The following is a 144179-nucleotide window of genomic DNA, read 5'->3' as shown; positions in this document are numbered from 1 at the left end:
ATTTTGGTGTGAACTTGCTAAGGCAAGGTACGCCCAAGACGTCCTGTAGGTACTTCAGGAGGAAAGGTAGCCCCGGGGGTACTGGTTATAGGTAGGTGGTTTGAGGCATATATTATTATAGAGTTTATTTTTAATGACACTGGGAATAGACTAGGGGTATTTGTGTTTAAGTAGGGGGTATTTTGGTCTAGATTGTACTGGTAGTTATGGTGCGGGTATTGGTTGGCTTGGTTTGTTCTGTTGGCTCTTCAACATGCTGGCAGTTGAGTTGCATGGCTGGATCCCCTGGTTTTATTTTGAATTTTATCGCAGCTACTCTGGGCATTTTCAGTGGTGGTCATGGATTTGCCAGTAAAAAAGTTTTAGTGTTTTGTGGTGTTGAATACCGGGTTAACAGTCCCCAACTTGAATGTGTCAGGAGTGAGTGGTTGCAATTCTGCTCATGCGCATTGAATAGAAAGGGTCTTGGGGGATGGGAGACTGCTGAGAGGCTGAGAAGTGAGTATATTAATTGGGAGCACTATATCTTTCTCTCTTTCTCTCTTCTAAAACTGTCGGTGTTTGCAGGCATCTATATGAAATAAAAAGTTTCTACAGATCATTGTTATCTTTGATTCTTTGTTATTTTAAAGTTGTATTACATTTTATAGTCAGTTGATGCCATAGTGTTAGAGGTGAAAAGTAATGCTAAAGTTGAGCCTGTTAATGGTAATGTAATAGCTCCCTTATAATGCTGCAAGAAGCATTAATAAATCTGGGCAAGTAGGGCTTATGTAGCTGCGATGGACCCAGATTTCCATACTGTTCAGAACCTTACAGGGGGTCTTGATCGCTTCAACTTTTGATCTGTTTTGGATTTCTGGCAGGTAGAGGCTCATTAGTGGCTGCCGTCACAAATTAATGACAGACATGTTGTTCGGGTTTTCCTACCCATCAGACGCTATGCTCCAGCAACCCTGTATCAGGACTGTGTCTCCAGCTCCCTTTATAGGGGCTGATTACGAAAAGCTTACGTCCGAGATGACTAAGGCTTAGTATAGCCCTTCATGGTTATCCCAGCCCATTCTGTTAAGGGAGTTTAGAGAAGTGTAAGTCCCTCAGCTCAGCGGGGGATGGCTTTTTGTGGGCTTGTGACATGGATAGATTCACAGGCAGAACGTAATGGCTGTTGGCCGCACACGCACATAGCAGGGCCATGTTTGGGTTGGGAGTAGTATGTTGTGCTGCTTTTTTTTTCAGCAACAGTATTAAATAAAAAAATAAATAAATAAATACATAAATAAAAAAAAAATAGAACCATCAAAGGTAATTGTGGATGTTGCTATGCTCGGTGTGATAGGGCAAGCAGCATGCAGGCTTTTATGCAACTGTACACTTTTGTGCAGTACATCCAGAAGGCTTCATAATTTTGTGTGGATAAGGGGAAGGGGGGCTGGTGAGGAGCTGACTCTGGATTCTGGAACTGCTTTAAGAGAAAGTAAACAGTGCTGAGCAGTACGTTAGAGCAAAGAGGTGCTGTGTGTGTGTGGGTGCACTTTAATGCAGCAGGGTTCCTTGGGTTTATGTGTTTCAGAGTGGTGCTGTTGTGACTATCCCTTATTGGGACCGGTGTCCTCTTCTGGTTGCAGTCTGACCAGATTTTGCCAGGGCTATGATTTATGGTGGAAGGATCAACAGGATTTGTTTTCATGGACTGTGTGTTGCCCGGGAAGAGCACTGTCAGGAGCGCATGCATGGTATGGTTTTGAACTGCTGTGGGGGAGGGTTACTTTTGTCACAGGTTGCAACCCGGTGGGTTCAATTTTATTGGGTTAATCTGTTCCTCACAGATCTAGTGTTGTGCTGTGTTGGCGGGTCCTGAGATTGAAGTAAATGGAAAGGCCATGCATTTAAGTTTAAGACTTCATATCTTTATGAATACCATCCAAATTTATGCCTTATAGTTAGGTCAGTTTTATACAGTTTTCTGGTAAGTTAGTGGCACATCATCACACTGCAGTTAGACGTGATGTCTGACAGTTGAGTTTAAGACTACAGATCTTTTGAGGACTTGTGTTAGTGCAGAATCTGTTATTTTCACTGTGTTTTGGATTTGTGGGGATAACAGACAGGAGTTGTCTCTAATTTGTCCCACTTTAGGTATGGCTTTTGACCAAATTCTTGCTTTAAGAGGTTGGGAGGTATGTGAGATAGATGTTTTTTATTTTATTATTTTTGTTTAATATGATTTAATATTTATACACATATATATTATTATGTAATTTTTTATATTTAACAGTGTGGGGTAATAGTGGTTTCATGATTTTTCTCTATATCGTATTGCATTTCATGTGAGTAATTCATACAGGGTTCTTAATGTTTTAGCATTTTCAACAGAGTTTTTTGTATATTTATACAGCTTTAAAGTTATATGCTTATTTAATTTATTTTAATTAGATTATTGGATAATTGTGTATTTCACGGAGGATGGGAAGTACTTAAACAGTAGTGTACTTCAAGATTTTATCTGATGAAGTCGTATTTTTTCGATGAAAACGTGGTTATATTTCTGTTGACGTTAAATAAACCTGGTTTGGAACAGCAGCCTTATTGTGAGCAATTCTTGTGGTGGAGGTTACCGGACTGGTATCAGCTGTTTTGCCCTTGTTGGTGTTCGTGTTTACAGCGTTTTTCTTTTTGTGGTACTTGTTATGGAAGCCAGTTCGGGTTCTTCCACTTCGAGTGATGGTCAGAGTAGTAACTCTGGTAACCTACCAAGGTCCGAAAAGGCTGGTATTGTACAGCTCACGGGTCAGCTTACAGCACTAATTAATTTACTTACACCGTTGGGACAAGGTATTCATAATTTGATCACAGACCAACGGGAAATTTTGAAAGCTGTTACCAACAGCAAAGCGTTTCCACCTGCACCTTCTGAACCACATGGTTCAGTCCACATTGGCTTACCTAGAGCAACGGATTTACTCAACGGAACTGATTTCAACAATACACCAGCTGTTTCATGTGAAACTGGTTCCAATCCCTTGCCTGATCCTCCATTGTGTCCATCAGAGAAGAATGGAAAGCCTACTTCTACGTTTCTTGAATGGGTTAATACGGTCGAAATTTCAGTTTAGTGAGCAAGGAACTCGCACTACAGGAGAGGCACAGTTTCCAGGAATCACTACGTCTACTTGAGAACGCTCTTTACAGGTATAAAACCTTAGAGCTGGACAATGTGTATCTGACTGAATGTTTAAACAAAGGCATAGTGCCTAAAGGTTTACGTGTGTATAAATATCCTAACCAGGTTTGTCCTGGTAGTGAATTTCACAAAGACTTAATTCTTGCCTTTGACCAATGTGGCCTTGAAATTGTCAAGGCGATTACTAAGAAAAATACCAAAGAAATTATATGTTTGCAAAATGACATTTCCAAGTACAATGAGTGTGTCACTGTTGATTTATTGTTTGATGTTGACAAATCTAAATATTATGATATCAGGTGGGGGGGTGGACCAACATTGCGACATTGTACTTAATCGCAAATATAAGAAACTAAGAAGGGATATTAAGGAGTACCAAGAGGGTAGGCAGTATCCTAATCCACCACACAATAGATGGTACACAGAAGCTAACCCCGCAGAATGCAATGCTAACAGGAACAACCCTGAGCCCCTAATTTTGGAGGAGAATGAAGTAGAGGTGTTTGGTGAAGAACAGCTACAGGGTGTGGGTAATGAGGAAGATTTTTTACCTCGCAGGTCTGAGCGGATACACAAACAGGGGTATCCATCCACAGGGAATTGTCACCCTTTAGCAGCATCTCCACAGGAACAGAGGGGAGGGGGTCCAACACGAGCATGGAGGAAGACCAGGAGACAGGATTGGTAGTTGATGGTAACTTTACAGCTACTAGTATAGGGGATTATTTCATGTATACTAAGAACAACTACCACATTTACAATTATAGTGACTTTCCTGTTTCTGATGTTTGTTTCCAGCTCTTCACCAAGGGCTTCAAATTCGTCCCCAATAGATGCAGCAACCTAGTGTATACTATTTTGGACCTGAAATTGTTTATGCGTAAACTCAATTTAGAGAATTTGTTGGGAGGGACCCCAAGTTTGCATTTGAGAAAGTCTAGTACTTTTAATCCCCCCCTTCACCCACAACTTAAGAATTTGGAACACAGAATTGAGCAGCAATTCAGAAAAGAATTAGGAAGGATAAATATGTAGCTAATCTAAGCCAGGAAGAAAGTGCATTACTTTATAATTTGAGCCATGTTCATTCCTTGAGGGTCATGGAACCCGATAAGGGTGGGGGAACGGTATTGATGGACCAAAACTTATACCAGGCTAAAATGTATAACATTCTACATGACTATGATAAATATACATCTGCTTCTATACATGAAATTAACTTATCATATCATAAGATAGATTTGGCCATTCAAGATCTGGTAGATCAGGAAGTTATAGAAATGGACATATTTACATATCTTAACAACACAGATCCTAGGGTACCCACGATATTTGGGGTGCCCAAGATACATAAAAATCCATCTGACCCACCCCTGAGACCTATTGTAGCAGCCCAAGGGTCCAAGACACATAACATTTCCAAGTTTTTGGACTGGAAATTGAAGGAATTGTGGGGGAGACAGGATTATATCCTCAAAGATTCTTGGGCCTTTTTACGCAATGTCCATACCCATTTATTCAGAAACGAGGTCATATTTTTAACCATAGATGTGGTTGACCTCTTTTCAGTTATTCCATCAGACATTGGGTTGGAATGGATAGAAGAGGCCCTATGGGAATGTCCTGACATTACCCCCAACGATGTACACATGGTTACTGAACTCCTTGGTTTGGTGTTAAAAAACAACTTTGTTTTCTTTTCTGGAGAGTATTTTCAGCAGACTTCTGGTGTCTCCATGGGTGCTAACTGTGCTCCCACTTATGCTGATATTGTTATGTCCATATGGGAAAAGAAATTTGTGGTTAATAGTGAATTTTCTACATATTGGAACTATTACTGCAGGTTTCTGGACGATATATGTATTTTTTGGAATGGACCGGTTGAGTGTACTGATGATTTTATTAAGTACATAAATACAACCACGACCTTCTTAAAATTTACATATTCAATATCCCACCACAGTGTTAACTATTTGGATGTGACTCTTATTAAGGAAGGGGATGGGGTAAAGTCCTGTATATACAGAAAGCCCACATTCTCTAACAGTTACATCCATTTTCAGAGTTCACATCCTAGATTTCAGAAAACAGGAATTGTGAAAGGTCAGTTTGTCAGGGTTTCCTGGATGACATCACAGGATATGGATTTCAGTGATGAGTGTGACAAAACTTACATCCTTATTTCTTGAAAGGGGATATCCCATAGGTCTGATACAATCAGTTCGGGAAGAGGTTATGGCTGCTCGTAATACTAGATTTAGTCCGATCCTGGGTAAGGGTTCTGGAGAGACAGATGGATCTTACTTGAAGGATACCGCTGGTTTATTCTCCAGTAATTTTGCCTTTATTACTGATTTTAGCACAAATGCAACACACATTAGGAAAATAGTAGAAAAGGAATGGCAACTGTTCCAGGATTTTACTGATCTGAGTTTGCTCAAGGATAAGAACCTGAAAACGGTTTTTAGAAGAGAAGTCAACATCAAACGGGTACTGGAGCAACATGAACAGCCCACACAGTCTTCCCGTATGAAGAAAGGAACATACAAATGTGGTTGTTGTTCCTCATGTAAATATATAATGCATGACCATCATGTATATTTAGAAAGTAGGAACAGGGACATTAAAGCCTCAAGTTATTCCAACTGTTTGTCCACCGGGGTGGTTTATTTGGCTTTATGTCAATTGTGCCAGGCGTTTTATATCGGTAAAACCGAAAGACAGCTGAAACGCCGCATATATGAACACCAATATGACATGATCAAATTAAACAGTAAAAATGAATTGTATAGGCATTCTACCGAGTGTGAAGGGGCTAGGTTTTTGTTTTTTGTGGTGGAAATTGTTCCCAAAGACATCAGGGATGGACCCTGGGAGGCCAAGTTAGCTCACCAAGAGACCTTTTGGCAGATTCTTTTAGAATCCAATAAATTCCCGGGCCTCAATGATTTTATTTCCATTGCTCCCTGCCTTAAACTTAAGGCAGGACGTATTTAAACTAGAGTTTGCTATTCACAGTGACCAAGTTTTTATATTTATATATAAAAATATTTTATTCATTGATACCTTGGTATATTAATACGAAATGTTTTTTTATTTTATTATTTTTGTTTAATATGATTTAATATTTATACACATATATATTATTATGTAATTTTTTTATATTTAACAGTGTGGGGTAATAGTGGTTTCATGATTTTTCTATATATCGTATTGCATTTCATGTCACTAATTCATACAGGGTTCTTAATGTTTTAGCATTTTCAACAGAGTTTTTTGTATATTTAAACAGCTTTAAAGTTATATGCTTATTTAATTTATTTTAATTAGATTATTGGATAATTGTGTATTTCACGGAGGATGGGAAGTACTTAAACAGTAGTGTACTTCAAGATTTTATCTGATGAAGTCGTATTTTTTCGATGAAAACGTGGTTATATTTCTGTTGACGTTAAATAAACCTGGTTTGGAACAGCAGCGCCTTATTGTGAGCAATTCTTGTAGTGGAGGTTACCGGACTGGTATCAGCTGTTTTTGGCTTGTTGGTGTTTGTGCTTACAGCGTTTTTCTTCTTTTTTGTGGTACATCCAGAAGGCTTCATAATTTTGTGTGGATAAGGGGAAGGGGGGCTGGTGAGGAGCTGACTCTGGATTCTGGAACTGCTTTAAGAGAAAGTAAACAGTGCTGAGCAGTACGTTAGAGCAAAGAGGTGCTGTGTGTGTGTGGGTGCACTTTAATGCGGCAGGGTTCCTTGGGTTTATGTGTTTCAGAGTGGTGCTGTTGTGACTATCCCTTATTAGGACCGGTGTCCTCTTCTGGTTGCAGTCTGACCAGATTTTGCCAGGGCTATGATTTATGGTGGAAGGATCAACAGGATTTGTTTTCATGGACTGTGTGTTGCCCGGGAAGAGCACTGTCAGGAGCGCATGCATGGTATGGTTTTGAACTGCTGTGGGGGAGGGTTACTTTTGTCACAGGTTGCAACCCGGTGGGTTCAATTTTATTGGGTTAATCTGTTCCTCACAGATCTAGTGTTGTGCTGTGTTGGCGGGTCCTGAGATTGAAGTAAATGGAAAGGCCATGCATTTAAGTTTAAGACTTCATATCTTTATGAATACCATCCAAATTTATGCCTTATAGTTAGGTCAGTTTTATACAGTTTTCTGGTAAGTTAGTGGCACATCATCACACTGCAGTTAGACGTGATGTCTGACAGTTGAGTTTAAGACTACAGATCTTTTGAGGACTTGTGTTAGTGCAGAATCTGTTATTTTCACTGTGTTTTGGATTTGTGGGGATAACAGACAGGAGTTGTCTCTAATTTGTCCCACTTTAGGTATGGCTTTTGACCAAATTCTTGCTTTAAGAGGTTGGGAGGTATGTGAGATAGATGTTTTTTATTTTATTATTTTTGTTTAATATGATTTAATATTTATACACATATATATTATTATGTAATTTTTTATATTTAACAGTGTGGGGTAATAGTGGTTTCATGATTTTTCTCTATATCGTATTGCATTTCATGTGAGTAATTCATACAGGGTTCTTAATGTTTTAGCATTTTCAACAGAGTTTTTTGTATATTTATACAGCTTTAAAGTTATATGCTTATTTAATTTATTTTAATTAGATTATTGGATAATTGTGTATTTCACAGAGGATGGGAAGTACTTAAACAGTAGTGTACTTCAAGATTTTATCTGATGAAGTCGTATTTTTTCGATGAAAACGTGGTTATATTTCTGTTGACGTTAAATAAACCTGGTTTGGAACAGCAGCGCCTTATTGTGAGCAATTCTTGTGGTGGAGGTTACCGGACTGGTATCAGCTGTTTTTGGCTTGTTGGTGTTTGTGCTTACAGCGTTTTTCTTCTTTTTTGTGGTACTTGTTATGGAAGCCAGTTCGGGTTCTTCTACTTCGAGTGATGGTCAGAGTAATAACTCTGGTAACCTACCAAGGTCCGAAAAGGCTGGTATTGTACAGCTCACGGGTCAGCTTACAGCACTAATTAATTTACTTACACCGTTGGGACAAGGTATTCATAATTTGATCACAGACCAACGGGAAATTTTGAAAGCTGTTACCAACAGCAAAGCGTTTCCACCTGCACCTTCTGAACCACATGGTTCAGTCCACATTGGCTTACCTAGAGCAACGGATTTACTCAACGGAACTGATTTCAACAATACACCAGCTGTTTCATGTGAAACTGGTTCCAATCCCTTGCCTGATCCTCCATTGTGTCCATCAGAGAAGAATGGAAAGCCTACTTCTACGTTTCTTGAATGGGTTAATACGAAGCCGAAATTTCAGTTTAGTGAGCAAGGAACTCGCACTACAGGGGAGAGGCACAGTTTCCAGGAATCACTACGTCTACTTGAGAACGCTCTTTACAGGTATAAAACCTTAGAGCTGGACAATGTGTATCTGACTGAATGTTTAAACAAAGGCATAGTGCCTAAAGGTTTACGTGTGTATAAATATCCTAACCAGGTTTGTCCTGGTAGTGAATTTCACAAAGACTTAATTCTTGCCTTTGACCAATGTGGCCTTGAAATTGTCAAGGCGATTACTAAGAAAAATACCAAAGAAATTATATGTTTGCAAAATGACATTTCCAAGTACAATGAGTGTGTCACTGTTGATTTATTGTTTGATGTTGACAAATCTAAATATTATGATATCAGGTGGGGGGGTGGACCAACATTGCGACATTGTACTTAATCGCAAATATAAGAAACTAAGAAGGGATATTAAGGAGTACCAAGAGGGTAGGCAGTATCCTAATCCACCACACAATAGATGGTACACAGAAGCTAACCCCGCAGAATGCAATGCTAACAGGAACAACCCTGAGCCCCTAATTTTGGAGGAGAATGAAGTAGAGGTGTTTGGTGAAGAACAGCTACAGGGTGTGGGTAATGAGGAAGATTTTTTACCTCGCAGGTCTGAGCGGATACACAAACAGGGGTATCCATCCACAGGGAATTGTCACCCTTTAGCAGCATCTCCACAGGAACAGAGGGGAGGGGGTCCAACACGAGCATGGAGGAAGACCAGGAGACAGGATTGGTAGTTGATGGTAACTTTACAGCTACTAGTATAGGGGATTATTTCATGTATACTAAGAACAACTACCACATTTACAATTATAGTGACTTTCCTGTTTCTGATGTTTGTTTCCAGCTCTTCACCAAGGGCTTCAAATTCGTCCCCAATAGATGCAGCAACCTAGTGTATACTATTTTGGACCTGAAATTGTTTATGCGTAAACTCAATTTAGAGAATTTGTTGGGAGGGACCCCAAGTTTGCATTTGAGAAAGTCTAGTACTTTTAATCCCCCCCTTCACCCACAACTTAAGAATTTGGAACACAGAATTGAGCAGCAATTCAGAAAAGAATTAGGGAAGGATAAATATGTAGCTAATCTAAGCCAGGAAGAAAGTGCATTACTTTATAATTTGAGCCATGTTCATTCCTTGAGGGTCATGGAACCCGATAAGGGTGGGGGAACGGTATTGATGGACCAAAACTTATACCAGGCTAAAATGTATAACATTCTACATGACTATGATAAATATACATCTGCTTCTATACATGAAATTAACTTATCATATCATAAGATAGATTTGGCCATTCAAGATCTGGTAGATCAGGAAGTTATAGAAATGGACATATTTACATATCTTAACAACACAGATCCTAGGGTACCCACGATATTTGGGGTGCCCAAGATACATAAAAATCCATCTGACCCACCCCTGAGACCTATTGTAGCAGCCCAAGGGTCCAAGACACATAACATTTCCAAGTTTTTGGACTGGAAATTGAAGGAATTGTGGGGGAGACAGGATTATATCCTCAAAGATTCTTGGGCCTTTTTACGCAATGTCCATACCCATTTATTCAGAAACGAGGTCATATTTTTAACCATAGATGTGGTTGACCTCTTTTCAGTTATTCCATCAGACATTTGGTTGGAATGGATAGAAGAGGCCCTATGGGAATGTCCTGACATTACCCCCAACGATGTACACATGGTTACTGAACTCCTTGGTTTGGTGTTAAAAAACAACTTTGTTTTCTTTTCTGGAGAGTATTTTCAGCAGACTTCTGGTGTCTCCATGGGTGCTAACTGTGCTCCCACTTATGCTGATATTGTTATGTCCATATGGGAAAAGAAATTTGTGGTTAATAGTGAATTTTCTACATATTGGAACTATTACTGCAGGTTTCTGGACGATATATGTATTTTTTGGAATGGACCGGTTGAGTGTACTGATGATTTTATTAAGTACATAAATACAACCACGACCTTCTTAAAATTTACATATTCAATATCCCACCACAGTGTTAACTATTTGGATGTGACTCTTATTAAGGAAGGGGATGGGGTAAAGTCCTGTATATACAGAAAGCCCACATTCTCTAACAGTTACATCCATTTTCAGAGTTCACATCCTAGATTTCAGAAAACAGGAATTGTGAAAGGTCAGTTTGTCAGGGTTTCCTGGATGACATCACAGGATATAGATTTCAGTGATGAGTGTGACAAACTTACATCCTTATTTCTTGAAAGGGGATATCCCATAGGTCTGATACAATCAGTTCGGGAAGAGGTTATGGCTGCTCGTAATACTAGATTTAGTCCGATCCTGGGTAAGGGTTCTGGAGAGACAGATGGATCTTACTTGAAGGATACCGCTGGTTTATTCTCCAGTAATTTTGCCTTTATTACTGATTTTAGCACAAATGCAACACACATTAGGAAAATAGTAGAAAAGGAATGGCAACTGTTCCAGGATTATACTGATCTGAGTTTGCTCAAGGATAAGAACCTGAAAACGGTTTTTAGAAGAGAAGTCAACATCAAACGGGTACTGGAGCAACATGAACAGCCCACACAGTCTTCCCGTATGAAGAAAGGAACATACAAATGTGGTTGTTGTTCCTCATGTAAATATATAATGCATGACCATCATGTATATTTAGAAAGTAGGAACAGGGACATTAAAGCCTCAAGTTATTCCAACTGTTTGTCCACCGGGGTGGTTTATTTGGCTTTATGTCAATTGTGCCAGGCGTTTTATATCGGTAAAACCGAAAGACAGCTGAAACGCATATATGAACACCAATATGACATGATCAAATTAAACAGTAAAAATGAATTGTATAGGCATTCTACCGAGTGTGAAGGGGCTAGGTTTTTGTTTTTTGTGGTGGAAATTGTTCCCAAAGACATCAGGGATGGACCCTGGGAGGCCAAGTTAGCTCACCAAGAGACCTTTTGGCAGATTCTTTTAGAATCCAATAAATTCCCGGGCCTCAATGATTTTATTTCCATTGCTCCCTGCCTTAAACTTAAGGCAGGACGTATTTAAACTAGAGTTTGCTATTCACAGTGACCAAGTTTTTATATTTATATATAAAAATATTTTATTCATTGATACCTTGGTATATTAATACGAAATGTTTTTTTATTTTATTATTTTTGTTTAATATGATTTAATATTTATACACATATATATTATTATGTAATTTTTTTATATTTAACAGTGTGGGGTAATAGTGGTTTCATGATTTTTCTATATATCGTATTGCATTTCATGTCACTAATTCATACAGGGTTCTTAATGTTTTAGCATTTTCAACAGAGTTTTTTGTATATTTATACAGCTTTAAAGTTATATGCTTATTTAATTTATTTTAATTAGATTATTGGATAATTGTGTATTTCACGGAGGATGGGAAGTACTTAAACAGTAGTGTACTTCAAGATTTTATCTGATGAAGTCGTATTTTTTCGATGAAAACGTGGTTATATTTCTGTTGACGTTAAATAAACCTGGTTTGGAACAGCAGCGCCTTATTGTGAGCAATTCTTGTAGTGGAGGTTACCGGACTGGTATCAGCTGTTTTTGGCTTGTTGGTGTTTGTGTTTACAGCGTTTTTCTTCTTTTTTGTGGTACATCCAGAAGGCTTCATAATTTTGTGTGGATAAGGGGAAGGGGGGCTGGTGAGGAGCTGACTCTGGATTCTGGAACTGCTTTAAGAGAAAGTAAACAGTGCTGAGCAGTACGTTAGAGCAAAGAGGTGCTGTGTGTGTGTGGGTGCACTTTAATGCGGCAGGGTTCCTTGGGTTTATGTGTTTCAGAGTGGTGCTGTTGTGACTATCCCTTATTAGGACCGGTGTCCTCTTCTGGTTGCAGTCTGACCAGATTTTGCCAGGGCTATGATTTATGGTGGAAGGATCAACAGGATTTGTTTTCATGGACTGTGTGTTGCCCGGGAAGAGCACTGTCAGGAGCGCATGCATGGTATGGTTTTGAACTGCTGTGGGGGAGGGTTACTTTTGTCACAGGGTGCAACCCGGTGGGTTCAATTTTATTGGATTAATCTGTTCCTCACAGATCTAGTGTTGTGCTGTGTTGGCGGGACCTGAGATTGAAGTAAATGGAAAGGCCATGCATTTAAGTTTAAGACTTCATATCTTTATGAATACCATCCAAATTTATGCCTTATAGTTAGGTCCGTTTTATATAGTTTTCTGGTAAGTTAGTGGCACATCATCACACTGCAGTTAGAAGTGATGTCTGACAGTTGAGTTTAAGACTACAGATCTTTTGAGGACTTCTGTTAGTGCAGAATCTGTTATTTTCACTGTGTTTTGGATTTGTGGGGATAATAGACAGGAGTTGTCTCTAATTTGTCCCACTTTAGGTATGGCTTTTGACCAAATTCTTGCTTTAAGAGGTTGGGAGGTATGTGAGATAGATGTTTTTTATTTTATTATTTTTTGTTTAATATGATTTAATATTTATACACATATATATTATTATGTAATTTTTTATATTTAACAGTGTGGGGTAATAGTGGTTTCATGATTTTTCTCTATATCGTATTGCATTTCATGTGAGTAATTCATACAGGGTTCTTAATGTTTTAGCATTTTCAACAGAGTTTTTTGTATATTTATACAGCTTTAAAGTTATACGCATATTTAATTTATTTTAATTAGATTATTGGATAATTGTATATTTCACGGAGGATGGGAAGTACTTAAACAGTAGTGTACTTCAAGATTTTATCTGATGAAGTCGTATTTTTTCGATGAAAACGTGGTTATATTTCTGTTGACGTTAAATAAACCTGGTTTGGAACAGCAGCGCCTTATTGTGAGCAATTCTTGTGGTGGAGGTTACCGGACTGGTATCAGCTGTTTTTGGCTTGTTGGTGTTTGTGCTTACAGCGTTTTTCTTCTTTTTTGTGGTACTTGTTATGGAAGCCAGTTCGGGTTCTTCTACTTCGAGTGATGGTCAGAGTAATAACTCTGGTAACCTACCAAGGTCCGAAAAGGCTGGTATTGTACAGCTCACGGGTCAGCTTACAGCACTAATTAATTTACTTACACCGTTGGGACAAGGTATTCATAATTTGATCACAGACCAACGGGAAATTTTGAAAGCTGTTACCAACAGCAAAGCGTTTCCACCTGCACCTTCTGAACCACATGGTTCAGTCCACATTGGCTTACCTAGAGCAACGGATTTACTCAACGGAACTGATTTCAACAATACACCAGCTGTTTTATGTGAAACTGGTTCCAATCCATTGCCTGATCCTCCATTGTGTCCATCGGAGAAGAATGGAAAGCCTACTTCTACGTTTCTTGAATGGGTTAATACGAAGCCGAAATTTCAGTTTAGCGAGCAAGGAACTTTCACTACAGGGGAGAGGCACAGTTTCCAGGAATCACTACGTCTACTTGAGAACGCTCTTTACAGGTATAAAACCTTAGAGCTGGACAATGTGTATCTGACTGAATGTTTAAACAAAGGCATAGTGCCTAAAGGTTTACGTGTGTATAAATATCCTAACCAGGTTTGTCCTGGTAGTGAATTTCACAAAGACTTAATTCTTGCCTTTGACCAATGTGGCCTTGAAATTGTCAAGGCGATTATTAAGAAAAATACCAAAGAAATTATATGTTTGCAAAATGATATTTCCAAGTACAATGAGTGTGTCATTGTTGATTTATTGTTTGATGTTGACAAATCTAAATATTATGATATCAGGAGGGGGGTGGACCAACATTGCGACATTGTACTTAATCGCAAATATAAGAAACTAAGAAGGGATATTAAGGAGTACCAAGAGGGTAGGCAGTATCCTAATCCACCACACATTAGATGGTACACAGAAGCTAACCCCGCAGAATGCAATGCTAACAGGAACAACCCTGAGCCCCTAATTTTGGAGAAGAATGAAGTAGAGGTGTTTGGTGAAGAACAGCTACAGGGTGTGGGTAATGAGGAAGATTTTTTACCTCGCAGGTCCGAGCGGATACACAAACAGGGGTATCCATCCACAGGGAATTGTCACCCTTTAGCAGCATCTCCTCAGGAACAGAGGGGAGGGTGTCCAACACGAGCATGGAGGAAGACCAGGAGACAGGATTGGTAGGTGATGGTAACTTTACAGCTACTAGTATAGGGGATTATTTCATGTATACTAAGAACAACTACCACATTTACAATTATAGTGACTTTCCTATTTCTGATGTTTGTTTCCAGCTCTTCACCAAGGGCTTCAAATTCGTCCCCAGTAGATGCAGCAACCTAGTGTATACTATTTTGGACCTGAAATTGTTTATGCGTAAACTCAATTTAGAGAATTTGTTGGGAGGGACCCCGGGGACCCCAAGTTTGCATTTGAGAAAGTCTAGTACTTTTAATCCCCCCCTTCACCCACAACTTAAGAATTTGGAACACAGAATTGAGCAGCAATTCAGAAAAGAATTAGGGAAGGATAAATATGTAGCTAATCTAAGCCAGGAAGAAAGTGCATTACTTTATAATTTGAGCCATGTTCATTCCTTGAGGGTCATGGAACCTGATAAGGGTGGGGGAACGGTATTGATGGACCAAAACTTATACCAGGCTAAAATGTATAACATTCTACATGACTATGATAAATATACATCTGCTTCTATACATGAAATTAACTTATCATATCATAAGATAGATTTGGCCATTCAAGATCTGGTAGATCAGGAAGTTATAGAAATGGACATATTTACATATCTTAACAACACAGATCCTAGGGTACCCACGATATTTGGGGTGCCCAAGATACATAAAAATCCATCTGACCCACCCCTGAGACCTATTGTAGCAGCACAAGGGTCCAAGACACATAACATTTCCAAGTTTTTGGACTGGAAATTGAAGGAATTGTGGGGGAGACAGGATTATATCCTCAAAGATTCTTGGGCCTTTTTACGCAATGTCCATACCCATTTATTCAGAAACGAGGTCATATTTTTAACCATAGATGTGGTTGACCTCTTTTCAGTTATTCCATCAAACACTGGGTTGGAATGGATAGAAGAGGCCCTATGGGAATGTCCTGACATTACCCCCAACGATGTACACATGGTTACTGAACTCCTTGGTTTGGTGTTAAAAAGCAACTTTGTTTTCTTTTCCTGGAGAGTATTTTCAGCAGACTTCTGGTGTCTCCATGGGTGCTAACTGTGCTCCCACTTATGCTGATATTGTTATGTCCATATGGGAAAAGAAATTTGTGGTTAATAGTGAATTTTCTACATATTGGAACTATTACTGCAGGTTTCTGGACTATATATGTATTTTTTGGAATGGACCGGTTGAGTGTATTGATGATTTTATTAAGTACATAAATACAACCACGACCTTCTTAAAATTTACATATTCAATATCCCACCATAGTGTTAACTATTTGGATGTGACTCTTATTAAGGAAGGGGATGGGGTAAAGTCCTGTATATACAGAAAGCCCACATTCTCTAACAGTTACATCCATTTTCAGAGTTCACATCCTAGATTTCAGAAAACAGAAATTGTGAAAGGTCAGTTTGTCAGGGTTTCCTGGATGACATCACAGGATATAGATTTCAGTGATGAGTGTGACAAACTTACATCCTTATTTCTTGAAAGGGGATATCCCATAGGTCTGATACAATCAGTTCGGGAAGAGGTTATGGCTGCTCGTAATACTAGATTTAGTCCGATCCTGGGTAAGGGTTCTGGAGAGACAGATGGATCTTACTTGAAGGATACCGCTGGTTTATTCTCCAGTAATTTTGCCTTTATTACTGATTTTAGCACAAATGCAACACACATTAGGAAAATAGTAGAAAAGGAATGGCAACTGTTCCAGGATTTTACTGATCTGAGTTTGCTCAAGGATAAGAACCTGAAAACGGTTTTTAGAAGAGGAGTCAACATCAAACGGGTACTGGAGCAACATGAACAGCCCACACAGTCTTCCCGTATGAAGAAAGGAACATACAAATGTGGTCGTTGTTCCTCATGTAAATATATAATGCAAGACCATCATGTATATTTAGAAAGTAGGAACAGGGACATTAAAGCCTCAAGTTATTCCAACTGTTTGTCCACCGGGGTGGTTTATTTGGCTTTATGTCAATTGTGCCAGGCGTTTTATATCGGTAAAACCGAAAGACAGCTGAAACGCCGCATATATGAACACCAATATGACATGATCAAATTAAACAGTAAAAATGCATTGTATAGGCATTCTACCGAGTGTGAAGGGGCTAGGGTTTTGTTTTTTGTGGTGGAAATTGTTCCCAAAGACATCAGGGGTGGACCCTGGGAGGCCAAGTTAGCTCACCGAGAGACCTTTTGGCAGATTCTTTTAGAATCCAATAAATTCCCGGGCCTCAATGATTTTATTTCCATTGCTCCCTGCCTTAAACTTAAGGCAGGACATATTTAAACTAGAGTTTGCTATTCACAGTGACCAAGTTTTTATATTTATATATAAAAATATTTTATTCATTGATACCTTGGTATATTAATACGAAATGTTTTTTATTTTATTATTTTTGTTTAATATGATTTAATATTTATACACATATATATTATTATGTAATTTTTTTATATTTAACAGTGTGGGGTAATAGTGGTTTCATGATTTTTCTATATATCGTATTGCATTTCATGTGACTAATTCATACAGGGTTCTTAATGTTTTAGCATTTTCAACAGAGTTTTTTGTATATTTATACAGCTTTAAAGTTATATGCTTATTTAATTTATTTTAATTAGATTATTGGATAATTGTGTATTTCACGGAGGATGGGAAGTACTTAAACAGTAGTGTACTTCAAGATTTTATCTGATGAAGTCATATTTTTTCGATGAAAACGTGGTTATACTTCTGTTGACGTTAAATAAACCTGGTTTGGAACAGCAGCGCCTTATTGTGAGCAATTCTTGTGGTGGAGGTTACTGGACTGGTATCAGCTGTTTTTGGCTTGTTGGTGTTTGTGCTTACAGCGTTTTTCTTCTTTTTTGTGGTACATCCAGAAGGCTTCATAATTTTGTGTGGATAAGGGGAAGGGGGGCTGGTGAGGAGCTGACTCTGGATTCTGGAACTGCTTTAAGAGAAAGTAAACAGTGCTGAGCAGTACGTTAGAGCAAAGAGGTGCTGTGTGTGTGTGGGTGCACTTTAATGCGGCAGGGTTCCTTGGGTTTATGTGTTTCAGAGTGGTGCTGTTGTGACTATCCCTTATTGGGACCGGTGTCCTCTTCTGGTTGCAGTCTGACCAGATTTTGCCAGGGCTATGATTTTTGGTGGAAGGATCAACAGGATTTGTTTTCATGGACTGTGTGTTGCCCGGGAAGAGCACTGTCAGGAGCGCATGCATGGTATGGTTTTGAACTGCTGTGGGGGAGGGTTACTTTTGTCACAGGTTGCAACCCGGTGGGTTCAATTTTATTGGGTTAATCTGTTCCTCACAGATCTAGTGTTGTGCTGTGTTGGCGGGTCCTGAGATTGAAGTAAATGGAAAGGCCATGCATTTAAGTTTAAGACTTCATATCTTTATGAATACCATCCAAATGTATGCCTTATAGTTAGGTCCGTTTTATACAGTTTTCTGGTAAGTTAGTGGCACATCATCACACTGCAGTTAGATGTGATGTCTGACAGTTGAGTTTAAGACTACAGATCTTTTGAGGACTTGTGTTAGTGCAGAATCTGTTATTTTCACTGTGTTTTGGATTTGTGGGGATAAAAGACAGGAGTTGTCTCTAATTTGTCCCACTTTAGATATGGCTTTTGACCAAATTCTTGCTTTAAGAGGTTGGGAGGTATGTGAGATAGAGTGGCCAGTTGGTTAGTACCCTTTTTAAGTGGTGAGAAATTGGAGGCAATAGCCATTATCATGCTGGAGTTGGGGCTTTTGTGTTGATTAGGATGGTCCAATTAGGTATACCTCTCAATGGTACAGATGTTCATTGTATGTCTAGAATTTGCTTTACATGACTGGTTCCTTATGTAATATGCCATTTTGCCAAATCAATGGGTCAATCAGAGGATCTAAGTCTCTAAGTAATAGCATTCAGCTGCTGTCCTGTTAGTCCTGATCTGTGCAGTCCTTTCTGTGATGTACGTTGATTGCTTTTGTGGGCATGAGAGCATCATGGTGACAGTGGGTACAGTGTGCATGCACCGTCTATTTTGGCTTTCACATGAAAAAACAAAAAAGGCCTAATTTAGAGAGGGTGTGGTTTCATGTTATATTATTCAGTTGGGGTTCTCAGCTCATTAGTGGTGGTGGTTTTGGGTCTTTCACTCGAATGTGGGATTCTCTAGTGGGGTAGTCCATCATGGGCGCTGTCTGAATTTGAGGTATTTCCTCAGTGAAGCTGCAATGGTTCACGGGCTTTGAGCAAGTCTGTGGGACTGCTGTTGCCACACATGCTTAGAGACAGTGATCAGGGCAATTGAGTTTGTTAGTTTTGTGTTAGCTAAGCATTCTATAAATGCAAGGATTGACTTAAAGTTTTTGAAGCCGAGGGAATTTTAGAAATAGTCAGATGAAAGTTAACATGTGCATGGGGTGGATAGGTGGTATCATACCTCCTTCTGGCACAGATTTTTGGAGAATGGCCTAGACTTGGCCTCATATTTTGGTTAGCTTCTCATAACTCATGGTTATTGGCTCATCATGGTTAAATCATTGAGGGATGGCATTGTAAATGTCTGACACTTTGAGTTTTATATACTTCTTGAGGCAATTGGAAGGCTGCTGTGGTGCAGTGGCTAGCATTGTCACCTCACAGCAAGAGATTTTCTGGTTCGATTCTTGGCTGGGGTGCTTCTGTGTGGAGTCTGCATGTCTTATCTGTGGTCATGTGGGTTTCTTCTGGGTGATCCGGTTTCCTCCCACATCCCAAAGACATGCTGTAGGTGGATTGGACATTTAAAATCGGCCCTATCGTTCTGCGGACCATTGTTCCACTGTGGCAACCCTTAACTGGGAAATCCAAAAGAAGAAGATAGTTTTGAGGCAATCTATGTGAACAGAGCCATACATAATATGGGGGAGGGAATCTAAGGTCTAAAGAATTTAGCCATATAATTTCTTATGCACATCTGGTGGGGGTCTAAGGCATAAAAGTAAAAAAAAAATTGTGACATATTTTACACTTTGTTTTATACAATTATAAAGGTGTTGGACTCGCATTTTGTGTTGCTATGCAATTGACAGCTTCTGTGGAGTAGTGGGAGCTGGTGTGATTGGAGTGCACAGGGTCCTGGGTTTAAGTATTGCCAGGGATGTGTATGACCTGTCACGGGAATGAAGTCTGAGGCTCAAACAAGGGAGTAACTAAGCTGTGCAGCATTTTGGAAGATGAGTGCTTGTTGTCTGTTAGGGTGAGCAGGAAGGGAGTGTAGGCAAGGTTTTGATTCGCTGGGGTTGGTGGGGCCATTACATCCTTTGGAATGGCTGTTATTACACAAGAGAGCAGGGCAAGCAAATTAGGTAGTCATGGAATGATTTCAGCATAGGATGGACGTGATTTATGGTGGGGTTAGTAACACTGTAGAAAGTGCTGCATCTTCCAGGGTTTCATTGCTTGCAAGCTATGAGTTATTTCCACCTTAGCTCTGAGGAAATTACTGTTTAAATTTGTTGATTAATGGTAGTTGCATGCCATGGCTTAAACTGATATCCTTTAGAGCATTTTGACCCAATGCAAGTTTGATAGAATGGATGGCACTTTCCCACAGACAGAGAAGTATTTGTTCATGTTACATTAGTTTAGAGTAATTGTAGTGGGGTATATTCTGAAATCTGGGGGTGGTGTGTTAAGATTATGGGATGGGACGTTAGGTAAGCCTCTTCTTTTCCATGGATACCACTGCAGGGTCCATGATTTACTGTACTATTAGGGTATGTAATGGTTTGCAGTTTTCATTGGATTGACTGTTTTTCTCATTACCAAGTTGAGGTTCACCACTGCTATGCTGTGTAACAAATGGATAAAGGTGTTATACTTGCTAATGCATTTTACTTTTGTCTCTGTGCAGATGGTGGTTTTACTTTTGTCTCTGTGCAGATGGTGGTCTGGTGATGGGCTTCCAGTTACTGTGGCATTTCTCAGTAAGGGCCCAGATGGGGGAACCAAGTTTGTATCGGATGTCTGATTTGTTATGGTGATGAGCAATATGGTCATACGTGGGAGTATGCTAAGTGGTCAATAGCTACTCCTGCATTGATAGAGTGATAATTTTGTCTATAAATAAGACCTTGTTTATTTCACAGGGGTATCTGTTGTACTGCTACTAAGGGAGTTGGGGGTAGTTTTATGGGGATCTTTGGTAGGACATTTAATCTGCAGGGGTGTTTTGCATTTGGTAGTGTCTGCATTTTATGCAGTTGATGAGTGAGATATCCTTTTGCTGGTGTATAATGGTCATTAAGAATTTGGATTATGCATGTGTGGAGTATTTACACTCTTTTCTTTTACATGATCACCAAGAGCAGATGGGGACATGCAGAGTTGCTATTACTTTGGGGACTGAAGGAATGTGGACTTGACAGGTGAGAGAAGAAGCAGAGGAGGGTTTCGGCTGATGGAGTGGTATGAAAGGAGGTCACAGGTTGCCAGTAGTGCACCAGAATATGGAGTTGTTAATTTGTGTGTTTTCCCTCCCTGCAGTCACAAGGTAATGTCTTGTCTTGGTTTGATCTTTTATGGGGAGCATCAAGGATGAATTTTACACCGTTTTATGGGTAGTGAGGGTCTGCTTTGGAATGGGTCAGATATTATTGTAGACATCAAGGGTAGGAGGTTAGTGGGTTGCATTGCATAAGTTAGGCTTGTGAGCTAGAAGGGGTGTTTTGATGGGAGGATTTAGCTTTGAGTTACTGCAGTTTCAGGATAGATTGGGTGGGGTTGTTTTACTATATTCTGGATGGTAATAACGTATCATGGACATGGTGTGACCTGGTGGCATTGAGCAATCTCTAGTTTGTCAGTATATTATGTTGGCTAGTTTTGCCTGGTTTGGTCTATTGTTGGTGTTGGTTTTGGGGTCATACTGCTACCGGCCATGATGTTGGTGTTTTTGAGGTCGTACTGCTACTGGCCATGATGGTGGTTTGTATCTTATTGTTTATTATTGGTAGTTGGTGTAATGACAGCATTTTATTAAAAGGGATGTAAAAAAGAGATCTTAGAGGGGTATTACATTCTTTGGTCAGCAAAAAAAAAAAATTCATTGGATGGTAAATGGAGTTGCAATATGGCATGGTGGTATGCAATTGCCTCGGAATGGCTTCAGTGGCATTGGGCTTAGTAGTGGGTCCAGTGGCTGGTAAGGCTCTTGGTATCATTGCGAGGCTTCCTGTGGTTGGGTGGTATGGTATGGTATAATTAGATCGTGGGAGTAGTTATGATAGGTGATGAGGTTATGGTTGCTAACTTAGCATAGGAGAGGGGTCAGTGGTTTGTTTGCAGTTGTTAGGTACTTGGCTGTTTTCCATTAGTTACGTATAAGGTTAGGAGGTAAGACTTTGATCGAGCTTGGTTAGGGAGGATGGGTATACTGAATGATGTTTGACCTACTGCATTACTTGTGGTTAGATTGCTGGAAGTTTGGTCGGAGAGAGGGGGAACAGCCTGGTCAGGCTGGGGGGCGGAGAATGGGGGCAGCCTTACCCTCTTCTGTCCCCCCTCTGGTGTTGGATGTGCAATTCAAGAAGTTGGGAAGGAAAGTGACCTGTTGCTCTGTTGGATAAATTAACGAGCAAGCAGAGCTGCTTATTTGGATGGTGGTGTAATTCAATAAACTGAAGGTGAGCGGGGTAACTCTGCCTTGTTAGTGCAAAGATAAGTGAGCAAGTCGGGGACGCTGCTTATCAAGGGTGAGCGGTTGCGCTGCCCTTATGTTATTTTATGTTTTCTTTTATGGATGTTATTATCACTGGTGTCATGTTTTTGGTTGAAATTTAAAGCTATTGGTTAACAATCATATTTATGGAAGTTTAATAAAAGTTGTCAAATGTCATTCGGTGTTGTGTGTTTATTGAAGTGGACCAGGACAAATCATTCTTGTGATTCACATAAGCAGAGGCAGATTGTTAATTCAAATCAGTCAGTCAGTCAATTACAGGAATGCTGAAGCACAGCTTTGGAGATAGAGCTTACATTGCATTCTTTGTCTGTAAGAAGCCTGGAAAATCTATTTTGGCCAGAGACAAAAAGGGCTGTATCTTCTAGCCAGACTGATACTTTCTAGTTAGGATGTTAGATTTTTCTGTATAAATATTTTGTTTTCAATTTCTTGTTCAAATTCTGTACTGTGCATACGTTTATTGGGAAAGAAACTGATTTAACATATTTATTTCATGCAAGGAATTTTATTATTCAAAGTTGAATGCTTGTAACTGAGGGTTTATATATTTTAGCTTAAGAGTTTTTGTGTTTTTACCACTGTGTGGTATCCATCCATTGAAGGGTGACTGCTCAGAACTAATTGCTACCATTTAAATATTTAAAAGATAAACAGAAAGGTGTTTTTTTTTTGTTTTGTTAGGGTTGACTAATTGTTGGGAATATTACTGGAAACTTAGGAAGGGATCACCTTCATCCTGAAGAGTTGCCTTTATCACCTTCCCATTCTGGAAAGTGTGTGTGTGTGTGTGTGTGTGTGTGTGTGTGTGTGTGTGTGTGTGTGTGTGTGTGTGTGTGTGTGTGTGTGTGTGTGTGTGTGTGTGTGTGTGTAAGCCTGTGCAAAATAATTCTGCTCAGGTTATAATTGTTTTTGACAGTACTTCGCTGTAGGTTACTCAGCTCAATCTGAGGTGGGTGAAATCCCCAGGAGCCAGCAATTGTAACTCTAAATTGCAGTTGTATAGTGTAAAGCTCATTTTGGTGCGGCAATACTTGTCTGTCACTCAAAACAGCAGTACAGATTTACTATGTATCCTAATGGCAAACTCCCTTTGTATATTGAGGGGTACCAGTAATAGGAGTAAAACACTATGTTCTGGTTCTGTAGCACCCAGCTGTTGACAACAACAGTTTGGAGGTAAAGCCCTTAGCTTCTCTCCATCACTGAGATCAGTGCTGCCAGCAGTGTGTGTTAGGGTTAGAAGGAAGCATGACAGGACTTGGTGAGAATGAGAGATGTTTTAGGAAATGTGGAGATTAGTAGGGAGAGGGAATATGTTAGTAAAGATGAAAGCATTACAAAGTGCGGTGTTAGTTATACAAGATAGGTCTCTAGACAAAAGAGAAAGGTGAAAGGAAATGTGTTTAGTGCTAGCACCCTGATCATTGTGACTAAAAAAGAGGTTAAAAAAAAAAAGATGTTATAAAAGAGGGGTACTGTGACAAATGACTACTGTACTCAGAGCTGACAACCACTGTTAGTTGTGATTAAAGAAGAAATGGATGTATGGAGAAAAAGAGAAAGCTGCCTGGAAGAGGGTGGGACATTAGGAAACATGAGCACTGTATTCTGCTAACTATTTAATGATGGAGACAAAAGAGAGGAGTTGAATGCCAGAGTTATTGCTGTGTACTTTAAACAATATAGGATAGAAAATAGACTGTTTAAGTTAGATGTTGGTAAGCTGCAGGAAAGATGTCTTCTTTATGCCTAATGTTATTGGTATACTATAGTTTTACTGGCTGAAGGGACACTTTACTGAATAACAATTGGCTGCAGGTGTGTGTGCACATGTGTGACTATTAGGCAAGGATACACTGGTTGGAAGGGCAGATATGGTTACAAGAGTTATAAAGACAGAGATGCAGGTGGGTGAGGTAAAGAACAAAGTGGAGAAATGTAGCAATGCAAAGCACAGCACAAAACTGTCATTTCATCTCTTTTCTTCAAAAAAAAAAAAAATCATTGTTACATCATCAACTTCTGACAGAGGCGGTTGTCTATAACCAAAGATCCTATGACTAACTGCATTGCTCATGGATGTGCTCTAACAATTTCTATGTGCCAGTGCAGCTTCAAAACAATTATGTTAAAACACAATTTAATACAGGCAAAATCCATAGGTACAGCTAAGTGTTAGGGGCTGTCATATTAGTCAAATCTAAGGGACAGTGTAACTCCTCCAGCAAGCATTTCAGCTTCATAATGTGCAATGTACTGTGTAGATTAAAATGTTTAGTCATCAGTGTTATTAGAAAAGGCATGATACATCTATGTACACTGCAGGATCTTTACTTTCCAAGTCACCTTCTACAGTGCTATAATAAGAGAGGTTATCAATTAACAACATTGATGAATACCAAATTCTGTGGCCCTGATTGCATTTAAGGTGGGAGACAACTTCTATGGTACCTACATGTGACTTTTCAGTCAACTATGATGCAGTGCCTTGATCAGAAAGATAAGCGAGTAAAAACCCTTGACCATTTTCAAGGGGAGAGCAACCCCTCTGACACTCAAATGGGGCTTTTTATTCATTTGCTACAATATTCTAATCGGAAAGGAAGCAACTGACAACACATTGCAGAATACTATAATATGTGACCTTGCTCACATTCAGGGTGAGAGTGGGCAATCTATAGAGGAACTAAACGGGACCTGAATAGCCACTGTGTCAATCAATGCGTGTATGTATATCTTTAAGAAGCTATCCAAGGGCTTGCACAATGTTATAAATACTGAGCATGTGTGAGCCTGAGTGCCATTTTGTAGTAAGCTTTTGAGATGTAATCATGTATGTCCATAAGGTCTGTCTGTTAATCAGTTTATTTATATTTTATGAAGCTGCTATCCCTCCTGATGTGTTTCTATGTAATAAAGCATCTAAACAAATTACCCTGCCTGTTCGTAATCTGTGTTAAGACGGACAAGCAAGATGGTGTCAGAAGAGGCATGGTTAAACGACATGTTGCCAGAAAGAGTTCCAGTTTCTCCAATTTGAGTCTGAGAGGCATCCACTTAGTACTGGAGGAATACAGAGTAGTGGATCATCCCTACTGCATGTATAATTTGCAAAACAGGACAGAAATGAATTTCAAATGTTAAAACTTGTTCAAATAATTTCTTATTCATAAAATATGAAATAAAGAATACAGAACACTCTAAACAATATTTAAATAAACTGAGATGTCCGATATTGATAGCAATATTTGAATTACTGCAGAAAACATTTGAAATAAAGTCTGAATTGCATAAAATGAATAAAATAGAAGAAAATTACCACATTTTCACTAAGCATGTACTTTTCATATTAATTAAAGATATTCGAGTTATCAGAAATTGTATGAAGTGTCCGCATGTTTGTGCAGTATTAAAGTAAATTTATTTTGTAAAATACAGCCATTTCAGAGCATATTTCACAAAGTATAGTATTTTGAAGAATTTATTGTACATTTGAATGTTATTACAAGCTGTTGTGTGAGAGCTTGTTCATACATAATTACAATGGCCATATTTTCAGTGTGTTTGTGCATACTTTGTTGGCATGGTAGATGGATTTCGAAAACCCAGTGCACTTGTGTTTGAATATAATATTGCAAAGAACTAGAAAGTGTTTGAGGAAGAGTATGACATTTTCATACTGGCTGCATTTTCTGATAAAGATGACCATACAAAGGCATTTATTCTGCTTAATTTAGCTGGTTCAGAAGCCATTGAAAGGAAACATTCATTTCTGTATGCACCTGCTATCTTTGCTGGAGAGTGAGAAAACCATCATATTGTTGTACCAGCTGCATCAAGGGAGGGCCCTGAGTGCTTAAAGGTAAATTTAGAGAAATGTGTAACCCCCAGACAAATATTACAGTGGAAAGGTATTTATTTTACTCAAGGGATCAAAAGCCTGGTGAAGCTTTTGCAGCATATATAACTGATTTAAGAAACAAGGCTAAAATGATGCAGATTTGGGGATCTAAGGGATGAGTTGATAAAAGACAGACTGGTATGTGGTATTAAAGATGATGCTGTGAGAAAGATTTTGCTTTGTGACAGTGATTTAACTTTGAATAAGGCCATTGAGATTTGTCAGATATACAAGCTCACAGAAAAGCATGCAAATATGCTTACAAATGAGAAATACATGCTTCCAGTAACTTCTAGAGCTTGTGCTGATAGTATGTAGCACATGGTTAAAAGAAACATGCCCAAGCACATGGCAACAACTGTATCCCCTGCATCACTCACTGGTAAACCCCAGAGCTTTCTAGCAAGTTCCAGAGTTTGCAGAGTCTCAGTGAAGCATAAGAGTGAGTCAGCAAACTCAAAGCATAGGCCCCAACCCAGTTTCATTGCCAACTGTCGTAACTGTGGTGGAAATCATGAATCTAAAAGGGAAAAATGCTTAGCTTTTGGTCAGCAATGCCACAAATGTAACAAGTAGACTAATTTCAAGAGGTTTTGTAAATCAAAAGGCACACATTAATTTATTCAAAGGGAACTTTTCAATAAATGAGTTGATCAATTAGAAAGCTATGACACTACTTTTTATGACTATATGCAAGATACCTGTAGAGTGAGACTGTGCTGAAAAGCTATATCCCAAACTACCATGGCTAGTCTGCATAGGTGGTAGCATATAGTTCCCTTTGCTTCTTTATGTGCAATATCACTGTGGTGTTGTCTGTAAACACCTGTAGTAGCCCCAGGGGGCCACAGATGCTTGAGACAGTTGAGAGCATTTGTAACAGCTAACATCTCTTTTATGTTTGTGTTTTGGTCTGTCTTTTTAATTCTAAAGACCTTCACTTTTATTCCCATAGACATTGCTCCCCAAGTAAAGTCTGAGGCATCTGTTGCAACTGACTGCTGGAGCAGGAGTGGAAAGTTGGAGACCTGAATTCTAGAAATTTGGTGTCTCCATCACATAATCTCATTTGTCATAAACCCTGAAACTGGAATTTGAAAAAAGTCAAGGGATGCTGATGCTGGAACCATACAAGTTTCAGGTATTACTGGACCTTTCTCATGTGGACTCTTGCAAGAGGTATCATGGAAGTCACAAGACCCAGAATCCTGAGGAATTCCATTGTTGATAATGAAGTCTGAGTGGAAAAACTCTGAAATAAATCCTGTCAAAAGGAGTCAGAAAAGACTTCTGAATGTGCTCTTAGAAACTAGGCCTGTGTGGAAGATTCCTTAAATAAGTGAGAGATTCCAGGCACTCTGAAACAGACTCTACGGAGATAGGATACTTGTCTAAATAAGGAACAATGTAAATAGTTTGCAGTCTGCAGTGGGCTATCAAAGGAGCTAGACACCTTGTGAACATCCTTGGAGCAGTAGCTAGTCCAAAGGGTAATGCAGAAGACTGATAACATGATCCAGACACAAAAAAATTAAGAAACTTCTGAAATTTGGATCTATAGGAATGTGATGATTTGTATCTTTAAAACTAATGTCCCTAGAAATTCAAACTGGGAATAAGGGGTGACAAGTTGTGAAGTGACAGCATTTTCAGTTTGGGCACTTACCACAAACTGGTTCAGAAAGGAAAGGTCCAAGACTGATCTCCAAGAATCTTCTTCCTTTGGCATGAGGAATATCTTGAAGAAAACCCTTCTCATAACTGAGGAAGAGGAACAGCTTGCATCATCTCCTGAGCTAGAGAATGCTGGATGACATGATGGAATAGAAGATTTTGGTCTGGTGGGTGAGGTGCACTCCTTCAAAAAGATGGGAGAGACTCTCACTACCCTTTGAACCCATAGATTATTCCTAGAGCCATTCTGTCTGAAACAATCTGTTGCCAAAAAGAGCATGGAGATTCAGACTTTCTCGAAAGATTAAGGGGCTGTCAGGATGGGGTGAGAAAAGTACCTCATATAGTCATTCAGCCTTATTGGACTGTTCTTTGTTCTTTGGGGTTCCGGCTTTCTTTTTGGAATCTTCCTGCCATTGTTTTTTTAAACATCTGCTTGCCAGCAGGTTACTGGGACTCTTTATTCTGCTTTTAAAGAAAGTTGTGTAGGGACACTGAACCACTTGATAAATGTGACACAGAAGGTCCAAAAACTACTTTTCTACCCAAGGGGGAGTTCAAAACCTACTTTTTGACAACCTCTAGGAGGTTTTGAGAATGTAGTTAGGCCAACCTCCTCATAACAGTTCCAAGGGAAGCAGCCCTGGAGGTGGCATCTGCAGAGTCATGTGCACATTTCAAATGATAGGCAGTCACTTGACACTCAAAGCAGGCTAAGTTACACAAATCAGATTTCTCCTCACAAGAGGAAATAGATGCCAAATATTCCTCATATTCTCACAACTAACAAGCATGAACTTCAACATATGAACTTGACAGTTGAGAATGCTAAAATAAGTGTAGGAGAAGAATGCACTTTTCCCTCTTCAAACTTATCAAAAGCATTCCCATCTTTGTCAAGAAGAGGGATTAGTATTACCCAATTTGTTTGGTTCGTAAAAACATAAAAGACAGAACACTATCAGATGTTTTAGAGGCAGTGGACTGATTCTCAGAGAAACTGCAGGCCATGGCAAGAAACATCTTCAAAAGCAGAGAGAACAGTAAGAATCAGAGTATGTTCTGGAAATTCCAGTTGTAAAAAATCATATAACTTCCTGAGAGACTGAAAAATATCCTGTTTTTCCAATGAAATAACTGATTCATTCTGTAAATACTTTCAGAGAAAGAGAATTCTTCAAGTAGGCTGGCCAAAGCCACAATCTCCTCAGAATTTGAATCAGAAATTTGTGGCGACAATGCGAAATTAGTCCTCTCACAACCATTCTAACATTCATTTTATTGAATCTTTTCAGAAAATAAAGAATCCCTTTTTCTTTTAGAAGAAACAGCCAGACAAGACTAGTCAACAGCCTGACCTAAACCCTGAGCAAAGCTCAATAAACTACTCTTGTCCAGGGTGAGTGAGCTCATTATCTCCCTAACCCTGACATCAGCTGGTTCATTTGGTGAGTTAAGCTGTTTGCAAAAATCCCTTTTTTTCCAGTTTCATTTAGTGGCTTGGATTTCAAGGAGGAAACAGGAGGTGGAAAGAAGTAGTAACCAAAGTCATCTTTCCTTTTCTTGGGGGGGGGGGGCAAAAAGTGACATACAACATGCGTAGAGGGTCTGTATGAAAAGGCAAACATAACTAGATTCCTTGCACCTTAGAAAGATGTGAGTTCCTGAGTGGCTCTGAGGTGAGTGCCTCTACCTAATGGAGGTATGGAGGAGAATTTTGTGAGTACAGAAAAACTGAAATAATAGTCAGTTTCTGTAATATGATGGTCCTGGGATCCACCACCCAGCTCCTGATCCTAACAGGGAATAACTAACAGAACAAGTGATAGGCTGACCCTGCTAGATCAGTGTAAGTCAAAAAATATTAAAAAAAAATACCTTATTCTCTAGCAGAGACCTTACCTTCCACTGAAACCTTATAGTTTTTAGCAGCTGCACTGGTTCCTATTTTTATGAGCTCTTCTAATTTACTGCCAGATGTTTAAGGGTCTTTATAGGTTCATAGGTTCATAGGTAGGTACTAAGCCATTGGCCCAAGGGTCTATGTAAGCCTAGCCAACAAGGTTCCCTGGCTTACGCCACCCAATAAAGTTATTTTCCTGTGCCACTGTCGAGCAGAGACACAGAAGTGATCCCCAGGGTGTATTTCCTATTTCACATCCACTCATCAAGATTTTTCTTGAAGACTGCTAATGAAGAACTTTGTTTGACATAGATGGGTAGCCTGTTCCAGAGTATGGGAAGTCTCTGGGACAGGAATCTATCCCTCCAGCATGTCCTGTTTATTGTGGTGACAAGGTTTAGGTCCCTAGAGCATGTAGCTCAGAGGGATTGGGATTTCTTTTGGTGTAGCATGTCCAACAGCTCTGGGTTTGACATAGCTTTATATGTTAGGCAGAGATCACCTCGGAGTAGGCGATATGCTACGGAGTAAAGCTGGAGGTTTTTTGAGGGGGTCAGTGTAGGGCATTTGTTTGAGGCCATTATCACAACTCACATTTTTTGTGAATATCATATGGCAGAAACTTTTTATATGCTTTACATCTGATGACCTTTATACTATAGCTGTACACTAAGGTTCTCTTGTTGTCCATTGCATTTTTGAGATATTGTATTTGTCCTTTCATTTTGTTTCTGATCCTCCCTTTCTCAGCTGTGCATCTCATTGAATTTCTCATGTGATCTGTAACCCCTCTCTGCGTATGCTGTCTCTCTTTCTTTCTTAGCTTGTATCTTCATAGTATTGTATCCAATACCCTGACATTGTGGTTTGCACTTCATCTACACTATAGTATCAGTGTTGTATGGGCTCCCTCCTGTAGTACTGCAAATATACATACATACAGCCTGCTTTGAAACACAGCCCTTGCTCCTCTTCAACAGCCTCAAAACCTCATCTCCCCCTGGTAATAGCCCATTGTCTTACTTTCCACGTACCTACCCTTACTTACATAACTGTGACATATTCTAGTTAAGTTTAAAGGGAACTTAGCTTTGATAGAATGTAGACTTTCCTTCAGCACCTTTATTATTAAGGTAGAAGACAAGTGGCCACTGGTGTGTATTCCTGTTAACTATGCTCACAGGTAGTGTAAACAATAAACTGCTATTCAGAGATTTATTGTAATGTTATATACTATTATATACACATTGCACTAGTTTCAGCAATCCTACAAACAATATTTTTTCATTAAAGCAGACAATCTTCAAAACCGTATGACTGTGTTGAAAGTGTTTGTATAATACTGGGACTGTAGTTTGTCATACAGTATTTTTCCATTTACATACATTACACATCATACAAATTTCCTTTCTTTATAACTGTCACTAGTCCAACATTACATAAATTGCTCGATTCCTGCCTTCCTTAAACCTCAGTCCTCATCCTGACCATTGATCTACATGTACTGTCTGACAAAAATTCCATTTATTTCTATATAATTTATTCCTTTCCTTTTCTAAAATCCCTCTTCTAGTTTTTTTAATCTCTTTTACAATATTCATACTTTGAATAGAGCTGATTTAGACTGGGTCTATATTATATAATCAAACAAAATATTCAGCGAACGCTTATTAGTCGAACACTAATAAGAGAAAACACTAAATATTGAATGTTTAAGCAAAACTTTCGCTGGGAAAACAACCAATCAGCCATCATCGGTGATTTGCCCTTTCCCCACTGTAGTGCAATCTCAGAGTTGGTATAGTTAGTTAGGGTGGTGGCGGGGTGCAGACCCACACATTGGAGTGTGTGGGGGGCATAGCCCCTGCTACGATAGGTTTTGTTTGGTGATGGTTTCTGTGGTTCGCTGGGTTGGCCAACTGTTTTTTAACCCAGTGAAACATTTCACTTAAATGAATGTTCAATATCTAGTGCTTTCATTTATTAGTGTTTGACTAATAAGCATTCACTGAATAGTTTGTTCAATTATATGATATAGACCCATTTAGACTTTGATTTTCATTTCCTAATAATTGCTTTTTTTTGGCAGCCAACAGAATTAAACTTAATAAGACATTACTTTGTCTAGGCACTTCGGATCCTGAGTCCCAGCTCAATATAATAATTTCCAGCTAGTAAAGGTGTGCAGCAGGTAAGGGTGATAAAGGATAACGAGGAAAATGTACTCACAAGCGGGGAGAGTGTGTTGGGCAGATGGAAAGAGTACTTTGAGCGGCTGATGAATGAAGAGAATGAGAGGGAGAGAAGGTTGGATGATGTGCAGATAGTGAATCATGAAGTGCAGTGGATTAGCAAGGAGGAAGTAAGGATAGCTATGAAGAGGATGAAGAACGGAAAGGCTGTTTGTCCAGATGACATACCTGTGGAAGCAGGAGGTGTTTAGATGAAATGGCAGTGGAGTTTTTAACTAGAATGTTTAATGAAACTTTGAAAGTGAGAGGATGCCTGAGGAATGGAGAAGAAGTGTTTTGGTACCAATTTTTAAGAACATGGGTGATGTGCAGAGCTGTAGTAACTACAGAGGGATTAAACTGATCAGTCACAGCATGAAGTTATGGGAAAGAGGAGTGGAAGCTAGGTTAAGAAGGGAGGTGATGATTAGTGATCAGCACTATGGTTTCATGCCAGGAAAGAGCACTACAGATGCGATGTTTGCTCTGAGAGTGTTGATGGAGAAGTACAGAGAAGGTCAGAAGGAGTTGCATTGTGTCTTTGTGGATTTAGAGAAAGCATATGACATGGTGTCTAGAGAGGAGTTGTGGTATTGTATGAGGAAGTCAGGAGTGGCAGAGAAGTATGTAAGAGTGGTACAGGATATGTATGAGGGTAGTGTGACAGTGGTGAGGTCTGCGGTGGGAGTGATGGATGCATTTAAGGTGGAGGTGGAATTACATCAAGGATCAGCTCTGAGCCCTTTCTTATTTGCAATGGTGATGGACAGGTTGACAGACGAGATCAGACAAGAGTTCCCGTGGACTATGATGTTTGCAGATTACATTGTGATCTGTAGTGAGAGTAGGAAACAGGTGGAGGAGACCCTGGAGAGGTGGAGATATGCTCTAGAGAGAAGAGGAATGAAGGTCAGCAGGACTAAGACAGAATATATGTGTGTGAATGAGAGGGAGGATAGAGGAATGGTGAGGATGCAGGGAGTAGAGGTGGAGAATGTGGATGAGTTTAAATACTTGGGATCAACAGTTCAGAGTAATGGTGAGTGTGGAAGAGAGGTGAAGAAGAGAGTACAGGCAGGATGGAGTGGGTGGAGAAGAGTGTCAGGAATGATTTGTGACAGACGAGTTCCAGTAAGAGTGAAAGGGAATGTCTACAAGAGGGTAGTGAGGCCAGCTATGTTATATGGGTTGGAGACAGTGGCACTGACAAAAAGGCAGGAGTCAGAGCTTGATATGGCAGAGTTGAAGATGTTAAGATTTGCACTGGGTGTGACGAGGATGGGCAGGATTAGGAGTAGGTATATTAGAGGGTCAGCCCAGGTTGGAAGGTTTGGAGACAAAGCCAGAGAGGCAAGATTACATTGGTTTGCACATGTGCTGAGGAGTATATTGGGAAAAAGTGCTAAGGATGAAGCTGCCAGGTAACAGGAAAAGAGGAGGGCCTAAGATAAGATTTATGGATGTGGTGAGAGGACATGCAGGTGGTTGGTGTGACAGAGCAAGATGCAGAGGACAGGAAGAAATGGAAACAGTTGATCTGCTGTGACGACCCCTAACGGGAACAGCCAAAAGAAGAAGAAGACAACCATTATGTAGATATATATATATATATATATATATATATATATATATAAATATTTCTGACAGATTATTTTGTAGAGAATTTTTAAAATCTGCTAACTCCCAACTCATTGGGCTTGCAAAAAAACACATTACTAGTTACTTCTTTCTTTCCTATCACACCTTCAACATTTGCTGTCTACCTAAGGAAAAATTCTTTGAAGTCTGCTGGGAAAAGACAACTATGCAAACCCTTCCAAGCAAAAATCCCGAACCTTCTGGACTTTGTTGTTGCATACTTGGGAGCCTAACATACGTCCTCTCAGTGTTCCTTTATAATTTGCTTTTCCAATCTCTCTTTTCCCAATCTCTTCTAACCTCCTCTAATTGATTGTTGTAGTTATTGTGCAATACTTTATATACCCTATTAATAATGCCTTTTTAACAGCAGCTTCTATTTTTGATTTGAGTAAAAACCCTAAAAGAGCAGCCCTTTCACTTAGGACTGTTTTATCCCTTTCTCTTTGCTTGTACTCTGATATCAGTCCCTGATATGGCAGGCAGTTTCTAAGCTGCAATCCAAACTTCTTCTTGGCCTCTTCCCACTCTATTAACTTTCCCTATTTAGTTATTTGCTCCCAATGCCTTGTTTCCTTTTCCAGTTTTCTCCAGTAAATTCCAGTACCCTCTTACCATTTTTCTATATACCTACTTGCAGTCAACCCTATTGGCAAAATCTCCTTTCTCCACTCCCATGTTGACTTAGTTCATATAGGCAGGCTATAAGGGCATTATTGCCTGTGCTTGAAATATTTCTATGTATGTATGTATATATGTGTTAGTTCTTAAAATACTTTCTGCAAGTTATGAGTTTAATGTTCTGTGTGGTTATTATTCTCCTGAAGGATATGCTTTCAAAATTCCACTCTCTCCTTATTTTTCAAAATTCCCCTATGCTTCAACTTCTTCATTATCATCATCCCTTTCCACTTTGAAATATACAATTCTGGTTTTGTTATTTATATGAACCTCAACTGCATAACTCTAAAATATCCCTTCAAATCAGGTAATCCTAAACCACCTCATTCGATTTGGAGGATCAACTTGTCCCACTCAATTCTTGCCCTATTCCTCTCCCAGATAAATTTCATCAGCTCTTTAATTATTGTCCACAACTATCCCCTGGCTGATAAAAATATACTTGACCTGCATATAAACCTAAAGGGACTAAAAACATTTCACTGCTTCTGTCTTGTTATCCATATCTGTAAACAAGAGCTTTCAGTGTCTCACTTTTTGTATTATCTTTTGAAATAGCTGTCATAACAGAAGCATTTTTAATCCATACTCCTAAATACTTCATCTTATAAATTTCCCTATAAATATTGGTACTGCTGAACCAGTTCATGTGTGGGTGCATAATTTATATCTACAGCATTTATTTTATCTTCATTAATTTTAAATCCCCAAAAAACTTGAAACTGCCTCAAAATATTCCATAACATTGAGATGTCCTTTTCTGTTTTTATCAAGTACAAAATAATGTCACCTGCAGATAAAGCAAATTTTGTATGATATACTTGTATTTCTGAGCCTCCTATTTTCTTTGCCAGTAGTGGCAAATACAAAGCAAACATGAAAAGGGAAGAGTTCACCCCTCCCTGGTTCCTCTGTTCAAACACAACGTATCAGAGAAGAACTTTCTCACTTTAATTCTTGCCTCCTAGCCTTCATAAATCCACCTAATTAACCTTATTATTGCATCAGGGAATGCAAAGACATCCACTGCCCTACTCTTAAAATCTCAGGCTACACTCTTGAATGCTTTCTCTGTGAAGATCAACCAACAACAGTATTGTCTTACATTTTGCTTCCCTCTTGATCATCATTGATCTATTAATGTTATCAAATATTTGCATCCCCTCCACAAACTCATATCTATTAATTTTACAACACCTTTGCTATTCTTTTTTGGCAGTATAGACATAAACACTTTATTTCTTATTTCTTATCTATTTTTTTTATTTATGTTGTTTTGAATTTGTTAACCAGGGTAGAGTACTGATCCCAATGGAGCTATTTCAGTCTCAACCCATTGTAAATGTAATCAATACATGACATTATATACAGATTGAATGACAAAATGCAATATATACATGTATTATTTACAAAGTGAATATTATAATTGGCTTGAGGGAGTAAAAGCAGCAGATACACAACAGTGTATACAGAGTGACTGACAAAACACAATATATACATTCATTATATAAAGAGCTTAAATCAGAGATGGCATGCCGAAAGCACCACAATCAAAAGAAGAGTCAGAGAAAGTATGTAAAGTGAAGAAAGATGTGAAAAGGTTACGTTATATGACCAGAGGGATAGCAGTTGCATTTTCTAGAGTCTTGAAATGCACTTTTATTTATGACTGGATAACAGGGTAAGGGGAATGGTATAATAATAATAATAATAATAATAATAATAATAATAATTTAAAACTGAAATGGGTCCATATGAAGCTGGGTCTGATGGATACATGAACTTTCGGTATAAAATTAGACATTAGTAGACTACTGCTCGTGGGTAAAATTCTAATGTATGTTTACAAGTGAACTCTACTGGATTAAGTATTTTAGGAAAGATTGTCATATCAATGCTGGCATTTGAAGTGTTTATGAGTAAATATGAACATCTGCTATCTCCTAAGGCCTATTGCGGTCTGCAAATCACGTTATGGTCTTCCTACTCCTTTTTATTTTTACTGGTTCATTTTTAGGTGTCTCTTGCTTCCTTAACCTGTAAATCTAACTTTATTGTTTTTTTTTTCTCTTTCTTAATTAATGCTAGCCCAGAGCCACTATCTGTCATCTCTTGCACCATAATTCCTCTGAAGTAACAGACTGTGAGCTCAGACTTTTAGCCTTCAACATCTTCACCCAAGTAGAAAGGACAAATAGCAAGAGCCAGCCAACCTAAATGCTGTGTAGGTTATTTTTAAAATTGCTCTTTGGATTGTAGTCCAGCATTTTAAAAAATCTTATAGAACAGTAAAATTATTAATGAGCTCTACAGAGATATATATGTAAGTCAGTAGTTTACTTTAAGGACTATAATTTCAACATGCAAGGTGAAATTGCACCTCAAAAGTAATATGTTGTTCAGGGCTAAACTCTCCATCTACTTAGAACTTCCACAGAAATTACCCTCCAAACACTCATAATTGCACCACCCAGTTAATTCTCCCCACCAGCTTTTCTTTTCTCCCACCACTATACAGCTACCTTGACTCTCCCTGCTCCCTTTTTCTTTAGACTACAAAATTTTTTATACAAGTAGCAAAAAGGTTGCTCATCTTATAACATAGTTTGTTTTACCTGTTTTAATTCTTGTAGATTTCTACTGATTGTCTCTGTCACAAGAAAAGCAACCCGGTGTGGGTGGGCGCTGCACTGTTCAGCCTTGCTATGCTCATGCTCACTTTACTCCCCTTTTGTACCGCCAATCTCACCTACCCCCCACATCATCTAAATTATACACCTCAGGCTCCTCCTTCCTATTCCTGACCAACAAAAATAGAGGCAACTATTATTTCACTCCTAATGTGTTCCCTGCAAGTATGGCGTCTGCAAGGTCACAAAATATCATAAGCACATCAAAAAATAGACCAGCAGACTGTAGCAGCAACTTTCTTATATTTTAAATTCAAGACATAACAGTTGTATATAAAAGACAAACAGACCGGTTTTGGCTAGTTACCTACATAGCCTTTATCAGTGTAGTGATACATACATAACTTATCCTTTATATACTCTCTATAAAGCCTGTGTGTAGCCAATTAGAGATGTTCATTTAACCCAGGTGCAAATAGCCCTCCCAATTTAATTATCCATTTCTTCTCTTTTGTATTGAGTAATTTATGCCAGCCTGATTTATTGAATTTAATTCCTAAAATTCGATCAATTATAATAAAATGAAATGATGCAATTTTATGAGACTCTGTATGTTTATATAATGCATTAGTGTTTCTCTTGTTTTTGATGTCACTGAAATGTTCTGATATCCTACGTTTTACTGGTCTTGATGTCTGACCTATATAGAATGCAGAACATTTGCAAGTAGCAAGGTAAATAACCCAGTCTGAATTACAATTGGCAAAAAAGGGATATCATATACTTAACTAGTATTTTTACTACTAAAGCTTTTGTAATATTCTATGACATTGTGTGCAGTGACCACATGGAAAACAACCTATAGCAATCTGTCCCTCTATGGTACTTTGTAAGCTTTCCTTTAGCCTATGGGGCCTGTGCTTATAATGTTTGAAAAAAAGACGCTAGATTTTTTCCATTTCTAAAGGAAAATTGACATCTGTCCCCTATCATACCAGAAAGCTTATTATCGGCCATTAGGATGTTCCAGTTTCACTGCACACTGTCCATTAATATCTGAGTATTCCTATCAATGGTCATAACAAACCTAAATGTACCCTCTGGTATATCAGCCTTACTCTTATATTGTAAGAGATTGTCTCTCTCCATGTTATCAACTGTATTTTTGGCTTGTAGAATATGACCTACTTTGTAGCCCCTTTCCTTAAATCTATTCGTCAGGTCATCCCTGAAATGCTTATAGGAGTCATTCACCGAGCATATACATTTAACCCTTATATATTGAAATTTAGGGATATTTTTGCATATATGTGGGGGGTGATAACTGGAGGCATGGAGAAGGGAGTTGTATTCAGGGAATTTACGGTAAACTTCTGTTATCAAAGTGTTGTCAGGAGCTTTGATCACCTTAACATCCAGGAAAGTAATTCTTTCTTTGTCCTGGTTTACCGTAAATTCAGTCCCCCATTTATGTTCGTTCAAATAATCAACAAATTCTTTCAGATGTTCCTCATCCAATCTCCTACCATCCAGCACTCATTTAAATATCTTTTCCAGATGTCTATTTCTTCTATATACAAATTATGGGAGCTATCGTATATAATTTGCTCCTCCATATATGCCATGAATAGATCAGCATATATGGGAGCAAATGATACCCCCACTGCTATACCATTAATCTGTAGATAGCATTTATCTTGATAGAAAAAGACATTTTTAGTGAGTACATGCTCAGTGAGACAAAAAAGAAGAGTATTAAAGCCTGGTTGGTATAACTCTGACCTATACAACCAATATTCTACTGCTTCAGTACCAGCCCAGTGTATAATGTTAGTATATAGGGCTTTAACATCTAAGGTACAGAGTAACCAACCTGCCTCCAATTGCATTTCAGAGATGACCTGAAGAAATTCCATAGTATCCTTTAACCGGGCCCTCACCCATTTAAGTAAAGGTTTTAAATACCTGGTGAGATATTGGGACAGTGGCTCAGTAATGGAGCCCCTTCCAGATACTATCGGTCTTCTTGGGGGATTACAGAGGTCTTTGTGAATTTTCGGTAGGAAATATATATATATTGGTTACTGGGATCTAAAATCATCAACTGTTTTCTAGTGTTATCAGTAATGATACCCTCTTCTACAGCTAAGGATAGGAACTCATCAATCTACTTCTTAAAGTGTATAGTGGGGTTGTATGTGAGGTGCACATAATGCCTACTGTCTGCCAATTGTTTCTTGGCCTCCAGATCATATTGCTTCCAGTCTTGCACCACCACCACCCCTCCTTTATCAGCCCTCAGAATGACTATATCATGGTTATTCGCTAGACTAGAAATAGTGATCACCTCCTCCTTAGATACATTACTATCCCTAGCATGACTGTCTCTGGAACAAAAATGTAAATCTCTAAGAAAGAAGTTTTGAAATAATAATACATTATGATTCATAGGGGGATAAAGGTAGATTTATGATATCTGGATACTGGGACATTAATGGACAGTGTGCAGCGAAACTGGAACATCCTAATAGCTTTTTTCAAACATTATAAGCATGGGCCCCATAGGCTAAAGGAAAGCTTACAAAGTACCACAGAGGGACAGGTTGCTATAGGTTGTTTTCCATGTGGTCACTGCACACAGTGTCATAGAATATTACTAACAAAAAGCTTTAGTAGTAAAAATACTTGTCAAGTATATGATATCCCTTTTTTGCCAATTGTAATTCAGACTGGGTTATTTATCTTGCTACGTGCAAATGTTCTGCATTCTATATAGGTCAGACGTCAAGACCAGAAAAACATAGGATATTAGAACATTTCAGTGACATCAAAAACAAGAGAAACACTAATGCGTTATATAAACATACAGAGTCTCATAAAACTGCATAATTTCATTTTATTATAATTGATCGAATTTTAGGAATTAAATTCAATAAATCAGGCTGGCATGAATTACTCAACACAAAAGAGAAGAAATGGATAATTAAATTGGGAGAGCTATTTGCACCCGGGTTAAATGAACATCTCTAACTGGCTACACACAGGCTTTATAGAGAGTATATAAAGGATGTTATGTATGTATCACTACACTAATGTAGGCTATGTAGGTAATTAGCCGAAGCCGGTCTGTTTGTTTTTTATGTACTACTGTTATGTCTTGAATTTAAAATATAAGAAAGTTGCTGCCACAGTCAGCTGAAATATTATTTCACACCTTAATCCACAACATAACATAGCCAACCCAGCTGCTTATCTCTATTGCCCTCATTTCTGTTCCATCTAATCAACTAAATGCTTCTCCTGTAACCTTATTTCCTCTCCTCTCTGTGTGACTCCCTCTTTTTCTTTGTCTCACACTGATTACTTTTCCCATCTGCCATCTCTGTTACTTCAGTGTCTTTTCATTTCTGTTCGCACATTGTTCTGCTACACTGTATTTCTAGCACCTCTTATACTTTTTAAGCACATTAGCTTTTTCCTCACATTCTATAACTTTTCACATTCAACTGCTCTATTCCTCTCTACTTAGCATTACAGAGATTCTCCTAATCTGTCTAGCTGCAACATTTACAGTCTCTGCTAATCATTACAGTTTAATAGTTTTGGCAGTCAAATAATAACCACTAATTTCTGCAATCTTCATTATTTATTTATTTATTTATTTTACATTTGTTAACCGGGCTAGTCCAACTGGATACATGTCCATTTTCAGTGGAGGCCCGAGGAGAAAAGCTCCACTATCTAATGCATAATAACAAAAATACATTCAAAGTACATAGGTAATTTAAGACACAACTAACACAGGCATTTAAAATTACATAGGGAATTAAGACACAAGTAAAACAGGCATATAGGCTTTCCTTTCAGTAAGTTCAAAAAGGTGAATACAGAGACTATCAAATTTCTACAGTACAGGTCAAAGTACATAGGTAATTTGAGATTCAACTAAAACAGGCATTCATAATTACATAGGGAATTTAAGATGCAACTAAAACAGGCATTTAGGCTATCTTTTCAGTAAGTTCAAAAGGTGAAAACAGAGACTATCAAATTTCTTCAGTACAGGTATATAAAATGTGAGACAGAAATAATTAAGTAGTTTAAAAGCAAAAGATAGAGTTACTAGAAAATTTTAGTTTGAAGTTGAGAGAGTCAATTTCTTAGGTAGAGATGAAAAATAAAATGGAGAAATAGAGTTGGGAGACAGTGCAAAGGATGCAGGAGAAGGTAGGAGGTACGTGATCAGCTAGGGTTATTGCAAGAGCAAAGCCAGTGATTGGTTAGAAAATGTTTCAGTTGAGTTTTAAATAGTGTGATAGAAGTTTGGGCTAAGAGGTCTGTAGGAAGATGATTCCAAATTTTACCAACTGAGTTGGAAAATATAGAGTCACCTGCTGTATTCTTTGATAGAGAGGTTTGAATCAGTATTTTATTGGAAGAGCGTAGGGTTTTAGGTTGTTATAGGGTTTTATCAGGGCGGAGAGCATTGGTATCTTTTCTGGGTGGTGAAGGGCTTTATGGGCAGTTGTAAGCTGATAGTATTGAATTAGGTGAGGTAACTCCAGCCACCCTAGGTTAAGGAGGTTCAGGCAGTGATGTGTTTTATATGGAGAGGCAGTGGCAAATTTGGCAATGTTGTTATAGGCTGTTGTAAGCCTATTGATGTTATGTTTAGAAAGATTAGTATATATGGGGATGCATATAGTAGAGTAGAGATAAGATATGTTCTGGCTATGGTAGTTCTTGCTTCAGGAGTTAAGAAAGATTTGATTCTGTAGAGAGAACCTAATTTTTGTTAGTTGCTTTTATGATAGAGTTGATATGAAAATCAAATTTTAGTAGGTTGTCGATAGTAACTCCTAGAAGTTTGGTTGTTTGGTCAGGAGAGATAAGGGTGCCATTGTTAGAAGTAAGTGTGAAACTAATAGGGGGAGACAGGTGTGTGGGTGAGAAGAGGAGAAGTTTAGTTTTCTTAGGGTTTAAGAGAAGGCAGTGATTGGAGAACCATTGTTCTAGGGTGGTAAAAGTTTTTTGAGTAAGTGAGTGGAGGTCAGCTTGGGTTGTGGCAGAGCAGATGATGGTGGTGTCATCAGCGTACTGAATGCAAGTAGTTAGTGGGGTGGCTAGATACAGGTCGTTAATAAAGATGGAAAATAAAAGAGGACCTAAGATGGAGCCCTGAGGTACTCCTAAAGTGGTAGGGAGAAGTTCAGAAAGATTGTTGTTCCATAAAACAGCTTGTTTCCGATTCTGAAGATAGGAAGTAAACCAGCTTAAAGCAAGATTATTGAGAGAGAGATATTTTAAACAATGTAGGAGGAGTTGGTGATTCACCATGTCAAAGGCTTTTGACAGGTCTACAAAGAATGTAGATGAAAGAAGATTGTTATTCCGGTTTATATTAATGGAGTCTATGAAGGATAATAAGGCTGTTGTGGTGCTATGGTAGGGACGTAAGCCATGTTGGCAATTAGCTAGAAGGTTATTAGATAGGAGGTGATTTAAAAGCTGTTTGTGGATGCATTTCTCCATTATTTTAGCAATAGGAGATAGCAGTGCTATAGGGCAGTAGTTCGAGTACTCAAATGAATCGCCCCCTTTGAAGAGAGGGATGATGTGGGAGATTTTCCAGAGTGAGGGTATAGTACTTTATTTTATGGTTCTGTTGATTAGAATAGAGATAGGGTAGGCAATAGCTTTAGCACCTAGCTGGAGATATTCCGCTGGCAATTTGTCAGCTGAGGGGGTTGAGGGTTTGAGTTTCTGAAGTAAATTAAGAATATAGGGAGTAGGTATGGGTTTAAGTTGAAATAGAGGTGGAGTACAGTTAGTATTACCTAGTAAAGAGGTGTCAGGGCTTTGTTGGTTGGCAAGTTTAAGTATGGTTGAAGTAAAGAAGTTATTGAATGCGTTAGCTGTTTGTAGGAGAGAGTCAGGGCAGGAGCCTAGTGGGTTGGGGGTTTCAACCTTGCCGGGGGATAGTAGTGAGTTAATTGATTTCCAAAATTTTTGTGGTTGGCGGTGGGAGGATTGCTGTAGCTTGGTGTAATAGTTCCTTTTATCTTGTTTGATAGCAAGCTTAGTCTTGTTCCTTTTTTGTTTGAAGCTAAGGTGATCAAAAGAGTCTTTCGTGGTTCTCCATTTAGTCCAAGCTTTATTCTTACTAAGGATAAGTTGTTTGGTGTTGGTTGTTAGCCACTGAGCTGTCTTAGATTTCATTTATATAGAACGGATGGGGGCATGATGATCGAGAATAGTAAGAAAGGTATTATTAAAGTGGTTAACAGCTTCATCTATTGGGAGAGTTTTTAGAGGTGACCAGTTAATCAAGCTGAGTTTGTTTTGAAATTGCTGAAGGTTAAAATGTTTTTTGCTGCGAGATGAGCGAATTAGGGGAGGTGTTGTTAGATAAGTTTTGTGCCTAATGATGTATGTGAGAGAGTGGTCGCTAAGGTCATCTGGGAGGGTACCTGTTGAATACATTTGTTGGGGACTATTAGTCAAGATCCAGTCAAGAATGGTTTCTTTGTTATTGTTTTTATTTGTTCTAGTTGTGGAGTTAATGGTTTGATGGAATCCGTGCAGGTTAATAATGGTAGACGGATTAGTTTGTTTGCACATGTTCCAATCAATATTAAAGTTGCCTAGTAGTATTGTTTCTTGAAGGAGATTAATTGAAAACCAGTTTAGTAGGTCTTCTAATATGGGGGAATTGTTGCCTGGGGAAGATAAGTGCAGATAATATTAATAGTTTTGTGTGAGTTTAGGGAGAGTTTGGAAATAATCAGTTCAACATTAGAATCATGTGGTGGGGTAAGGGCTGATTTACTTATTTCCAGTCCAGTTTTGAAGAGTATAGCTACTCCTCCACCTTTTTTGTTAAGACGATCTTGTCTTAGGATGTTATAGCCAGGGGGGATAATTTAGTTATCTTTTATTGTGGGTTTAAGCCAGGTTTCAGTAAGACAGAGAATGTCAAATGGTTGGACTTCTAGTAGAGCATGAAGAGCAGGAAGTTTGTTACATATGCTACGGATGTTAAGATGAGCTATTGTGAGAGATTTGGGAGGTTTAGTTTGTGGTGTAGACATAGGTTTCATAGTTTGGGAATTAGGGGATGGTATGTCTGTGTTTCGGCCTGGGTTGGGGTGGATGTCCCCATCAATTAATGATAAACCATGAATAAGGTTAGTTAGTTGTGAGGTTTTGATGCTGTGCAAGTGTTTTGTGTCAAGAATAAGGTATTTGATGTGTGAGAGACGATGATATTTAGGTTCAAGATATGAGTTGCTGTATATGGGACTGTGATGGGTTGTGAGTGTAGTTGGGGGTAGCTAGGGTATGTTTGTGTGGAGTACAAAAGGTAGGATTTAAAGGTTGCTCATAGTAGGTTATGAGGTAGGTAGAGGTAAGAATAGTTAGAAGAGTTAGTAGTAGGAGAGGAAGGTGAGTGTAGGACATGTTGAGATGAGTGGGGATTGTATACAGTAGGTATGTGTTCAGAGAGGGAAAGGGTGGGTGTGGGAGTGGACTGCTATGGAGTGGGTGGAGAGAAGAATATGTTCTGATTGGCTAGGGAATGTGGTGGGTGTGGTTATGCAGGGATAAATGCAGAGGTCCCAGGGGCAGGTGGGATTTGGGGGCAGGGAGGGGAGGGGAGCGGTGGGGGCAGAGCCAAAGGAGTAGGAAATTGCTGAGAGGAAACAATCAGCCAGGTATAATAACAGCAGGTAACAATGGCAGATCAGTAGTCAGGAATCAGAAAAATGAATACTAGTTGTATAAATCCAAATACAGCAAAAAGTAAGTATTACTTTACAAATCTGAGCACTTTTAAAAGAAATTCCTGAGGTCTAATGGCTTACCGGCTAGCAGAATGTAATTGCTGAAGAGCACTTGTGTCCTGGTGGGAGACTAGAAATTTAAAGATGGCTCCATGGTCAGCAGGATTCTAATATAGACTTTGTATTGGGGGAGGGAGATAGCACAAGGGGTGTAAACCAGGTGGAATGCAAAGAAACCAGAGAGACAATCAGTGGAAATCAGTGAAGGCCTCAGAGAGGGTAAGTAATAATTCAAACTACCTGTAAAGTGAAGGAGAGAAGAGACAGCAAAGTTTATTAAGGTTGGGAGTGTGTCTTTACATTGACTTGCTGATTAGTAACCAGTTTGTGCACAGATTAGAGTAGGGAGATACATTAGCAATGATAGAGATGCAAATAAGCAGGTGATCCTCCAAGTGATACAAACTAAGGCAGAAAGAACTGAGAGGACTGCTTGATGGTTAATTTAATTTAGTCACAGGGATGTGAATTAAAATCTATACTGTCTATTGGACAGTTAGGATTACTGTACTATCGGGGGGGGGACACAAGGCTACAACAGTCAGTTTTATTAGCAAGCTGAGAACTATTAAGAAATACTGCTAATGTAATAGCTTCACTCTCATAAAACATACAAGTAGAATGCCTGGGTGGACTGACCCTGCTCTTGAAGCTCAAAATGTATATCCTTGTTTAGTTTGCAATACTGATTCCTTCTTACACTGTATAGATGGAGTGGTAGCTGCAGACTGCAGATTTGCTTGAGTGTGCTATTGTATAGATGGAGTGGTAGCCACAGACTGCAGATTTGCTTGAGTGTGCTCCTGCTCTTGAAGCTCAAAATGTATATCCTTGTTTAGTTTGCAATACTGATTCCTTCTTACACTGTATAGATGGAGTGGTAGCCGTAGACTGCAGATTTGCTTGAGTGTGCTCCTGCTCTTGAAGCTCAAAATGTATATCCTTGTTTAGTTTGCAATACTGATTCCTTCTTACACTGTATAGATGGAGTGGTAGCCGCAGACCGCAGATTTGCTTGAGTGTGCTCCTGCTCTTGAAGCTCAAAATGTATATCCTTGTTTAGTTTGCAATACTGATTCCTTCTTACACTGTATAGATGGGGTGGTAGCCACAGACTGCAGATTTGCTTGTGTGTGCTCGGCTAGCAGAATGTAATTGCTGAAGAGCACTTGTGTCCTGGTGGGAGACTAGAAATTTAAACATTTTAAACATTTTAAACATTACCAATAATCTGTCTCCACCCCATTGCTCCATGTGCACTCCTCTATTAACACAATGCTACAACCTAATATCTCTCTTAGCCATCTACCATAGGTTCATAGGTTCATAGGTATGTACTAGGCTATCGGCCCAAGGGCTTAAGTAAGCCTAGCTAACAAGGTTCCCTGGCTTACTTCACCCAAGAAAGTTAATTTACTGAGCCCCTGTCGAGCAGAGCCACAGAAGTGATCCCCAGGGTGTAATGAATCTTGAAGAGTGCTAATGAGGAACTTTGCTTGACATAGATGGGTAGCTTGTTCCAGAGTATAGGAAGTCTCTGGGACAGGAATCTATCCCTCCAGCATGTCCTGTTTATTGTGGTGACAAGGTTTAGGTCCCTGGAGTGTGTAGCTCAGAGAGATTGGGATTTCTTAAGGTGTAGCATGTCCAATAGCTCTGGGTTTAACATAGCTTTATATGTAAGGCAGAGATCTCCTCAGAGTAGGTGATATGCTACAGAGTAAAGCTGGAGTGTTTTGAGACGGTCAGTGTAGGGCATCTGTTTGAGGCCAGTAATCCTCTTTGTGAGGTACTTCTGTGGCCTTTCCAGCTGCTGCAGATGTCTTGTGAGGTACATTCCAAAAGGGGCGTTGTACTCTATAATGTGTCTAATGAGTGCCAAGTAGAGGGGAACAATGACCTCTTTTTTCCTGGATGAGAACCCTTTTGTGGTGAGGTGTGCCACATCGAAGGATTTCCTGACTACTGTGGCAATGTGATTATCAAAGGAGAGACTACTGTCCACCTGGGTCCCAAGGTCTCTTATCACACATTTGGCATTAAGTAGACTGCTGTTTATGTGGTAGTTCATTGGTACAGAGTTTTTACCAAAGGGGATGACAATGCACTTTTTGGCATTGAACTTGAGGCCATGCCTCTGACACCAGGCATCTGTCTCAGTGAGGCCCTTCTGTAGGATGTCCACATCATTTGGGGACTCAACTTTGGCTCCTAGTTTGCAGTCATTTGCGAACTTCGTTAGACAGAGGCCTTCTTTGTTAGCCTGTACTATAGAGAAGTAGATACCAAACAGGAGAGGTCCCAGGACGGAACCCTGTGGTACTCCACTTGTCACTGGTTACAAGTCAGACTTGGAGTCTGCAACTTTTATAGTGTGGGTTCTGTCAATGAACCAGTTGGCAACCCATCTTGTGACGTAGGGATTTATACCTAGTTTAGTGAGTTTAGCTATAATTTCAGAATGGGGGATGGTGTCGAAAGCCTTGGGGAGGTCAAGGTAGGCTGTGTGAGCCACCTTACCCTCATCTACGGCTTTGGTGACTGCCTCAAAGAAGTCGATCACGTTCAGAAGGCATGATCTGCCTTTCACAAACCTGTACTGCATGGGGTCCAGAGTTTGGAGGTTACCAATGTCTTTGTTTATGAGTTCCATGATGATACGTTCCATGGCCTTGCAGATCAGGCTTGCCAGGCTAATAGGGTGATAGTTCCCAGGATCAGTGGTGGCTCCCCCTTTGTGAAGTGGGATAACTGTTGATGTGTGCCATTCAGTGGGCACAAAGCTTGACATGAGACTATGATTGAATATGGTGCTTAGGTGGGGAGCCAGTTCATTCTGAAGGTCATGTAAAACGCAGCCTCGGATGTTGTCTGGTCCCATGGATGCTGTGTTTTTGGTTTTAGAGAGTGCAGCTTTTACCTGCATAGATGTGATTGCAGGGACTCTGCATTCTTCCTGTATAGATATGGGCCCTTTAGGGGGTGAGAGGAGGGTAAAGTTCACACTGAACCTATCTGCCAGGATGTTGGTAATATCAGTTGGTTCTGTAATTTTTGTGCCATTGTGCAGTAACTCAGAGCAGATCTGGATGTTGCTATTGAGATTCTTGACATAGCTATAGAATGCTTTGCGTTTGCCCTTAGAATCAGTGGTGATTTTGTTTTCGTAGCTAGCTTTTGAGGATCTTATAAGGGATCTCAGCTTCTTACTGAGGCTGACTAGGCAGCTCCTCCACACATGGGATTTTACGCCCGTTTGCAACAGTTTCTTCCTTCTGTTGTAGAGTTTGTTTCTGGCAGAGGACCACCAGATTGGCTTCCTTTTTTTGGAGGATAGCATCTTGGTTCTGTTTAGGATAGCACGATCCATGCACTCGTGTAAGTGCTTATAGAGTGCATTTGTGTAGGATTCAGCAGTGGTAACTGTATTGTCCAACTGCATGGGTGTCATGAAGTTCGCCACTTCTGTCTTAAGAAGCATGAAGTTGGCTTTGGAGACATTTTTTAGCATGGTTTCCTTAATGCTGGGTGGGGACGGGATGCGGATATCTAGGGTGATTAGCTGATGGTCAGATCTGACCAATGAGGAGATGATTTCAGGTGTGGAACACCGGTCACTCATGTTGGTAATGACTATATCTAGGATATTGTTGCCCCTGGTGGGGGTGTGCTGTTAATATACAAACCCACTGTCTTATCTCTTACACTACTGACATAAGTTACACCTTGCCATTATCTCTTCCAAATTCACAACTAGCCTTCGCCTTCTATAATCTTACACACTCATGCCCTAAACACACCCATAAAAAGTGCCACCTTAGCTTCCAATGTATATAACAGTGCTTATATTCACCTCTTCAGAAACAAATGACAATAATTAAGTGCCACATACCATAAGCTTGGATCAAGGTAAAAGCAAAAACAAATATAAAAGACTCTTCCACATCCTTATTAAAATATTAACCCTAATATTAAGTGGAGACATTCACCCCAAGCCAGGTCCAATAAAGCTTGCAGAAAACTCTTCCATCACCACTACACACACACCTTTTCACTTCTTTCACCACATCAGACCAGAGAAAACCTGCAGATCTTCAGTTCCTTAATATAAACCCTCAGAAGCATAAGTAATAAAATACCAGAATTCCATGTCTGTCCAGATACAGTAATTGTAACTCAGACATAGCTGAAATAAGACATCAGAGATTAGGAAATCACCTCCCCAGGATACGATATCCTCAGATCAGAGAGGAAAATGAAAAAAAAGTGGGAGGTGTAGTAATACTGATCAAAAGTAATCTAGTAATGATGCTGTCCTCACTTAACCTTTCTCATATTAGCAAACGGTGTACTTCTGATCTCTATCCTTAAGTTCAACAATCACAAATTTATATACAGTATTCAATCTATATCCCTCCTGGCAACAATATCAATACTGCTGAAGAAATCTTCTTTTGGGTATCTATGAACATCTCCCAAGAAACAATAGTATTAGCTGATCTTAATGCTGACCAGCTTAATTCAAACTCATGACTCCCCCACAAATACCATGAACCTACATGATTGCATACAACTTATCTGCCTATCTACTTGCATAAAAAAATGGATCCTTACTGCCTCTGCAAAATAATATTGTTTCATCAGGCACTTTATCAGATTCACTTAGTGACAACCTCTTAACATTTGCTATAGTAAAGTATAATAATTTAAGCAAAAAGAAACTGTAACCAGGTAATAAAGCTTAAATCCTTCCAAAGAGAAACATTTATTAACAACTTAAAGCTATTTAATTGATACCTCTTAAAAACAATACTCCTAGATGAAACTGTATTTGAATTCAAATGAATATTTTTAGCTATTCTAAATTAACTTGCACCTCTCAGAACAAATCAGAGCCAGTCCAGCAAATTCACTAACCAAATAAACATAACAGCTCATGAACAAAAGAGGCAAGCCTTGAATAATGGGTGCAATTAAACTTTCAGTCTAACCTAACCTACAGCACTATAGGCAGCTTAGAGATAAAGTTAAATACAAGACTGAAACAGATAAAAAAAATTACTGCAAAAACTCTAAAAAAAATCTGATCAAAACAGCCCCAAAAACTTCTGTAATTCAGCTCCTGAAACCCGGCACACCACACAACCTGCTTCATCTACAGATTCTCGATCAAGTGGCATTGCAAATCAATTCAACACTCGTTTCATACAAACAGTAACAACCGTAATCAACTACAATGCCCCCAACTCCCAGTCCAGCACTCCCTTACTGGACAACAAAAATAGGAAACTGAACTTAAACCTGTGTCTAAATCCTACATTAAGAGATTTCTTTTTATGTTAAAACAAATTACTCTATCCCCAGAGAGTATACCAGCTGAATATATATGGATTGCAGCTGATGCCCTAGCATATCCAATTCCAATCTTAATAAACAGATCCATCAGAAAATGCTATGTAACTTTGTTACAGAAAAATCTTACATCCTACCCCTGCATAAAGGAGACACCTCCACACACATCTTAAACTTTAGACCAATAACTATTGTATCTCCTCTGTCTAAAATCCTTGAGAAATGTATGCAATCCCAGATGCTCAGTTATATCACTGAAAATAACCTATCACAATCTCAATGTGACTTTCATACCCCATCACAGTACGACTGCTACTGCCCCTCTCAGATTTATACACACTGTAGGCCTCCATAGAAATGCAGGCAATATAGTATCTCCACTCCACCTAGACCTATCTAAAGCATTTGCTTTGGTTTCCCACCGAACGTTATTATACAAACTATCTTAGGACTCTCTAGTCCATCTCTCACCTGGTTTCAAAGTTACCTATCTAACAGATATCAGGCATCTAAAAGATAAAATTAACTCTCATCCTTTATCTCTATATCTGTCTGTGCTTCCCAAGGGTCCAGCTTGCCGTTCTACTTTTTAATATATTCATAAATGCCCTGCACACAGCAAGTAAGCCTCTAAAGTTCAATATAAAGATGATTCAGCCTTGCCAATACCCTGGAAAAATTGTAAGACATAACCCAATATTCCTTTATCTCCATAGGAACAATGCTAACAGAAACTCACTTATTTTTAAATCCTAAAAAAGTAAATTAATTGTATTTATTCCAAAATAGTTGACTGCACAGAAAGTATTTTCCCCCATAACATCATCAAACAAAAACTGAACTTGTTAATGTTACCAAACTTTTAGGTGTTATCATAAATTAAAACATTCAATGTTCAATCTCCCACACCTCATACTTTAAAAATTAACTGAAAGCTTATTTTCTCAATTCCAGAACCTGCCCTTGCCATGACCCTACCTAGTCTTCCTTCCCTTTATGTACCCTCAAAAGGACCATACTTAGTACCTCATTACACCTCTCTCTCCAATGTGTCTACTATGCATTTGCATAATTTTATACAAACAAAGTTTTTTATTGTTGACCTATTAAACTATATCAATGTAAAATTGTTACTTAGCTTCTTTTTAATGTAACTTTAACTTTATGCATGTAACCCAACATATGTGAATCTTTTTGTTATAACTGCTATTATATCAATATTGTTTAAAATTGTACTTGTTTAAAATCTACTACTGGAGCTTTTCTCCTCGGGTCTCGACTGAAAATCGGCCACAATCCCAGTTGGACAAACCCGGTTAACAAATGTCAATAAATAAATAAAATAAATAAAACATGAAATCTGACCTTCACATAAAGCAGGCAGTTAAAAAAACACCAAAAACATAGCTCACTGTATAGGATCAAACCATATCAAACTGATAATGCCAGAACATTACCTTAACCCATCTTCTTCCAGCACTCTGTTACATCTCACCCATTTTCACAAATCAGCAATCTACACAGAAAGGTCAGCTAAAGAAATGCTATAACAAAGTTGCTAGATTCACAGTTAATTTAACTCATAAGACGCACTACTGCCTGCCTCTGAAATGGCTAACCTGGACTGCACTGCCCCACTTCCTAACCTGCAAAAAACTAGTGACGACTCATAACCTCATTAACAAAGTGGAACACTGTCCATCTCTAAATTGTGTAATCATGTACTACTGCACTAATAGAATTCTGCACTCCACAAGCACCAGCTATTAGTAATCAGATCAAACAATGCAGTAGAAGACTCCCTGCACTCCAACTACATCTCCAAAAAATAAAATAACTTCATCCCTCTTCTTCTCAGACAAATGGATAATCTAAAATCCTTTAAACCACAACTAAAAAAGTATCAAGCACAGGCATGCCCAATCTTTTTGGCTCAGGCACCACTTAACAAAGAGTTTAGGGGCCACTTACCATGTTTCCAAAGGTTTGAAGGGCCACATTACCACATCCAACAAGTATCAAAACAGTATGTTGTATGACATACCAAGGGCCAGATAAAAATCTGTTGGACACCTCAATTCTAGCAGATGCCTGGCTCCTCCATTTCTTAATAAACAGATCCATCAGAAAATGCTATGTCACTTTGTTACAGAAAAATCTTATATCCTACCCCTGCATAAAGGAGACACCTCCACACACATCTTAAACTGTAGACCAATAACTATTGTATCTCCTCTGAATCCCTCCTTACACCTCATTATTGCAGGTAACATCTCCCATACATTCTCCTAATTTTTCCTATGGATCAAAATCTCTTGCTCACTGTTTCCCACTTTAAACAACTGTAAAGTAACTCTACTTGACACATATGTTTTATTACAATTATCAACATCTCTTACTGCATTATTACAGAATATTTTCCCAGCTAATTTTGTGAATCTTTAAGGAAGCTCTGCACACAGGTATCCACCACTGTTAATTGTTCTAATGAGAATTAACTTTATATATTTTGTATGACTGCATTGTTCTCTCTTGAATCTAAGTGAAGTTTGCACACCCACATACCTATAACTGTTAGTGTTATAACAGAATGAGAAAGAAACCCTGTATAGTGTAAATTACAATGTGAATGCAGCCTTGCACTCTGTAAGGAAATGTGAATTTTATTTGACTCCTTCTGTCTTAGCATAGATGTTTGCTATCTCGGTGTACATCAAGTATATAGAGATGTTTGCTGTCTCTATGTATCTTATGTGTATGTACTTATCATTTGGAACTTTTCTCCCCAAGTCTCTTCTGAAAAGGGGTTTTGTTGTCTACTCTGACTTTCTCAGTAATCAAATTTTAATAAATCCTGTTGATTTCATTGGTGTTATTTCAGGACAGTGTGTGGTGGTGCAGTGTATTGTCACACCACCACAACAAGTTCTTCTTTGGTTTGATTCTTGGCTTGTGTGCCTTGTGTGTGAAGTGTGAAGTCTGCATTACATTTGGTTGGGAGGGTGGGCTAATGGTTAGTGTTTGCCTTACAAACACAAGGTGCAGTTTTGAGTCTCTGGGGATAATTCTCACAAGCTTAAATGGGCAGGCAAGGGCAGTTAACAAGGGCCTAACCTATGAACCTAAATAAACATAAATAAATTAAACGTAGATCAACTTGGTAGCCTCAAAACAAGCAGTGGAGCCAGGATCTCTCAAATGTCTTATGTAATATTATATAAACCATATTGCTAAGCATTTTAATGCAATTTCTCTGTTTAACTAATTTGTACTACCAAGCACAGTTCAGTGCAAAAGCTGAGGACAGATAGAAACATGTCATGTATGCAAGTTCATTTATTTCCAAAATTCTTATAGAATTCCAAACAGTGATACAGTCTTATATTATTTGAACAAAAAAGTACAAGCTTATCAGGATATAATCAGTTGGTCACATAGCAGCCACAGCAGCGTAGGTGTATATTCTGCACATATGATTAGTCTATTTGTAAACTGCAGCAGTTTGGTCGGAACATTAGTGTGAAAGATAATTATTGACTGGGATATTAGTTCACATTCAAATGAAGTATCCTTGTTATTTAATCAGGTAAGCCCACTAGACTCAACTGCCTCTTTTCATTGGTAACCTGGAAGCATAATCTTGTTAAGTGATTTCATTGTTAAAGCACAGTATGTGGACAGAGAGGAAATCAAACACAAGACTAGGGTATTAAAGCTCATTAGCATATCTTAGCCTTTACCCTCTAGCTATAGGTGGTCAGCCTTTCCTATAGCAGTAACAAGTTTCTGTGGTAGGTATGCAGCTAATGACTTCAGTGCGCCATCTCTGATTCAGGTCACCCAGTATTCACCCATTCACCCCCCCCCACGTGTGTGTGTGTGTGTGTGTGTGTGTGTGTGTGTGTGTGTGTGTGTGTGTGTGTGTGTGTGTGTGTGTGTGTGTGTGTGTGTATGTGCGTGTGCGTGTGTCTGTGTGTGTGCATGTGTGCGTGTGTGCATATGTGCATGTGTATATCAAATATGTATCATATCAGCACATTGCTATCATAACAGTTGTGTGCAACATGGGCATTTCTGTTTTTAAATGCCAGTTTCATCAGGAAAGGACTTCTGAAGAAAATATTTATTTCCAGGTAATGATCAGTATTAGGTGAGAAAAACATGTAAAGTAATCAACACATGCATTAGGTCAGAACCTTAACAAGGCTATATGTCATCCTTAGCAAGGTTATATGGCATCCTGTACATTTCTTCTAACTAGCACCCTGCCCCCTCAACTCAACTGAAGGGCAAAAAAAGAAGAAAATCTCAAAGTTGAGTACCAAAAAAATAAAATCTCTTGGTGTTACATTGCCACACACTAAGCACTTCAGAGCTTTAGTAGTGACTACAAAAGTAGTATTGACACTCATTTCAGAATGCCAGTACTGCAGTCTCACACCATCAGCATCTGCCAACTACTGACCCCCCACCCCACAAAATCTTGTGCTCAAGGCAGCTGTCCCCTTCACCTCATGCTGGTTATGCCTCTGCATTAGGTTCCAGATTAGCTAGGGAATATCAGACTGTTAAAATCTGGTACAAAGACAACGCAAAATGATTTCACATAGAATGCTGCAGGTTTGAAGAGGCATTTCAAGTTTTTATGGTTAATGAATCAGCAACAAGGATGTCACAGTGTATGTGTGCAAAATTGTAAGTAGAATATAACTATAACAGACAAACGGTGCACAGTTTGATTCTCACAAGGGGTACTTGGCTAGGCTTAAAATGGCCTACAAGGGCAGTTAGCCTAGTACTAATCTTTGAGCCTATGAAAGTAAGAAAGGTAAAGTTAAATGATAATAAAAAGATAAAAGAGGCATAACTAAAACTTTTGCCAGTGAAAACAAATGTGAACATAGATCTCGCCTCAATTAGGTAAGAATACATTAAGACAAAGCTTCAAAGAATACATTAAGACAAAGGCTAAGCTTCTAGTGTCATTCAAAGGGGATCCAGTGTCTGTCTGCCAGCCTGGGACGACATGCTCGACAAGCCTCGTTGCTTTGCAAGAGACGGCTTGCACCTGTCACCTCTAGAATGGAGAATGTCGACATCTGTGCAGTAACTGAAACCTGGTTCAAGGCTCCACAGAGCATCCCAGCACTACCGGGCTACAACTCATATCACACATTTCAGCCACAGAACATGGACCGAAACACAAAAGGAGGGGGTGTATCTATATTCATTAAGGATACCTACACCTCCAGGTTAGTGGCGCAGCAGGATACCTCCGAGATCATCCATGTGCAACTAACATCAGGCAAATCTGCAATGCAAATTGTGGCCTGCTACAGATCACCCTCCATGACCCAGGACCACCACTCTGCCTTTTTGGAGACACTGAAAAATATGAAGGTCCTACCGAACACCCTGATATTGGGCAATAGATGAGGGGAAGGTAGTTCACACAGCCTATCTTGACCTCGCCAAGGCTTTTGACACCATTCCCCACTTGGGAATTATAGAAAAACTCACTAGCCTGAACATAAACCCCTATGTCATGAGATGGGTTGCCATCTGGCTTACAGACAGAACTCACACGGTAAGAATAGCAGACTCCAGGTCTGACTCTAAACCAGTCACAAGTGGTGTCCCACAAGGCTCAGTCCTGAGACCACTACTGTTTGGCATATACTTCTCAATAGTACAGACAAACATAGGAGGACTATGGCTAACCAAGTTCGCTGATGACTGCAAACTGGGAGCCATAACTGACTCTCCGGCTGACATGGACATTCTCCAAAAGGGCCTTACTGAGATGGACGCCTGGTGTCAAAGTCATGGTCTCAAGCTAAATGCCAAAAAATGCATAGTCATCCCATTTGGGAAAAACAAAACACCCATGAATTACCACATAGGTGGCAGCCCCCTTAATACAAAAGAGGTAATAAGAGATCTGGGGACCCAGGCAGATAGTACTCTCTTCTAGGACAATCATATTGCCAAAGTAGTTAGGAAATACTTCTATGTAGCCCGTCTATATACTGCCCCTCTACTCATCACTCATCAGACCCATCATAGAGTACAATGCCCCATTTGGGATGTACCTCACAAGACACTTCCAACAGCTGGAAAGACCACAAAAGTACCTCACCAAGAGGATTACTGGCCTCAAACATATGTCCTATGCAGCCCGACTGGAAAAACTCTGGCTGCACTCAGTGGCATATCACTTACTCAGAGGTGATCTCTGCCAGGCTTACAAAGCCATGTCCAACTCAGAATTGATGGACATGCTCCACCTAAAGAAATCCAAGTCACTGTGAGCCACTCGCTCTAGTGAGCTAAACCTCGCCACAACAATAAATAGAACATGCTGGAGGGATAGATTCCTATCACAGAGACTCCCCATGCTTTGGAACAAAATTCCTAACTACATTAGGCAGAGCCCCTCACTAACACTCTTCAAGAGAAACCTTGACGAGTGGATGGGTAACAGAAAATACACCCCTGGGATCACTTCATTGGCTCTTCTTGACAGAGGCTCAGTTAATTAATCAATGGGGCAGCAAAAGCTCACACACTCTGGCTAGGCTTATAAATGCCCTTGGGCAGGTAGCCTAGTACCTACCTATGAACCTATGAACAAGAATATTTCAGGATGTATTGGGAAGGAGAACCCTAGTGCTCAGAGAAATAATTGAACAAGGCCTGTTTGTCAGTTGTTGTCAGAAAGATGGAGAACAGCTAGATTCCAAGTGATTCTGGAAGGGTTGGAGGTTTGAGGCGGGAAAGATAAAGCTCACGTAAAGTTAGAAATGGAAGATAACAAACCAGCACTTTTAGATCTGGAAAAAAAAATTTTCACATGATACCTTGGCTGGTCAGACCTGTGGACTAAAATGTACTGTAATCTCAAGTGGCTACCAAAATGTGTTGCTTCAGACTTGGGATACAGTGCAGCATATGTATCTGCTTTCAGAAATTAGCTTTTTTCTGTAATATACTAAAGCACAACTCACATGGTGGAAGGAACACCTGCATCTGATCAGCAGTAGGCCTTGTCATATTAAGAGATAGACCCCCATTCCTTTTTGAACAGTAAGGAATATTCATTTACCTTAGTGATCACAGTTGTAAAACTAATATTAAACAGGGTTGCCACCTTTTCAAATGCCCAAAGCGGGACATTTTTGGTACAGGCATCAGATTTTGCAGGGCAAAACATACCCATGGCCAGTACAAAGGACAGAACTTCATTTTTCTGCCTAAATGAAAGCTTATTCTTGTAGCATTTGAGTTGCTTATTCTGCTTCTTATAACATTTAGGTGTTTCAGATACGGAATAACTAACTATTACATAAAATATAGGAAATATTTTTGTCCTAAACTCTCAGGACATTTGCCATATTTTCAATTTTTTTGCAGGACACAAGTGCCCAAAGAGGACTGTCCCTCACAAAGTGGGACAGGTGGTAACCTTAATATTAAATGCTTGGCTGGGTGAGTTATACCATCCCAACTCTTAGGAATTTACACTTTTGAATCTCAGATTATCAGATTAAAGAAGGTCTTTCTGAGGCATTTATGCACAGCATTTAGAAATCACTGATATTTGTTTTACACATAGTGTGCTATAATTCCTATTTTACAGCGGTCCTCTTGTTATTTTCTGTATTTTGCACCTGGATTTTATGGCTGATAATCAGTTAAATGATAAACTGAGATTTTGAATGATGCCTTATACTATATCTTTTGTTTGTATTATTTAAAACACGCACCTTGTATATAAAATGTGAAGTACAGTAACCTCCCAAAAAATAAACATTGCACTGTGTTATTTATTTTACTACACTTTACTGGAGAGAAACCATTAGGATTTTGACACATAACCCTAACTGCACAAGTAAGTAAATTAGTCATCTCTAAATGAGGCCCACGTTGATTTGTCTGAGTGCCAGTAGCTAAACAAATCTGAAAAGCAAACATATTTACAGAAAATACATTCCCTTAAACTTTGTTATAAACCCTCCTATTTTAAGACTTTTAAATGACTAAGGGGTTACTATCTTCTGAGCAAACACTGAACATCTCCTTTAATGTTGATTTGGGAAACAAAATGGGAGCCTGTTTGTTATAGTGTATAAATTGGCAGTTTAACTGGGGGCTCATTAAGATAAAAAGGAAGTCCTGGTTGTTGGGTGTGTCACAGTATCATGTCCTTTAGTATACAGACTGTAATTTTACTAATTGCGAGCAAACTACACTTGAAATGTCTCTCTGTAGTGACTGTTTTCTTTGCATAGAAAATGTAATTTATATTGTAAAGCGTGCTGCAGTGTGAATGGAACAAATTGTAATAAAAGTATGTAGCATCATATTTTCCTCATCCAGGGTGCAAAATAATAAAGAAATACATCAGAGAAAATGCAAAAAATATATAATTATTTAATATGCTCCCATTTGCATTCAATTTATATTCCATACTTTTTTCTTAGTACTTAATATATATGCAAATCTTAATAAATCCATGTGTTTTTCTGTTAAAATTCTGCTAAAATTCAACTGCCTCTTTAGTTTGCTTCCTATCTGAAGTCTTAGTTCTCAACTGGGACGTCACACTCTGTTGCTGTGACAAGCTACATTGTCAAAATCACAATCAAGATAAGAGGGAATGGAAGCAATATATACTTAATTGCTAGTGTGTACATATGTAGATACCGTCTTAATCTGATGGAAAGTTTTCCAGTTAAAATGCTATGTGAGCAACACATGACAATTGTTATATGTCATGGATGTGTGTGGCTGGAGTACACTACCTAGATCTGTATATGCTTGTTTCTGTGTTTGACATGGGAGCATAGAATGTAGGTGAAACTTTCAAAGGTTGTAACAGAATGCAGATGGGCAGAGACTAAAGAGATTCATATTTAGGTTTGCGTCTTGGCACTTCCTACTGTTTCGTATAGATACCAACAACACTTATTGGGACTTTGAGCTGTTCTTCACACTGCAGAATTTTGTTTAGTAGAAAGGTACTGTTTTTATTTATTTATTTTTAGAACGGTACTAACTCTTGAGGTAAACATGAAAACATATAATGTTTTTTGTTTCTGTCTCCCACTCACCCATAATGTACCTAGGCCTAAGCTATATTGCTTCAGGGCAGCTTGCACTTGCTTAAGCCATTAGTCAGCTCAAGCTGAGATGAATAAAAACACAGGTTTAGGTGCTAAACTCTTCAGAGCTGTCTTGCTGCAGTAGAGAGCATTCCTCTGCATGATTTTGAGGACTGACAGTCAGCTTGTGCTGTTTCTCTGGGGAAAAACTTTCCACATATTTTCTTTAATGTTTAAATCTAATTTCCTGTGTGGGAAAGTACTTTTTAAGCTAGGTGTAAGTGCCATTTTTATCTTGACCATGGAACAAACTACTAGTTCCATGGTCGGTCCTTCTTTCAGCCACAAAAAGAAAAAGTTAACTGAACAGACTTTGCCACCACATCAGGCTAGAAATTTGCTTTAGCAGCAGGTAGATGACTCTGCTGTGGCCAAAGCTAGTTCTTCAGACCAGTCATCTTTTTTTTCCCAGGATCCCTCTGGTGTTGCTCATACAGCCACTGTGGATTGGGGGGTTAGCCACGTCCTCTGCAGTTGTTAAGGTCCCCTTAATGGGCAAGAGACAGTCAGTATTGGATGAAGGGGCAGGGAGGGTACCCCAATTAACCAGAATATAGTGTCCATCCCTGGGGAAGGTACTGCTGCCATTAAAAACACTGTTTGCCTTAATTTTCGTGAGAGAAAGAAACAGAACACTAAACATATATCTTCTCCTGCTCCAGTTTCACCCAGACAGGAGTAGTTTATTACGTCTGGCATGTGGTCTTGTACATGCTATTGACTCTTCTTATCAGGTGATTTCTGGTAAGAGAAAAAGGGATTCCTCTTTTCCTGAACAGACTCAAGAAATTAAATCTGGAGATGACTGTGATAGGACAGATACAGGTTCTTCTCTTCAGAATCTGATTCAGACTCCGAGAACAGCATGTTATCTGAATCTCCCTGTCAAGGATTCTCTTTGTCTGACATTGTTTCCAGAATGTGCCAGTGTTTTCAGTGGGAGAACAATGAGGTTTCTCAGTCCCTCAGAAAGTACTGTGAAGCAACTGGAATTCCCAGAACCTCCTCCCATCCACCAGTGCTGTCAGCACTGGAACATGTGTTTGCCACAGCCTGTGGTTTCCCTGATAGCCACCCTGCTTCACCTAAAAGGGCAGATAGAATGTAGTAAGTTCCTCAGTCTTTCAAATTTCCATACACTCATCCCAGACCCATTCCTCTCAACTGTCTAGATTTTTCACAAAGTGTACAGATTTCTGCCTTAAATGTTTGATCTGTTTGTCATAAAATTTGTAGTTTTATGACAATTCAGTGAGGAAAATTAAATCTCTAAACAATAATACACAATAATATACATTTATATTTCAGACTTCACATCCTTCTGAAAAAGCATGCTAACACAAATCCTATTATTCTAGCAACTTTCTAAGCATCTATGTGCAATATGTAAACTCACTATCCCTATTATGGACCTTTGACCCACATTATTTTAGACTTTGTCCAGATTTCTTGTGCTAAGATGCTTTGAGGTATGTCTAGATCTGCTGCAGCAGCAATAGCTTCAATCAATTCAGCGGTTGCCAAGCATTTTTGTTAACTATAATCCTTCCCCTTGTAACAAGGATGATAAAACAATTGATATGTTTTTGGAAAAAAAGTACATGCTTCTGCAACTTTAATTTTTAGAATTTCTGAATTCAGATCATATATTAAACGTTTATTCTAATTCTGAAAGTATAAGGAATGTTTTATCTGCAGTTCCTTCCTGTGGAGAAAAATCTGTTTTGTATGGTTTAGTTTCTACTGTTTCTCAGTTCACTACTCATTGCCAGTGGTACTGTGTTGAAGAGGTTCATAGGTTCATAGGTTGGTGCTAGGCTATCGGCCCTAGGGCCTATACAAGCCTAGCCATAACAATTCCCTGGCTATTTCTTCCCACAATATTTACTTCCCTGGACCCCTGTCTAGCAGGGCGACTGATGTGATCCCCGGGGTGAATTTCCTATCTCCCATCCAATCGTCAAGGTTCCTTTTGAAGAGGGCCAAAGAGGCGCTCTGCTTGACATGTATGGGCAGTCTATTCAAGAGTCTGGGGAGTCTCTGGGTCAGGAACCTATCCCTCCAGCATCTTTTGTTTATTGTGATGACAAGGTTTAGATCCCTGGAACGTGTGGCTCTGAGGGATTGGGATTTCTTTAAGTGTAGCATGTCCAACAGCTCTGGGTTTGACATGGCCTTGTATATTAAGCAGAGATCGCCTCTGAGTAGACGATATGTGACAGAGTATAGCTGAAGTTTTTTTAGACGGTCAGCATAAGGCATCTTTTAGGCCTGTGATTCTTTTAGTGAGTTATTTCTGCAGCCTTTCCATTTGTTGCAGATGTCTTGAGAGGTACATACCAAATGGGGCGTTGTATTCTATAATGGGTCTAATGAGGGATGAGTACAGTGGGACAATGACCTCCTTTTTCTGGATGAAAAGCCCTTAGTGATGAGGTGTGCCACATAGAAGGATTTCCTGACTGTTGTGACGATGTGGTTATCAAAGGTGAGACCACTGTCCACCTGTGTCCCTAAGTCTCTTATCACACTTTCGGTGTTTAGTGTACTGCCACCTATGTGATAATTCATGGGTACATGTTTTTTCCCAAAGGGGATAACTATACATTTCTTGGCATTGAGCTTGGGCCCATGGCTCTGGCACTAAGCATCTGTTTCTGTAAGGCCCTTCTGTAGAATATCCACATAACTTGGGGATTCAATAATGGCTCTCAGTTTGCAGTCATCTGTAAACTTTGTTAGCTAGAGTACCTTAGTGTTGGCCTGTTCTTCAGAGAAGTAGATGCCAAACAAGAGTGGTCCCAGGACTGAATTCTGAGGTACTCCACTTGTCACTTGTCTGGAGATGGATTTGGAGTCGGCTCCTTTTACAGTGTGGGTCCTGTCAGTAAGCCAGTTGGCAACCCTTTGAGTGATGTAGGGATTAATGTCCAGCTTAGTAAGTTTATCTATGATTCCAGAGTGGGGGATGGTGTCAAAGGCCTTGGTGAGGTCCAGATAGGCTGTGTGGACTGCCTTACCCTTGTCCACACCTCTGGAGACTGATTTGAAGAAGTCAATCAGGTTCAGAAGACAAGATTGGCCCTTCATGAACCCAAACTGGGTGGGGTTCAGTGTTTGAAGGTTGTCAATGTCTTTGTTTATAAGTTTCATGATAATACGTTCCATGGCCTTGCAGATCAGGCTCATCAGACTGATGGGGCAGTAGTTCCCAGGATCCAAGGTGGATTCCCCCTTGTGGAGTGGGATAACTGTAGCTGTGTGCCACTCAGTGGGCATGAAGCCTGAGATGAGGCTATGATTAAACATGACACTTAGGTGAGGTGCCAGTTTATTTTGTAGTTCATGTAGTACACAGCCCGGGATGTCATCTGGTCCCATGGTTGCTGTATTCTTAGCTTTGGAGAGTGCGTTTTTTACCTGTGTGGCCATTATTACCAGAATTTGGCAATCTTCCAGTATTGAGATGGGCCCTTTAGGGGGGGTGAAAGGGGGGTGAAGTTGGCACTGAATCGATCTGCCTGGATATTGGCAATATCCTTGGGATCAGTATATTTAATGCCATTTTGTTGTAGCTCAGAGCAGATCTGAGCATTGCCATTTAGATTCTTGACATAGCTATAGAATGCCTTGTGGTTGTCTTTGGAATCTTTGGCAATTTTATTTTCGTAACTAGCTTTGGAGGATTTTATGAGGGATCTCAACTTCTTACTGAGGCTGGTAAGGGAGTTTATTTGCATCCTGGGATTTTCCTCTTTTCTGCAACAGTTTCTTCCGTTTGTTGTAAAGTTTGTTTATGGCAGGACACCACCAGATTGGCTTCCTTTTTTTGGAGGAGAGTGTCTTGGTTCTATTTGGGATGGCACGATTCATGCACGAGTGGATGTGCTCATACAGTGCCTTAGTGTAGGATTCAGCAGTCGAACTTTCTGTTCCCATTTGTAGGTTTCCAGGCTACATTCTGAAAACCTCCCAGAAGATGTAAAAAATGAGATTTTAAACTGAGATTTGGAAACAGATTTAGTTTTTTCCCTGCTGGTGCAGAGATTATCAAAAAATGTGATGAGAGGGGGTAAGCTGACACAGGGAATTTCTCACATTTTCAGCCCCCCTTTTCTAAATTTTCAAAATGCTTTTCAGCTCCCTCATCTGATTTTGTCAAGAAACAAAAACAGTATCAGCAAAATGCTGGTAAGCAGATGTTTGCAAAACAATGGCAGAGAGGTTCCAAAAAGAAAGCAGAAGCCCTGCAGAACAAAGGATTGTCAAATAAGTCAGAATGGCTGTGTAAGGGACCTTGTCTTCCCCTCCCATCTTCACAGCCCCTTATTCCTTCATGAAAGTCTGAATCTCCAATTTTGTCCTTGGCAATAGATTGTTTCAGACAAATAGGTTCTGAAACTGATTCAGCAGCAGTACAGTAAGAAGAAATCTTACCTTTCCAGGGAATTATTCCACACCCACCAGACCCAATCCCTCTGTTCCCTCCTGCTCTACAGCACATGCTTTCTCAGGGGATAATACAAAATGTTCTTCCTCATCCCCAGTAAGGAAGAGTTTTTTATTCAAGAATGTTTCTGGTGCCAAAGAAAAAAAATGCCTGGAGATCAGTCCTGGACCTTTCTTTCCTAAACCAGTTTGTGATAGTGTCCAAGCTGAAAATACTTTCACTACACAATTTCTTACCCCTTCTTCCTCATTTGAGGTTTTGGTAACCTAAGATTTAAGTGGTGCGTATCATCACATTCCTATCCATCCAGACTTCAGATGTTTGTTAAGGTTTTATGCGTCTGAATCACATTATCAGTTCTCTGCCTTATCCCATGTGCTATCCACAGCTCCAGATGTGTTTATAAAGTGTCTAGCTCCAGTTATAGCACATTGCAGGCTACAGGGTATCCACATTTTTCCTTATTTATATGACTTGTTTATATTCAGAGAGTCTTTTTCAAATATTTCAATCTATTCCAGGGGATTTTCACTCAGACTTCAGTCACTGTGAAGAAATACCTCAGGATTTTGGATCTCATGGCATCTATGATTCACATGATACATGTAGCAAAAGTCTGCATGAAAAAGATACTATGGTATCGAAAGTCTCTTTGGTCCCAGCAACAGCACCCATTATGCTCTCAGATTCCAGTTCTGGCATTTGCAAGAAGATAAATCACGTAGTAGAGGCATCAAATACTCCTGAATCCAGGTCTCCCCTCCTGCTCCAAAACAGTCAGTTCCCATAGATGCCTTGGACTTTGCATAGGAAACAGTGTCAAGGGGGATAAAAGTGCAAGCGATATGGGACAATTATGCAAGCACAAAAATTTAAAAGAGATGCTTGTTATGGACAGTACTATGGTAATGTGGTAAATAATCAAGTAAGGGGGATCCAGGTCTTACTTCCTTTGCAGACTAGCCATTTTAGCATGAGATATAGCTTTACAGCACAGTCTCACTCTGTCTACAGACTTAATTTCTACTGCAGGACTCTATGCAAGAAGGCCTGGAAGACAGATGTCTTTTCTTTTCCTTTCCTTGGACAGGAATGTTTCTGTATGCTTTTCCACCCCCTCTACTAATATCCAGGGTACTTCTGAAGATTCAGAAGGAATCTCCCAAGAACATTGTGGTGACTCCCTTCTTGCCCTGGCACAAGTGATTCTCCCTTGTTTTGGAATTGGCCAAGGACAATTATCACAATCTTCCACATAGACTGGGTCTACTCACACAAGAACAGTAGTGTTTGATACATACCAACCCCAAACAACTTCAAGTGACTGCTTGGATGATAGAGTCTTGATACCTTTTAGGCACCTGTTTACTGAGGATGTATCACAAGTACTAATGGAGGCAAGAAAACCTACTGCTAGAAAGTCATATATGAACAAAAGAAAAAATGTTCTAGCTGGTGCCAACAATTTAACCAGCACCAATTCAGGGCTAATGTTTCTCTGGTTTTACAATACTTGTGAGAGTTACTTGTCTATGGCCTGTCTTACTCTCCTATATAGGTTCATTTTCAGACATTTCAGCATGTCTACCTATGGATCCGCCTCTTTCAAGGCATTCCCATGTCAAATGTTTTTGAAAGGTGGTTTTGCATAAGAGACCTCCAAGAAAACCAGTGGCTCCTTTTTGTGATCTTTATTTTGTGTTACATTAGCTAACACTTGCTCCGTTTGAACCAGTTCATCTGGCTGACTTGAGGTTCTTAACATGAAAAACAATTTTACTGGTTGCTCTTACCTCTGTAAGAAGAGTATCTGAGTTGCAAGCTCTTATGGGGGGTCAGCCCTATCTCATTTTTCAAAGAGATAGGGTTTTCTTGAGAACTAATCCTTCTTCTATACCTAAAGTGGTATCCAAGTTTACTTTAAGGCAAATTATTCATCTCTCTGTGTTCTTCCCTGAACCACAAAATGAGGGAGAAAGGATACTTTATACCTTGGATGTATGACCACAGACAACTCAGGTACTGTCCTGACAGATCAAAATCTTTCAGAACTTCTGATCAATTGTTTACTTCTTGTGAAGGTAAGAAGAAAGGAAAACCTGTGTCAAAGCAGAATATTCACAAATGGTTGCCTAAGGCTATTAGCTTTTGTTATTCCCACCATAACAAGACTCTTCCAGGTAGGATCAAGGGACATTCCACAAGGGCCTTGACTTCATCTATGGCTTTTTGGAAAGGGTTGGACTCAAAGTATTATAGAAGCAACAACTTCATCCTCTGTGCATACTTTTACAAAGCACTAGAAGCTAGATTCCTTTTCCAGGTCTCAGTGAGGCTTTGCTAGGACCCTTCCCTTTTTACCTCCAAGTTGTTCTAAGCTATGCTACCTACTCATATAGCTTAAGCTACTACAGCAGTGATCAATACGGAAAACATAGTATAGTTGTGTAAGTAAACTAACCATAGCAGTAGATGTTCGAATGATCACTGTTGCAGTAGCCGCTCCCTCACTCCATACCCCTTGTTTTTGGTGTGTTTTTATGCCAAGTAGCTGTTCTCTCCCTCCACCCTCTTGTTTTTTAGTGTATTTTTTTATGCCAGGGTGTGGACATTTATTTTTTGTTGTTCCTACCAATGTTTTCTCATGGCTCAGCCTCTTTCTCTCAGTTGGCATGAAACCTCTGAAGGGCTTGGCCCCCATACCTGTCACTTTAGTCAGCTCAGTTAACTAATTGTTTGGGTCTGTGGAAGGTGCCATGAAGCTTTAGAAGCTGCTTGTCTGTTATCTTCAAGATTAGGCAGAGTTTAAATTTAGAAACTGAAAGAAATGATAGTAAATAATTTAATTATTTATTTAAGCTAGGATTCTTTTATTACTGAAAGATAAGTAGTACATACTCTTTCCTGTTTTTCTGTTGCACATACAATTTATTTTGTAATTGCATCAAAGGAGTTTTTTAGCTGAACTCACCTGTATCTTGATGTATTACTGGTAGATATATCCCAAAATTCATTGAAACTACCTTTGCAAACGTATCTGGAATACTAAGGATACTATCCAGTTTATTTTTAAAAATATAGTATTTATTGCATCATAATTTTCAATGCTAAAGTCTAAAAAGAATGATTTGTTTATGAATGAGTTGGAGCTGACTCTTAGCATAAAGACCATGAGATTGTGAGCTGTGTTAAATTACAAGGGGCATAACTGTGGGTGGGGAGCAGAAAGATCCCAGGTTTGTCAGAATGATATCTAAGACAATTATCATGCTTTAGGTAATTGTGTTACTATTTGTTCAAAGCTGTTTTGATTAACACAACAAATTCATATTGGGCATATTCCTTTAATGTTGGATACTTTTATCTACTCATTGTTTGACTAGATAAAATCTTGCATTAATTGATGTTTACACCCCAGAGTTTTGTCAGGAAATCCCCATGTTCTGTAGGGGACATACATGTGCACAATAGCTTCTTGTGTTATTACAGTCATAATATGTTTGATCCTACATATACTTAATGTTGTGAGATTAGTTTCTAATCCTAAGAGTATTTTTCTAACTTGTATATATTCTTTTAAAAAATACTGAGATCTTGAGGTAACACTATCACTTATTTCAGTGGACAGTCGACAGTCAATGGAGCATTTTTGATTTTCTAACCATTTCAGTAATAGTACATATATCAATAGCCTCAAAGCTAGAAACGCTAGTAAATCTCCATTTATTATTGACACTTTGGACATCTAGCAACACCATTTTGCTATGACTTTTTAATTTTGTGTATTTTTCACTTTTTTATGTGAAGTACTTCAAAATATACATTGTGATGGCATGAGTAGGTGTCATATGAAGTGATGTAAGGATTGTGCTATATAGGTGTGTTTGAGTTATTCTTACTAGTATAGCTGGTAGTCCAATTATGTCCTTTTGCATGTCCTTGTTGTATATCTCTGATGGAAGGTCTCCTTATATTGCATACTGCATTATGAACAATGACCATGTCATAATTAACATGGGATGAACTTAATGCTGGTCGCAGGTAGGCATGACATTTTCACAAACTCCTTGCAAACTGCAGTCACACAGTGGCTAACATTTTTTGAGGGGTGCCAGGTTAGAGTGGTTGCCTCCTGGGTTTTAATGGTTTGCATTTATGTCTGCACATGTGCATTATCCCTATGTAGGACTGTTACTGAGAGTTTAACTTCATTTCTCTGGGTAGACCTAAAATAACTCTAACAAATTTTACGGTTTTGTCAGTACAGCATATATTTTCTCAGAGTATGAGGCGGTTTTATACTGCTTGAGGTAACTATCATTTATTAAGTCTTTGAAGGTTAGCTAATGTAGTGCCTCCATGCCTAACCCAAACTGATATCCATCTTGTTACGTTTTGTAATAATATTTATCTCTAAAATGATAGGAAAAAAAATCCTTTGTAAAAATTTTAAAAATATATTACATGCAAAAAGGTAATGTATGGGCATATATAAAATGTTTTCCCACACTGAAGTCCCTTTTTGTCTGAAGAAAAAATATTGTGCTTTGTTTTTTTTAATATAATAACCAGTTTCCAACTCCTCCAACTTCTCCAATTAGCAAATAGTTAACCCTTCCTATGTTTCACAAAAAGGCATGAAGGAAACACAAAGTTTGCTCTCTCTCCTAACCTAGTATTTTTAAAATGTATAAAAAAATTAAGTAAAACAGTGCAGATAAATTCATGAGGAAACTAAAACAAACCAATGTTACTATAATATATGGAAATCAGATTTACTCACACATATATCTTAAGTTTTATGTATTGAAAGCTAGAAGAAATCCTCAGCCATAAGGAAAGACGTAGCTGCTGCTGTCTACATTAAGGAATATAGTTTTCAGTTGCATTTTTGTTGGTTCCTATGATTTTCAGCTGGGCCCCTGTGTCCTTTCTCAGTCACTGAAGCTATGAAGGATAGATATACCAGCAGAACTATGTAATTCATCCAAAAAATACTATTATTAATTATACAGTGTATAAGCTCTTACTATGAATAACTTGTTTGAAGAATTTTAAAATTGCTGTAAAATGTTTGTTTATTCAAAGAAAATGCATAAACATTTGTACTAAAGTTGTATTCAGTCAAAATAAAGATGAAGAAAAGTTGTATTTGCCATTTCCATGAGGTGTAACAAGTAAAACAAAATGTGCAAAATGGTATGTAACTGAAAATATATTGAAGAACTGTACCCAATTGTCAAGTTTTTCTTTTCACAAAGTGAATTTCCTTCCCTGTAATCCAATGCTAAACATGTCATGCACAAAAGACGTTATTTAATAATGATTCCATTTGTTTTATGTCTGAACTTATTTCTGTTCGCCTTTCTTTCCTGCATTTGTTTCATCATCTGTTACATCATGAAGCCTACTAAGAGTGGCAAAGTAATTAGATTGGCTCACTTATTCTAACTACAGAGCCATTAAGAAACCAATGCCTATTAAACAATGGCATTTAAACATGCCTTATCAGTCACAGATTGCCACCATAACATCTCAGGTAAATAGTGTAGCCTGGAGTCTAAACAAAAGCAAGGCTTTCAAGCTTAGTTTCAGATGCAAATGAACAAGAAACCTCACACTTATTTTATTTTTTTTTATTATAAATTAGTTATCTTTTTTGTACACTGTATTTTCTGCAAAAGTGAATGTTTTTCCTGGTATTTTGTTATAGCATTTTTACATTGTGTACTGAGTTTTGTTGAGACAAAAGAGTGAGTTTGTAGGGTTACCACCTTTTAAAATGTAGAAAACCGGATAAAATCCATGCCCCCTCCACTATGACTCTGTCTAGCTCCACCCCATTCTCAACCATGTTATTACCCATTTTAATGATGCAAATGTATATGACATCAGGACAGCACATCTCCTTGAGTCATTTCCTTTTTTTATATGTAAACTTGGACTTATTTGCATTGCAGTACTTTATTTTTCTGTTTTTCTAAGTAATCTTGGACTCATCACATCACTTTAATGATGCTGTTTGTGGAAAAAATCGAACAGAGTTACTTTTTTACAAACTACAGGCATTATGTTCATGCTGCTAAGCAGAATACCAGAGTTTGTACAGTGCTTTCTGACTACAGGAGAATCATTCTGATTTCTGAGTAGTTTGGAAAAATACCGGATAGGTGGCAAACTTAATGAGTTGGGAAAGGAAGATTAACATCAAAGACTCTAATTCTAGCTACAATATTAAATACTCTGGATGCAACACAAACCATCTCAGCCCAAGGAGCACCTATTAATCACAGAGGTCAGATTTCTTACACTTGAACACAGAACTACAGTTTTGACTTAGAAAAGAACAACTAACTCAGCTACATTTTCAAGTCTGTTATTCAAACATTCCCTAAAATGCTGTATCAGAAATGGCCATTAATTAAAATCAAAGGAAGCAAAGTAATTAAAAATGCAGATTGATACTGATAGCCAAAAGTGGGCAGTCATAGTAATGTTGTTAGCTGATGACAGAGAAACCCATAATAAATGATCCTCTCATCACAGGGATTTTTCTCTGTCTCTCTAAAATGACATCAAGAAGATGAAGGCATTGAGTGTAAAACCAAATGATAATACCCATGGCAGCCCCATTTCAGGGCATTTTAGGGTATAACAAAGTAGAAATTAATAACTAACTTTCAGTGATAAAGCAACACCGGTATTGTAGAAAAGTACAATATATGCTGAAAAACATTTATTTTTTTTCAGTTTTTGGGCATGGTTCTCCTTTAAGGTTTAAAAATGAAACTAAAAATATGTTCTGCAAGTCTCATGTTTCTTAGAGGCTGCTGAGTTAGGTCACTTGATTTCTTTATCTGAACTTTGGGGAATCCTACTCTTCCTCTTACACATCTACATGTGAAAGCAGGAAAGGAATCTTCTAAAATTCAAACTAAAGTCCTAGAAAGTCCTCTTTGAGATCTTAGACAAAGATAGGGTGACTGTTAATTGAATACCGTCTCAAAAAACTCCGGCTTTACTCCGTCGCAAATCCCAATCCCTCTGAGCTACACGCTCTAGGGACCTAAACTTTGTCACCACAATAAACAGAACATGTCGGAGGGATATATTCCTGTCCCAGAGACTTCCCATACTCTGGAACAGACTACCTATCTATGTCAAACAGAGCTCCTCATTAGCACTCTTCAAGAAAAATCTTGATGATTGGATGGGTAATAGGAAATTCACCCCGGGGATCACATCTGTGGTTCTGCTTGACAGGGGCACAGGAAAATAATTTTCTTGGGTGGTGAAAGCCAGGGTACCTTTTTTGGCTAGGCTTGTATAGGCCCTAGGGCTAATAGCCTAGTACCTACCTATGAACCTATGAATGAGTACAGTAGCTGTAGTAGTGACTGCTGCAAGATATCCTTGGAGAACAAAAGTCAGATATGCTTCATGTAAAGATTCTAAAAAGATGCAATATGATCTTGGAAACAGTAAAAGCATAGAATATCTTTAGCCTGAAGCAGACAGTTTGTATTGCAAATGTATGATAATTTCATGTGCAGTCTAATAAATGTTTGCATATTTATTTAGAAAAGAAATGCTTTAATGTATTTATTTCAAGTAAAGAACTGTATCATTCAGTGATGAAGTTGGTTGTAAAAGGATTTATGAATTTTACGTGTAGCTACAGGTGTGTTGCATCTATTCATTGAGAAGTGTGACTGCTCAGAGATAATTACTATTCTTTAAGTATTTAGAGGTTAGGTTATATTAAAGGTAAAAAGTAAGATTTATTCTTATTTTGTTAGTTTTGAATAACTTCTGTGGCAGCAAACATTAAAGCTTGGGTAGAAGGGTGTTGATAATGCAAACTCAACATTTACCTCCCATTCAAAGTAATATTCTGTCGGTGTACAAAATAATTCTGGTCAAGTTTCTATTACTGTTAGTAAAGATGCATTAGAAAGATTGCACTGAAAGGCACTAAGCTCAGTCTAAGGTAGATGAGACTATTATAATCAAGTGTTTGTTGCTATGATCTATAGCTGTGCAGCATGGAGCTTATATGGTCGTGGCAGGTTCTGTCTATTACCCAAGGCAGTAATACACATTTATTATACACACATAAGGCCAGCTGACTTTTTTATTTTAATGGATACCTGTGCTGGGATTCTAAATCTGTCCTGCTGATTGCATTTGTACGGGGGCAGTGCAAGAACAGCAACCCATAGCCCTTGCCACATATTAACTGGTGGCAGCAGGTGGAATTGTGAACCTGATTGCCCAGAACCCACTTACTGTAATAGCATTCCATAGACAACATGGTTCAGATAATACATATCTTTTCATACTTATAAAAACAGTGAGTATGCGGATGACTGCTGGTGCAACTGTAATGCAGAGATGAAAATACCAACAAATAGAATAACTTAAATAATTTTCCAGTCTAGGCTTTTATGTCTGAGTAGTATGACATTATTTAAGTACAGCTTAATACGTTTGATGTTATTTTTACAGTCAACTGGGGATGTTTAAACATAGAATGTGTCAACAGATTTTAACTGCTTGGTTCCTACCCAAATTGTTAATTTGCATCCCATTTTTTTCTGTACTGTGTGTTCTTGAATTCCAGCAGTTTTGATTCTTGAGGAAGAGCATTCTACCCACCTGCAATACTCTGCGGAGAAAAATATCTCCTTATGCTGCCTCTGAGACTTCTTTCTTTTATCTTCAAATTGTGTTCCCTTCTTGCTGTACAGCACTTCTTCCTCTTCTAAATGATGCTGCCCTCTTGGACTTTGCAACTCCCTTTGCGGTATATAAAAGTTTATGTGATATCCCATACTCCGTCCTTCTCTCTTTTCTTACACATACATATTAAGTTATTATAGCCTCCTTGTTTCACTGTCCTGGTAAATTTTCTGATGCTGGGCTTCCATGACTTTCATTTCCATTACTTTAGATGGCCTTCATTTTGTTAATATCTTTGGATAGGTGGAAATTCTAGAACAGTGCATAGTACTCCAAATCTATTCTCATCAGCTGTCTGATAGAGGAAGAATAACTTTACTTTTTCTTTCTGTACTTCCTGTGATACAATCCTTTGCTTTTCTTATTACATAAGCCAGTCTTAAGATAATCTAATACAACTATATAGCGGTAGCAGTCTTCTTTTTCATTTTTGTAATAATCAGTATTTAAACCCCATCCATTATTTTGTCATCCCTTTAAGGGTCCGTCACTGAAATGCATTATCTCATTCTTCACTGCAGTGGACCTAAAATTCCATACATTTCAGACTTCTTCTAACATGCAGAATTAAAAAGCTTAAACTGAGTCCTCATTGTGGTAATAGTGATCATATTGCCTATAAGATTGTAGCATATAGCTCAATTGGGTAGGAGTAGTACTTAAATATGGTCCTAATCACTATACTGGTTGAAAGAAGGAACTATACATCTTCTGTAGGGCACTGCAAAAACTTCTCTTAAGAACCAAATCCTTAACTACACTGGGGAGAAGAGTGTACCTGAGCAAACTGTTAAGGGGTAAGTCTGGCATTTGGGCACTAATGCATTACCGGGATTCATTTAAGAAGTAATGATGTCACAGCTCCTTAAGTGAGTGTATTATCACCTTAGTGTATTAGTACAGTTCAGAGGCCATGTTTTTTTGCTTCCAGATGACTTTTTTGTCATTTTCTAATGACCTTTATTGTGGTTGAGGGGGGCACCAGTCTAGGGACCGCCCAGGGTACCAACTGACGTAGCTATGACTATGGGGAAGAACCATACCTAGAGGAAAAAGGTGAATATGTTATTGCTAAAAATATAAGTAGCCAAATCAATTAATAAACCAATCTTTATAAAATATGTTCAACCTATATTAAGGAGAAAATGCACCAACTCCTGACTAAAATGATAGGATACATGATTAACAGATCTAAGAAAAATATGAAGAGAGGTTGATAAGGAAGATGCTAGCAAACAATTTTGTTTCTACAGCTATAGAAATTGCTTCAAGCCTAAACTCTCAGAATGTTGGAGGCTTTTAACAGTCTATATGAAAGCTGATCTTGTAATGGAGTAGCTCTAGGTGATAAAAATACTCACAGGATTTGTCACTGCTTGATTAGTGTCATGATCAGCAGACAGCCATGGAAGTTAGCAAAACAATAAGGTCAAACAAAATACCTATAAACTATTTAAATATCACTCCAATACTTCATATGCTCCTGTTTGCTACCTTATGAATTAATTTTTGAGACATGTAGGAATTCCAACATCATGTGAGAAGAAACATCTGGTTCCTGTTTATAAGGGTAGAAGTGTGAAGAAGACCTGTATCAACTGACATCTCTGACAACATTAACGTACAGAAAATAAGATAAATTTGGAATGGTCTGACTATTGAGAACATGTTAAAATGATTTTCCTGAGCATATGTCATTGTTACTAATTATTTTTGGTTACGCATTTCACTATTATGGCTGCACAACTGCATTTGACTTTTCAGAGTTTCAGGACATGTATAAAGTCTCAAAATTTCAGTGGGGTGCACTGTAGGAAAGCCTTTGCTACAGTACGTATGGTATTGTTATTAGCCAAACAAAGTGTTCATTAAAACTGGCATCTTGTTAAATCACTGAGATAAGAGGTGAAAACAGGAAGATCAGGCAACAAATGAGAATGAACCTTCTACTCATGGGTAATAGCCTCAACAGGCCTCTAAAGTAAGGCCAAAGTTCCTTACTATTTTTCTTATTTTTGATATACTAGAGGCTCTTTCATTGGGTAAAATATGGTCAGCCGATGCCTGGTCTGAAGAAGCATTTTTAGTTGAATGGGCAGCTGGTCACAGATTTCATAATTTACCCCAAAGTTTAGCCACCTTTAAGTTAGTTATATTAGTGGGAGTGCAGCCATTGCATAGGTCTTGTGGGGACTTTGACCTGACATTAAAAAAAGGAATTACTTATTCATTCTTTTTAGACTTGACTGAATGGGTCTGTCAAATCAGGCACCTACAGCTGTCATACATGCTACATAAATACTAAAAGATATAGATGACATTAAATTATCAACCCTAATGAACAAGTCCTTTCTCACAGTATTTTAGCTGTTACAGGCTTGTGATATACACTATAGTAGAATTTGAGGTATAAATACATTCAGTTTTGTTTCAAATACACATCATCTACTTCACTGATGATCCCTTTTTAAGTCTGGTATTTTATAGGCCTATGTATACGATCTTGCTCACTGTCTTGTGGGTCTCTCTTATTATTTCATTAGTACTGGTTTTGCTAATGGGAAAACTAACACTCTTTCAATTATCTCTTCTGACTGCATGTGAGTTATTGAAAGTGACTTACCACTGTTTATTGTTCCATATACCTCCTAACTTCTACTCACTGCTACAGGATACACTTGCCTACCAGAATATGTGCTTCTGTTAATCTCCTGTGAAACTAAATATCAGAGCAAGCTGCATGAGACACAGAAAATAGTGTTTTTTTATTTTAGTAGATTTTGTTTTCATATAGCTCACCTGTGAATGCAAAATGTAACCAAGAACAAATATCTGATATGCTCATTGACTGAAAATGATCACATGCTGATATTTCTAAGTGTTTTGGAGTATGGTAATAAATCCATGAGGGAAAATTATATTGAAGAATGCATTCTAAATCACTCTTGAATGAAATAAAAATCTACCTCTGTCAGTAATGCAACCTATAGCAGTAATGTGATTTGTAAGAGTTCCAACTATCAAGTCCTACCCCATTATAGTTAGTCCCACTGGTAAAACACACTATGCATAAGATATGTATATTCTACAAGCTCATCACTAACCATAGCAGTTCCAAAACCCAGAGTCTACTTTGGTACATTTATCACCTGCTCTACCATGCATAGACAAGCTTAGTGATGTGCAGTGCTAGAGAGCTTCACCCCCCCCCCCATAGCCGGCCTTAGGCATAGGCCAACTAGGCGGCCGCCTGGGGCATCGCTCTAGCAGGGACGCTTTTCCAATAATTGGATGGTGCAGGTAGACCAGGATGGGGGCACCAGGTGGTGTGGTGGGGAGCGCCATAGAGCCCTTTCGCCTAGGGCACCAGTTGACCCCCCCCCCCCTCCACTGTGGATGTCTTCTCTAATCTTAATTCTCTTTCATTGTATACCCGCTATTACAAATACAACATTGATGGACAAACAATGAAACCTTCATCTTCCTGACCAATCAACAATGTGTTCTCCATCACATTCAAAGAAGAGGAGACACAATACCCCAAATCTAAAGGAATGCTTTTATGTATTTGAAGATAGTTGTTAGCTAAAGCACACTTAAAGTAATGCTTCTACAAGTATATCTTCATTTCAGTATAATTCTTCCAGTGCACTCATAGATTGTAGCTATAACACAGTGAACTGAGTTGAGTGGTATTACTTAAATTTGAAATAAATCAATACATAAATGCTTGAAATTCAAGACATGAAAATGTAGAAGAAGCGTGGACCAAGAATTAATGAGTAACTAAACGCACTTGCAGCTTTACTTTTCAGAAAGTATTTTTAACTAGTTTGCTCAGCACTTAAATTTGGGTTGTATGAAAGTACTATACAATCCTCAAGTCATCTAAGTAGCAACCCTTACTCATATCTTGTATATTTTTGTCCTTGACATACAGACTCATCACCTTTTGCTACAATCCAAAGCTTTATGCTCAGCTCAAAGGACCATCCTCTTACCTATGAAGCAGGTTCTGGACTTAAACAATGTCTGAAGACCTAGCAGGGCCTACTATACTTTGGGTTCCTGTAAGGGTAATAGAGACACAAAGCACAAGGATGTCAACATTTGCCTTTTGTTTACTTTCTATGGTGAATTTATCTTGCTGCATCATCGATATTATAGTGACTCACCTGTTCATCTTGTTTGAGTATTGCTGTCACCTTGGTTCATAATGTATATGGCACCTAACTTAAAGATGCTATTGGCTCAGGCCCAGATTTAAAAAAAACATGAATATGAAAATTAATAACCTTTAGCAATCACATTTGCCAGTCACTCAAACAATCAGTTTCATTGATATGCTTAAAAACTCAGATTAAAAAAAAAAACATGAATATGAAAATTAATAACCTTTAGCAATCACATTTGCCAGTCACTCAAGCAAACAATCAGTTTCATTGATATGCTTAAAAACTCAAGGAAGGTAAAGATAGTCAACTGAAACACAGATATAGGGTATTTTTTTATTTTATTTTTATTTATTTATCCTTTGCTGACTAGGTTAGTCCCAGTAGACTAGTAGCTGCTTTTCAGGGGAGACCTGAGGTAGTCTTTATACTAACTATGAAATTTGTCTGAGGCACCAGGAAAATCCCCCCTACTACTGTTTCATAAAGTTGGCATATTTGGTTGTCTGTATGCAGTGAAATTTTTGTATAGGAAAAGAATGGGATGAGTATGAAAAAAAGGTAGAAGAAAGGAAGAAAGGTAGTTACTGATGAAATGATTGGGAAGATAAGGAACATAAGGTATTACAAAGTTTGCTTTTGATGTATGTTTTTACAAATGTAAAAAAAAGAATGTTGAAAAAGATTTTTATTTTAAGTAGAGGATTGTGTTTTTAAGTGTTGTATGATGTTACTTTGATTGTTTAAATAAACATCCCCCTACTATTTTCTATAATTGAAGTGGGGTCTGTTATATCCACCTGACCTGCCACCATCTCAGGTAAGGATCTCAGTCTAACCGCTCATCCACAGGATCGCACACTTAGGAGTGCCTCCCACAATACTGTCCCGTAGGGTCAGGAAATGTGAAATGAACCCATTTACCTAGGATGGGAACAGAGTCTGCTGAATGCCCAACACTAAAGACAACAATTCTACCTCTTAAACCACTTAACTAAGGATCTTACTACATGCAGTAAAATGACTGGAACTTTAATAATTATTATTAAAACAGCCTTTTGGTTAGTCTTGATAGACCTCCTAATCCTCTGCATAATGGGTTCCACCCATAGCTGACAAAGGAATGGGAGTATTCCAAATGCATGTTGGGAACCATTAGCAGTCTCTTATCAGGACTAGGTACATAAGTACTACAGTCATGTAAGCTGACCTCAAGGCCATAGGCAACCATTGGAGGATGAGGAGGATTAGCAATAGCAAGTGGTACAGTTAATAACCTTGTTGCAACATTCTACACAGCCTGAATGTGCTGGAGGCTAAATATATCTGGGCTAAGGTAAATGGCATGATAGTAATTCATCTGTTCATTTATTTGAAGATATATCTTCAGTAATGTTCTCCCAAATGATAGAAGGAAAATGTTTACAGTGACTGTTGTTTGGTCCATTAGAAGCAGCAGTTAATGAAAAATTACACTCAAACTACATGCTCTAGGTATAAATTCAAGTCTGTTTCCTTCTAAAGATTTTAATCAGGAGGGTTCACAAATGAAAATTGTAATAGCCATGGTTTTGTCAGACCTGAATCTAAGATGGTCATTCTTCATTCACCCATGGGTGCCATCCAAACTTCTTTCTAAATACTCACCCTAAGAGGTATGAGGCAAACTAGCAAAGACTGTAAAAGAATAAGCACAGAGGGAATGCAGACAGTTCAGTAACATCCCAGGGTCAGTGGTGTCACCCACTACTGAAGAATTAATAAGGATCAATACTGAATAACAACATTGATCTGTCACCACAAGGAGATCATGAACTATGGGTGCCATTCCCAACTCTTTTGTCATGTCTGCTATAAATCTAATAAACCATGAGAAATAAGAAAACATCTGAGCCACTCCGAGTTCAGTTTCTCGATAAGCTTGTGAATAAATGACAGGCTATAGCTAGTGATATCTAAATATTAAGGCTGTTGGACGATTAAATTTTTTAAATCAAGATTAATCTAATATTTAAAAAATGACTGTTAATCATACTGTCAAAGGAAAAATATACTTAAAAAATGATCAAAACATGGTAGGTTCAGGTTAAGGCACTTTAATCTTGCAGCAAGAAGACAAAAACGTGCTAATACAGAGTTTGTCTAACTAGAAACAGGAAATACTTTAATTTTTATACACTTTCTAATAAGACGTTGCCTACCAAGCTGACGTAACAAATCACAAGTCTTGTCATCATCATTTACTAATAATTGCTTTCATAAAATTCTGCTGATTTATCAATTTTTGTGAGAAACGTCCTAAGGAAAACAACGTGGCCTTGGCTACCACCGGTTAGATACATGCAATGTTACCATTCAAGGTACTATGGCTAATTCAAGCACAAAGCAAGCAGTTCATTTCTCTAACAATCCTTTGTCTACACTATCTCTAAGCTTCTGCAGCTGCACATGTTCTCATACTTCAAACAGAGCTGATTTTTAAAATCATTACATTTACAGGATATAGCATTGTTCATTCATTCTCTCCTGACCTAGCAGATAAGCACCTGCTTCTCAAGTACATTTCCAAAGGGCATAAACGTGAATATTGCTTTGCTAGCAATTAATAGGTCAGAGGGCATCTTGCAAGTTTCAGAAAGCACACTGCAGTTTCAAAAAGCATCTTTTCAGTCTCAAATGAAACTCAATTTATATATAAAACAGTGCGTATAAAATTGAATGAAACAATTGTTAACTTATTTAGCTTCTAATTAGCATTAAGCATACACACATTAATACATATTTTTCTGACACATACCTTTAATGTTAGCAGCTGCTTGGCTGATCAGGTAGGACAAGGTCTGAACCCATGGGGTGGGTTTGGCATAATAGTCAAGATCTTCACCTCATAATCACAAAGTACAAGGTTTAATTCTGACCCTGGAATATTAGCTATACTTAAAATGACTCTTAAAGGCAGTTAATCTAATATTCACCAATAAACCTATAAATAAAATAGGGGACAAAGATAAAAAACACACAACTTTTAAATATTTCTCTAATTCACTTTAAAGTTAATAGAACAGGTGTTCCATCAAGCTGCATTTTCTGAACATTAAGTATGAAATGCTAATGACTGGCATTACTGACTAGTTATCTGTACTCCTCTCTACTGTTTGGCAACATCTTCAGCACTGCAAGTCTTTCCTTTTTAAAAGGAATGTGCTATTGTTTGATTGCTTTTTCGCTATTGTCCATTTTGGCTGCGACAGCTCCAGGAAGCCTCTCTCATATTGGTTCTACAAACAAGATAATACAAGAGAAGAAATGGGAGCTACCTTATGTCACACCAGAGCAGCAGAACAGATGCAGATGCAGGGCTCAAATTCAAGACTAATTTTTAATCTTTTTCATCTCATGATTAAAAAAATTAATCTCAATTTTCTCAATCCATTAATTACATTAGTTACCATGATTAATCAACAACTAGACTAAATAGACAACCTTTGAAGTCACGCTACTTGAACTTGTGTTTTTTGCTAGTATTATGTCTTCTCCTGTACTTTATAATTTTGGCAGAACTGGAAAAGAACTGGAGAAGATTCAGAGAAACTGGATAAACGGTTGTTGCTTTGTTGCCATTATTACCAAAATATAGGACCAGATTTGTTTGTGGCTGGAGCTTGGTTGCTCTAAACATTGTGAGTAGTGATAGGGACTTGCCATTTTTCTTTTGTGCAACACTGTAACATTGTTCATTATTGTTTTGATTTATTACTGTTTGATTTCTCTTTATGAAGTCAGAGGACCGGAGTGTTGAACTTTTTTGCTCAAATTTTGATTGTCATTTTAAAGATCTGGACAATTAATGTTCACATGTTTCTTGGTTCACTGTCAATAACTGGTATATCAAGCTCTAGTAATCTCAGAAAGCTATTTGCCATTAGATTGTAATGAAGTGTACCTGATTAAGATTTTTGTAAATTCCTCAGGGTCGAAGCACTATTTGAACTTGATCTTGTACTAGGTTGTAATTTACCAGCCTGAAAAATTCCAAAGATGACTTGTTAAGTATATTATCTTTAATCTCTTGTTGTTAATGAGAACCTCAGAATCTTGACAATAATTGGACTGAGACTTTCCAGAAAAGATTGAACACGTCTTGTGATCCAGAATCCTGCATACAAGTAGTTAGGAAAATACTCAAAAATCAAACACATGACCTGACAATAGTTGATACAGGTAATGCATTTAATCTTGCACCCTGTAAGTTCCATGGGTGTTCACTAAAGCTCATTGTTTCATCCCAAATATATTCCACCCAGCAGTGTGAACTTTGGCTGTAGATGACTGTCACTGTTGGGTGACACCCCGACACCATGTACAAAAATGGGAAAAGGGATTATGGATGGATGGATGGATGGATGGATGGATGGATGAACGACTGGATATTCCATTAAGAGCTTGTGCTTTATTAGGTCAGTCTTACCCAAAAGAGAAAAAAAAACAAGTATGTGTGTTGCATTCACAGGCAGAAAAATACTTTCTGGTTTATTGGGTAGGCTGGACAAAAAGCAGTCATCAAAGTGGAATACCTTTAACTATTGATCTGAAGCTACTAAAGTCTATCTCACCTAATCCACCACAGATGAGTTTACTGCTGCCAGTAGATCATCATAAAAGTATTTAATTAAATATAGACATGCAAGACATATTTTTAAAGGCAGATGCACCTCACAGTGCTGGAATCTGCTTCTGCACTCCTGATCTCTAGATACACTACTTCCAAAGTCAAAGCAAATTAGAGGAAAGGGAATAAGTGTACTTCCTTTTGAGTTTGTGGTGAGAAGTTTCTCTCTGTCTCTCTGTATCTGCATATAAATATTTATATATGTGTATAGATATATATAAAATACATATAAACATCAAGAACCACATTTCAGGGGGTGCAGCTATCAAAAACATTTTAAACGTGAATGTTTTTTAATGCTCAGCTGTCAGGGCAGTAGGAACATGAGGTTAGTAGATTAGGCATAGTAAATATTATCTCTTTGATAATTCAAAGTAGACCCAACAAGAAAACTGCCTTCTTCCAGGAGATGTGTGACTGATAAACAGCATAGAGTTCATCAAGACTTAGTTTGTTTTCAAGTAAGTTTTACATTTCAACCCAAGAACTATCTTTCTTAGGCTGTGGCGCTCATGGTTATACAATGTCTTACACAAGTAGCTGAGGTGGGATGTATCTGTGATGGTGCAGAGTTTAATTCCCTCAGCTTCCATCTGCCTGCTGTGTAACCTTACAGTGCTCCTGGGCAGAGTCTGAAAAAGTCCATGTGGACCAGTATACTGCCCCAGTTAACAAAGACAAATAAATAAGACTAAATGGAGTGACCTGAAGAAGTGCTAAAGTGATGGTGTTGTTATACACCACCACTAAAGCCTCAGAGTCAACAGTAGTACATGAAAGAGGGAGCTGGCTGAGTACAGGATGAAGGCCACTGCTTGTTACTGTACTTAAACTGATGTGTACTTGCAACTCAATTGTGTGACCAAGTCAAAGAGCTCCAAGTGGAGACATTCATAGTGAAAACTCTGAATATCAATCAAATGTGTATCCCCTTTTTTAAGCAGACATGAACGGCAGCCTTTTTTTTAAAAAGGAGACTGTACTGCAAGAAAAGTTCTTTCTTTGTCACTGATGATGGAATGGACAAACATAGGGAAGAATAGTTATAGAGAAACATCCATGATGTTCTAGCAACTCTTTAGCAGTCAGTTCCTTGTATATTAATAGTAGTGTTGCACAATGCCGCTGCTTTTCTAGGGTTACAACTGTTTTGTCTGCAAAAGAAAAATTATGCATACACTTAAGCTGCACTTGTAATCGTAGCACTAGTGTTGTTTTATATCACTGTTAAAAAGCTACAGTGAGGGGAACATTTGCAAAGTGTATAGCTCCAGTCTATCATCCACTAAGCTCTATCAGTGAAAAAGGGAATGTTTGAATAGCAGCAAGATCTTAAGGTTTTGAAACGTGGTCCAGAAAATAATTCATGGAATGTCTTAGCTGGTGTACTTATTTAATGCCATTCAGGTGTGACTTGGGTATTTTCAGCATATTTGTAACACTGTGAATTAGGTACTTTGGCATTAAAATGAAGAGGTAAAACTAATCGATAAAACAATACTGGCTAAATACATTTGAACCAGAGTTGCATTTAAATGCACTTTCAGAACACAATGTTGTTTACAGCCAAACTGGTTAGAGTGTTATGGAATGCTTATTCTCCAATAAACACATTAAATGAAGAGACTGTGTGTAAACAATGTCCCCTGATGTCGCTTATTGTAATGGAATACAGGATGACAGGTACCCTGTGTGCATCTGAAAACAAAATGACCTTTTAACTCATCAAGGTGCAGACTTTGAGCTGAATAAGCAGTTAGCCTCAGAAATACTTTTGGTGTGGTAAGCACAGGATATCCTGGAGGTAGGAGATTATCTAAGCTCAATGTGTAATTTCCACTCCCACTACTGAGACTATAAAAACTCACAATGCAGGCTTGTAACAGGTGCTTGGAGCAGCTAGAAAACGCAGACAGATTCCTTGTGTTTTTTTCTGTCCTGAACTCCTCACTACAGCAAGGTAAGAAAACATCTGCAGGGGTACTTTATTTTTTCTTTGAATTCATGTAATAAGTAGACCTACAGGGAAATTGTCTTTCAAAGAAAATATCTAATGAAAAAAGCTGGAAAATTCCTGTCACAGAGACTCCCCATGCTTTGGAACAAAATTTCTAACTACATTAGGCAGAGCCCCTCACTAACACTCTTTAAGAGAAGCCTTGACGAGTGGATGGGTAACAGAAAGTACACCCCTAGGATCACTTCATTGGCTCTGCTTGACAGAGGCTCAGTTAATTAATCAATGGGGTATTATAATATATATATATATATAGATATATATATATATATATATATATATATATATATAGATATAGATAGATATAGATATAGATATATATAGATATAGATATAGATATAGATATATATAGATATAGATATAGATATATATAGATATATATATATATATATATATATAGATAGATATATAAATAAACATGCACATACATATACATACCACAACATACTCCATTTAACCAACTAGTTTTCATTTCTGGAGATGGAATTTTATATGTTTTGTTTTTGTTTTAATTTTGTAATTACAAAGATTGTATGAGGAAACAGCAAGTTCAAAATGTGAGAAAGTGATTGCTCACACTTTTGTCCATTATTCTGAAATAAAAAGGTTATATAGCTTCCATTTTATGGACAGTTATGTCAACTTCTGTACTCGCAATATTCTGCCCTTGTGTTTTGTTTTAAAATTATTCACATTTTGTTAAAAATGTGGGAAGCAAAATGTATTATGCTTTCTTTTATTTATAAACAAAAAGTTGAATATTCATATGCATGAAGCAGTACTCATTATATGAAGATTTGCATGCGGAACAGCTTTTATGCTATTAGTGCTTTTTAAATATTCACTTTTATTTGTTAGATATAAAGAAAACTGATTTTTCTGTTTTTCTTTGTCAGCCTGCCTACTCATAAAAAGGATTTATTGTATAAAAAGTAATTTGTGGACACTTTGAGCATGTTCATATATCATGGTGTTTGCAGTATAAATATGCTATCTGACATGGGATATGGTCTGTACTGCTGCTAGAATTTAAAATAATTTGATGAATCTGACTTATTTGTGATAAATTTGAGTCAGAGTTGGTAAATTGGTGAGAAAGTACATAAAGATGTTATTAGAGTAGCTTTTCTCCAAGTGTCTCCCTCTAATCTTAAAGCTTTCCTTTTCATGAACTTGTTAATCATGATCTGCACCAAAACATTCACTTCCTCTTTTGTTCTCCAGATGTTGTTTTGTATATTTGTTTTCCTTATTACTCAAAAATTTACTTGGTTATGCTGAAGTCTCTATCTGAAATTTAGACCTCCATTATTTTATATTCCCTGTCTTTTTCTTTTTTTGTAAACCTAGCTATTCCATTGCACATCAATCTGTTAGGACGTCATATACTCCAACCATAACACAGCACGCAGTTCATTTCAGGTATTCAGATACAATACAGCAGCTTAGGTCTCATCAGTGTATGCATTCCCAAATGAATAGCCAGTTATGGTGTGCTCTCCAGTCTGTTTTCTCCTATGTTTTAAAAGCTATCCATACAGCACCATCCACTCCAACTGTGCATATACCCAGAACACTTACTATGCTGTTTTTTCTTCTTAATCCAGTTACTTTAGTCAAGTGTAGATTGGCTCAGTACTACAGAAGTCCATCCATCCATTTTCTGACCCACTTGTCATGATTAAGGTTGAGGTAGTAACAAGCTGAGGGAAGGCCAGATGTCCCTATCCTCATCAATGGTCTTCTGTTCATTCTGTGGAAGCTGTAGTGAATCTCAAGCAAGCTGAGAGATATAGTCCCTCCAGAACATCTTGGGTGTGTTCTGAGGCATTCGCCCTGTGGATTTTGCCTGGTAAACCTCCCATGAGAGGTACTCAGAAGGAACCTTCAGTAGATGCCTTACAGAATGGGTCATGGAATGGACATGATCATAGATACCCGTTAAATAGCCCTGCTCTGCACCTTGTAATGGCAAGAACCTGATACTTCTCCCTCTAGATGCTGCCTCTTATCACTTCCCAGCTGCCACCTTTTGCTTACCTACTCAGCATTCCCTACCTTCATCGTTCTACTTCCTTGGATCTAATTTTCACATTTCCAGCTTCAGTGCATTGCCTTCAGGCATGCTTCTGAGACAGTTACACCTGCTGTTTTCTTTTTATAGCAGTCTTTTGACTGTATAGTTTCTCCTTTCATTCATGATGTCAGCCTATTCAGTTAAATGAATTAAGAGAAGTAAAACCAAAAGCCCTGTAAGGTATAATTGCCACGCTTGTGCTACTTATCTTACTTGCTAGCTGTGACTTAACTTCATTCAAGTAAATCCTACATTGGAAATGCAAATGTAAATGGCATTTTATTCTTCCAGTTCCTATAATGAATGTATTAATTTTCTTTAGGAAAATGAAGCCAGTTGTGCTCCTCATAATGATGCTTTCAGCTGTAGGATTGGATGCCACTGTAACAAAGAAAGCAGAAACAAAGGAAGCCCAAGACAAGCACACAACTCCAACCCCGAATAAAGAGCCTCAAACTCTCTCCAGAGGTAAGACTTCACTAATGTCTGCAAATGAAGTTCATTAGACATAAATGTTTTAAATAATATCAGTGACTTTGCTGGTGGTATACTCCACCTTGGGTGAAAGATTAGAACACCAGAAATCTAACTCCAACATCAAAGTATAGCTAAGGTGGGGTGACAGAGACAACTGCGCCGGGCATAAAGTGATGGAGGTGTGATCAGCTGATCCCGATTGTTAAAAGCCGGTTTCCCATTTGCAGTCAAACCTGAGCACTGTAGCCTGCCAGGTGTGGTCTGCTACATTGTAGTAAGGAGTTTACACAGTTTTTTTTAACTAAAATAATTTTATTTATTTATTTATTTATTTTTTTTATTATTATTATTTTTTTTATAAAATAAGTTTAAGGAGGGTTGGGACAGGGCACAGAAACAAGATCTCAATGGCTAGAGCAAGGATGGTGCATGTTGAGCATCTGGCTACCTGGCTGGTGTGCCAGTAGAAGGAGCATCCATTTTTTTTTTACTGTTTAATGGAGAAGCTGTGGGGTGTACAGTGAAGTACTTTTTTGTTTTGTGTTATAAGATATCACTTGGTGGTCTAACAAAAATTCCCTAAAAGATAAACAGGAACTCACTAAACAGAATGCATCTAAAGATTAGGGGAGCCAAAGTTTGGTAGTGCTTTTCTGACATATATACAAAGATACATTATCCCGTGTCTATATGTGTGTGTGAGCCTGTGTGTATGTCAATATTTTGAATGTGGCCTCTTTGATATTTTGCCCCTCTGCCTCAGCTCGCACAACTGGACCCTCATGGCTTTAGACCTCAGAAAAACCCAGTTATCAGTTTTCTCTGCCTTTACCTCTGCCTTTACACCTGTCCTCATGAACAATATTTTTCTTGGCCTTGTCACTGTCTGAACGGTCAAAAGAATGGATATCCATAAAATAGCCAACAACCAAGGACAAGAAAATATATCATAATCCCTTCAGTAAATATTAATAACACACAACAATAAAGAGCATTATCAAAACATCCGCTCCATTGAATATAATCATTAATTTCATTCTGTTGTGTTTATTTAGACATTGGTATCCATCATGTCCATTCATAATCAAACTATACTTTATTATTTTGTATCTCTAAAGAAGCATACACCTCTGATTTGGTAGAATCTGATCCCCTTCAATGTAGGGTTGCCACCTATGCATCCTTCCATTTCCTGGCAAATAATCCATGGCCCCTTCTTAATGGCCTCAGGGTAGCCAAACCCCCTTTAGCAAGCCACACACAGAAGTACCAGTTTTACCATATACAGTGACTGCATGGACAGCCTTACAGAGTATTGATCCCCAGGCAAAGTATTCCATGTCAATCCCCTATCCCCACTGTTTACTATCACACTGGCACTCATCCCAGTGCCCCCATTTTTCTTCTTTACTTTCCTTCCCTTACTATCCAGAGTAGTGTTGTTTTGTTTTCTCACACCTTGTCTTACTGGTCAGCTTTTTCCTACATGCTTGCAAAATATCCTAACTGGCCAAGACTGTAAATATAATAAATGTAGAGGGAAGAATTATGATTGGCGTCTGTGGGACACGAAGTCCCAAAAAGCTGTGGGATTCTAACTGCTATGATGTGCATTTTAGAACTTTTTCCCCACAGCCATTGGTCAAATGATGGCCTGAACATAAATGCCATGACTAAGGAAAGAAACTTTTTTTTTTTTTTTCCAAGAAAGAAATAGGTTATGTCAAAGGCTTAATATTCAAGGCTGATGACACAGTAGAGACCACAGAACTGAGTAGTAGTTATCCCTAAACCAAGAGTAAAATGTTTTTCAGGGCACATACATCATATCTGGGAAGACTGCCTCCCTCCCACCCCACCCCCCAAATACAAACAAAAGAGCAATTTTCACTGTACCCTTGTGGTGTTAAATTGGGATCGAAATGAAAGGACAAATAAGTATAATCATATATTTCAAGTTGCTGCTGTCATACATCTACACAGCATGCCTTCTCAGCCCTAATCCCAAAAGGCAGACAGCATCTATATACCACTCTGAAGTCAAACTAGGATGAAAGGGAAACAAACAGCACACACCATATTTCAGACTATTGTGGTCAGCTGTACTTATGCAGAATTCTTCCTTTACCCTACCCACAAAAGTTATCCATATGTATATAAATCTTATTTCAGCTGTGATAAAAAAATGAAAAAAAAAGCACTTGCAATAATTCTTCCAACTTGTTATTCCTACACAGGACACCGGTCCCAGACAGGGTATAGTGACATTCTATGCATACCTATGAGCTGTAATTGTAAAAAACCACTCAGTTCCCAGCTAACACAAAAGCTTTGGTTACCTACTACACATACCCCTCTCAAATCTGACTGTGAGAAAAATTAAAGAAATAATGAGAAAAGTATCCCCAGCTCCAACAGCTGGGGCCCAGGGCTGAAGACCCTACTAAGTCACTTATACAGCCAGAAATAATAGCTCCCAGATGCTCTCGTGTTCTGGAATGCATTTTACGACTTATTTTTCTCTATCCAAGACATTTATGTATGTATCCACCAATATTATTTTAACATACACATATTAGTATTACCTCTGATAAGCCAGATGTATAACAAGAGAGATACACACACACACACACACACACACACATATATATATATATATATATATATATATATATATATATATATATATATACGCACACACACACACACACACACACACACACACACACACACACACACACACACACACACACATAACATGCTTTCTACAGGAAAAATGGAAAAACATCAATTCATCTATGGGATGTCTTTGGAGTGTTGGAGAAAATGAGACCACCTGAATAAAACCTACACAGTGGCAGGATGGACATGCAGATGTCGCAAATGTGCAGCCACAGCCAAGAGCATAGGGAGACAGGAGCTGTAAGATTGTAACATTGATCACTGTGCCACTGTACCAATGATGTGTTCCTTTCTCCAAACGTCTTGCCCAGGCCACTAAAAATAGTCACTTGCATGCAATACTGATATTTGGCAAAGATGGTAAGTGGAAGAAATTATGGTCAACTTGTTGTTCTTATATCTACTTCCACCACCCCTCCCCCACATATACACATACGCATAAACCACAATAAGAATTATTTTTACACTGCATTTGAAAGCAAGTAGGAAATCCAGGTGAAACAGTATACATTTTAAGAAACATACTTCAGAAATGTGTTAGCTCTAAGAAGGATTCAAAATATCTTTCAAGTACTGTTCATAACTGGATTTCTTGACAGAAACCCTGACTGTCTAGAAAATTTCCTGAGAGGTGGCAACCCTATCTTCATGCATTTTCTCTATCAAGAGCTGAGTTGCTTTCTACAGTGTCAGAGGTCAAACATTTTCCGTTTCTTCATTATTGTTTCTAATCTCTAACACTGTAATGGAAAACAGCTAACTAGTCACCTCATATGTTTCCTGATATTCACCCAAACCCCAAAATAGTTCACTTCAGTCTGTCCCCAAAAAACTTCCTTAATGATCTTTTTGGACCCAAATTTTAAAACTTAAACCCTTTACACCTCCACAAATGGGGCACAATCTCCTACTTAGCATTGAGTATTGACACCCATATAGATTTTGCCTAGACGTGCAGGTGTATAAAAGTCCTTGAACAAGCATTTACAGGTGATGATTCTAATCACTGGGGACCTTAAATGTTGCAAAGTTATAAACCATCTAGTGGCTTCAATTGCTATGTTTAAAAGCATTCCCAACTTTTCTTTTGTGCCAGAATCACTCCCCTTCTTAACAGTCTTAAGGCTTTAAAAGATCTTGAGACCAAGACCCTAGTCAAAAAATAATCAAATCAGCTCTGACCTCAGTTAGCATTTTCATTATATCTGCCACAAATACTTGTGGGTTAGTCACCCAATTTGTTAGTTTTATGTATACTTGTAAATGAGCATACAAAATGTGTAGCTTGGGATGTATCTCATAACAGACCCTACCTTCCTGCTAGCTCAATACTCAGCAATGGATCACTGTTTGATAGTAATACCATGTCCTTATCTCCTGTCTCATCCACTGCCAAAAAGGGACTGAATAACAACATCTCTGAATATACCCCCTTTTGGTAGCAAATCATCATAGACCTACATGGAGCCCTTTAATCATGAGGTCCTAAATGTCCAGTGGTGATAGGGGGTGAGTTGGATGGTTTCCCCCAAAGAACCTGCCCCAGCCCCAGCAGTTGATCCCTGGGGCTTCCTCATTTATATTTTCAATCATTTTTTCCATATAGAGAAATAGGTTGACATTTGCAAACACATAAAAGCTGCCACATGTGGCCTGCTAGTACCTTAATAGGTCGGGTATCCCAAGGCCCTCTTCCTCTGTAGGAATTATTATCTTATTCCATGCATCCCTAGGTCTGTCCTCTTCCCCAAAAAAGCTTGTCATTATATTGTGCAATTATTTTATAATCAGTACCAGTAGTGTAGACCATAATACCTGGGCTACATATAATTAATGAAGCAAAAACAGTTGGAATGCTTGCTTTTTGGTCAATCTCCAGTACCAGGTTACTCCACTTTTGTATCTACTTCCTAAAAGTATTTTGCAGTTCCTCAATATTTAATCTCTGAGTTGCCTCACAGTTTTCAGTAAACCACATCACAAGGTACTTTAACTATTCCTGCCCCACCAAGAATGTAGGTAACTTGTTCTTTGAGGTGGTACAAGTACCTGACAGTGTATGACTATCACATTAGTTTTAGCTAGATTGATTTTATAACTTGAAATTGTCTTGAAATTTTGCAAGATATTGATTAATCATTGCATATTGTTTTCTGGGTTTGTCAGCATCAGTAATATCTCATCTGCAAACAGGTACAGCTTCAGCTGAAGAGAACCTCATTCCCACATCCTGAATGATTTATGATCATGTTCTTTCTGCTTATGATTCCAGGTAGATTGCAAAAAGCAATGGGGGACAGTGGACATTCCTGGTGAGTGCCCATGGATATCTGAAAATTATCAGACACAGTTGAGGCTATCTTCACTTGTGCCTGTGCCCCTCCACCCTGTATATACCTGGTAATAAAGAGGTAAAGCCCTGGGGAATCCCCATCCTGGTCATGATGCAAAAAAAGGTATCCTCACTTGACCCTACTGAATGCTTTTTATGCATCAAGGCTTAGTTGGAGCAGCGGGCTACCATTTTTTTTTCTGCTGCCTGCCAAATAAGATTAGTTCTTATTAAATTGTCAAATTTTCTCCTCCCTAGGACAAAATCACATTGATCAGGATAAATCAGCATCAACAATAATGGGGTCACCCTTTTGGCCAATATGCACATAAAAACCTTATAATTGTGGATTACAACTGAAATTGGCCCATATGAATTAGGCTAATGTGGGGCTTTACCTTGTTTCAGCATAACTGATACCATTGCCTACATCACTTGTTTTCCTATCCAATAAAAAAACAAACTTCATTAAGGCTGCCTGATGACTTCCCTCTCCCATTTCTGTATCGTCTCAAGTTCTACCATCATGATTTCAACAAGCAAGACCTAGCCTTGAGCTGGACTCAGCCTTGGAAGGTTCAAACCATAAAAATACTGCTCTTTTTGTTTATCCCTGGTGTCATAAGCCTATGTTGTTGGTAGATTCTAGTGTACAACTCTCAAAAAGTCCTTAAAACATACCTTGGATTCCAAATAACTGCCCCTGAGTTCAAGTCCCGGATCTTCAATATCCTTTCAATTTTATGTTACCTTAAATAGGCTGCTAAATAATTATTGTTCCTTGAGGAGGCAGTTACAGAAGTAAACTGCAATGCTGCCCTCTAACATACCTCTCTAGCATCTAAAAATGCTGAACTTACATTTTTGCTCAAGTTAATAGATCTTTCTGGTTTTGATTTAGTGAATCCATCGTCACCTGAAATCCCTAATTAATTCTCTCTTTATTTTTAGTTTTCTAAAATTGTAATTTAATCCCATGTGTGATTACTTTGCCCCAAAAGTCTAATTTCAACTTGTTCATTTTCCGATGTCCTCCCCTACATCCCGGCAGAACATTTTCTGCATTGGTTCTTGGACCCATATTCTGAATTTGGGATTTTCTAGTATAACTATGGGAAAATGACAACTCTTTGTTAGCACTTTGTCTTCTATAACGTGACATTTTAATTTCAGGAGAGTATGGTCTGAGAGTAATGAATGCCTTCATGGCATATGTTTGTTCTGACAATATTATATATATATATATATATATATATATATATATATATATATATATATGGGTCTACCTGAGAACACCGACAGATCGAAACGCTGATGAATAGAACACCGACACCGGAAGACCGGCAATGGAAATAACCGAGAGTTCGAAATCCCAACGCTGAAAATACTGACATGCAAAATGAGCACGACTGTGTAAGTATGCGATAGTGACAGACTTTAGGGTTAGGGTGCGAGTAAGGTAAGTGTGCATTAGTGACGGACTGTAGGGTGTGGGTGCGGGTAAGGTAAGTGTGTGATAGTGATGGACCTTAGGGTTAGTGTTAAGGTTAGTGCATAGACAGTTGTGTATGTAAGGTTTAGTGTAGGTTTGTAAGGTTTTTGGTGTGCTTGTGTTGTGTGTGTGCTGTGAGTCGGTGTTATGGTGTTCGTTAATATGGACTGTCAGTATTGTGTGGTTTCGGTGTTTTGGCTGTCTGGTTTGTGGTGTGTCAGTGTAGTGTAGTGTAGGGGATATATATATATATATATATATATATATATATATATATATATATATATATATATATATATATATATATATATATAGTTTACTGGGGTTTATATTATAACCGCAAAGCCTCACTTACGTGAATATAGAAATGTTGACACATATTGAGCGAACCGCGAAAACACCGAACGTCCTGAAGCACGAAATTCAAAATGTCGAATCAGCATAGTTGGCCAACCCCACAGCCCGCTACGTACTACCTACCCAAACAAAATAAATAATCCACATACATGCAATTAACAAAACCGTACTTCTAACCCTAAACTAAACCTTACATATACTACTATATATGCACTTACCTTAACCCGCACCCTAACCCTAAGGTCCATAACTATTGCACACTTACCTTAAGGAGCTGTACCAGAGAAGGGCCAACTATGACGATTCGACATTTTGAATTTCACGCTTCAGGACGTTTGGTGTTTTTGCGGTCCGCTCAATGTGTGTCAACGTTTCTGTATTTGCGTAACTGAGGTTTCGTGGTTGTAATAGGTAACTGGTTTACTGTGGTAAAGTCATAGCAGACTCGATAGAATCCACTTTAGATGAAGTCTGGAAGCCGAACAGTGACCATGTCAAACCTGACATTGTCAAAGTACAAATCTCGCCCCTATCTTGACTCATGTTAAAGCCCGTTCCGAGGTCAAAGTCGAGTCGTATTTCGACAATGTCAGAATTTGACATTGTCACTTTCAGGGAAGTGGGTCGATGACCCCATCATCCGACCGGGTCCACTTCAACTTTGCCATAGTAAACCTATAAATATCAATCTGGGATCAGAATATGTATTTCTCAAAAAAGAAAATGTATCCTTGGTCAGCCTTCATTATGCGCCACTTCCTATGTATGCCAGTCCCATATTTTTCAGATAGGTTTGTATTTGTTTCACAACTTTTGGGATTCTTACCTGCCTAGGGCCTACACTTATATATCTTTTGCAGGTTATTTGGTTCCAGTTTCATGCATATATAGTACAATTCTGGGCAAAGTCAATCAGAGCTGTCACGTTTTTGTTTTTTTTTTAAACAGAGAAATTTGCTTCTGGTGGAAGATAAATGGAGGCCAATGTTATCATTTATAACCCCCTCCCCAGCTTCTCTTCATCACCATGAGTAGGCCTTAACCATATTCTGGTCCTTTGGAAGTTTAAATTAGCTTTCTGCAAAACGGTCAGTCTCCCCCCTCCTTTTCTCCTTTTCTCACCTAGGTAGTCACTACTAGCTAACACCTTAAAACCAATTTTCTTGAGCCAAATATTATGCTGAGGAGTCAGGTGCCTCTCTTGCAATGCTGCAAAGTCAACTTGATGTCTTTTAATTAACAATAGGGTCATGTCCCTCTTGATGGGGCTGTTAAAACTATTGTGATTCCAGCTAAGTAATTTAAATGAATTCATCATCTTTCCCTATAGTTGCTAACATGGTGAAGAACCCCTCTCCCCATTAAGTACAGCCTTATAAAATGCTGCAATATTTGCAATATAGCTGCTCTTGACAAAGACAAATTATACATCTCTTAATGCAGAGTTGTCTTAGTTTTTTTCAGCTTTCTGATAATGATTGGGCATACAATTTAACAATGCCCTACTAACTTTTCTTAATGCCTTCAAAACATAAAAGTAACATAACAAACAACGTTTAATATATTTACAAAAGTTAATTCACTTCCATGGAGAGAGCCACTGCTCTTTTTATGTGGTACCCTTGCTTCCTGGTCACATTAATCATTGACTCTATACTAGCCAATCAGAACAAATGGATAATGTGTGACTACATTGTCCATCCCTTGTCAAGCTTCACATGTCAGAATGTCTAAAAGCACCCCTGTTATCACTACAAATAAAGTAGCCAACACAAGAGATTTTTCTCTTTCAGCAATGGTACAGTTGTTGACTTACTTTATTGCATTATATTTATTACCAATAGCTTTAGAGACAAAAAACAAGAATACCCATATTTACTTTGCTAGCTCCTGTATTGAAAACATTGGACCCTCTGTCTTAAGCCCTAACATGTCTCAAATGCCATGTGATTTGGCGGGTGGTCTTGGGCACCCCATACTCCCCACTGGAATGGTGGTCCTGGACACTCCCATACGCCACAAAGGAACACTTTGAAATTCTGTACTCATACCTTTTACCTTTCAGTTTCAGTTTCAGTTTCTTTTCAGTCACTCTATAAGCTCTTCCTTTTAAGATTTTTTTTGTCTCTAAAAAGCAGGAAGGGATGTCCAAGGCTGACAGATGGGGTTGCCTGAACAGCTCAACCTCTTTGGTTCTCACGCTCTGCCTCCACTTCCTCCTAGCCTGGATAGTCAGTGAGTACATTTTCTGGGTTAGCAGGAAGTGCATGAAGTGCTTGATTTGGGTCCTTAAAGTTTCTTGCCCCATTTTTAAATGTTATCCTGCAAGTCACTCCGTATAAAAGTCAAAATCTAATGTTATTCGCCCTGCATGTCCTGAGTACAGGCAGGAATAAGGCTCTTTCTTTCTGAGAACTAAAAAGTCATGATCCATGAACCCCCTATTATTTTCCACTTTTAAAATTGTCTGTGGTCTCCATACTTTCACCTGAATTTTTTCTTTAAGGGCATTGGTCTCCAAGCACACCAAAATGGCCCTAAGAGCACTCCTGCTGTCTGGTTGCATCTGCCACAGTCCTTTGTGGGATATTTTAATTTTTATACTACTATTTGGTATATCTGTCCAAACAGAGGTGACATTTGATAAATTGAAGGCAATCTTTTCTGCAGGCCCTCAGTTATCCCATGTGTATAATTACATATTCTTGTCCACCATAGATTGTGACAAGCCTGAATGCTGGCTCTGTTCCATTTTTCTGAGCCTATTGTAATTTTTTGTCATGTAATTCTGTATAGTTGTATTGCCTTCTTTTATTTCTTCTAAAATTAGTTGTAGAGGTGCCTGTTCTTCCTACAAACAATCTATTTACCCTGTCGTTCCTGCCATGGCCACTATGGAGTTGTTGATCAGCTTGAGTTGCTCCTGAGAAATGGTTGGCTTCAGCAAACTATCTCAAATTTTAATTCTTTTCCACGTGTGAAATATATCAGCTGATTGTCCTTAAAAGATCAAGAGCCAGCTGTTAGGGAATGCAATTGATTTAACATAGTTATAGTGACCCTGTGTCAGAGCTGTACTTTCACACAGTCTAGCCACAAGCTGTTATACCAGACGTTCCCACACCAGGTACATTTTGGCACATTTTTCATGCCAAAATTCCTGAGTTTATACCTTTTGCTGTCTGCAAAAAGGCCATTTGTTTGAACATATTTTTCCCAATTTTAGAAAGACCATTCCTGTGGTGTGAGCTGTACACATACATGTTGGAGCAAATCTGTTACTTAAAGTGAAAGTAGTCCTAGTGTATGTGCTAGGAGTCTTTGTGTGTGTTTGTGTTTTTTTTTCTTTCACAAACATGGTGACCTTGGACAGCTCCTGCATACCACTGCTGCTGTTGCCACATTTGTACCATATACCATAGATAGTTCCACCAATTAAGCAACTATGCAGGGAGATAGACCTTGAGGAGAACTTGGTGGCCTTTCAGAAGTTTACACACCAGGAAGGATGGGACAGGATCCTCTCAGCTCAGGTAACTGGGAAGCCTTTAAAAGCCTTCATTTACATGGAAGGGACTGAATAGCAAGACCATGAAAACATGAAAAAGACACTGTCATCTCAAGCTGGTGTCACCTCTGAGGCATAACAACAGAAGACTCATAACGGGACATTTTTTAACAAAAAAGTATGATCTTAATTATGTGACTTAAAATATGTTCTTAAACTACAATTAGACCATGAAGATCAGGGTTCTATATTATAACATCGAAGTCTTACAACTTTGAATGTTATAATATCGAACCCTTTTCAGCGAACGCTGGAAATAGTGAAGCTGCAGAACACCAAATACTTTCCTAGGGAAAATATTCAGTGGGCCGTTTCTGCAGCTTCTCTATTTCCTTGACTGTGAAGCAAAGGTTATGGACCTGGTTAAGGTAAGTGTTCGAATGAAGGTGAGTGTGCGATAGGGACCTTAGGGTTAGGGAGCGTGTATGGTGAGTGTGCGACAGGGACCTTAGGGTTAAGGAGCGGGTAAGGTGAGTGTGCGATAGGGACTTTAGGGTTAGGGAGTGGGTAAGGTGAGTGTGCGATAGTTAGGAACCTTAGGGTTAGGGTTGGGTTAAGATAAGTGGATAGCTACTGTTGTATGTATGGCTTAGTGTAGGGTTTTGTGAAGTGTATGTGTGTGAATTATTTATTTTGGTGTGCTTGTGTTGTGTGTATATTTGTCGGAACAGCAAAATTTTTCCCTGGGAAAAAATTTGCTATTCTGACTATTCGGTTTTCTGGTGTTTCGATCTAATGGGTTCAATATTATAACATTCGAAGTTGTAAGAATTCGATGGTATAATATAGACCCAAAGATCAGTACACTAAAAGTATCATAACAGAAATGTTAGCCACTGACACACTTAAAAGGGGTTTAACTGCTACTTTACAAAACGTGGGTGTTTTAAAATGACTTTAAGGACAATGAAAAAAATGGTTTACTGATACAGTGATTGTCCACAATGAAAACAAGCTTAAATCTGACCAACCAAGACCTATAGCAAAGCACTAGTCCAGTTCTGGTAAGAAACAGAAAGTACCAGCTGTATACATGCTCTGTTTTAATTGTGGAAAAAAAGGTCACAGCTAGATTCTGTACTTATAATGGTAAAACTGTTATACCCCTGAAAACTGCAATCAGTGAAAACACATGCTACTAATAATACTGTCCTTATGGACTGTGATAGTCTGCAAGAACAGCTGAGTCAGCCTTCCCTCTGCTGTGCTACATAAAGTTAAGTGCAATAGTTTAGTTGATGGTAGGGAGCTGCAGGGACTACTACACTCAAGTAGTATGGTCATGCATGTTAAGGTACAGAAAGTATACAAAAGGAAGACCTTTACTAAAATGTAGTTGAAGTAGTCAATATTTGTGATTATAGAAAATAGTATCCCATTACTCTACAAGATATGCAGACTGTGTTTGGAAAATTAGTTCATCCCATTGCAGTAGTTCCCAATTTAATACGTGATGTAATAATGGAGAAAATTTTTCTCACTTTAAAGATTTATGTAGGCAATAGGAAGAAGGCAATCCTTTTGACAGACTACCTTATGAGTGGTGGGAAAGGATCTAGAAAATGAATAAACCTACAAGGACACATCTATCTAATCTGGAAATGGGTGAGGGTGGAGTTACCACCCAACACATTTCCAGAAATAATGTCAGAAAGCTCAAATGGACAAATGTTTGGCTAAGGAGAAAGAGAGAGAGAGGGAGTGAAGAAGAACCTACATGATCAAAAACTTATTTATATAGATATATCAGTGCATATTTTAGCAGAGCAGTCTGTGGGACCATACAGAGCATAAGGAAGAACAGAAGTTAAAGTAAAATATTGCAGCATGAAAATGATACACAAAGCAGGAAGTAAAAGTGTCTTTGCAGGCTGAAAGTGTTGCAGAGCAGGGAACAGGCATGACTAACAAAACTGAAGAGAAAGGGGTACATGCCAAGGGAATTAAGTAAGGGAGTATGGACACTATATAGTCAGGGAAGAATTTTATACTTCCTGTCAAGCTAACACAGTTAGCCCCAAAACTAAGAATTCTAAGCATCTGGTGAGAATTGAGAAAGGGAAGCATATTAATAAAGACACAAACAGGAGGAAGCAGTACCTGGTCAGCATTTAAACACATTTCTGTCAATATAAGAGAGACAACTCCAATATGGGAAGACTCAAGGCTACAGGTATCCATGAGTAAATGAGCTGGTACTTACATTTACAAGACACAGAATGGAATAATATTGATTCAGCAACATTAGTAAGAAAACTATTTACAAAATATGCCCAGGAACAAAAATTGCTTCTTATTGAAATTAAGCTTACCAGAGAACTGAGCATACTAGACATTGTATGTGTTCCTAAGGAAATGACTGTTACTTCATGGCAAGTTTTACCACCATTACTGCACAGTGATCATGGGGTTATGAAGGTTAATTTGTTGCTAGATAATTCTGCTAAACTGAAATCTAAACCAATGCACAGAAGGTTAATTACAGATTATGTGGAAGCAAAGCTGTAACTGTGTTAAACTAATTGGAGAGATGCATTCAGTAAAAATACTGCAAATAGAACGTGGCACGTTTTGAAAGAGAAATTGTTTGACTGCAAAAAAAAAAAAAAAATAGCATCAGTATCTAGGCACCCAGATACTGAAATCTAATTAGATAATATTGAACATGAACTATGCAAACTGTACCCAAACAAAGCACAGACAGGAGATGGAATTAGTAATAATGAACAGAGAACACTTTGATGTGAACTTACAGTACCATTTATATCTGTTATCCACTAGGTCATGTAAATATCGGGATATTCCTCAAGACTGGAGATATGAACTTGTTAATCCTGTCTTTCAGGCAAAGGGGATTAGGATAAAACCAGAGTCATACAGACATATACATTTACTTTCATGTTGTGAGAAGGTTAGTTTGGATAAATTGTTGTCAGAAATGGAAAGACTGGGACTTTAAACCATATATCAGTATGCAAATGTTGAAAATACAGTAGATCTATAACCACCTGTAACATGATGTTATATAACAATATATAATAACAGCTATGAATGAAAAATTGTGCTGTGATATAATTTATATAGACTTCAACATTTGATAGGGTCTTAAGCAAAATACTGATCAATAAATTAGAACAACTAGGTATTTTTATACTCTTGATAAGATGGATAGCTGCAGAGCTTACAAATAGGACATGCCAATTATCATATAGCAATTGGACAGGTGCAGTTTTTGGGTACAGTCAGGAAGTCCCACAGGGCTCTCTCCTAGGTCCTTACTTGTTTAGGTGGCATTTTGTATATCTAACTTTTTCAAATGAAGTGTTCTTCCGTCTGTATGCAGATGACTTGCAAATCGGTAAACTGATTAAATGTATTACAGATAGGACACATCTGCAAAAGAACTTGACTAAATTGACCATTTACACATAAGAGAATAATATGCTAATAAATATATTAAAAACTAAGCACATGAGGTTTGGGAGACATAGACTGAAAGGTGAATATCTGACCAGCACTCAGTGATTGAAACTGGAGATTCATTTTAGGACCTGGGTATATGGGTAATAATAGTTATAGAACCACAGGTTGTACAAAAAAGGTTTATAAAGTCTAGGAAATCAGAAATGATGAAATCATTGTTTGTTAGTTACACTAGACCCAAACCTAAGTATGGAATAATAATATGGAAACCTTATAAGAAAACAAGCATGAGTAAATTGGAAAGACTACAGTAGAAATATATCATTGGTATCCATGGATGTAAAAACTTAAATTTTTATGAGAGATAGAAATACTGAACTTCTACAATATCTCATACAGTCTTTTAAGAGCAGACTTTCTTCAGGTGTATAAGGCATTTAGAGAAAACTATCTCTGGGAATATTTGGGGTTATGAAAAAGTAGTAGAGAATCATCAGACAACCTGTGTAGAAGATTGTATAGATACAAGAGTTGTACTACTTGGTTCTATGAGAGATTAGCTGATGTATGGAATACAAGCGTTTGATACCATTTCCTATTCTGGAATCATAGAAAAACTCAATAAGCTAGGCATCAACCCCTATATCACTAGTTGGGTTGCAAATTGGCTCACAGAACCCACAGTGTGAAAGTAGCAGACTCCAAGTCAGACTGCTGAACAGTCACGAGTGGAGTCCCACAGGGTTCAGTCCTGGGTCCTTTCCTGTTTGGTATCTACTTCTCTGAAGTCCAGGCTAACACAAATTGTCTCTGGCTGACAAAGTTCACAGATGATTGCAAGTTGGGAGTTATTATTAACTCCCCAAGTGATGTTGACATCCTACAGAAAGACCTCACTGAGACCAACAACTGATGTCAGACCCATAGCCTTAAGCTCAATGCCAAAAAATGTTTTGTCATCCCCTTTGGGAAAAACCCGGTTCCCATGAATTACCACATCAGTGGTAGTCCACTGAACACAGAAGGTGTTATAAATGATCTGGGAACACAGGTTGACAGCAGCCTCTCTTTTGACTACCACATTGCCACTATGGTCAGAAAGTCCTTCTATGTGGCACATGTCATTACTAAGGGTTTTGCATCAAGGAAGAAAGAGGTAATTGTCTCCCTCTACTCTTCCCTCATTAGGCCAATCATCGAGTACAAAGCCCCATTTGGCATGTACCTCACTAGACACCTGCAACAACTGGAGAGGCCACAAACGTACCTCACAAAGAGGATCCTAGGCCTTAAACACTTGTCCTATATGGACAGACTCAAAACATTCCAACTATTCTCTGTCTCATATCGCCTACTTAGAGGCGATCTCTGCTTGACATACAAAGCCATGTCTGATCCAGCTCTGTTAGAAATGCTACATCTAAAGAAATCCCAATCCATCCACACCACATGCTCTAGTGACCTCAACCTCATTAAAACAATCAACAGAACATGCTGGAGGGACAGGTTCATAACCCAGAGACTGCCCTTGCTATGGAATAGACTTCCCATACATGTCAAACAGATCACCTCACTGGCCCTCTTCAAGAGAAACCTTGATGAGTGGATGGGAAATAGAAAATTCACCCTGGGGATCACTCCAGTGGCTCTACTTGACAGAGGCACTGGGAACTAAGGTCGGGTGACATGATGTCAGGGTAATCCTATGGGCTAGGTTTGTAAAGGCTCCAGGGCCGTTAGCCTAGTACACACCTGTGAACCTATTAACCTATGAACTAACATCAACAAAAGGCACAAGGGATTCTGTAGAAATGTAAAAAATCACCTTCAGTTTTTACAAGCCCAAAAATGTTTAGCATACTCCACAATTAAATACATGTGCTTTTGTTCCCATTTGCCACTTGGGACTTCATTAGAACAGCAAATGGTTCTAACTAATAAATCAACTTAATTTATAGTAAAAAAATAAAACACATGCCATTTTTCAACCAATAGAATTCAACCCAATCTCCTTTGATTTGCCAAATACATTATCAAGTTAAAAGATAGGCAGGAGAAACCTCATATAACTAACCTAAGAAATAGCAAAAGCACATATTGATTGTGTATGTGTAGAGGTACTCATAATTAATAAACATTTGAAAATATAAAACATATATATGATTTCCATGAATAAAACCACTGCTAATACCTACAACTAAAATAATAAACTTTTGTTTAATTTGGTATTTAAGTCGAGTGAGTTCCCAAAGAATTAGAACTTTAATTATAAAAACATGAAGATGTTATAAAAAAAACTTTGACCCATTATAATTTAGTAGCTCTTAATTTTAACACTGACATTCAAGAGACTGTATTACTGATACCAGCTGGGGTGGTAGCATCCAACCTGAGCTGCCAATACAATTTTTTATATTCTAATTTATTTTCCCAAGCCCCACCCCTAGAATTCTGAGGAATTATTTCAATAATACCATAAGAAAATCCTTTAAAATTCGCACAGCTAATAGAATGTTTATAAAGAGCATTATTAGAGTCACCTTTATGTATATAATAATAGTGTCCATATATACATTTTTTAAGCTGTCTCTCTGTTTTTCCTTTGTAAAATGCTAGACAAGTATCACACAATGCTATATAAACTAATCCCTTACTGTTACAATTCCCATATTTGAGAATTGTCTTCTGTTTAGATGCATTTTTTAGTTGTTTTTCATAATCTTTAATAATGTACTTGCATTGTAGATGTATTCCATGTTTCCTTGTTCCCACTTTCCTAATATTTGATATTGAACCTGATGCAATACCCTTTAGTTTGTCAATTGTTTTGTATACAAAATGTGGGGTGTCACCTAAAGCCCCTTATGCATGTGGTCATTAGCTCTAAAAATAGTCCAGTTTCTTTCCATTACTTCTCTAACCTGATCTATTCCAAAACTGTATGGTAAAATTCCTTACAATTAAGTGTACCCCTGTTTTTCCATCCTTTAACATGATTAAGTATGTTTTCCAGCTGTAGCTCAATTAGGAGTTTGCATTTAACACCCTGCCCTTCCATAACTTCTTTTTTGATATTATTTAATACAATTTGGGGGTATTCTCTCTCCCAAAAACATCCATTCTAGTTTATTGATTTCCTCCACAAACTTGCCCCTATTAGATATCAACCTAGCAATTCTAATAAACTGACCTTTTACCAAGGCTTTTTTGTAGTGGAATGGGTGATAACTTTTAAAATGTAAGTAGCCATTTGAAAAGGTGGGTTTTCTATAAATTACCAACTCAAATCCCCCTTTTTCTTTAAATGGCTTTATCTAAATAATCTGACAATACTGATTACATTGGACAGATGTTTGATATTCTGCAAGATGGTAAATACCTGTAATAGGGTTTCTAAAAATTAAATAAATATAGCTTATAGGAAAATGTATTATGTTGCATGGTACAAACAGATCTACAGTATAATTAAACTGGCCTTGAAGAAGTATATAAAAGATACCCACAAGGGACAAACATATTTAACTGAGAAGAAATTGGTTATTTGTTTATTCATTCATACAGTTACATATAGTTACTGTGAGGTTGTGTGTGACAAGCTTGGACTCAAACCAGTAAAATATTGGTAGGAAACTGATATTCAGTGAGAGTGAGATCAATACTCTGGACCCTAGATTAAGAAGAATGCTTTGGTAAAGCATTTGAAGGAGTGGTATGCATGGATTGGTGTCTGACAATTGAAAGCTATGGGTGAAGTTTCTAATTTTGTGGATAAAGTCAAGACTAGAACACTATATAAATACAAAACTGCAGATTAACAAGGAAGTGTCTCTGCTAGTCTTTGTGCTATGGACAAAACATTTACTTTAAGCATGGGTTGATTGAACCAAAAACCTACAGATTTTTGTTTATTTAAACTGATAATGGACTCTGCAGTCAGTAGTGGAAGTCCATATTCTGAGACTGGAAAAAAATCATCTTTTGCATTGGTAGATTTTACTTCAGGTATTGTCATGTAAAATTATTTTGCTTTGCTTTGCAGATGCAAATTTAACATAGGAAGAAAAGGGGAGTTTTTAGCAAGCATAGGTTCATACTTTCATAGGTAGGTACTAGGCTATCGGCCCAAGGGCCTACGTAAGCCTAGCCAACAAGGTTCCCTGGCTTACATCACCCAAGAAAGTTATTTTCCTGTGCCACTGTTGAGCAGAGACACAGAAGTGATCCCCGGGGTGTATTTCCTATTTCCTTCCACTCATCAAGATTTTTCTTGAAGAGTGCTAATGAAGAACTTTGCTTGACATAGATGGGTAGCCTGTTCCAGAGTATGGGAAGTCTCTGGGACAGGAATCTATCCCCCCAGCATGTCCTGTTTATTGTGGTAACAAGGTTTAGGTCCCTAGAGTGTGTAGCTCGGAGGGATTGGGATTTCTTTAGGTGTAGCATGTCCAACAGCTCTGGGTTTGACATAGCTTTATATGTTAGGCAGAGATCACTTTGGAGTAGGCATATGCCACGGAGTAAAGCTGGAGTTTTTTGAGGCAGTCAGTGTAGGGCATTTGTTAGAGGCCAGTAATCCTCTTTGTGAGGTACTTCTGTGGCCTTTCCAGCTGCTGCAGATGTCTTGTAAGGTACATTCCAAAAGGGGTCTAATGAGTGTCGAGTAGAGGGGAACAATTACCTCTTTTTTCCTGGATGAGAACTCTTTTATGATGAGGTGTGCCATGTAGAAGAACTTCCTGACTACTGTGGTGATGTGACTATCAAAGGAGAGACTACTGTCAACCAGGGTCCCAAGGTCTCTTATCACACATTCGGTGTTAAGTAGATTGCTGCCTTTGTGGTAGTTCATGGGTACAGAGTTTTTACCAAAGGGGATGACACTGCACTTTTTGTCATTGAGCTTGAGGCCATGGCTCTGACACCAGGCATCTGTCTCAGCGAGGCCCTTCTGTAGGATGTCCACATCATTTGGGGACTTGACTATGGCTCCTAGTTTGCAGTCATCTGCGAACTTCATTAGCCAGAGGCCTTCTGTGTTAGCCTGTACTTCAGAGAAGTAGATACCAAACAGGAGAGATCTCAGGACGGATCCCTGTGGTACTTCACTTGTCACTGCTTTGAGGTCAGATTTGGAGTCTGCAACTTTTACAGTGTAGGTTATGTCAGTGAGCCAGTTGGCAGCCCATCTTGTGACTTAGGGATTTATACCTAGTTTAGTGAGTTTAGCTACAATTCCAGAATGGGGGATGGTGTTGAAAGCCTTGGCGAGGTCAAGATAGGCTGTGTGAACCACCTTACCCTCATCTACAGCTTTGGTGACTGCCTCAAAGAAGTCGATCAGGTTTAGGAGGCATGATCTGCCTTTCACAAACCCGAACTGGGTGGGATCCAGAGTTTGGAGGTTACCAATGTCTTTGTTTATGAGTTCCATGATGATACGTTCCAAGGCCTTGCAGACCAGGCTCGTCAGGCTAATAGATTGATAGTTCCAGGGATCAGTGGTGGCTCCCCCTTTGTGGAGTGGGTAACTGTTGCTGTGCACCATTCAGTGGGCACAAAGCCTGATGTAAGGCTATTACTGAACATGGTGCTTAAGTGGGGAGCCAGTTCATTCTGAAGTTCATGTAAAACACAGCCTGGGATGTTGTCCAGTCCCATGGATGCTGTGTTTTTGGCTTTAGAGAGTGCAGCTTTTACCTGCATAGTTTTGATTACAGGTTCTCTGCATTCTTCCTGTATAGATATGGGCCCTTTAGGGGGTGAGGGGGGCGTAAAGTTAGCACTGAGCCTGTCTGCCAGGATGTTGGCAATATCAGTTGGTTCTGTAATTTTCGTGCCTTTGTGCTGTAAAGAGCAGATCTGGGTGTTGCCATTGAGATTCTTGACATAGTTATAGAATGCTTTGTGGTTGTCCTTAGAATTAGTGGCAATTTTGTTTTCATAGCTAGCTTTGGAGGATCTTATAAGGGATCTCATCTTCTTACTGAGGCTAACCAGGGAGCTCCCCCACTCATGGGATTTTACTCTCTTTTGCAATAGTTTCTTCCTTCTGTTGTACAGTTTGTTTATGGCAGGGGACCACCAGATTGGCTTCCTTTTTTTGGAGGATAGCGTCTTGGTTCTGTTTAAGATAGCACGATCCATGCACTCGTGTAAGTGCTTATAGAGTTCATTTGTGTAGGATTCAGCAGTTGTAACTGTATTGTCCATCTGCATGGGTGTCATGAAGTTCACCACTTCTGTCTTAAGAAGCATGAAGTTGGCTTTGGAGAAATTTTTTACCATGGTTTTCTTAATGGGGGTGGTATTGTTACTGTTGAGCTAAGTATGGGCAATCCATACCACTACAAGATTACTGACCAGGTCTGAGGAATCTAGCAGGCATTTGTCTGTTCCCAAAAATCATGGCTCTAGCCTTTGAATTTTTAATGAAAGTACTAAGGAGTCAAACCACGAGTGACTAGCCTTGAAGTAGATTTAGATTCCAAGTGTGGAGCTAATGTAACAAGAAGAGCTGGCCTAGAGCAAAGCTGGGCTCTCGTGAAGTATAGCATAGAAGCATTAATAAAAACAGAAAGATTTGACTGTGTCTCTGTTAACCTGGGTTTGAACTGTAGCTAGGATACTGGAGGAATTAGCTTGGACACTGGAGGAAATGACTAAAGAGGGGCATGAGTGACTGGCCAACACTATCTCACCCATCCTGGCTGGAGACAGATGGCTATATCTCTTTCCAGGAATGTCTTCTGGGGTGAGGCTTGGAAGTGTTCAACACAGGCACAGGGAAATAAAACAACAAGCTTATCCAAAGACTATATGCATTTCCAGCTGAGAAATGAAGGTGTGTGTAGACAAGCACACACCCATATTAGGCTTAGAGTGTCAGGTATTGTGCTATATTTCCCAGCCAACAGTAGGATGAGTGTAAGAAGATAAAGAAATTCATTGCTCCTTGCATGATAATGACTGTGATCCCCAGCTATGGGTTTTGCCTGCTGATGTCATGCATTGACATGAAAAGGAGGAATAAATCTGACCCTTGGAAGAACGAGGCTTGGTGGTCATTGGGGGAATACGATGAATAAAATTAAGATATAAAGACAGGTCAAGGTATGCTGACAGGTGTCCAATGCAAGTAGCTATTAGTGAAGTTATAAGGTATTGTGTGTGTGTGTGTGTGTGTGTGTGTGTGTGTGTGTGTGTGTGTGTGTGTGTGTGTGTATGGGTCTATGTACTTGTGTGCTGTGAGTCTGCAGCAACTGTATAAAACCTGTTCAACCTCAAGTAATAATGCAGATATTTTATTTTTTTTATTTTAATAGTTCTGTAAAGGAAACACATAGCACCCACTTAGCCTACATTCAGCAGGAATTACTTAATTTACTTCATAGGTAAACTGCATATTCTTTCAGCTAAACAAGTCAGTTTATATTGAGCACATATGAAGGCATTTTTAGAGGTGATGCAGCCTTACGTTTAAATATCTGATTCTGCTCTCTTTGTCTCCACAGGATGGGGTGATGACCTTGACTGGGTCCAGACGTATGAAGAAGGACTGGCTAAAGCAAAAGAAGAGTAAATATATTTCACTTTACTTTATTCCTGGAAATCACTTATAAGCTGCAGATATGATCAGGGGTTGTGTGCTGGATAAGGACTGGAAATGACAAGTGTATGCTTACAAAGGAAAAAGGCACACATAGCCAGAATGTATTTATGCCAAGGATTACCAGTGGTCATATGTATGTTTGTAAGAGATTAATGCACATGTACCACTCTCCACATACATGTTAATAAGGGAATAATGTACACACTGCCACAATATATGTTGTTATGGAGAAAATCACATATACCCCTATTCATATTCATGGTTATAAGGGAATAATGCACACACATATGGAATGTATGCTTGTAAGGGAATAATGCACATATACCACTCTTCACATCTATGTTTATAAAAGGAATAATACACAAGTAGATCTTCTAAGCATTAGCTGCAGCAAGACCATGGAAGGAGCTTAGTGAGCACAATATGAAATAGGCTATGGAACCCTGCCCTCAGTGATAAACATAACAGCTTTGAAGACTATCAGACTACCAGTACCACAGCATGCTCTAGTTACATAAAATTTTATTTTTTTACATTATTTGACATGTGTAACCTTAGCCACAGCCCTTCCCCCTTTTGTGCATAAGATATGCTTTAGGAAGTAACTCAAGTTGATGGACAGTGCAGTTCTACTGGAGGCAGGCCAGAGAAATGGCCTAAGTGCCTACAGCCTGCATATACCTCAAGGAGGCAGGTATTGGATATAGCTTAGTGCTTGGCTTTTCCCTTCTAAAGAAAGAAGGAAAAGAAGCAACTGAATATGTAAACCAAATGATAAAATGTGAAATACAGTATTATGTTTTTTTCAGTTTTAGGACTCAAATCATTGTCCTTAGAGGCAAACAGGCAAACTAACTCCCTGGAGACTAAGAGAACAGGTATTACTAATGCATAATTCTACAGAAATATAGAATATCTGGCACTTTTTGTAATAAGATGTGGGGTGTGTTGTCTTACGTCATTTTTGACAAGGAAGACATAGACAAGACTAAGTTAGGTGGTGGCCATATCATAAGTTCAGACCAGGAAGAGGGGTAAGTCTGACAGTATAGTTTCTCCTGATTAAACAGTCAGCAGGCAAAAACGTAGACATGGGGTAACAATTAGAAAAAAGAAAACAGAATGGTCTATATGGTGGGAATGAGACATTCTTTAAAGTCTTTTACAAAATGCATAGGAAGGCTTTTTACTTGCACATGAAAATTTTTTGCTCTATTTTCCTAATGCAGCTGACCATCAGTAAACTCTGGTGCCTATGTGAAATTGTTATGTCTACCTACACCTCCTGGCCTTTCCCAGACTTTCTGTCATAAGGGCTGGGACCAGCAAGGTGATCAAAGTGTCCTGGATCCATGTCATATTGCTGCCAGGAAGGTTTTTCCTAATTTTATTCCCACCTCGTGTGCACCTTGGTAACACCCCATGTGTGGGGCATGCATTTCGTGGGCCATGTAGAACTGTCCCTCAGTCCTGTAAGGAGCTGACATCAGTAAGACACCCCACCCACCCTCAAGAAGCATTTCACAGATGTTCACCAGCTTCATTTCTGAACATTGTTATCATATTGTCTTGTACTAAACCTTTTCTTTTACACTTGCATTTTGCACCTGGCACTGAGTGAATGTGCTGTCCCCATCTTAGGATGTCTCCGTAGACTCAGAACACCAAAGAAGATGACAAAAAGATCAAGTTAATTTAGTATTCATTGTGCTAGATTTGGGTGGGATGTGGGCTAAACCTAAGGTTGTAATTAATTGAATTATATAAAAATCATTCTGCACTTGAAACTTGTTATTAGCACTGAAGAAGGGTACGGGATACCTGAAAGCTTTGATGCTTTAACTATTGCTTTTATATAAAAACATTTTTGCTGTTCTACATTGGTGTCAGTCATTTGCTTTGGACTTTCTGCATTTATACTACTGCACCTTCATTCTGCTGAACTTTTGGTTTGTTTTATGGCTAAACCTAAGGGATAGGTGGGTTTAAAGACATTCATTAACTTGTAAATGTCTTACTTTTCCATAAATACAGTATAAAGTTGTAATTAATCCTGTCAGGTGGGTTTAAAGACATTCATTAAGTGTTCTATATGTCTTGTATACTTTGGCATAAATACTGTACAAAGCTGTAATTAAACCTAAGGATCAGGTGAATTTAAAGACATTCATTAAGTTCATAGATTAGTACTAGGCTAACTGCCCTTGCGAGCCATTTTAAGCCTAGCCAATTATCCCTTACGAGGCTCAAACCCTGTACCTAAGGCAAACACCTTAACCATTAGACCACCCTCCCAACAAATGTTGTATATGTCTGGTATACTTTGGCATAAATTCAGTATAAAGCTGTAATTAAACCTAAGGGACAGGTGGGTTAAAAAACATTCATTAATTTGTATATGTCTTGTATACTTTGGCATAAATACTGTGCAAAGTTGTAATTAAACCTAAGGGTCAGGTGGGTTTAAAGTCATTCATTAAGTGTTCTATATGTCTTGTATACTTTGGCATAAATATGGTGTAAAGTTGTAATCAAACGTAAGGGTCAGGTAGGTTTAAAGTCATTCATTAAGTGTTGTATATGTCTTGTATGCTTTGGCATAAATTCAGTGTAAAGCTGTAATTAATGCATGACTGAATGATGTTTTGGTAAAGCAGTGTAAGCTGATCACTGTTCTAATGGCACAAAGCTTGTGGTACAACAGCAATCCTCATAAATAACAACTATAACTTATCAAACAGTGTTGCACCTTTCACGTTTTTTGTGCTCATCCTTTTAAATAATTTCACCATGCTGCTAGTTGTCAACAACTTGCGTATTGATTCAGGATATATTTTGTTAATCTTCTCTACGGCAAATTGTTATCATGATTTAATGTTTTTAGTACTGAACAGTTTTCTATTTACACTCCACTTCAAGTTCCATGTAGATTTCAGCCATCATTTCCCATTAGACTATAGATGCATCCCATTTCAACTTAGTAAACAGTTTGTTAAGGAAAATGCTTTTAATGTGCCTGCATCATTAGTAAGTGCAAACATCTTAGACAGTGCGCTTCGTTGGCTACATGAAGTCTACTGTAACTATAACTCTTACACCCACCAGTCATTACTCTGAGACACATAATTATCAGAGGCATGTATTAACTGTAAAGTTAGACAAAGGCATAGCAGACAGAAAGACACAGTAACAGTTTACTTACATCGTGCCTAGCATTTTTTTTCTGCTGCGCAATATTGACAATGATTACTTGTCTAGTCTTTTTATGGAAAACATAGGAACACAATGCCCCACATTCTTATTACAGTTACAGGGAAGTATGTAATAAATATTCAACAGCTGTTTTAATTTGGTGTGAACAATCAGCTGTACCTAATGTCAACCTTATTGGAAAGAATGACATGTATGTAACGGGGTCATCAGAATGAGGACCAGTGAAGGATAAAATCGTTCACAATAAAGAGGTTATCCTCAGAATTTAAGATACATTTTATGGCTGTTAAAAACAGTGTTTATTTCATTTTGTAATTTAAAAGGTTACAAATTTTTATTTTAAATTCTGTGTATAGAGCACAGTTTGTGCTTAACAGTGAGTTTGTGCTTAACAGAAGGAACAGGTGCAGCTTAACTGATGAAATGAAATGGCCCTAACATTAGGCAGAGATAAATATAATAAGAAACCAGAGACACTAGTAGTTAGCGTGTGTGTGTCTTTCGGTTTTTCCCAGTTTGGGGTCGCCACAGTGGAACTCCGTCCTGCTAATGATTGGCAGTAGATTTTTACGTGCCGAGTTGACAGCTCTGACGCACAACCTTCAATGAAGGTATGCCCATTCACGCATGTCTCCATGCAGAAGACGCTCTAGCTGAGAACTGAACTGGACAGCGTCTTACTGTGAGGTGACAACGCTACCGCAGCACCACCACCGCAGTATAAATTGTATTCTAGTCATCTTTGTTCATCCATTTTCTCTTTCCAAAGTATGACCAACCTATTTGTTCTGAACTCCACAGTACTTTTGGCTATTGTTCTTTACCTTAAAGTTGAGTGACGCATTGCCACAACTGTACAATATCACATTCCCTGCTTGGATACAGCAAAATATTAGCAGGATGCTTTTTTTAAGTAGATGCCAGTAAAAAAAGAACAAGTGTTAAGCAGTGGTGGCTGGTGACATCAAATCAAAGGGGGGCTGCAAGAGACAGATGAATGGGTGAGGTCAATGGGAAGAGGTGTGGCCAACTAGAAAGGGGAGGAGCTATGCTCAAAACCACAAAACCTGTAACTTTAATTAAATATGCTGCCCTGGGTGCCAAACTGTCATTATGAGAGTCCAATCAAGACAAAATGAAGTGTAGAAGAAAAAAAATATTTCAATGCATTGGCTGCATGACAGCTTACTTAATATCTAGATGGCAACAAAAAGGTTGTGAGGCATGAAAAAATAAATTACTTTTTAAATACATTACTGGAATGCCAGTCAAAATCTAATATAAGAAAAACAAGCAGCACTCAGCTCAGACCACTTCTCCTTGCACTGCAGTTGTAATTATAATTTATATTCAGCTTTAATAAAGTACCAAGTAACATGCTGAAAGTAGCAATCTCTGTGATACCCCCACTTGTAAAAATGTTTCTTATCCAAAAAAGACCTGCTGCCTGACAACAACTATCTACTTGTTTCATGGGGAAAACATGATCAAAGTAAAAAATGAAAAACAAACAAGAAACAAGCTCAAGATACATTGCTTACAGGATTACTGTACAGGTAATGGACCACACATGATTGGCATTCAGTTTGGTTTACAGGTAAAGCCTGCAAAGATGACTGCAAGTCTCCAACAAATGTAATGAGCTTCTTAAAATAATGTAATCCTGCCCTTTATTACAAATACTGTCATATGCATTTCAATACCCAAGGCTTATACATTATCTAGTTATGTAAGTATTCTCTGCATGGTAACAACAGAAAGGCTTTCAATGTTGGCAATTCTTTAACAGTATGCTTATTAAAGCTTACTTGCATCTTACAATCTCAGACAAGCTTACCTGATGGTCATTAAAGCATTGCTACTTAAACACAGAGCAACAGGCACTTTCTAAGTAATAATAAGCATAAATTAACAGTATGAAAATATGACAGAAACCAGAACATTCTGCAAAATCAAGGACAGTATAAAAGTAGCACTTGTGTCTACCTTGGATGGGGGGATACTCTGCACATTTACACTGCATAACTGCTCCTTGCCTTGCTTGGACGCATCCAGAGTCACTACATGGGGGAGGTTGGGTGCAACAAGTATGTCACAATTTGAAATATCTCTGGCTGACTGTGATGGCCCTGACACATTTGTCATACCTCTCAACCTCAGAACAAGAAATATGGACAGAGCCATACATAGAAGTGGGACAAAGGCCCAAAAATAAGGACAATTTTTAAATATTGCTCTTATAAATTTAGAAAGATAATAGAATAGTAGGTCTTGCATTAGTATGAATTTTCTGAAAGGTACGAAATCTGAAACTCAAATGTCTGTCATTATTTTCTAACTTCAGTCTTTAATGATTTGCCACTAATTTGCCAAAAAACACAATTTTATGAAAACTGGTCCAAAAATCTGATACAAAAATATAAAATAGCCACACAATACAGCTGGGAACCTGTCAAAGAAGGGACACTTTTTTTTAATATTAGTACTGCTAACTTGAGCAGCTGACAAAATAAAAGAATCTACATGCATTTCTGAAATAAAAGTAATCTATAACTCTGATTATTACAGTTATTTCTTAATTGTAAGCCCTCCACGTTTTCTTCCAAAATTGCCATTTTGCGACAGGATTATTAAGGGAAGAGCAACATTTTGAGCCAAAATCAGGGACATTTGAGAGGTTTGGATATGCCTAATTCTGTAAATCAATTTATTTGCACGTACCTCTCAACTTGTTAATGCAGGAAATCTGGACAAGGACAAATATACTGGGGGGAACATATAAACAGTACTATAAATTGTTGTATAAACAGACAATTGATAGAATAACAGGTCTTGCTTAGCATGCATTTTTCTGAAGGTTATGAAGTATGAAACTCAGTGCCTGTCATTATTTAGTGACTTAATTCCTAAATTATTTACCATAAAACCACGCATTTTTTGAGGAACAAAAGAAAAATAAGAAGCAAAAATCTATTCATTCTGTGAAAATCTGGACATTTGAGAGGTATAGTTGAGCCGGGGCTGTCTTTGATTTTGCCGCCCTTCCCCCTCACAAAATCATGGTCGAATGGAGCCTCCCCCTGCGGCCATTCCAATGAACCATTACTTGGCTGTTTCACCCCATTTACCATAAACACTAATGTGCATACTGCTTTACTTCTATGATCATATGGACTTCATTTGAAAGTTTTATTTTGCATTTTAAAGCACAAACACTAAGACATCTGCTAAATAAAGCAATGCAATCTCACAATGAAAACAGACTTAGCATTAAATCTTCTCTGCCCTTGAAACTCACATTCATTGAAGCAGCATTGAAACCCACATTCAAAGAAAATGCATTTTGCCAGTGGCAGATAAAGATTAACTTTGGACCGTTTTTAAATCATAGGCCCCTTGCACACGAAACATACACATGGTCTTTGATACACCTTCCTGATTGTATTAAATTATGTTCCTTTTACAATATAGTACAGTTGTTAGAGGGCATTTTTAATTTGTTTTGAACATTTTTCCAGTAAACAATGAAACAAAATGCATGCACCAATAATGACAGAATTGCCCAATTCAGAACATTTTTCCAGTAAACAATGAAACAAAATGCATGCACCAATAACGACAAAACTGCCCAATTCAAAAAATTTCTATCATAAAAGTCTACTCAAACTTCTACAGTCCACCAGTATCAGTAAATATGCACAATCTCTGAAGAAGTAAAAGTCATCTAAATAATTCCACATTAAAGAAATATGTAACTAATGAACAGGTTGCTGCTAGCAAACAACTTTATATTTCATTGTGTCATCTACAAATAAAGTGCCTGTTGCCCTTGAGGAATAAATTGCCTAAGTTGCATTAAAAAAACAATAAGCTAGTAATATTGCAATAGGGAATCAATGGCAAACTGATAACAGATTCATAGTTACTAGGTATCTTCACCAAAAAGGACTGCAGCATTCACCCCCTTTACAAGGCATTTACCTACTGTGGGAGTAGAACCCACAGCCTTCTGAATCAAAAGCAAGGACACTACCTATTGTGCTATTAACAACACAATCAGACTTGGCATACGCAGCACTAAATTTTTGTTCCCCTGCAGCTCTCAGCTTCTTGTAAAATCTGCTTGACACTCAACTGCATCTCTGAACTTTGCAGCCCAAGAAATCTGGAAAAAATCCAAAATTTAGGGCGGGGGGGGCAAAAGACCAAAACATAGGGACACATTTTAAACATTGCTTGCATAATGTTGGAAAGTTGTTAGAATAAAATGCTGTGTTACCACCATACATTTTACTGCCAAGTATTGAACCCAGCATCCTGTGCAAAACACTCGAAGCAACATACCACTATGCCAAATCATCTGTTTTATGAAAGAAAGGAAGACTGAAACTTAAATGGCTACCATTTAGTGAATTTAGTTCTCACCATAGCTGTCAACATCTTAGCACAAAACACCTGAACAAAGCCAATAATGGGGTAATACAGCCCCTAAACATATTCAGTGAGTTCAGTTATCACCATAGCTCTGAACCTTGGCACAAAAACCTGGACAAAGCCAATAATAGGGGAATACAGTCCAAAGATAGAGACAAATATCCATTGAGGACACCAGAGCAACCCACACAAACAAAGGGAGACCATGTAAACTCCACACAGAAGGCACCCCAGCCAAGACTCAAACCAAACAACTTGTAGCTGTCAGCCAACAATGCTACCACTGCACCACTGCACTACTTGCTGTGTTAAGTAACAAAAATACAGAAACCACAGATTTTATGAGGAACAGAACAGAATAAATATGAGGCAAAAATCTGCAAATGTTTTACAAATGGTGGTGGGTGGGGAATTCAGGCTCTTGTCACTTGGGTACAGGGTTTAAGCCTTATTCTCTACCCACCACCATGTAGCAACTGGGGCATTTTACACACACACACACACACACACACACACACACACACACACACACACACACACACACACACACGCTCCTGCATCTCAGCCTCCAGCCTGCAGGTGATGTGTCCGATGTTCTTCTGGTTGCCACCGCACAGACCTCTGGGCTGGCAGGGCGGAGTTCCCTGCCTTCCCTATCTGGACTGCCTAACACAGCAGTCAGAAGAACTAAGCACGCATGCTTATATTTCATTGTCTACAGTAGTGGGGTAATTTGTCTACAGTAGTGGATTTATTCCTTTTACAGGTGTGGGGGCTGCAGTCCTGCAGTCTGATAGCATGGGCCGCCCCTGGTGTTAAGTATGTTTTTCTTTGTGGGTGGTCTCACATTCCTTCCATAAGAATAATCGCCGTTTTATTGCCATTTATGGCATTTCCACTGTGGAATGATAGGTTTGATTTTATTTCTGGTTGGTCTGATGTTCTTGTCATATGACTGATCATAAACCTTTGTTGACATTTATGGTATTACCACAGTGAAGGAAATTTGTCTTTATATCACTATGGGAAGTAAAGGTCAACTAAAACATGATATGGGTTAAATGAATGGCTATAAATCTCCCCATTTCCCTAGACCCCAGCTAGAATAGCCATAGGCAAGGGAGTCCTTCTCTCCCAACTTGAATACAGACTCTCCATCATTACTGCTGCCTCAGAGAAAAACTGCATAACTTTGCAATCCATTATCACAAACTCCCCACTCAAAGAACACCTCTGCCCCACCCTTAACAAAGCCAAATGGATAGCCATAATGCAGTATGCTGACCTATTACTGGGCTGTAAACTCTACAAACTTTCACACTTCAAAGTATTCTCTACACTTGCTGCCAAACTCCGTTTAAAAACCTCTTCTTATAACCTGAGACAATACTTACACAATGTTCCTAATCTCTTTACAATCAGAACTAAACTGCAATGTCCAGAACATGGCCTTTCTTACACTGTTCCTTCTCTCCGGCAATTGCTCCGTTTATTAACTTAAAGAAATTAATTCCTTCCCTACATTTAGACTAGAACTTACAGCATACCTACTTAAGCCCTGTGCTCCTACACCTCCCAGTGGCCACATCACCTAAATCAATGTTCTTTTTTATTCTACTTGTCTCACATACTCTAGGACTCTGAAATACACTGCTTCACTGTATGGAATGCAAATACTTCTTTATTTTACAAATTATCCAATGCCTAGATTTATATATAAGGGTTATGATTATAATGAAGTCTCATAATAAATGCAGATGTCAATCTGATGAGTATTGCAGTACCTACTACATCAGAAAATTAACAGTAAGGATAATACTTTTAGATTTGTGACAAGGTATGGAAGTAATACCTTCCATATTAGAATGTTCTTTTTATAAAATAGACAATTTTATTGATTAAAACATCCTGAGTACCATTTTACCTGCAGAGTGATGTTCAGCTAAAGGACAGGAAGAAATTTGCAAGTAATTTTGGGTGTCTATAAAACTGAGGTAACCCCTGAACCAAATCAAGGTTATTTGGGTTTTACAGTCCGAGAAAGTTATGTTTAGTGCAGACAGATTTTTACTATGTGTTTATTTTCCTACATGTAATATTTCTAAAAGTTTTGAGATTCATCATAATGTCATATGTTCTTCCCTGTGGGTTATTTAACTGGTATAATGTACCTATGATTCATTTTATATTGGTAAGATGTCTAGAATACCTAAGGAGAGGATCAGTGCATATCTGTGTGATGTAAAATGTTGGTAATGCTGATACACCCTTTGTTAAATGTGTTTTCATTGTAATTGATAGTTAAGTACCCAGTGATAGAGGGGAAATTGATCTGCAGGAGCTTTGGGATAAAAACAATTATTTTTTAGTAATTATTATTGGTGTACATTTTGCTCTAGGCTTAAATGAATGGTATTAGTGTGATTAAATGAGAAACCTTGTAATTTAGGTCAGAATGTTTTTTAACTTGGACATAATGAAAATAATGCCCTATATAGACATACATTAAAATGTATGAATATGGATGTTAAGTTTTGGGTTTTAGAAGAAGTTAGGCATAATGAAAGGGGAGGTGGCTGGGAAACATACCTGGAATTTCGTGAAATTATACGGCAGTTGAGATCGGATTCCTGTAGTAGTCCGGGAATTAATGATCATATTTCCATTATGCCAGCCCTAAAGTTACTTTCACTAGACCCAAAGAAATGTCATTAAGGATGAGTCCAACATGTTTTTAGGTAAGCATTTATATATATGTGTATGATAATATATAATATATTTATATATATAATTTTTAAATTCAGTTGGTGGACCGCCTATAATCAGGATTTAATAGTAATATGATATTTAAGTATTTATTTGACTGTTTTTATACCTTTTATATTTAAATAGGATTTTAACACACTGATGCACTTTATGACAAGAGACATGTTAAAATGAATTGTTCATCTACAGTTGTATTAGTTGTATTTGCATTTATATAATATTATTTATATTTATAATTTTAGTTTTTGTCCTGATGTTTTAGTGATGTGAAATTGTGATGACAAGTGTCCAAACATGAAAGTTATTCCTTGTATTAAATGTATTTAATAGTAATTTTGAACTCGCTATACCATGAACATTATTTCATTCATTTAACTATCTACTCAATTAATTATTTAATGAATGTGCGTGTGAGCTAATAGGATGTTCTGTAATGTTATTTAAATGGGTGAATTGGGTGAGACGGATGATTCTGATGAAGTCTCCGTTTGAGGAGATGAAAGCGTGCTAAATCTGCATTTTATTGTGTTTATTTGGTTGGAATAAAGCTGTGTTTTACTTGATATCGTTATTGAAGTCGAAGTATATATGGAAGTGCAGGACAGCCTTTATTGATACCTTACAGCGAATGTGTATTTGGTGGTTGATGGTGATTGTGTTTTTGGTAACTTCAACATATACCCATTATATAGATTAGATAATTATGAGATGGTTAGCCGTCTTCTCACTGTCATATCTTCTTTTATTGTATGTTAAAGAATAAGAAAAAGTTTTTACTTTTATAATACAGTATACTGAAGACATTGCAAGTGCACACTTTTATGGACTTATAAATAGTGTTGGTTAAGCAGTTAAGATTAGAACACTCTGAGGAAGCCTTTGATGAAACCAGTTATACACACACGCATACGCATACGCACACACACACACACACACACATATATATATATATATATATATATATATATATATATATATATATATATGGGTTCTGGACATTTGCTCGAATGAGCAAATGTCCGTAACCCAAACGGCCGGACATACTTACACAAAAGTACTTTTCACCGAAGAAGTACTTAAGTGTAAGTATGCCTATTGCCGAGGCTGTACTACAGTGCTGATAAGGGAAAATTCCCTTTTCTCCACTGTAGTTTTTTTTTTGTAGCATGCTTTAAGGAAAGCACTTTTTTGATAAAAGCATTTTCATTAAAGTGTGTTCGGTTGTTAAGGATATGGACATTTGCGTATTCGAGCAAACGTCCTAGATCCATATAAAAAAAAAATATATATATATATATATATATATATATATATATATATATATATATATATATGTATGGGTCCACTTTGTAATTTCAAAATACTGAAATCTTGAAATTCAATATTTCAAACCTACAAGGCCGCAAACTCACATTTTCGAAACCGGCAGGAGTATGAAATTCAAAATCTGGAAGCATGGATATTTTGAATTTCTGCTTTCGGTGTGTGGATGTTTGGGTTTAATTTTGGTAAGTTTGTGTGTGTAAGTATATTGGTTAGGAGTTTAGTGTGTGTAAGTGTGTGTTGTGACTGTTGTGACTGTTATATATGTGTTTGAGGGACTGTAAGATGTGGGTGTGTGAGTTCCGTTTGTGTTTCTGTTTGTGCGATCTCGGAGTTAGAATATATAAGTAGGGAGGTGTGGGGGGTGTAGTTTAGATGCGTTTGGTTGTGGGGGGATTTATGTGCATGTTTATGTGTGTACTGTATGTGTAATGTAATTACAGGATTTTGAATTTCGCAGCTGTGTGTTTTCGAAGTTGTGAGTTGTGGTTGGGTTTTCGGCTTTGTGGTTTCGAAATACTGCATTTCGAGATTTCAGTATTTCAAAATTACAAAATGGACCCATATAGATATATATATATATATATATATATATATATATATATATACATATACACACACACACACACACACACACACACACACACACACACACACACACACACACACACACACACACACACACACACACACACACACACATGCATACGTGTGTATGTGTGTATGTGTGTGTGTGTGTGTGTGTGTGTGTGTGTGTGTGTGTGTGTGTGTGTGTGTGTGCCACTAATAAGTGAAAACAACTACTGTCCACTGGCAAAATGTTGATGTCAAAATGTTGGCATGGAAGTATGCGTGCTCTGAGAAACAGACTCGGTGCTACCCATGGGGGGGCCTGTGCAGCAGTATTACACGCCTTTCACACTGCATGAACGTGCTTTTGATAGTGATTTATTTATTTATTTTATTTATTTTATTTTACATTTGTTGACCGGGCTAGTCTAACTGGATATATGTCCATTTTCAGTAGAGGCCCGGGGAGATAAGCTCCATGCCAAACTGTTAACATAAATAATTAAAAAAGAAATATACAAAAAAAACTGAAGTTATAGTACTATGTGCACTGATACATCTAGTTAAAATGCACACTAGAGTTTCAAAAAATTACATGGGGTACATTTCATAATGCAAAGAGCAGGCATACAATCTAGTTCAATGTACAGGTGAAGTACATCACTTAATGGCAAAGAAAAATACAGGTGAAGTACATCACTTAACGGCAAAGAAAAATAAAACAGGCGGTATACAGTCTAATGCCATGTACACTACATTACACAATAAAAGATGCTGCTAATGATTGGTAGAAGTAATAATTAGTTACAAAGAAAAATTTAAATGTTTTTAATAATTTTTTTTTCAAATAAGTGAGAGAGAGAAGAAATTAATGAGATACAGAGCAAAGAGGCTATATATTGTTAAAAAGGAAATGACAGAATAATTAGTTAAAAGAAAAAAAAAAGGGGAGACAGAGCATAGTTTGGGTAGAGGACAGGTTTAGGCAGGTTTAGTACAGTGGCATGACCAGTGTGTTTTGAGAAAACGTTTCAGTCTTTTGTTGTAGAGTGATAAAGAGGAAATAGAGGAAAGGTCACAGGGGAGAAGATTCCAGAATTTTCCCTCAGTATTGAAGAAAAGAGAATCCCCAGCCCTGTTGTTTGATTTAGTTGTTTTGACTAGAAGTTTCTGAGATGAGTGTAAGGACTTCAGATTATTATAGGGAGTGATGATGGTAGAGAGACTAGGAGTATTGTAAGGTTGGTAGAGAGTTTTATGTGTAATGATTAGTTGGTGGTACTTGATCAGATTCTGTAGTTTCAGGTATTCAAGCTGCTTTAAATTAACACAGTGGTGAGTTTTAAATGAGTTACCAGTAGCAAATCTGGCTATATTATTATAGGAGCTTTCCAGCTTACTGAGGTTGCCCTTAGATAGGCTGGTAAAAATGGAAGAAGCATAGAGGAGTGTAGAGATTAGATGAGTATGTGCAATAGTAGTTCTAGCTGTGGATGATAGGAAGGGTTTTATTCTGTACAGAGAGCCAAGTTTTATGTTGACAGATTTAATTGTGTTGTTAATGTGTATGTCAAAGGAAAGATTGTTGTCTATGGTGACACCAAGTAGTTTGGTAGTTAGGTCGGGTGATATTATGGTGCCATTAGTGGAAGAAACAGAAAAATCTAAGGGGGTGGATTTCAGATTAGGATTGAAAAGGAGGAGTTTAGTTTTTGGGGGGTTTAAGAGTAGGCAACGATGAGTGAACAATTGTTCCACAGTGTTAAAGACATTTTGGGTAATGGAGTGAAGGTCAGAGGAGGTTTTAGCGGAGCATATAAGTGTAGAGTCATCAGCATATTGTATGGAAGTAGCTTGGGGAATTGCTTGATGAAGGTCGTTGATGAATATGGAGAAAAGGAGAGGTCCTAATATGGACCCTTGAGGTACACCAAGGTTAACTGGTAGGTGGGTAGATAGAGTGTTACGCCAAAGTACAGCCTGTTGTCTTGTATTTAGGTAGGATTGGAACCATTTGATGGAGAGTGAGTGCAAGGACAGGGATTTGAGGATATCTTTCAGAATTTGATGATTTACTATATTGAATGCTTTGGACAGATTGATCAATAGTGCAGTAGATAGCAAATTGCAGTTACGGTTTCTGTTGATACAATCTGTAAAGGAAAGGAGGGCAGTGGTAGTGCTATGGGAAGGTCTGAAACCATGTTGACAGGTAGAAAGCAGGTATTGTGGATTAGGTTGTCTAGCAACTGTCTGTGTATACATTTCTCCATAATCTTTGCCAAAGGGGAAAGAAGAGCTATAGGACGATAATTGGAGAAATCGGTTGAGTTGCCACCTTTGTGCAGGGGGATAATATGGGAGACTTTCCAGATACTAGGGATGTGGCCTTCACTAATAGTTCTATTGATAAGAATGGAGATGGGGTAAGCAATCAATTTGGCAGATTTCTGTAGGTATTCAGTAGGTATTTGGTCTGCTGAAGGAGTGCATGGTTTCAATTTTTGGATTAGGGCAAGAATATGGGTTGTTGGGACTGGTTGGAGAAGAAATGGTGGGGGCAGAGTTTTGTTGTAAGTAGGTAACGTAAAATTAACAGATGATAATTGACTGGCTAGTGTTTGGATAGCGTCAGTGAAAAAGGAATTGAAGGCATTGTCAGTATACATGGGATTTTCATGGTCAGTATTTTGTGGGCTTGGTGTACTGGATTGACCTGGATGTAGTAATTGGTTTATAAATTAATATACAGAGTAGTAGAAAGCAAGATGGCAGGTAAGCAGTTCAAATTCAGTTCAGGATGCAGCACAACTCATCTAATATTTGCAGTGAGTCATATAGTGCAGAAGAAGCTGGAGGTGAGGAAAGAGTCCAACTGGGCATTCCAAGACTTGGATAAAGCATGTGACAAGATGCCAGGAAAGTGATTTTGGCAGTCCTGTAATTGTTTGATGTTCCAGAATCATTGGTAGAATTAGTGTACAAGGATTTAATGATGCTAATATGAACATCATTCAGACTCACTGAGGGATTCTCAATGACAGTGGACATGCATGATGGTTGAGCTCTGAGTCCACTGCTGTTCATACTGGTGAGGGACTGCACTAGCAAACAGATCAAAGGGGGCAGATTAACAAAGCTGCTGCATGCAGATGATGCAGCACTACAAGCAGACTCTGAACAGGAACTTCAGCAAATGATAGAGGGCTGGAATGCAAAACTGAAGGCACAGGAGGTGAAAATGAGGCAAGAGAGTTGTTATAGCAGCAAATGATGGAAATAAGAAGAAGCTGAAAATTGAGAAAGAAAGGAAAACAGCGAAAGTGATTAACATTTTCAGGTATTTGGGAGGGGTGGTTGAAGAGAACGGAAGCCTGAATAAGGAATATTTGAGGGAGTATTTGACTAGCTACACAGACGTTGACAATGTTAAAGTCAACACAATTTGTGATCTTATGGAGCTTGTGTTAGACAACAACTTTTTTAGATTTGGCAAACACATTTATAAACAGATTTCGGGAGTGGCCATGGGGGTGAGAGTGGCACCAGCATTTGCCAATCTGGTAATGGCCAACTGGGAGCTTAAATTTTTGGTTAATCACCCCAGTTTCAATAAGGTGCTATCTTACTTTAGATTCATAGATGATTTATTATTTCTATGGACTGGCACCCCACAAGAGTTTTCTGTATTAGTAGATGATTTGAACCATACTACACAGTTTTTGGTTTTCAAAACAAGTGGGTTTGGGCAAAGCATTCCCTTTCTTGATGTTCTACTTACTGTGGATAAGGTTAACAACACCTTTAGTAGTCAGGTATGCAGGAAGGAGGTATTTGCTAACCAGTATCTACATAAAGATAGTTTACACCCTATACATATGAAAAAAGGTGTTGTAAAGGGCAGATAATTCGTATGAGTAGACTTACTACAGATGATGACACATTTTTTAAGGAAATTGAATTTTTGAGATCTTTATTTTTAAGCAGAGGTTACACCTTAGATTGGATTCAAAACATAGAACAGGAAGTCATCAAGCTTAGAAAGGGTATTGCTAAACCTATCCTTTTGTCTGATCATTTAGGTGTTAGCTCTGGATCTACTAATGCAAATGTTCTTAACACATACAATATTGCCTTTCCTTTACCTATTGTCAACGAAATGTGGTCCATTAAGGACACTATTATCAACAATTGGAAGGTGTTGTTAGGTAACAGGGATTTGGTTGGTATTTTAGGGTTTAAACCCATTTTTACCTACAAAAGGGTGACCAACATCAAATCCATGCTTGAGATAGATCATGCCAGACATCAAGACAACAATAGAGCTGTAAGCATTAAGAGGGGTACATATGCTTGTAACAACTGTAGGCAATGTAGATTTATTAGCAATAGTACTTGTGTGTTTGTCAAGCCTGTTAACTACACAATTTGGGCCAAAGGTTATTATAATTGCAATTCGGATTATGTAGTTTACATTGCAAATTGTGTATCATGTGAACAGTATTATATCGGTAAAACCAAGAGGGTTTTGAAAAGGAGAATTTATGAACACAATTTAGCAATAAAAAATAAAGATAGGCTCAATTCTTTAGCTAAACATGCATTAGTTTGTAGGGATTTTAAAACGTTTGAGTTTTCAGTGTTGGATAAAATCAACACTAGTGATTTTGGAGGATATTTTAACAACATTTTGGAGTGTAGAGAGACCCTGTGGCAACTTGTGTTGGGGGCCGACAAGCCGCCTGGCCTTAATGAGTCTATTAATTTAAAATGTTTCTTAAGGTATAGACAACACATTAACTAATTACATACACATAATATATTTATATACATTTTACATATTTTACATAATTACTAAAAAATTTTTTTATTAATTTATCAAAACTATTTATATGTTCACAGAAATGAATATGTATTTACATGTACATTTTTATGGTAACATATTTTTATGGCAACATACTTTCATGAATTGGGTTGTATTTGTTTATGTTTATTTCATGTGTATTCATGATTTTTCATCAGCATTTTTTATATTTACGTGTATATACATAATAATATTTTAACAAAGTGATTTAATCAACATGAGGTCATTTCCTGTATTATCAAGTATTTAAGGAACTGGGTTTATTGTGTAAGTGTTTCTGAAGAAGTTCACGTATTAAATGTGTGGATGAAAGCGCTAAAAAAACACTTGTTTGTTTGATTTCCTGGTTTTCTCTACAGTTTTTAAAGTTTTTTAGGATGAAAATTGAGAAAGAAAGGAAAACAGCGAAAGTGATTAACATTTTCAGGTATTTGGGAGGGGTGGTTGAAGAGAATGGAAGCCTGAATAAGGAAGCCAATTCTAGAATGAAGGTGCTACAGCCAACTGGGCACACAGTGGCAGTTGTAGTATGGGACAGAAACTAGAGATGTTGGAAAATGAACTGCTGAGACAGGTGGTAGGATGTGCACTGTGGGACAGATGAAGACATGATGGCATCAGAGCAACAGCCAATGTAACTGGAGTGGCAAAGAAGGTCAGAGAGAACAGATTATGGTAGTTTAGGCACATATGCTCGAAAATCAAAGACAACTTGATAAAGAAGTTTTTGAGAGACAGGAAAAAACAAGAGAAAATGAAGACATTCAATTCAGAAATGGATGGATTATATCAGAGAAGACCTGCAACAGTCAGGCATGATTGTCAAACAAGGTAAGAAAGTAGCACTGAATTGAGAGAGGTGGTGACAATAACATGACAACATGATCCCACGTAAAACCAAAACATGGAAAAACTGGGGTTAGTAATGATTTAATTAAATAGGATGCATCCATCACAGCAGTGGCAGATTGACAGTGTTCACCCTACCTATCAATTGCAGTCAACTATATGTACAGTTGGCAAAACTGCAGGTATAGTGCCTTGCTTAAGAACATTCTACCAAGTACTATTTATGTGTGTAGAGGTGGACCAGAACTGAAGCTGCATAGGCAGTTTGAATGTTAGCTGATAGATGTTAGATCTTTAAACTTTCCGGGGTGAGTTTTCATCATGACTGTGACTATACTATTAGACTAAGATCACTGTGGTTAAAAATATAAGAATGTTATCCTTAATTTAAAAAGGTAATGAAATAAAGTTACATTTGTCATTTGGTATGGTTCCATTAAGTACTTCAACAAATATTACGCTAGGTTTAATTCTCTCGGTCTCTGTTTTGCTACTGCGCGACTGACAGTGTTCATATGCTGAGTCTGTAAATGTCAATGTGGATCAGTTCTCTGTCTAACCTGGTTAACTAATGCAAAATTAATAAATATTTAAATAAATAAATACATACAAGTATACATAACTAAACATCACATTGTTTCTCTTACTAGAAGTGGTAACAACTTGATTCTTTTTGGCTTGTGAACTAGTTAGCCTTAACCTCTATTGTCTATTTTCAAAACAATTGCATTCAAAAGATGGCAATCAGTGGAATACACAATTATTAATGAGCTGCTAAAAATATAAAATCAAGTAAAGTCAGTCCAATATTTGTGGGGTAGCATGCTACAGTTTTCTGTGTGCTTTTTAGATTCTTATATACATTATTAACTCATCTAATGTGTTTTTCTGCAATTGCAGGCAGAAAACCCTTATGGTGATTCATCATTTAGAAGATTGTCCCTACAGTCAAGGTAAGAACAAATCAAAGTAACACATCATGATACTCTGTCAACTGTCCCTATACCTTCTTTTACTATGCTGGAGTTGCAGAAATAGTTTATACACTGAAATTGTCAAACTAAGCCTGGAGCAAATGTCATAGCATTAGCATGCAATGTTTTCTTACCATAAGAAGTACCACTGTGTATGTATACTTTATCTAAGCAGTTATTTTTCTTGCTTGATCTCATTTTGTTCATATGCTTCTCAGCTTCACAGAAAATAGACTAGATTAAGTAGGATACCTGATAAACAATGTCTAACAAGCAGGCAAGCAAAAATGACATTGTTTTCCTTAACATCTTGGAAGATCAGCAGATAATGCATGCAACATACTGTACGATTAAATATGCATAATCTGCTTCCATGTTTCTAAAGACAACCTTTGGTGGTCATATAGCTTTAGCAAAGTTTTCAAGTATATATCTAGAAGTTTTGAAGTCTGACAAAGTTCAATGTATTGTATGAAAGCACTTACCAGCTGATGTGTTTATTACTATTTTAGTGCTTAGTTGTTTTTTGCAGCATTTTTTTTGTTTATAAGTTTTGAAGTTAGTTTATCATTTACACATTGTGCTTAATATGTCTTCTTTTCTAAAAGTCAACAACTTGGCAGAGTTTCAATAGAAGAGATTTAGTCTGCAGAAGTAATTAAATACTGAACCTGCTTGTAAAATATAAGTGTTTATTGGCATGTATGTATCAGTCTGAAAATGTCATCTTTTTTATCTACAGTCGATTGTATCTCCTGGGCTGAACTTGAAAATACGCCATTGAAACCAGTGTTACACCCTGGTTAACAAATGAAAGTAAATACACTGTTACAGAAACACACACACACACACACACACACACACATATATGTATATATATATATATATATATATATATATATATATATATATATATATATATATAGACCCACAAAATGGAAAAGATCAATCTGTTAAGCTAGTTGTTTCATTCTTTATGTATATGTGGTTGTATTATTTCACCCTGTTGCTAAAAATAAGCGAATACATGCAATAAAAGTATGTGAAACAGATCACACATTTATCTGCTAGTATAAGTAGGTATTTGAGATGCACATACATTGTAGGAGGGTCTTCGTACAAGTCACCACCACAACATACACTCAGTTGATAAATGCATATAATTACTCTCTGGTGTTCCATATGGGCAAGAAAAAAGTACTGGTAAGGGAGACAGAAAGACCAAGAGGGAAGCAAAATAAACACACATCATTTTGCAGTCTTGTTATTATCACAAGTGTAAACTATGCACACAGTAGTAACAGTGTCTACATTGTGATAGCATGTTAATGATAGTCTAGTTTGTACTACAGTAGAACACATTTATGGAATTACAGCTGTGATGTGTTTATCATACTAAATATTTGTTGCTTTATTGTCTCACTGTATGATTGCAGTAGTAACCAATCGTTCTCTGTTACCCTTTTTTCTAGGTTATTTTTGCCCCCATGTTTGATGACCATTAGACCTTTTTCTAATGGAACATGAGGCCATATATTTCCCCCTGTAGGGTGAGAGCCCTGTAGAGGGGGCTACTGTTCAAGAAACCATGAGTATACTTAGTGCCCTCATTGGTGTCTTGTCAATAGACTATAACCCCTCTGCCTCCATGAGAAACAAGAAACCTGCATCACTGCAGGGACCACAATATGCATGCTTGTGTGCACCCACACTGAGAACTGCTACCCCAGGGCCATCCTTCTCACTACCACCTCTCCTCCAAGAAATTGTGACAATGGATGATCCTGGCCTGTACCCTTCCCCCCAGGATATGTATGTCCATCATCCCTATATCAGCCCTAACAGACACCAAAGAACTAATTGAACTCTCACTGCCTGGGTGGTACTCAAAGCTTCATAGGATCATAGGATCATAGGAGGTTACTAGGCTATTGGCCCTGAGGCCCTTATAAGCCTAGCCAAGAGTTTAGTGCATGTTTAGACAAATCAGCACCCAATACCCCTGTATAGCAGGGACATGGGTGGGATCCCAGGAGAATATATTCTGTTTCCCATCCAGTTATTCAGGTTGCTCTTAAAAAGGGGAAAATAGGTACTCTGCTTGATGTGGAGAGGGAATCTATTCTATAGATGAGGGAGTCTCTGGGACACAAATCTGTCCCGCAAACAAATCTTGTTGATGTCACAGACCAGGTTGAGGCCGAATGTGCGGGTTACTCGAGTGGAGCTTGACTTGCGGATATTTATCCTGTTATTCCTCCAGAGATGGCATTCTTGCTTACCCTTTTTGGGTATCTAGGACTTTTAGCTTATCAGCTATGCAGGATTACTGAACAAATGAGTGGATCATGCAAAGCATTAGGAGAGACTCTGATCCATTAATGTAACCATTCATTTTTGCTTTAACATAAGAAAACATATGATGGTATATTTTCAATTTATCATTTTCAGATTTAAAGAAAGCCTTTTCTTCTCATCAAGAAATTCAAAAATTGGCAAAAAAATTTATCATGCTGAATTTAGTGGTAAGTTGAAATCACTGCCATTGTAGTTACACAAATATTGTAAATCCTGTAATGAAAATGCTTTTGACCTTGGCATATAGCAATTTCTGTGTGTGTGTGTGTGTGTGTGTGTGTGTGTGTGTGTGTGTGTGTGTGTGTGTGTGTGTGTGTGTGTGTGTGTGAGTGTGAATATGTCTGATTTTTAATCTTTATTTCATTCCCATTTGAAATACATCTCCTTGTATGCCCATTGGTCAGTACAGAAGGTTAAGGCTGTGAGCTGTAGTTCCTGTGGTACAGGGTTTGATTCCTTCAGCACTCATTTGCCTTCTCTGGGACTTTGAGGAAGTCATTTAACCAGATATTCCTCCCTGGTTGCCCCTGAAAAGGGTCTGTTCATTTACTGGACCTACCTGGTTAATAAATGGGTCTTATTATTATTATCTTCACTTGACACTGAGCTGGTAGTACAGTCTGGAAGCTGTGGTAAGAAGCTAAAATTTTACTCCATTTATCCCAAATGGGCTTTTGTCATGACTTCAACTTATATAATGTGTGGCCCATAGGGAGGCACTGAACCATCTGGTGCTGCAGTGATATTCCTCATATTAACTACATGTATCTTATGAATGCAGATGTCAGCAGTTCTTTTCACAATATAAACCAGATTATATTATTAATTAGTGAGCATGTTTGAGTAGGTACTGAGATTGCATGTTTACATTTAACTATAGTTGTGTAAGAATTACAAGAATCTTATAAATCTGAGGCTGACTCATTAGATTAGAGGGAAGATATCCACCTACAATATCAACAATTGTGCTTAACTAGTAACATTGGTACCAGATGGTCATTCCAGGGAAGAATGGTGGTAGGGATGGCATAAGGAGGTGGGTGTGGCATAACAATTAAGGTATTCACCTTATATTTTCAAGGTACAGGGTTTGATTCTGACCTTGAGATGTTGGCTAGGCTTAAAACGGCCCATCAATCCAACTAGTTTAATATTCACCTATGAACCTATTAGAATCCAAAGACCAGCTTTCGTCTCTTCCCTGTTGCAATAGTATCACTTTGTAGAGATCAGGGCTCTACACTTCACACTAGGGGAAGAAAAGGGAACACTGCCAACACCAATAAGCAATGAACGACATGTACAAGTGCTGTGCATGGCATGGTGCATGCACCATAAAATAAAGAGTAGATTAGAAATGTGTGACCATAAAATCTCTCCTGCCATTACTAATGTAGTGGCCTAGATGGTTGTCTGCATCCATGGCTCTTATCCATCACCAGTAGTGTACAAGAGATTCCTTCCCATATGTTGACACCTCACTTCGTTGGGCTACATGTAGGAGGACTACACTGGCATTTGAGGAACAAATGGGTTATATAGAGGATGAGAGTCATTAGATTGAGGATAAGCAAGTAAGATGAGGTCAGAAATGAATTCAAATAATACAATTCAAATGCTACTCATACAGAATCAGCACTAAATTATTACAACCCATTATTCAGAAAGCCTTGAATATAAATCAACATGTTTGGGTCAGCTATCTTCTTCCAATGAAGCTATCCCAAGGAGCAGTCTAAGTGTTAATGACGAAAAATGCTGCATGTATACATTTCCACATCGGTATCAATTTTTTGCAATGTCTGTACATTAGGTAAATGCATATCCATTTGATAAATATACTGTTATTCCATTTCAGACAGTTTACTTTGCAACTTTGTTGAATGTTGTGTACAAAAGTTATGTGACAGTTCAGCTTAGCCCTGTCAGATTTCTACTCAGAGAAAACTATTGCAATAACCTACTTATTTAATTATGCTTTACATGAAAATTGCTATGTAAACAAATATTTTTATATTTAATTATTTTATTTTCAGTATCCTCCAACAGACAAAAATCAGGCACCTGATGGGTACTATGTTCCCAGAATTATATTTGTTGGTAAGTCTAGTAAATTTTCACTCTTGGACAGAGATTTCCTAAAATATAGAGCACATTCTTTAGCAATATGAAACATATTCTGTAAGTCTGCTTAAGTTATGAGCACAGCTTTCAACTGTCCCTGATTTTGTAAAATGTTTCCATTTTTTCCTCATAATTTTGATTTGTTCATCTTGAAAATGTGAGTTTCTCTGACAAATTGTTGAGGACTGCAGTCACTACGTAATGACAGATACTTGAGTTTAAGACTTCATATGCTGTAGAAAATGTTTGGTAGTATAAAACCTGATGCTAGTATAAGAACAATATTTAAAATCTACCTTTAATTTTGGACCCGTAGTCCCTTACTATTTATTTATTGTTATTACTTTAATGTTGATTTTTGAGCTAGGAGGAAGGGAGCTGTAGTTGTAAGTATAAATGCTTTCTTTTATGAAACCATAATCAAATTACATATTCTGCCTTTTCATTTCTGACAACCTGAGAGAGAGTTTAAATATCTATTTAATTATGTGCCTCAGTTATTCCTTTTGGGTTGTGGTTTATTATTCAGGAAGACCTGGGCAGGGCACTAGGGAAATTTCCCTTACTGTTTTCAATGTTTGATAATAAAAAAATGTGTATTTTATTGAGTTGGTGATGATAGGAAAGTTTGATTATACAAGGGAAGTTTCCGTGTTTCTAGTGGATATGGGAAAGAAATTTTTCCAGATAATTTTTTGGTATTATATGGAGATCAAGGTCAAAACTCACAGTGTGTGGTTAATTTAGAAATCAAGATCAGAGAGAAGGGGAATTGTATACCGGAAAACAAAATAGGGACTTGGATTTAAATAATTCCAATAGTTTAACAAATTACATATTTTTTGTTTTTTATCCTTTGTTTGCACACACACACGCACACGCACGCACACACACACACACACACACACACACACACACACACACACACACACACACGCACACACACACACACACACACGCACGCATGCACACACACAAACACACACATATAGATCACTTTTTAGAGTACTTATCTATGAGAAGGAAATCATTCTAGGTATTTTGAGTGGAATATGAAGATTTTTGGAAAATAATAAGGGAACAGAAGGGAAAGTCAGAATGTGATGAGAAGGTAGATTTTTTTAAGTGTATACAATATACTGAAACTAAGGAAACAATAGCGAAATTATAGAGCACTATAATTGGACTGATCCATGGGTAGATTTATTGGAACATACTCAACAAGCCATAAAAGAAAGAAGGAAAGATATGAGAAGTTTGTAGGCTGTAAATATTTTTGTGGAGGTTTTAAAAATGTCTATAAATGCACCTCAGTTGTATAAACAGCAGGAAGAAGGAATATGCCATGTTAGCATAGAAATAACAGTGGAGCATTTTTTTCATTCAATGTGGAACAGCAACAGAGTTTTGTAATAAGACAAATAAATAATGGAAAAAGGAGGAAATTAAAGTGGTTAGACATGATTATTTGTGGGAGGTATGAAATTTGGAACAAAGAAATAAGAGAATAAATAAGATTTCTTTTTCATGTGTGTGGTTCATTTAGAAATCAAGATCTGAGGGACTTTTGTATACTAAAAAGTAGGGATTAGCACACATGGTGACAGAAATACAATTTGGTTATGGAAGAAAGTTTAAAGTGGATAAAGTGATTGCATTATGTCATGATAGTTTTTAACTGTATATAGGTATTGTTTGTAAATAAGATGCTTCATTTGCAAATATATATATATATATATATATATATATATATATATATATATATATATATAAATAATTGCAAAAATGGTTTCTGCCATTTAAGGAGAAATTACCTTATCTGGGATGTCTCATGGGAAATGTTTAATATGAATCCTATTACATAACTCTATGTCAAGGCTCTCCCAAGCCACACATCTATAAATATCTTGTACTTTTATGTGGTAAAACAGCTGTTCCATGTCTCACAACTGTCCAGATTTTTGCAGAATGTCCAGATTTTTGCATCATATCATTGGTCAATTCCTCATAAAATTTGTGGTTTTCTGGCAAATCACTGAGGATTAAAGTCACTAAATAAAGATAGATATTTTAGTTTCAGGCTTCATATCGTTCAGAAAAATGCATGATAATGCAAAATCTGTTATTCTAGGAACTTTCTAAGTTTATAATAGTAATATTTAAAATCAGTCCCTATTTTTGGGCCTTTGTCCCCCATTATTTTTGGTTCTCTCCAGATTTCTTGTGCTAAGAGATTAAGAGGTATGATACTCCCTTTTTCTACTAAGCCTTTTGACTGGGGTTAGGGGTATGGGAAGTCTGCAAGGTGAGGAGTAATTGACGTTCTTATTTTCAGAAGTGGAGGTGAAACAAAAGGAAGTCATTCACAGAAACACTGCTTGCAATAGAGAAGAAATTCCAGTGGCATAGCCAGTTCTTGACATCAGCTCTTTTTGTTCTTTTTTCACATTAAACTACTTTCTGGACAAGATAATTGTTTCTTGTGTAACTTTGCTCTTGTCTGTGAACCACTGGTTTTACATTCAGCAGTGGTTTGCCTTTTCCTTCTAATTGCTTGAGATAATTTTTGAGGTGTCCAAAAATAGTGAGCCTTGCCCAAAACAGCATTCAGTAATTAAGCTTTTCGTGGGAAAGATATATGTTCTAAGCAAGACATGCCCACTAATTACAAAACCAGAAGCAGCTCTCAAGTGGCATTCACCTTATCATGCCAGCATTATTTTAAAATATTTTTCCTTTCTGTCTGCTAACCATCATCCCCCCAAAAAATGATCAGCCCATTTGATCCCTTAGTAGTGGTGAGAGACAGTTATTGGAGGTTGTTATCCAGGTAACCATGAGAGTTTTTCCTAGTATGGACCTAAGCTCTCCCCAGTGGGCTGATGTCCACACTTGCATACACATGCCTTTCTATATGTGCGTACATGTCCTTGCACATGCCCAATGAAGACTACTGCAGGATATGATTTAGCAGGTCCAGGCATGTCCTCAGTTCATACAGTGCAATTCTCCAGCAGGTGTTGGCAGTATGGTGGGCAACACTTCTTCCCCCACAAGATGGCAAACCACAATTAGCTGCAAACTGATCAGAAAAGGCTTGCAGAAACTTGAAATGGTTCAAAGTCCCAGACTAGGCTGAAGACCTGGAAACTGACTGAAGGAAAAGCTCAAAAGATCATGGTAATACCCAGGGCTCTAGTACCTCAGGAAGAAGAGGAAGAGGAAGCAGGTGGAGTTGAAAATGAAGAATTGTAGCATTTTAAAACAGTGTAAGTGATAATTGTAGAGCAGAATTTCAGACAGCAATGAGGTAATGCTTCTCCACACAGATCATCTGAAAACACAGACTCCTGCACACAATAAGTAGGATTGTGGTATACAGCCTTGTTGTACTCCTTAATTAATCCTGAACCAAATAAATACTTTTATTGTTTACATCCCAAATCAACAGCCTTCTCATTGCTCTGTATAAGACTAAATGCAACTGCATGTAAGCATGTAAATATGGTAGAAGCATGTATGAGTGTGTATTATTATGGTTTTGAATTTATACAAATTACATTGCCTAACTACTACATGTACTATATACAGTGGATATAAAAAGTGTACACACCCCTGTTAAAATGCCAGGTTTTTGTGATATAAAAAAATGAGACTACAATAAATAATTTCAAAACTTTTCCCACCTTTAATGTGACCTATAACCTGTACAATTCAATTGAAAAATAAACCTGTTAGGGGAAAAATATAAAAAATAAACAATGCACAATAACCTGGTTACATAAGTGTGCACACCCTTAAACTAATACTTTGTTGAAGCACCTTTTTATTTAATTACAACATTCAGTCTTCTTGGGTACACACCTGCCATCAAGTAAAGATACTATGATTAACTCCAGATAAAGTTTAGCTGTCCTAGTAGGGATTTCCTGACATTTACTCAGTTGCCTGCTACGACAAAAGCCATGGTTCACAGAGAGCATACAAAGCATCAAAAGGATCTCATTGTTGAAAGGTATCAGTCAGGAGAAGGGTACAAAAACATTTCCACAGCATTGGATATACCATGGAACACAGTAACGACAGACAATCAAAAAGTGGAGAAAATATGGGACAACAGTGATGTTGCAAAGAACTGGACGTCCCTCCAAAACTGGTGAAAAGACAAGACAAAAATTGGTCAGGGAAGTTGCCAAGAGACCTACAGCAACACTGAAGGAGCTCAGGAATTTCTGGCAAGTACTGGTTGTGTACTACATGTGACAACAATCTCCTGTATTCTCCATATGTCTGGACTATGGGGTAGGGTTGCAAGACAGAAGCCTTTTCTTACACAGAAAAACATCCAGGTCTGGCTAAAATTTGCAAAACAATACACCGTCTCGCAAAAGCATGTGGGACAATGTGTTATGGTCTGATGAGACTAAGGTTGAACTTTTTGGCCTTGATTCCAAAAGGTACATTTGGCACAAAAACAACACTTCACATCACTAAAAGAACACCATCCCCACAGTGAAGCATGGTTGTGGCATTATCATACTTTGGGATTGCTTTTCTTCAGCTGGAACTGGGGCTTTAGTCAAGGTGGAGGGAATTATGAACAGTTCCAAATACCAGTGCCTTTTGGCCCAAAACTTTCAGATGTCTGCTAGAAAGCTGAAGATGAAGAGGAATTTCACCTTTCAACATGACAATGACCCCAAGCATACATGCAAATCAACAAAAGAATGGCTTCACCAGAAGAAAATTAAAGTTTTGAATGGCCCAGCCAGTGTCCAGACTTAAATCTAATAGAAAATCTGTGGGGTGACCTGAAGAGAGCTGTGCACAAGAAATACCCTCCCAATATGACAGATTTGGAGTGCTTTTGTAAGGAAAAGTGGGAAAATATTGTCAAGTTAAGATGTGCCATGCTGATAGACTCCTACCCAAGAAGACTGAATGCTATAATTAAATCAAAAGGTGCTTCAATAAAGTATTAGTTTAAGGGTGTGCATACTTATACAACCAGCTTATTGTACAGTTTTTATTTTTTATATTTTCTCCCCTAACAAATTTGCTTGTTTTTCAATTGAATTGTACAGGTTATAGGTCACATTAAAGGTGGGAAAATATTTGAAATGATTTATTGTGGTCTCATTTTTTTATATCACAAAAACCTGGCATTATATCCACTGTAATACATCATTAGCATGTTTTAAATTATATACTTTGTGTTTATTAGATTGGCATGTACTGGATAATGGATTTCAGCATTATCCATGGTAGCTTACAGACTAACATGCCTTATATGTTTAATTCCACAATATCCCAGGTCATGGATGAAAAGGGTAGGGTCTGTCAACTAGTCTATTTACCCATTTAACAAATGAAATAAATAAATAAATAAATAAATATTCAAACTACAAATAAATAAATATAGTCCTTATTCAGTTCTAGCTGTTGCTTCTTGTTCTGCATGGAGCTTCCTCAGGAGACAAATAATGTCATTTGTCAGTCTCGTTTTCTTAAGAACTTGTCGCACTTTGATATAATACTCACAGTCAAAGGCTTTAGAGTCATCAGTAAAGTAGAAGTAAATATTTTTCTGGAACTTCCTTATTTTCTCCATTATTCAGCATATGTTGGCAATTTGACCCCTGGTGCCTCTATCCTTTTTAAAACAAGCTTATATATCTGTCAGTTCTTGGTCATATATTGCTGAAGTGTAGCTTGCAAGATTTTGAATCCGGGGTGGTACAGCGGTAGCATTGTTGCCTCACAGCAAGAGGTTATCCTGTTCGATTCTTGGCTGGAGTGCCTTCGGTGTGAAGTCTGCATGTACTCCCCATGGTCAAGTGGCCTATGGAAGACATGCGTGAATGGGCATGCTTTTGCTGAAGGTTGGGCATCAGGCTGGCAACTCGGCACCCTAAAAAAATCAACTGCCAATCACTAGTGGACCGGAGTTCCGCTGTGGTGACCCCTAACCGGGAAAAGCCAAAAAAAAGTCCAACAACCTTGCTAACTTGTTAAGCAAATGCATTTGTTTGATAAATTGAGCATTCTTTAGCATTGCCCTTCTTTGGAACTGTAATAGAAACTGAACTTTTTTCCATCCAGTGGCCATTGATCTGTTTTCCAAATTTGTTGGCATCATTTTGCAGGATTATAAGCAATTCAGATGAAATTCTATCACTTCCTGCATCCTTCATATTAGCAAAGCTTTCTAGGGCCCTTAAATTTCACTCTCCAAGATGTTTGATTCTATCTCAGAGGACATGCCATCGTTTGTATTAGTGATGTCAGGATCCTTCTTATATAATTCTTCTGTATAGTCTGGTCACATCTTTTTAATATCTTCTGCTGGTGAAGTACGTATCATGCCTAATTGAAGAAACATCGCTTTTGGTTGTATTAGGTATTTCCCTTCCAGAAGCTTAACACTTACATCATGCATGATGTCTCTTTCATACACACTTGTTTGAGAAGTGGCATCATATTAAGTTGCTGTTCCCCTATAATCTTGACTATAGGCTAAGATCACATATGGAAACATTTAAGTGTATTTATTTGCCACATACATTTATGCCTACCTGTCTGTTCATTAAAATTAAAAAGTAAAGTATAACTAAACTGGTAAATACTTTATTTCTCACTGCATGTATAAGGAGTAGTTAGAAAATGAACAAATGCCGCAGATTGTTCAGAATAAGTACTACTGCTCCAATGGTGAAACTGTTTATAGAGTTTGTATATGTCAAAGTAAACAAACAGCATTACAGGATGCAATTATATAAAAACAAACAAAATATAGAACTAGAGCATCTTTTATGACTAATGAAAGTGTTTACTTTAGCTGTGTTTGCTTTAATCAGTTCCAACATGTCAAATAACAAGATGAGACTGTAGAAAAGGAAATGAGGAGTTTGTTGTTAGTATTACTGGTTTGCCGAGTTGGAAAGGATTAAGGAATCTACATTAAACACTTAAGATGCACAGCAGCAGCTTAGCTAGAAAGGTTACATAGTTACAGGGCAAGAAACAAATGTACGCGTCTGATAGTCGAAGCTAAGCTATTAAGACGCAGAGGAAGAAGTAGTGTAGATTGCTTTTGTCATCTGGAGTTTCTGTACATTTATGTTATTGTGCAACACACACACACACACACACACACAGATAGATGGCTAGATAGATTGAAAGATAGATTGATTACATGCATAACTAGCTGTTCTGGTGCCCGGTGCTGTCCTCTGATTTGGAGCACCCCTCCTCAACTTTGAATTTGCAAGAAAAAAAGGTTCGCTCCCTGATCTAGTACTTCTAACTTAAGAAGCAAGACAGCCAGGTCTCTTCTTTCATTCTACCATCCTTGATGAGCAAAAAATAAAAGTTCTGTTACCCGATCTGGCATTCATAATGTAAGGACTAAGCGCCAGATCTGTTCTTTCCAATCTACACTCATTTCTTGAGGAAAAAAATAAAACAAACAAAAAAAAAAAACAAAAAGGCACTTCTTTAATTTTAAACTGCAGCAAACTGCTTGTTTTAAGCTAAAGTGCTTCAATTCAGACCACAAATCGAATTAATGCTAGAGTCAGTGTTGCAACAGCTAGCACATTTACCTTTAGTACAGACGGCTGTGGGTTCTGTTCCCACACCAGCTAGATCAATTGCTGACAGTGCAGTGTAGCATTAGGGGGGAGCTGCACCCTTGAGGGTGCCATCTTTTAGATGAGATGTTAAACTGAGCCCCCATCTGCTTGAGTTGGTGGTGGCTAAAGTGGATGTAAAAGATCCCACTGCATCTATCAAAAAGAGTAAGGGAAGTACCCCCAATACCCTGGACAAATTTTCCCTAGTAGTATAAATACCACCTCTGGTCTCATCTGAAAAGAGGCTGCTAGTCTAGTGGGAATAACCCACTTAACAAAGGATAGATAAATAAATAAATACATACATACTGGCATTCATTTCTGAATGGCAGTAATGTACTGAGGACCCAATTCTGCCCCTTGACACTTTGTACTTGGGATGGCCTTCCTTTTCACCCCACCCTAGCTATGCAACATAGGTAACCAGTGAGCAATAAAGCAAGCAGCATTTAGATTTTTTTGTCAGTTTATGTCTCTGTACAGCATAGTGGCACAGCGGATAGCATTGTCACCTCACATAATTCTCGGTTGGGGTGCCTTCTGTGCAGAGTCTGCATGTCCACCCTGTGTTTGTGTGGGTTTCATCTGGGTGCTCCAGTTTCTTCCCACATTCCAAAGGTATGCGGTATGCACTGCGATATATATATATATATATATATATATATATATATATATATATATATATATATATATGGGTCCCCTTCAGTTGATTGAACGTTTACAAGTTTGAACCACATATGGCTGAGACCATATGTTCAAACTTGTTAAAGTTCAATCGGACTGAATGGAGATCTCCGTACAGAGCGGAAAGGGAAGATTTCCCATTTCCGCAATGTAGTGCGATCTCTGAGTTGATATATTTAAGTAACGGGGTGTAGGGGATGCAGGGGGGTGTAGCATAGCATATTTCAGTGTTCAAACTTTTATGAGTTCGAACATGTATTCTCGGCCATATTTGGTTCGAACTTGTAAAAGTTTGATCTACTGAAGCAAATCTATATATATATATATATTTATTTATATATATATATATATATATATATATATATATATATATATATATATATATATATATATATATATATACACACACACACACACACACACACACATATATAAATATATATTTATTTATTTATATATATATATATATATATATATATATATATATATATATATATATAAATATATATTTATTTATTTATTTATTTATTTATTTATATATATATATATATATATATATATACATACACACACACACACACACACACACACACACACACACACACACACACACACATATCTCAGTGATGCAGAGAACTCAGGATCCCTATCCATCTTCAGAATAACAGAAGCATCCACTTCCTTCCAACTGATAGGGATCAATCCAGTTGAATGGACTCATTTCAAGGTTACTAGCATCTCTGGGGGAAAGGTGCCCCTCCCACCCCCGCGAGGTCATATATCACCACAAGATGTCTGTCTGTGGTTAGTGACTTGTTTCTTGGTTGATCTCTCAGCATTTCCATCAAATCCTCAGGACTTAATGGTTCTAATAGATCACTTACCTGGTATGAAGTTAAATAAGGAATCTGAAATATGTTCAAATACTGCCTCTGGGGAAATGTCCTCTCCTGCACTTGTTCTATGGAGTATATAATGTCAGAGTCTGTAACAAGCATAAATTTGTGGTAGAAGCCTAGTTCTACTTATCAGGATTTGTCAAGCCTTATATAATCTGCCATTTCTGATTAGTCTTGATAACAGTATTATTTACATGCAAATCAAATTTTGTTGTCAAGGATACAAGTAAAAAGGCTCATGGTACTGACAACAAGAGATATGTCTAATGATGTAATATTGAAAGTTAACTTTGTATCAGTTGTAGAGAAACCAATGTTGTTGCGGTCAAACAGAGACTCTGTTTATTTGATAGTTTTTGGCTATGAAAGGCATGGATTTTGTTTAGATGGCAATAAGGTCCTACAGCAGTGAACCTTGTCTGTAAGGCATGGAAGCTATACTGTAGTGTGGTCTTGAGAAAATCAATTAAATTATCCACTGCAGTAATAGTGTAATTGTCAGCATATTGAATGAGTTTTGAGTTTCATCAGTAATGTATCCTTTCATTTATAAGAACTGTGATAGTTTCTGGCCAAACACAAATCCTTGAGGAATCCCAACACCTACAAGATGTAATGGAGAGATGGCATTTCTTCATACCCCATCTCACCATTTGTTCCCTGTTTGCTAGGAAATTGGAAAACATTTAATGGCAGTAGGTGCAAGATCAAGAATAACTAGATCCCTGAGAGCTTGAAATGAGAAGTGTGAGATACTTTTGAGAGAAATACATATACGTCATTAGTTATGTTATCTATCTAGTTACGTCACATGCCCAGGAGAACCATATCAGTAGCATGACTGAGCCTGCTGACACTGAGAACTGAGAATCAAAGTGAGTTTGTGAGTGAGGATGCTAGGAGGTGGCATGTGCATCACACTTCCCAAGTGGGACAGCAGTACAATGGGCCAGTACTTCTTCAGCCTAAAAGATGGGACACCTTTGTGGAGTGGCATGACTGTCCACTTGCAGATGATGGAAAATGCCTTTGTTTGATAAAAGTCAAATTGCAAACACACACAGACACAAATATACACACAAATGCAGAGAAAGCATTCTGCTTTAGGCATTGTTAGAATCATAGAAATTAAAGGAAAATATTGACTCTCATTTGGGATTTGAGGCCAAGACCTCCAGCATTCCAAGTTTGGTGATTTGTTTGATAGAGTGATTTATATTCATGGAAACAGATAGATAAGTGAAGTTGTTAAGTCCTTCGGAAATTCTGAGGAAAGATTGTTGGGAACAACTGACCCTGGTTTTCATTTTTTCAGGAATGTGTACACCAAGTCAACATGCACTGCACTGAGAGTAAGAGCAGTAGATATGTGATAAGGAGGAACACTAACTTTACTTATAATTGCTTACTTGAGTTTTTAGGCAAACTCAATGAAGTATCTGACAAAGTGAAAAGAGTCTTCGGTGCTGATAAGGTAAAGAAAGAACGAAGATGTTGGGCTATGGTATGGCTGTTCATAGGTTCACAGGTGTATACGAGGCTAACAACCACTGAGGCCTTTATAAGCCTAGGTATGCATCCCAAATGCATTCCATACGTTTTTCAGCATTAAGAGTTTATTTCCAGGGGTATGTGTAAGCTAGGGTATGATTTATAGACTTCCTTTGTCTAGTGTAGATACAGGTGATATCTGAGGATGCCTTGTATGCAAGGCTGTACCAAAGGATCAGTGTTTTTCCTAAGCCTGTATGGGTCATTAGCATTTTTGTGTTATTCATCAAAATATGACTTTTTACTGACAAGTAAGACATGCCACCTAGCCTCCTGTTTCTTGCTCAGATTCTTGATTAGCTGTCCATCAGATAGTCTGCATATGATCTCTTTCTGTCATAACTGATTTAATTTTGGGCAAGATCCATGGTAGGATTGTGGTTCTAGCATGCTTCTTGCACGTTGGTGCCATTTTATTTAAATTGTAGAGGAAAGCAGTATTAAAGTAATTTATCCAATATTATCTGAATAAGGGTGGCTACCCTATGGATTTAAGTGCAAAATGAAAACTGTCCACAACAAAATTGTTCATGTTTATAAAGAAAAGAATTTCTGAACCTCATTAATTTTTGTGGAATTCCAGATAGTAAAAGTTAACAGGTGTTTACTAATAATATCTACCATGACACCGGACAAGACAACACTTAGTATTTAAAACAAAGGCTCACTCAAAAACACTATCCCATCTAGACATCTTGTCTGGACAGGTTGTGAGAGTAATCTTTTTGTGTCCATCATATCTGGATTACTGAGCATTTCTAGTCACTGATGGCTTGCTTGCTGTTCGAGGTCAGACATGCTATCCAGTCTTAAAGTCTGTAGTAAGTGAATGAAGAACCTAATCTCTAAGAGCTGTATAACTACCAGGCAGAATATATACAAATGCTATTCAGTGGACTTTTATTGTTTAATTTGGTGTTCATTAATAAAAATTATTTTTGGCATAAGTTAGGAAATTTCCTGACAAGAAGGTAGTACTATCTCAGTAAAGAAAACAGCAATTTCACCTGCATCTTTGTACTTTTTGTCTGCTCTAAGGATGTTTTAACAAGGGTGTGATTTCAGTATTGTTACCTTTCTGCTTCAACTATCTTGGGGGAAACAGAATATCTGGTTGTCAGAGTTTGTTTGTTATAAAATAAGTGTATTATGTCCTTTTCTAGCATTGCCATTTTACACAATTTTCTCTCTCATATACAGTGAGTTATGTATGTATATGCAAATGTAACTGAACACAAGAGGTATGTTGACTGAGTACATATGTAGTCTCTTTTGTAGATGGTGAATGTGCAGTAGCAACATAACTGTTTTCCTATTTTAAACTAAGTGTGGTGTTCACAGAATGTCCCTGCCACAGCCAGCCTCCCATTATATCTGGATTTCTTCCAAGATTAATCATCATCATTACAAAAACAAATGAATACACATAGAAACACCTGAGACAATCATTGACTTTATTAATACCCATCAAAACAACATGAAGAATATCTCTCAACCTCTTAGAGCAAGAAATCCGGACAAAGCTTATAATAATGGGGGGACAAGGAACCAAAAGTAGGGATACATTTTAAATATTGTTCTTATACTATTAGAAAGTTGCTAGAATAACAGGATTTGTATTAGCACATATTTTCTGAAGGATATGGAATTTGAAACTCAAATGTATAGAATTATTTAGTGACTTCAGTCTTCAGTGATTTGCTAGAAAACCACAGATTTTATGAGGAACAGACCAAAAATATGAGACAAAAATCTGTACATTCTGAAAAAAACAAGACAGTTGAGAGATATGAAAGTAATTGCTAAAAGGTTACACTTACCAGATATTTGCATACTTTGATTTCATTACTGCTGTAAGAATACAGCTGAGAGGTTTGAAAGTAATTCCTAATTCCTAAAAGGTTACAGTTACCAGATATCTGTACGCTTTGATTTCCTTACTGCTGTAAGAATACTGAATAATTTTAAACATCACTATGATTCCTGAAAGTAACATTTGCCAGATAGTTGCACATTTTGATTTATAATATTGTCTTATTTTAAACTGTTACCACATCACTAGTTTTGTTTTGATGTTGTTGCTTTTACATATCCTCAACTTTTTTTTTTTACAGACAGATCTTTGACAGTACGAGCTGACATAGTAGGAAGATATTCTAATCGTCTCTTTACATATGAGCCTAATGACATGGACATATGTAAGTAAATAAGCTATTTTGTCATTTTTATCACAGAAAATAGCAAAGCAGTGAGTATTGAGTCATTTGGTATCATTCTTAGATTTATTTATTTATTTTACATTTGTTAACCAGGGTGACTGAGCCGAAAAGGCCCTTTTTCAGCAGAGGCCTGGGGAGAAAAGTTCCACACAGAAAAATAATTACAGATACATTTAGATATTCAGACATGATCAGTATATACACAAATTACAATAGATATGTTTTT

General features: G+C 38.0%; 1 protein-coding gene and 1 long non-coding RNA gene across 2 annotated transcripts in view; both read left to right on the top strand.

Moving 5' to 3' along the window:
- The first annotated feature begins 83295 nt into the window (after nucleotides 1-83295).
- LOC122804015 (anterior gradient protein 2-A-like) lies at nucleotides 83296-141795 on the top strand. The gene is made up of 7 exons (XM_044073693.1): nucleotides 83296-83417; nucleotides 85874-86019; nucleotides 107394-107457; nucleotides 126411-126463; nucleotides 128936-129009; nucleotides 130879-130942; nucleotides 141605-141795. The coding sequence occupies exons 2-7, from the start codon at nucleotides 85878-85880 to the stop codon at nucleotides 141793-141795; spliced, it is 588 nt and encodes a 195-aa protein (XP_043929628.1). The 5' UTR covers nucleotides 83296-83417; nucleotides 85874-85877.
- A 2052-nt stretch (nucleotides 141796-143847) lies between these two features.
- LOC122804870 overlaps nucleotides 143848-144179 on the top strand; it is a 6609-nt gene continuing 6277 nt past the window's right edge. Inside the window, exon 1 of the long non-coding RNA XR_006365248.1 lies at nucleotides 143848-143932. This is a non-coding gene — a long non-coding RNA (uncharacterized LOC122804870). The remainder of the gene's footprint in view (nucleotides 143933-144179) is intronic.

This window comes from Protopterus annectens, chromosome 6.part0, assembly GCF_019279795.1.
Source record: "Protopterus annectens isolate FY-2018-M chromosome 6.part0, PAN1.0, whole genome shotgun sequence".
Taxonomy (NCBI): Eukaryota; Metazoa; Chordata; order Ceratodontiformes; family Protopteridae; genus Protopterus; species Protopterus annectens.
The sequence above is the reverse complement of the archived record's forward strand: the minus strand, read 5'-3'. Positions and strand labels throughout refer to the sequence as shown.

Coding starts and splice junctions, on each gene's coding strand:
- LOC122804015 (XM_044073693.1), top strand. CDS start 85,878: ATGAAGCCAGTTGTGCTCCTCATAATGATGCTTTCAGCTGTAGGATTG. Junction 86,020..107,393: donor GCCTCAAACTCTCTCCAGAG/GTAAGACTTCAC, acceptor TTGTCTCCACAG/GATGGGGTGATGACCTTGAC. Junction 130,943..141,604: donor TCCCAGAATTATATTTGTTG/GTAAGTCTAGTA, acceptor TTGAGTTTTTAG/GCAAACTCAATGAAGTATCT.